Source organism: Myxocyprinus asiaticus, chromosome 31, assembly GCF_019703515.2.
Source record: "Myxocyprinus asiaticus isolate MX2 ecotype Aquarium Trade chromosome 31, UBuf_Myxa_2, whole genome shotgun sequence".
NCBI lineage: Eukaryota > Metazoa > Chordata > Actinopteri > Cypriniformes > Catostomidae > Myxocyprinus > Myxocyprinus asiaticus.
In genome coordinates this window covers 756,623-874,605 of record NC_059374.1, presented here as the reverse complement: position 1 = coordinate 874,605, position 117,983 = coordinate 756,623, and the positions used below count along the sequence as shown (strand labels likewise).

The 117,983-nt window shown below is 39.3% G+C and overlaps 2 protein-coding genes across 2 annotated transcripts; both read right to left on the bottom strand.

Moving 5' to 3' along the window:
- Window positions 1–10,341: 10,341 nt before the first annotated feature.
- On the bottom strand, window positions 10,342–35,448 carry kpna4 (karyopherin alpha 4 (importin alpha 3)). Its single transcript, XM_051665181.1, has 17 exons — window positions 35,276–35,448; window positions 33,400–33,444; window positions 33,144–33,233; window positions 31,549–31,578; window positions 31,362–31,414; window positions 31,022–31,117; window positions 30,856–30,941; window positions 26,796–26,882; window positions 26,195–26,364; window positions 25,343–25,387; window positions 25,123–25,254; window positions 24,734–24,862; window positions 23,834–23,938; window positions 23,235–23,306; window positions 22,993–23,155; window positions 22,398–22,492; window positions 10,342–12,210 (listed from the first exon to the last, which is right to left on the bottom strand). The coding sequence occupies exons 1-17, from the start codon at window positions 35,342–35,344 to the stop codon at window positions 12,112–12,114; spliced, it is 1,566 nt and encodes a 521-aa protein (XP_051521141.1). The 5' UTR covers window positions 35,345–35,448; the 3' UTR covers window positions 10,342–12,111.
- A 20,035-nt stretch (window positions 35,449–55,483) lies between these two features.
- On the bottom strand, window positions 55,484–105,342 carry ppm1lb (protein phosphatase, Mg2+/Mn2+ dependent, 1Lb). Its single transcript, XM_051665216.1, has 4 exons — window positions 104,664–105,342; window positions 66,770–66,929; window positions 61,963–62,124; window positions 55,484–57,161 (listed from the first exon to the last, which is right to left on the bottom strand). The coding sequence occupies exons 1-4, from the start codon at window positions 105,009–105,011 to the stop codon at window positions 56,812–56,814; spliced, it is 1,020 nt and encodes a 339-aa protein (XP_051521176.1). The 5' UTR covers window positions 105,012–105,342; the 3' UTR covers window positions 55,484–56,811.
- Window positions 105,343–117,983: the final 12,641 nt, after the last annotated feature.

The window sequence follows — 117,983 nt, the reverse complement described above, 5'->3', positions numbered from 1 at the left end:
CTATAAATATACATATAATAGCCAATGTTTCACGGTACCTTTTCTATTATAGTTTGTTTACTGTGTAAATTTAGCCTATAATTGTCTGTTTAAATGCCGATTGCATCCCAAGAGTGGGGTAAGTTGTCACATAAGCGTAACGTGTGTTCAATGAACTGGTTCTTATATAAAATGTGCATCTTGTATGTGTACATGTATAAGATGTATGTACTGGATATATTTGCCTAAAAGTGTGAGTACAGAGTAAAATATCTTTAGTCATATGTATTTAAGAGACGCAAATGTTAAATAAATAATATAAGGTAACACTTTTAACATGAAAAACTCTGACAGAGTTCTCCTGACATGTTTAGCATGTTCATAATCAGGAACACTATCGATTAAAAACGTTGTTATAAAAACGCAAATACAGAAATAAACTCACCGTAGAACAAAACACTGTGCGCACTCCACAGACAACACCAGACGCGCATGCGCTGCACGCATGCTTTCGACCAATCACAGCTCTCGTTTCAACACTTGCTCAGTGCAACAGACGTGACGCCTTGAGACATGAAATGTGATTGGTGGAAAGTTGTTGAAAAGCGCATTACCGTCTCAGCGGTTTCTATGTACTCACCTGAAGCAAAGTCCCTTTCCAGGCCAGTCAGTCCACTCGGCGGGCACCTTCCTAATAAAAGTACAACTCCAGTGTACTTAAATAGGGAAAGACCGAAATCTCCAAAAAGGTTGTTCAAGATTACATATTTCAAATCAGCAGTAAAACCTGCCAACAAATGGTATCAAATTGTACGAATGTTCGTTATTTTTTACGTGCGTTTCCCAAAACTGCACTTAATACATCATCGTGTGAGTACCGGGGTGGTTCTAGACCATTTTACCAGGGGGTGGGGCAGGTGTGCTTGTAGGGGGGGCAACTGTGCCCTCTACACACATATATACATCATTTGCGGTTTTAATACTTATAGACATGCAATTTCTTAAAGACAACCCAAGATTCACCAAATTTGAGTGAAAAATTGTACAATTTTAATTTGAAAACATTAACAAATAGGCTCATGACAAATGTTTCAATTAGTCAATACACCCTAACATTCTGGTTTTACCCACAAACTTTAAGCCATGTTGCCATGCTGTTCTTTAGAATGACTAATGCAGTAACATTCTTGTGTAGCCTATCATTCATTTGACACATCAAAAGGTTAGACTTTAATCAGCATGTACAGGTCTTGTAAATGGTCACTATTTCCTTTAAGATTCTATTAAGATTTTTGTGTGCCTCTCCCTTGTGATTGGTGTGTTAAGTATTTGATTGATAAATGGTGTTCATAAAGAGGACGTTGTGTTTGTTTTCTTCTGTGTAAACTATTTGGTGCTTCTTTTGCAAGAGAAACAGCAGGATAAACTCTGCAGCTTTGTTCTCTCTCTCCCGGTTATTTACGGTTTGTTTTTTATTTTTGCGCCTGAACCCAACAGTACCAATATTAATCTGTATATATTATTAGGTTGAAGTGCATTGATGTGGTGAGCTTTGTGTATAAGAGCCTTTCTCACTGAAGTCATTTATTTGGGCTTCAGTGGGGTGCTTTATAAGGGTTCCAGTATTCTATTTGAAAGTGTATTCATTATAAATTCGTCATTGCAGGTGCAGTGTGGCCCTGTATAACGCTAGCTGCTGTTTCTTCATACCTGTTTCTTTTCTGTACAGTCATCTGTTCCTGTGTGCCGTTTCATGTGTTGCACTACATTCGTCTTGTTTCTGCATTGTACAGTGCAAAACATTAAAAACAGTAGGGGAAAATACCTCATTATAAATAACAAGTGTGTTCTGTATGTTGTTCCAGAAATGAAAACCTGACAGATACACACAAAAAATATTTTATAATGAATGCTTGCCAAATAAAAGCATAAGACTGCAACATAACAAAATGTGGAACAAATGAAGGGGTCTGAATACACTGTACATTTCCCCATGAAAGGCACATTAATATGGAGCGACAGAAATGGGGGTGTGACTTTATTGCATGAGAGGTGTCACTTTACTCAAAGCTGATTGGTTTAGTGAAAAAGTCATTAAAATAGTCAACATAGCATTACAACTTTAAAGCTGCAATACAGATTTTATGGTAAAAAAATGTATTACATAAAAAAAATCTGAGTTCAAAACGGTGTTCTTGCCATACCCCGATTCAGTACGGTAAGCCTACAGTAATGACTTATATTTTGAGCTATCGGGCCAGATTTGGTGGAAAATCAAAGGCTTAAATCGTTCGTCCTTGTGTTTACATCAGAAATGAAAGCACAGAAAAGGAGAGGTTACTCTGTCGCATGTGTTGCAGCTGGGAAAGCGATGCTACAAGTTGTTTATAAACATGTACCGAATTGCATTTTTCTGGACGCTCACATTAAATTAACTGCCAAATTGTAATTATTAAATATGAAAATAGTAGTTAGAAATATGCAGTATAATACATTTTATACCATGGTCTATTAATATACTCAATTGTGACTGGTTGGAATGTGTGTATTAAAACAGTTTAATGCACAGGTAGTTCTAGTCAGTTTTAATCATGTTCTATATTAATGCGGCTACTCTGCTGTCCTCTGTAATGAGACATTGCGAGAGTTTTGTGCATTTTGAAACTAGCTCCGGAGGCGAATATAGTCTCAGAGCCGGGATCAACCTTCACATCACAAAACATCAAGTCATGCAATGCTGTCTTTAAATCAACTGTGAAGCACTACTGGAAACACGGAAAAGACACCAGTGTTCATCAGCTCTGTATTACCGAGTCTGGCCTGTAACTTTCCTCTTACACACCAAAAAGGCTTGGGAGGAAAGTATGGTTTGACATTCAGTTATGTTTTGCATGGAGGGGGAAGACAAGGAAACTGGGACTTATCAAATGTCTTTCACTGTCCACAAGATGATTTAAATAGCAGTATAAACAATGTAATATTGCTGCGCTGCTCATGTGCCGCACACACCCACTAGAGGTCGCCGCTTGATCACACATCGCCGACTGAAGGCTGTTTATAAAACGCAGCCTTTTCTGATTTAGTAATCACACAAGGGCACATCAATGTTCTCAATTCAATCAATCTTGCAGCATTTATGGATGTCTCAGAGGTCAATGTCTGCTGGTTTAGAGCATTTTAAATGGTTCCCCCTCATCATATAACACTTACAATGATCACATCTGGAATGCTGACCCTTGTTCATTCTGTGCCCTTTATAATTTCTGGATTGTGTATTTAAATTCAGTTTTTAAAAGTGTGTTTGTTTTCCAAAACAACTCATGTCCATTTTCCAATTATTCTAACAGTTTTTTAATTTTTAAAGATGCTGACTACCATTCCTGGAGTTAAGTTCTAATCCAGGATGTACGGAGTGACTCCAGCCAGGCTTCCAAAGCAACCACTTGGCCTGTTTGCTAGTGTGCGTAGTGTCACGTTCGTTACCTTCCTCATGGTCATATACTCACTCTCACACATCTCACTCTCGGTGGGGCGCGTGGTGATGCCGCGTTGAATAGAGTGAGCCTCCACACGTGCCAGATCTCTGCAGTAATGCACTGACCATCTCGGAAGCGGAGGCAACTGAGATTCATCACCACCCGGACTGTCCCGAGTAACTGTGCATAGTGAATTGGGAATGCCAAATTGTGGAGAAAAGGGGATACATTTAAAAATGAGATAGTCACACTACATCTCGGAATCTGATTTAGAACGGGCGTAACTCTAGATCTAACAACCTGTAGATAAAGTTAACCATTTGCACAGTAAAAATCAATGACAGCTTGAACTAATCAATGCTGGCAAGCATCCATGGTTTAAGCAGGATAATCCACCTAGCCGTGGATTATCCCTTATTATACCTTACATGAAAAACTTATGTTTTACATTTATTGTGCACAAATAATTTAGAAACAGGTCACCCAAGTAGTGTACTTTTTTGAGATGTTAACATATGAACAGGACACTGAAAATAATTACAAATCACATTACAGCGGAAAATTCAAAAATCACAATGTGGACTTTTACACAAAACACTGTGGTGAGATTAGAATATCCTGCACCACGTTCGTGCCAAACTCCCGTGAAAATATAAGCGCTCCTGTTTCACTTTAATTTAATGATCGTGTAATGGAAAAATGTTCCTGGTCATTGCGGGTTTATACCTCAACCTAACCAGATGCAACACGATAAGGTTCCAGTGACAAGCAATCTGTCCCCACATTAGACATGACATTGTGATATTCATACACTAAAATTACAGTAAAATCAGACAACAGAACAGTCAGACAAAACAGTCGGTTTATTGAATGCAACTCATTTTCTCATTGAAGCTGCATATGGGCATGCACTTTCTACTGACTCCAGCCAGGCTTCCAAAGCAACCATTATGCCCAGTTGCTAGGATGTGTAGAGTCACGTGGGTTACCTTCCTTGTGGTCACTATAAGGTGGTTCTCACTCTCGGTGGGGCGTGTGGCAAGTTGTGCCTGGATGCCGTGGCGAATAGCATAAGCCTCCGCACACAAAAGGGGAGAATAAAATCATATCCAAAAAATATAGAATGCCCTGATTAGGACAAAAACTCTGTTTAACATGGAAAAGATACCTTTTATCGAATGTCGCAGCATCACGTCACATCTGGTTAGGACACGGTGTTAGAGGAGATGCCCACTTATTTTATTTGAAGAAACAGATTTTTAAATACACACAGAATCTCTTCCTTCATGAACAATTAGGGCCCTTGGTTTATTCAGAGAGCCTTAAGCGCATGACAGTGAAGAATTTAGGACAGAAATTTCTTACTATTGCATAATAAATATAATATATTAGCTATTCAGGTTGGCTGAGTTCTAAAGACAGTGTAAATGTAAAATGGACCAATACTAATGTTAACCAAAAGGAGAGATATTTTAAGCATTTGCAATGGTTTAAATATTTTTCATGTCATAATTTTCCAAACACTTAAAAGGAAATTATATCTCCCATTTTAGGATTTCCAGTTAAATATGAATAAATTACTTGGTTTATGAAGCACACATACACTTTAAGGATGACAATCATGAAAGCCCTAAAACAGACAATAGTCAATCACAATATGTTGTTTGACAATTAATCATTAACCAAATTTCATAATCATGACAGCCTTAACTCAAAGTCAACTCTCTTTCAGGTGCCAAAGTTTCCAGGATTTAGGCCTACGGGGTTTACCGGCGCTCCATGGTCAAGATAATGAACTTGAAATACTGGATAATTTTACAGTCGAGGTTATTAAGTGATTATCACACTAGAGTCATGTTTAAACTAGAGATAGACCGATATTGATTTTTTACAACCGATACTATACCGATTATTTGTATGTTTACATGTCTGATAACCATTATGCAAAACAGCTTTTTAATTTTTCTGCTTTTGTCACAATTAAAACATTGTGGAACTTAAACGGTTTTAAATAAAACACTTTGTAAATAGTGTAATTTCACTCCATACTATTATTTATTGGAAAACAAATCTAATTTCTAAAACAAAAATAAATTCAGTAAATGGAGTGGTCCGACTCTGCACTTTATTTAAATTCTTTGCACTATTATATTGTCTTTTTTAAATAAAAGCTTTGACCAGTTAAACGATAAAAATAAACCATATTATTAAAACCTATACGAGCAGCTATTACTACTTTTGTGTAGCTTAACCTTGTGTGACCCCGTGTACATGTGTGGATGTTGTATTTTGGCTTCACTATACGCAATGCATAATTTAAATTAATTGAAACCGACTGATCTCAGTTCAGGAGACTCTGTGCCATCAGTAAACGGTTAAACTTTCGACGTACGGAGTCATGTGACAAAACAACAGGGCGGCGATCGCAGAGGAGTTTGTGTTTGGTTGAAAGTCTCTAGTCTCACAAAACGCCACACTGTTAAACACAATGACCACATTCGTGGACTGTATGCTCAGTTTCAGTTAAAATATCCAATATTCACTGAGTATTTTCACATTGAGAATCAATAGATGCATCCAAAAGCTGGAAAATGTTGCATTCAGAGGCTTTATATGGAGTTGGCATGAAAATAAAGTGTATTTCGGACAGTTCTGAGACCAGTGCAGACAGACAGCACACTGGAGGTTAAGTCATTCACTAAATTTTGATTAAAAAAATAAAGTTATATAGTTTTCCTAAAAATGTATGTCCACATATGTGGACACTGAGAAGTTGGGCTAATCAGCCGAGGAGAGGGATAAAGACAAGCCAGATGCGGCAGTTCAGGAGAGAGAGAGCCACACGCAGCTGCCATGTGTGTGTTTATGTTTGTGTCTTTTTACATTTTCATTAAATATTACTTTGATGGTTCATCTGGTTCCCACCGCCTCCTTTCCCATTTTAACCCCCCAGTCACATTTTTCCCTATTCTGATGTTTGATGTGAACATTAACTGAAGCTCCTGACCCATATCTGCATGATTTTATAATTACACTGCTGCCACACAACTGGCTGATTAGATAAATCACATGAACAAGTAGGTGTACAGGTGTACCTAATAAAGTGGCTGGTGAGCGTATGTTCAACGCCTGACCAGCATGTGTAGGGTGGAATTTCATCAGGTTGGCACAGCCGGAATGATGGCACGTACAGGTAGGCCAACGTCCTGCTGGGTTTGTGCTAAACACTGTTAGGAGTCATTAAAATGGGTAGCACAGAGTTTTTGGGCACTGCAGCTCATGTCAGGTAGTTCAGCAATTCTCATGCCTTCAGCAATGTTAGCAACACTATCCCTGAGAACAATACAACTGTCTTTGTTAATTTCCCATTCTTCAGGCATGCCAAGGAACATCTCGCTAATGTACTCTCCAGTATGTGATCCAGTCATTGCTTTAGTGTTCAGAATTACTTGCCATTTCATTGATGATCAGTGGATTCGCAGGTATGTTAGTCTCATTAGAGATTCAGCTGCACCTGTCCACGGTAGAAGCTAAGTTACAACCTGCCTTTAACCTTCTCGAATATTTTACTATAAATACTGGGGAACAGCTCTGTGCAGCAGAACTTTTCACTCTTCAGTGTATATATTGGTTCTGCAGCAGCCTTGAGTCTCTGGAAGCCTTTTTCAACCATGGAGAATGACTGGTTGTCTGTAGCAATCATCTTTGTAATAATCCTGTCAAGTGTTTTTGAGCAAACATCAGTTATCTGCCACTTTGTCTGCTTTTAAAACATTTTGGGAAGAGAAGCTTGAATGTGGCTCTTTTTTTTTTTCTCTCTTCAGCATCTCTTGGTTTCTGTGCCTCTTCAAAGACAGTTGAGTGGTAAATATTTAGATGGGTCCACAGGTTAGAGTTATTTTTTTGTTCCTTTTCATTTTGACCCCATGCTCACATTCATTTGGAATTCTTTGCAAACTGCCTCCCCTGGAAATGGCTGTGTGAAATCCATCCTTCACTCTGATTTTTTCCCCCTCCTTTCAGCCATCTGCAAACCAAAAAGGTGTTGACAAACTGTACTTGAAGTACAATTTGTCAAGTTAAATTTAATCTCTATTACATCAATAAAAAAGTTTGTCTATATAAAAAAAAAAGAAAAAGGGCAGCAACCACAGCAACAGTAATAATAATTGGCTAAATAAATTTGCAGACTAATGTGTTCAAAAGGAGAACATAAGGCAGTCTATGAACTTAATCGTCTATTTTAACTACGCTTTTAAAGGGGTTTGGTGCGGTTTATTAAGATATAGTTTGCTGGAATAAATATACATTCTCAGCAAAGTAAAAAACAGTAAATACACAGTAACAATTACAGAGTCCACCTTGAATGGCATGTTAACAGAAATATGTTTTTGTTGGTCTAGAATTGATTATAGCAGCTGCATAACTGAATACCTGCTGACAGAGTGCTATTTTTGGGGTTTTACCGAGAGCAGCACACTATCTATCTATCTGACAGCAAATGTCACGCACATTTGATCAATACTCACGGTCACCCTATCCAAATCAATTTTAGACGTTTTTTGTGATGCGTGTATTTTGCCTCATGAATTTCTATGCATTTACACAAGACTTGTACTGAAACGGTGTCAGGTAGATAAACTATTTCGCTATTAATCATCTACGTAATTACAGCTCTTTGGAACTTTAAGGTTATATAGTAAATGTTAGTATACTTTATGGAATTTAAAACAAGTGGATCTTGTTAAAAGCTTAGCAGCCAATCTATTCTGTTGGAACATGCAAAAAACCTCAACCTGGTGAGCGGCAACTTTACAAGCCAAAAGAGAATCAAACCAATTTATTTCCAATATGCGCTCATACATCACTCTTCCATTTAATTAATGTAATGTTGCATCTTTGGGACTCTGCAGGATTTTTCACTATGCGAGTTTCTTAGCGTCAAACACACACCAAGCATTTATGTAACATCTCATTTGAGCATGAATGACTGTTTCATTGAATAAGGTTAATTCAAGCAATACATGGAAAAAAAGCAAGTTACTTTACCTCTGAACACTGTTGTTCCCCCTCACACACAGATGCTGTAATGGCGGTCTTGCGTTCAAAATCCGTTTGTTTCCTCTCAAATTTGATGTTGTCATGTCTATCGTGAGTTGTGACTGACCCACCCACCTTTTTACTTTTTATTATTTGACCCTTTTTTCTTTTTTTTTTTGTCTTAATTGGGAACGACTGGTGCTGAACTATGGGGATTTCATAACACTTTAAAAACTAATTAACTGAAAATCAATAACTAACATAAATTCAGGGATGCAAAGCTATGAGTGGCGAAAAAGGTGAGCAACTCTGGTCCAGGAACATGTTCTGTGGGGATCTTTTTTTAAAGAATAAGCTAAAAGCACCAATTTTAATGATTCAAGTAAAGCAAAATAACTGCACAATTGTGCAGAGTTGGCTGCAAAAAGAAAGGCTATTTAGCTGTGGCTTGATTCAGCTTTATAAATTTGTTCAGTTTCATTTACTGATTAGTTCATTGACCACTCCTGGAGATCATTTGTGAGACAAAAACGTGTGTGAAAAACAATTTGGTGTAAAGCTGGAGCTGACGCGTCACTCCAATGTATTTGGCAGTGCTGACGCAAGTCATGTGAATGCCCCTTAATGCGTATAAATATCAGTCACTTTTACAAATGACTTCTGCCACTTTTTTTTTTTTTTTTTTTTTAATGAACAAAAGGTAGACTCACATGCCAATGCCAAAGTGAACGAAAAACATGCCCCTTTGGTTTGTTTTTAAATTGAAAAGTTTCATGAGTGCCGCTTCCAAGCCCTTCACACTCCATTCCTGTCAGACGCAGAATCACTGGGCACGCACTGCTGAAGCCAAGCATGCCTCAGGACTGCGGTTTTACAAGTATGCGATTGGCCGCTGCTGCAATTAATTACACGGGACCCCCAAAACAAAAACTCTTTGGATCTGCATGAATCACAAGAGTGACCAATTTCGGTTTCAAAATGGGGAATTTCGCTGAAAGGTGAGGAGTTTGCATCCCTGTAAAATTACAAAAATTTTGAATGTAATGTGTACTCTTGGACTTAAGTAATTAGATTACATCCACCACTGGAAAGTGGAATCCTAAAATTAGATTCCAAATTATTCAAGGTCAACAACATATCCTTGAAAATATTTATGCAGTACTCCTCCATAATTTGTTCACTCTTCAATAAAACTGGCTCAGGCTAAACCATAAACCTGCGTAACTGGATTTGATATTTGACCAAAAAGACACCAAACAGGATGTGAGGCTGTATTTTGGCAAAACTTTTGAAATGAAACTCTGACCTTGAGTCAATTACTCAAGAGACTGTGTAAAGTTTCAGGACAGTACATGTAATGATATATCCCATTATAAGCCTTTAAATTATTTTGGCTTAAATGACAATTAGGAGTGTGACTACAGACAACTTCCACAAACATCGCTCCAGCAGCATTACTTGTTTTGGTCTACTACAGTGGTTCTCAACCAGGGGGACAGGACCCACTAGGGGGCCACAGCACAGTTCCAAGGGGACCTCAAGATGACTTGATTTAAAATAAGAAATATTTAAATAAAATAATCCAACTTAATTAAAATGCTGAAAAATACTGTATGCCTACAAATTATAAACAGACTCTCTGAAACTTCTAGAATCAAAAATGATCCATGATGAATTATTTTAATCAGACGTATCTAGTTTCGGGCAAGGGGGCCTTCAAATATATTCTTGGACAGTGGGGGGCCTTGGAGTCAAAAAGGTTGAGAACCACTGTACTATTGTGGTATCATCGATTCCAGATATTGAACAGAGTTGTGGAAAGGTGAAAAAAAGGCACCAAAAGTGACACGTTTGAATATTTATTTGAATTGGTACAGAGCCTGTAGTCTATGTCCAACAGGTTAGGTATACCATCTATTGTTTTTTCTTCTTTGAAACTACATATTTGCAAACTGTGTGGGGGGAAGGGAGATGGTGTAAATTAAAACAGAATAATAGCCATCAAGACATTATGCAAAACTGAGGAAAGCTCTACAGTCAACTAAAATGAAGAAACAAAAAGGATCACAGACCTACAGTGGAAACCGCACGTTCTTTCTGTTATCTGTACGTGCTTTACGATGAAGGCACTGCACACAGTCTGCGGGCAGCTAGAAGACTCAAAGACGTCTCAAATCAAAGACATCTTACCGCTTTAATGTAGCTCGATACTGAACAGAACTAGGAATAAAACAGCTACTCTGGATCTGAGGGGTGTAAATGGGCAAAAACAATCTGAGACAGCACAGTAGGTTCTCAAAAAAAAAAAAAAGCAGCTTAAAACGTACAAAACTAAAACCCAATAAAATGAACTAAACTGCAGTTTAGCACATCCAAAGGATATGTATGAAATCTCTCATCCATAAAATGGCTGTCTGTCTAATACCCCCCATGATCATGTGACAGATGAATGCAAATGGATTTTGAATTCTTCCCAGAACAGAAAATGAAAAGAGGGGCAAGTATCATGCAAGTAGAGTGGTAAAGGTCATAAATGTACAACAGCCCAAGATTCTGCAAACAGTGCACAATGTGTATTATATGCTTTTACACCAGCACTGAAAAATAAAAGCCAAACACTAAACCACGGGGGAAGAAAGAAAAACACACTGGGGCAAAACGCACGTCCCAAAAAGCCACGCGATTGATCTTCAATGCAACTCTGCTCCCAAAGCTCAGTCCAGTGTCATCAATACTAAATCATACTTTAAAAATAAAGAAAAAAGGGTAAATGACATTTGTCTTTTTTAGATCATTGATGTCATGTCATTCCATCGAAGGTGAATATTTGTCTACGGTCGATTCCGTATGTCCCCGTTGAATTTCCAGATTTGTCACCTTCGATGCATTGTTTGATTTTTCAATATCGACTCGCTGCATTCCGTTACATTCAGTCCTGCATTTCACCAGCCAGTCAGTCAATCAGTCAGTCAAGCACACACACCATTACGTCCATTCACTTGTGCACATGCATCACAATAACGTGCCGCTGGACTGCGGGACCCCGCCAGCGTGCAGGGGGAGGACTGTCCATTCGCCAGCACGTCAGATCATCGGGCCCATCGGTTCAGGGGCCATTCATACACAAATCACACTCAAAAACACACGTATCCGGACACGTCGTGCCGCTGGGGCCACCACAGAAGCGTTTTTTCTGTTGTCATTCTTGGTGAGGTTCTCCTTAAATGTTCTTGCGTTAGATTACTAATGTGCGATATCTTCATTTATTCCCATTGGTTTGATTTTGTTTTTGTTGAAAAGACACACACCAGATAGTTCTAATGAAGTTCGCTCTGAGCGTGTTCGGTTTTGATGGTTGTGTTTTGAAACGTAGTCATCCACTCACTCACTCACATCCACTCGCTCGCCATCTCAAACGTCATTTGGACATCCGCTTCAGTAAGAATACCAAACGAACTCCACTCAATTTCTCTTGGATAAGATGCAGCCGTGGATCCCATCAGACAAGCACAACAGATCTAATATTTCTCATACTCTCTCGCGCTCTCTCTCTAATTATTTTAATGTTGAACAGAGTGCTGCATCACAAACAAAACTCCACGTGTCGCTTCACCTTCTAGAACTGGAACCCTTCTGCTGGCACGTTGGTAGAGGAGTTAAACCCGTAAGTTCCTCCTTGGATCGCCTCTGGAACCAGGTTTGAGTCCTCGTCAATCTGAAAGAAACATATGAATGATTATAAAACAAAATGAACCATACAAATGACTTTGCTCATGAGGGAATGGTTCTCAACCCCAGTTATCAACTACAGTGGGTATCCATTCAGAACAGGCTTTCTACCGCCATGATCACCGCATGAATGGGTCATTAGTAGCTCTAAAATCCCTAAAGGGCGCTATGACCATAGAATTTCAACAGGCCAGAGCTGAATGCCTCAAAGCTCTTTCTCCCAACGTAATGACCAATCAGATGGAGGCGGTAAGGGCAAGTTAAGCTCGTTTTGCCAAATGCCATAAAAAAAATAAATAAAATAAAATAAAAAAAAGAGAAACAACAACAAAACTTAACACAATAACATTTATTTTCTGGCTAAACATTGCAATGGAGACCCATGATAAAGACTTTACTGCAGCATTCAGCGTTCACGAGGACGTCCACACATTGGAGTTATTTGTATGCATTTTTTAATTCACATTTCATTAGAGAGAATTATCATTTGTGAGTATTTGTATACATATGCACAGATGTTATGAGCGAGTATCATTAGACCGCATATTCAAACAAATGTGACTTCCAAAAACTGTTAAGACAATTAACCTGTGCTTTCTTTTAATGTGCCGATAGGCTAGCCCATCACTTCTATAATAGCCCATATTATCATCAAATGTGAATTAATTTATATGTATACCATTGTGTCATTATGTTATATTCTCCTGGCAATAAAAACAAAAGAAAGTGAACAGAATCATTATTTATGGGAGCAGAATACTTAATGAAATATTATAAAATATTTGAAAAAGAATCGCAATTTTCCATTACATGAATTAGGGTGGAAGTTAGTACAGCGATGACATTTTTTGCAGCGGTCAACCGATATGTTGCTGAAGCCGATTCATTTTTCTGTTTGGCCGATTTTTTTTTTTCTTGAGGGCGTTGAAAATCACCTGCTTGCATGTGAAGTGACTGAGACATGTAATTGACCAGTCACGGTTCATTTTGTTACATGCTATCGTGTTATTACAATAGACCGGTGTGCAGCACAATGTAATTTAAACGTTCCGCATATCAGAGCCGCAGCAGACGCATTTGAGCTCATAATGTTAAAAGTGCTCACCTGTTGCATTCTCCCTCTCTCTCCTCAACAGTTCCCTGTAACTTTTAACTGTCTTGTCTAATGATAAAAGGCAAATATCAATAAAACTTCTATTATATACCATCTGAAATATGCGCATATCTCGCTTAAACAGATGTAATAAACCAACCTCACACAACTTGAGCAGATCCAGTATCCTGTGGAGCGCTCATTTATTTACCTCTAAAGCACATATTCTAACAGTCTCTCCTCAACAGTTCCCTGTAACTTTTCTAATGATAAAAGGCAAATATCAATAAAACTACAATTATATACCGTTTGCAAATATGCACATATCTCATTTAAACAGATGTCAAATAAACCAACCTCACACAACTTCATCAGATCCAGTATCCTGTGGAGCGCTCATTTATTTACCTCTAAAGCACATATTCTAACAGTCTCTCCTCAACAGTTCCCTGTAACTTTTCTAATGATAAAAGGCAAATATCAATAAAACTAATATCATTTACCGTTTGCAAATATGCGCATTGTGGCGAGGAGGAGGGTGGGGCCGGGATGATGCATGCCCGGCCCCTAATCAGGCTAATCAAGCCGAGGAGAGGGATTAAGGTGGCAGTTCGGGAAAGAGAGAGAGAGCTACAGGCAGCTGCCCTGTATGCATGTGTTGTATGTCTTTTGCTTTAAGTTGATCATTAAATGATTATTTATATTGTCAAGCTGGTTCTCGCCGCCTCTTCCCGTAACCCGGGAAGGAGGAGGGATGCGCTGTCGTGGAGACCTCGCCACTGCCACCCACTCAAAGGAGCAGCCGTGGGACAGAGGAGTTGCTGCTGACCACCTGGATGCGGAGAAATGGCCGCCGTCCATGAGGGGAGGAGGGGCTCGCTGCCGGCCGCCTGGAACATGGAGCCACTGCCAGGGGCGGAGGAGTTCCCTACCGGCCGCCAAAACGCAACGGGGAGGAGTGGTCGAAGACTGGACGATGGTGTGTCAGAACCTGAGTACGTTTTTTTCTCTCTCTCTCCCACTGTTGCTCCGTGTTGGCCTTTCCCTCTTTTTTTTTTTTTTTCCTCCCCTTGTCTCCCTCCCAGGTCCGAGAAGGTGGGGAAGGACTGCCGGCAGGCGGGGGGGGTTTGATGTACGGCATGCCGGGGGCTCCCCGGCTTGAAGCAAAAGGAGGGAGGAGTGTGACGAGGAGGGCGGGGCTGGGATGACACGCCCCGCCCCAATCATGCTAATCAAGCCAATGTGAGGGATAAAGGCAGCAGCTCGTGAGAGAGAGAGAGAGCTACAGGCAGCTGCCCTGTATGCGTTTGTGCTCTACGTCTTTTGCTTTAAGTTGATCATTAAATTACTTATTGTCAAGCCGGTTCTCGCTGCCTCCTTTCCCTTTTCCCTCGTTACACACATAAACAGATGTAATTCACGAACCTCACGAAAATCCAGCGTTTTCTTCCCATCGAGCGCTCATTTAATATCTTCCTCTGAAGCACGTACTCTATCAGCCCTACTCAAACTTCAGGATCAAAAGTTCTTCTGATTCACAAATCATGATGACAATCCAAGCAGGTGCTTCTTTACCCCAGATTACACTAAAAAACTAGCTTTTATAGCTAATGCGCGTTTGAGTTGATTGATAGGCGATGTCTATCTAAGAGGTGATTGGCTCTTTTACCTACAAGGTGGGACTTCCTATCTACATCTGTTGAAATTAAGTAAATATAGTGCTAAACAAGAGTTTTAATTTTTTTTTAGCAATTTTGTTTATGTTATCAACTATATTAAAATGTGTTATATATTGGCATTGTATCAGCCTATCGGCCACCCGGCTCTCTGGATATCGGCATCAGCCATTAAAAACGTATTGGAGTTTTACGCTACAAATGTAATAACCAGAAACGCTATGCAGTTCAAACCTGTAGGTTATGAACTTTGTTATTTCACTCTCTGTCGTAGTATTTTATTAGTAGTTAATATTTGCTATTAACCAATATTGCCCCAAAGCTTGATATTGATTATTTTTTGGAGTGACTATTTGATTTCAGATTTTAGTCTATTGGCAACATCGAAATACAGTGTGTTGAGTGTCGCTCCAATGGTGCATTTATAAATTATACCATTTATAATTAATAAAAGGTAGTTTTACTATAGTAATATTGTAGTAACCATGATTTTATTTGGTGGAAAACAGATTTGATGATTTTAACAATGGTGTTCCTAGAGTATATGGTGTTATAGTAACCATGTTTTTTTTTTTTGTTTTTTTTGTGGTTACAATTATTTTACTACAAAATACCATGGTGATACTATGGTTATTTTATCAGAAGAGGACATCAGGACAGATCCGTGTTCCAATCAGTTTAGTGCATTAAGACTTTAGAAACCTTTTAATACTTTATCTAGACATTTTCTAGAAACTTTTATTCAACAGACATACGCTTTAACACCCAGAGCTTCAGCGATTCACACCTTTTGTTTGAGCTGAAAAAGGTGCAGTGGGGACTCATAGCCCTTTTCCACTGACATGGTTCAGGTGCAGGTTCTTGGCCCGATGCGAATTCTCGAACTTTTCCACACATTTCCACTACAGAAAAGGCCGTTCCGGGGCCGAAAACCTGGTTCGACACCGGCCCCAAAAGCTTCCTGGTCTCTATGCGGGAACCGATTACGTCAGGGGGCAGAATAATGTTTATTCACCATGGTAAAGTCTTCCCAGACAACAACAGTAGCTACCACCTGCAGCAAGGAGTACTTCTTCACTCTATAACAACAAAAATAACCCACAAAATTCAGACATCAAAAGCATTCATGTAACACGACGAAACGAGTGCTCTACTTGCAATATTGTATTTAAGATCAGAGATAAAGTAGAGAGACTGCACAGGAAAAAAAATACTCCGAGAATGAAGATACAGCACAAAATGATGCACGCCGCCTTCAATCAGATAACTGACCAAATTATAAACAAATTGAAAAACATTTAAGGGAGTATAGGGACCATACGAAGAACATAAGATAGTGACAGTGGACGGAGCAACGATGTTTTGGACTCGGACACCGACCAGCCTGCTAACTAACCAGGGCATTGAATTCAGCCAGTAACACTCATGATAAACAGTGAATTGCCGGTGTCCTCTGCAGCCGATCAATAAGATGATATATTTGCCAACTTTGTTAGCTTGCCTTACACTGTTGTCATCTTATTTTGTGCATTGTTTTGTTCTATAAAGGGGATTTTTGACTAGCTACTCACTAAGTTTGGAAGATTGCTGCTATCCGTTAAGTAAAACAGTGGGATTCTCGATCACTAATATTATATGCCATGACAAAAATGAAAATACAACCATCTGCTACACCAATGATAATGATTCCACTGTAACAGTTTACTGAACTTAGCAAGTTAAGCCATAGTTCATACAGTATAATGTAACTACCTGTCGTCTTTAGCGTAGATGTCGTCTCCGACAATCTAATGTAATAATGATGGATTGCATTAATCCGTATATTTAAATATGTCCTCAAAAACAAGAGTTAAAGCTGTACACAAACACATTGTGCCACGCCGTGTTGGTTTATGTTTGAGGTAGTCACGTGAAACTACCACATAGAAAGTAACCCGTTGCGTGACCGTTCGGCTCTCAGGTCAGTGGAAAAGTGCGTCTGGTTTACGATAGGCTCCAGATTGCCCCGGCCGTGAACCAGCGGAGCACAGGCTCAGTATGAGAACAAAAATCGCAATTCCGGTGGAAAAGGGCTATCACTTGTTGCCAGCCAAGAACATGATCGATTATTAGCAACATGCATGAAAAAATATATTTACACCAAGAACAAAAAAAACTCAGTAGGGCTTTAATTCTAGCAGGTTGTTCATTCAATTACTGATTGATTTTATAATGCCGCATAATATTTGGGAGCAGCGTTTCGATGAGAAAAAAAGATGTTCAGATTTCATACAATGTCATAATCTAACAAGACCATCATATGGTGAACGTGATGCACAAGTTAACATTGCTTAATAATGTGCACCATTTCACACCGATTAAAGACACCTCATTTGAAAAAAAGATGCTCACAAGTGTTATTGTCACCCATTAGCTAAAACTGATAATGCTGCTGTGCTGGTCATCTTGTTTTTGAACCAGATCATGTGGGTGAGAAAGATTAATAATAAATAAAATAATTTAATAATAATAATAATAATAATAATAATAAATAATTTTTACCCTAAATCTCCACTTTCACTTCTGAAAGTCACATGTAGTGCCTGTTTAGTTTCACTTTCACATCTGAAAGTGAAAGTGGAGATTTATAGTAAAAAAGGACTTCAATATTGATCTGTTTCTCCCCCACACCTATCATACCACTTCTGAACACATGGATTAAACCACTGCTGTCGTATTGATTACTTTTATGCTGCCTTTATGTGCTTTATTGAGCTTCAGAGTTCACTTGTATTGTATGGACCTACAGAGCTGAAATATTCTTCTAAAAATCTTCATTTGTGTTCTGCAGAAGAAAGAAAGTCATACACATCTGGGATGACATGAGGGTGAGTAAATGATGAGAATTTTACTTTTTGGATCAACTATCCCTTTAAAAAAAAAACCTTTATGCCAACTGAATAAAACAATTTCACAATGAAAATGTCATGTGATTCATATACTAAGTGATTAATGTAAAATTATTATTGTATCATTAATAATGCTTTAACAAACTATTTATACAGATATTATTTTTGTTATTATTATTAACTACGTTATAGCATTTGGTTGCATTATTTTGTTTTCTCACAGACCTGATTAACTTAATAAATATACAACATCCATCACTCCAGCACTTTTGGCTTCTACCTTGTGAGGTTTTCCAAACAGACAGTTATGTGAGATGAGCCGATGTCAGGGAATTAGACTATAGCACAGGGAGCGACAGTGTTACTCACTAGGACAGTATATTTTGAATAAAATGGTCCACGCCATCCACTGTAACCATTTAAAAAGAACAAAAAGCACACACACACACACACACACACACACAAATATAAATATGAGCGGGTCTAACACTGCCAACTAGCCGGGTCAATTATGACATGGATTAACACCATTAAATGCATTGTTGTTTTTCCATTAGGGCTAACAAATGAATGTTCACAAATGTATTTTCATTTTGATTTTCAGGACGATAATTTAATAGCTAATATCCATGAAGCAACAGTTTTAATTTACTGAAAAAGGTTGACATTGGAGCATTTCTGTATATCAATTCATGAGCTAACTAAACTATAACTTTAATGCTGCCATTCATTTTGCATTGTTAGATCACCTTCTACACATGAAAACACAATTCAAATATTAATCATAATAACTCACTTTCTTCACAATACTAAACGATGGGCACAAAAGTGACCCTTTGCGGCTCCTGACGGTGATTTTGTGAATGAGTCTCTCGTGTGAGAATTTAAAGTAAGGTACTCCCCGCGGTACTAAGGCTCATTCTGGTTACTTGACCACAGCAGACCCTTGACTACAGGTTCACTCGTGTCACTTCTAGCCTTACAGGGGCCTTTTCCTTGGGTACCAATAACCATCTGGGACCCCAAGTAGCCTCTTAGACCAAGAAATGGGTCACACAATGGGACCAGTCTCAGTGTCTCAGAGGCAGTATAAGTGAGATACCTACATTTAGAACCGCTTTCATGTCGGGAGTGTGCCAATGATGCCTTAAAATGCTCCCCCCCGGAGGAAGCTCACTAGGTTTTGGAACAGACCCCACATCTGTTATTTAGACTACTGATCCAATGATTAATTGGATAATATTGGGACATTAAGTGCACTTACATACACAACTTTACACCGATTATGCTTGATAAGCTGACAACGGGCAAGGTTGTTTAAATGCCTGAGGGCACCTACACACGAAAGTTTGCTAGGGTGTGTAGAGTCACGTGGGTTACCTTCCTTGTGGTCACTATAAGGTGGTTCTCACTCTTGGTGGGGTGTGTGGTGAGTTGTGCCTGGATGCCGTGGCGAATAGCATAAGCCTCCACACATGCCAAGTCTCTGCGGTACCGCGCTCAGCAAGTCACGTGATAAAATGCGCGGGTTAACTGTCTCAGAAGTGGAGGCAATTGAGATTCGTCCCCCGCCACCCAGATTGAGGAGAGTTACTGCTCCACCACGAGGAATTAGAGCGCATTGGGAATTGGGCATGCCAAATTGGGGAGAGAAAAGGGGATGAAATAAAAAAAAGTTGAGCATTTCAACTTTTGCCACAACTCACTCTGATGTAGGATCCATTGATCACCGAGACAATTTTTTAAAACCCAATACGCTACATCCCAGGATGATTTTAAACTGACTCGGCTCTTTCCACACCCTCGAAACTGAGTGAACGGATTCCTATCAATCAAACACCCTGTGTCAGAGCCTGGCATAGTGTATAGGCACCCTTAAATGGCCTTCCATTGTCGGGGTAAAGTCATAAATCAAGAATCAACCGAATGACACAGGAAGATTTTTGCCCATTACCCTGATTTCGTGTTGCATGTAGGGTGGGACGTCACAACATGCATGTAGAGGCACTCAATGGCTAATAACTTTGCCCACTTGGTCCTTATATCAGTTTCAAAATCTACCAACATTGACAAAGCTGTCTGTAATATTCAAAAGACAAAAATGTAATGTTTATGAAAGTTTATTGAATTTGGAAAAAATAGTGTAAAATCAGCCTGGCTTGCACATGCCATCAAGTCCATGAGATGGTGGATGTCCCACTTGTCATTTAATGATTTTGAAGAGTGCTCACAAGCACTGCCCAGTGCAAAGTCCTACCCAGACTACTGCCCATCAGTCTGTGGCATTACACCAAAGTATGGACAGCTGAGAGCTATTTGGGACAAGGCCATTGCTCAGCAAAATCAGGGGCAAGTCTATAAGACCACTTTGACAGAAGAAATACAAAAACTCCGAATGAACAGATATTTCTATGGCTTTAAGACACTGGAATATCTGCCATCAAGAGTTGTTTGCTTTCAGGGGGGCCTGGGTATCTCAGCGAGTAAAGACGCTGACTACCACCCTTGGAGTCGCAAGTTCAAATCCAGGGTGTGCTGAGTGACTCCAGCCAGGTCTTCCAAGCAACCAAATTGGCCCGGTTGCTATGGAGGGTAGAGTCACATGGGGTAACCTCCTCATGGTCTCTATAATGTGGTTCGCTCTCAGTGAGGCGCATGGTGAGTTGAGCATGAAGCCTCCACACGCGCTCAACAAGCCACGTGATAAGATGTGTGGATTGACGGTCTCAGACGTGGAGGCAACTGAGATTCGTCCTCTGCCACCCGGATTGAGGCGAGTCACTAAGCCACCACAAGGACTTAAAAGCACATTGGGAATTGGGCATTCCAAATTGGGAGAAAAAGGGGAGAAAAAAATGGTTTGCTTTCACAAATAAGCAAGTCTTCAGGACCTGCTGGCTTCTGACTGAGAGAGTCTCAAGATCAACTAAGCAGAATGACAACAATTTCCAGTCCAGGAACCAAAAGAAAACAATGCCCAACCATCCTAAAATGGAAGATATCATTGTTATTAGGCTATAGTCATTATGAAGATGGAGGATGGTTTCGGCATATCAGAGACCCAAGGTTGGCATGTCACTGGGCCCAGAGCAGTTTGCCAAGAGTTGCCCATTCAACTCCTGCATCCTGCAGAATTTAATTCCAATCCTATCTGAACACACCTGAAGAAGCTAATCAAGGTTTTCAGGATTACTTGAACATTACAGGCAGGTGTGCTGGAGCAGAATCTGAACTCTTCAGGACAGTGAATAGTTCAGATCCTCTTGGAGCAGACTGATCTAGCTGATGCACAGGGCCTATTCCCTCTTGGACACAGCTGGCACCACTGTAAGGATAAATGTTCTTTGACTATACCAATACCTTCAACAGCCATTCAAGCCTGCACTGCTAGGAAAGAAACTGGAGGACATAGTTGATGCCTCCATGATATCTTGGGTCACCAACAACCTCACCGGCAAACCAGTTTTTGATAATGCAGAAATGAGTTTGAGCAGCTCCTCAAGGTTCTCTCTGTTTCTATTCACTCTCCACTTCAGACTTGCAGAATTTCTCGGACGACTCTGCAGTGGCACATTGTATTGAGGGTGGACTACTCAAAAGCTTTGTGGAGCGGTATACATTAAAGCATCCACTCCTGTCTGCACCCACAAGTGTGATATGGAGCTTGTGAACTCATCCAAGAACCTCAGGGTTCAGGCTGAAGGCAGACTGGAATGGATCAACACCACAGAGTGCATCTACAAGAAGGGTCAGAGGAATCTTCTTGAAAAGTCTCTGGTCATTTAATGTGTATAATAAGATGCTTCACATGTTCTACCAGTCCATCATTGTGGATGTGTTGAGATTAAAGCTGGAGATGCAAACAGGCTGGACAGACTCTTCAGGTAAGCAGATGCGCTCATTGGAAGCGTTTTTCAATGATGTTTAAACCAGTGGTTCTCAAACCTGTCCTGGAGGCCCCTCAGCAATACACATTTTGGATGTCTCATCAAACACACCTGATTCAACTCATCAGCTCGTTAGTGGAGACTCAAAGACTTAAATTGGGTGTGTCAGAAAAGGGCAATAGTGAGGGGCTTCCAGGACTGGTTTAAGAACCACTGGTCTAAACTACTGCCCATCATGGATATCAGCACCCACCCACTTTATTACATGCTTGATGGAATAAGCAGCACGTTCAGCAGTTCTTGATGCAACAGAAAGCACTACATAAGGTTGTTTGCACATACTGTCATAACACTGCCAATGGTGGCACAAGGTGGATGAATTGTACAGTCACCACTGACCTTATGAACTGGTCTGACTACACAACTACAGGCACTACTGCTGCTCCTACTACAATACATCTGTGACATTAAGATTCAAATGTGACACTGAACCTTCAATACACAAGTGCAAAACATGCCTCTAGTGTGCAGTATACTGATACTGTGAATATTGTACATTATGTATATTGCAAATTTTGTCCAAATCTATGCCCCACATCCAACACATGTGCAGGAACTGTCAGACTTACATCATCAGATGAGAAGAACTGATCGATTATTTCATAAGCCAGTTTATAGATGTCCTCATTCTCATGATTCTGCAGCTGCTCGATTTTCTCCAAACCTGAACACCACATAAATTCATTTCATTACAAACCGCAAAAACACAGGACACCTTCCAAAAACACACAGCACTGTCTAAGAAAAGGGTACAAAAGGGTTTAAAACTCTGTGAAATTGTTCTTTCACCAAAGGGTCAGTGGAAGGAGGTGCTTAAACTTGGTGTAAAGGAGGTGTAAACTAAACAAAATATGAGCTGTTATTTTACATTTATTTTCAGTGAGGTTAGCAATCCTGCTAACTAGCTACTTTTTCATACTATGTTAATATTTTTGATAAATATAAGATTGTCTACTGGTTTAAAAAAAGCCTATTAAATGGAAGCTGCCACAAAAGCTATTATGAGAGGTTTTCCCTGTACTGAATGCACTTCCAGATACAAACTACAGACTATACTGTAAACATAGTTTATGATTTTACGCTTCCTAATCCTATTGTTCCAGAACTACAAAGATGTTATATGGAGTATTGGCTCCAGATCACAGTGATGTTCTCTCTGCTCACCTCCGCACTCCTCAATGAGGTTAGCGATGGTCTCTGCTTCTTCATCAGCCATCTTGAGAATATTACTGAGTCCGTCCAGCACCACCTGCACTACCTGAGCATCCTTCACTGTCAGCAGATTACAGAAGGGAGGAATCACCTGCTGCTGGATCAGGTATGCCACCTACAGGACACAATGAACATTAAACCAGTACTGTCCTTCTTTTAACTACACAACGTGCATGTACGAGTGAACACCACACCTGATCCTTTCTGCCACTAATGGTCAGGTTGCTGATGGCCCATGCCGCCTCCTTCTGAGTGCCAAAGTCACCCTGTAATACATGTCATTCTGTTATATTGAGCAATTCATGAACAGTAGGAACAAATCAATTCCAAAGCTTTTGACATAATTATCCAGTAATCACGACTATCTGCAGAAAACACTTAAAATAACAGTACAGAGACTGCTGGTGAGGATTTCTGTTTGCATGTCAGGTACCAATCTCAGTGTTTTAACTTTGTATAAAACATACTCTAGAGAAGCATGTGAATGCAAGCGTTATGCAATTGATGCAAAAAGTGTCTCAGTGTATCCACAAGGGGCACTACAGTACTACAAACTATCGCCCCCTTGTGTAATAAAGTTTGTTACCACCAACGAGTCCTCATAATTAAACACAGTTCAATGGAAGACGTGGCTTTCTAAGCATAACTAGAATAATTTATCTTTGGTTTAAAAGTTTCCATAAATTCTCCAGGCCTGGAAATTACATTCCGAGTTGAGATATTTTCAGGTTTTCCATGACTTTAGCAACCCTATTTACACAGAGCAGACCAGCACACAGAGAGTGTCACTCACTTTATCCAGCAGGAGAACGATCATGGGCACGAGATTGGCATCAATAACAGCCTGGACCTGCTGCTGGTTCCCTGCTGTGATGTTGGACAGGAACCACACAGCTTCCTGCATCAGAACAAACACAGAACATTAGAAGCGAGCCCATGAGAGCACATGCGTCTTTGTGAGAGAAAGTGGTTGGATCAGACTGCAGGGCGCTGTGACGGGTATAATCACAGGCTCTGTTGAGGCTGCAGCACTGTGGGGGCTGATGGAGAGGGTGATACTGAGGCTCTAATCATCAGCTGGACCGCAGTGAAGCCTCAATGTGAGAGCGGCCCGCTTCAGATGCACTCCTTTATCAGCAGTGTACACTGACCTCTGACACCCACCACACATCAGACACACACACACACACACACACACACAACTGAGTATTACTCTACTTTAAAATGAAATATGTATGTCTAATCTATGTGTTGATCTTTACATTACTGTGTCTGTATGCATTCACACATCACTCACACAAGCGCTGCACCTCTGCTTTCATCATATCCAACAGAAAAACACCAAAATAACATTATGATTGGATGAATCTCATGAAGTCTATCAAGAACATGTGCAGGTCACATGTCAATTTTTTTTTGCATCCCAATTTTCAATAACGATGCAAAAATGTCATACAATATTTTCACACTGCAGTAATAAGATACTGAAATGTTAATATATTTATACATTATTAGTATTTGTTCTACTGCCTTTAAATTCTGCTGACTGTATTACAGTAAATCTTAAGTGAAACAAAAATTAAAAAACTAAATGTAACATGTTTATTTGCATTACAGTAATATTCTTCAGTACATTTAGTGTGTAATATGACTCACGGCATGTGTGTGTGAGCTTCAGCCACTCGTGTGTTACCTTGTTAATCTTCTCTTTGGGGTGTGTGAGGAGCGCTGGGAAGTGACCCAGAGCATCACAGTTCAGCACCACCTGAGTCTGTTCATCAGTTCCGGTCACAATATTCCCCACTGCTCGCAGCGCTGCCGTCTACACACATACAAGATCACTTCAGATTGTGCATTATACCATGTCCAGACCAGAAGCAACATGATGAATTCTCTCTCTTCTGAAGGCTGTACATTACCCTGCTTACTCCCATATGAACAGTTTGAGAGAGAGAGAGAGAGAGAGAGAGAGAGAGAGAGAGAGAGAGAGAGAGAGTGTGTGACAGGACAGACGTGAAACTAGCACAGCTATGTGATGTGCCAATAATCTCAGAGCATGTATTTGAAGTGACTGTATCACACCTGCACTTTGACCTCCTGGTGGCTGAGTAAAGGTACGAGGTACGGCACAATTCCAGAGTCAATGACCATCTGTATCTGTTCATTCCCAGCGTCGGTGAGATAGGACAGAGCCCAAACAGTATCCACCAGAATCTGCTTAGACCAGAGAAACAGAGCGCGTTTACACGTGTGTGTGTGTGTGTGTGTGTGTGGTCACATCAGCACGCGAGTGTTTACTTACATTGACATCAGTGTGGTGAATGAGCACGCACAGCGCCGGCAGAATCTGTGTGAGAAAACACAAGAGATCAAATCACACGAATCAATCATGGATTCTGACGGCTCGATTCTGCTTTGACTTGATTGGGAATTACATTTAAACAACAACTGGCCATATTAGGTTTAAAAAAAAAAAAAAAAAAAAAAGTTACACAATATGAACCTCTCGTTTATCAAACAGTTTTCCTGAGCAACCACTGGGTGGCGCCATGATGATCCCGATTGCCACTGGACTGTTTTCTGGTTCCGGTCTCCATAAGAACCAGTGTAAAAACTACCAAAACTAGCAATTCAGATGGAGAACAAGCATTAAGAGTAAAAATGGAGTTCAGACTCCACTTTTGCAGTTAAGTTACTTCACATCATCTACCCACTCAAGTGAGGCACTGTCAAAAGATGTAAATCGTGACTCTGTAAAGTATCGACACCATGGAGCCACATGCTTTTTTACTTATCCATTTAAATACGCTAAACAGCACATTATCTGCTACCAAAAATATGCCGAAGTGAGTAAAACCACTGGAGACCGGAAACAGACTTCCGTTATGTGTCGTGGAACACTTCTGCGTTCAGGAAAAAGGTGGATAAAAGCAATATTAGTCACTAATGTACACACATGCTTCTGGCTCTGTAAATATGGTTTGAGTGATCTGATCACAAGACGTTTTGGATCCCGTTTACACCTGTATCAAGCACTTTCCACCAGAGATGTTAATAATACTAGGTGCAAACAAGCCTAGAGTGTATTAAACTGACATGTCAGATCATGTGATCTGTCTATGGCTCATTCACGTGCACACCGTGACTCTTGTACCTCCTGGATGGTCTCCATGGGTGGTGGCGGGTCCTTGTGGCGGCACAGATTGACCATCACCCAGGTGACGTTGCGGAGGAAGGTGATGGGTATAGAGGGACTGATGAAGGACAGCAGGGGTTTGACCACACCCAGACTGATGACGTAATCTCTGCACTGAGGACCATCACCTGCAACAACATCACGATTCACTGATCACAGCACATCCTTTTCCAGCTCATTAGTATTCATGGTCTGACGGTGTCATTTTAAAGACTCATCTCTCCATCAGAAACTCAGTGCAAAATGTGCCCTACTGTATTTTTGCAAAGGCATGCAGGATAGATGAGATCATCTGAATACTAGAGTACAAAACTATAAGTATACACATTAATATCCATGACATCATCATGTACTTCACAGTCCCTCCCCTAATACTGCCTGCACCAATGCTCACATCTGTGTCATTGCTATTGGCTATTCAAATAATGTAAAAATGTCTCTCCTACTTCCTGTTTCAATAGGAAATCAATCGGCAGGGCAGAACACTGTGCTTGTCAAGCCATTACATTAAGTCTCTGTGTATGTAACAGCTGTGTGTAGTTTGCATGTGCTCACTCACCGATAATGTTCCCTAAAGCCCAGACGGCCTGCTCACACACGTTCTGATGAGGAGAATGCAGCAGACGCAGGAACAGAGGAACAGCATCTACACACACACACACACACACACACACACACACTTAGCACAACTGAAGACATTCCAGAAGCCTTTTTTAATGGCATCACATCTCACGCCAAAAGCATCACTGTCACGTTGCCTTAAAAACTAAAAATAGCTCAACTTTGAAAAACAAAGACAATGAGGGGTCACGGGCGTGCATTTAGTCATTTCAGCAACAGCTTCAAATGTGGTGAATCATTCAAAAATTGGTTAAATATCCATTTCATAAACCCCCATTTATGTAAGTCACTGTATACTGTAGAAAACATTCAGGGGAAAAGAACAGAAAGTGTAAAGAAGCAAGGGTAAAAAATAAACATTAACTGGTTTACTAGTCTGGACTAACCTTATGAACAGTGAAAGTTTCTTTTAACAAGACTATCATTTTACATTAAAATATTGTACAAATTATATTTCACTGTAAACTGCTGTTAAAATTATGGTAAAACACAAAAATTGGGCACTCCCAAAAACCACTGGGTGCCCAACCACATGTGTTATTTTATTGAAATACTTCTGTCATCTTATTTTTGATATCAGTTATGTACATTGGTGTTTTTAGTGAATGATCAGTGCATTATTTCAGTGTCACGTGTGTTACCCTGATGGTGTTTTGTGTTTGTGTGAGTGTGCACCACAATCAGGGTTGCTGCAGAGTTTATGAAATCAAATTTAAGACTTTTAAAGACCTTTTTCAAGACCTGAACAAATTAAATGAATACTGTATCCCCATGCCAAAACAAACTAACACAATCTCAAAATAAATCATGTATCACAGACTCTTACTTAAACAGGCAGGGGCACACATTCAACATGGCCTTAATAATGATCAGTAAAACAGGGTAGGATATATGCAAGTTAAAAATACTTCAGACATGTTTTCCACATATATCACATAAAAATAGTTTTATGTACCATTATATAAATAAATACAAATTATAGGTTGACCGATAATGTGTTCGTCTGCCAATTGTATTTTAAAACTGGTAGCCTAATTAAATGTTCTCAGCCTTTCCTTCCTGCGATGGGGAGGTCCAGACAGAGGCTACAAGAGTCCAAATTTAATGAAATTCCAGACGCAGTTTATGGGGTGGGGGGGTTGATTCATAGCCTGGAAGTTTTAATGCGATGCATTAAATATAACAGCATTAATGATGTAATGCATTAAATATAACCGCATTAAAGATGCAACGCATTAAAGATGCAACGCATTAAATATAAGTGCATTAAAGATGTAACACATTAAATATAAGTGCATTAAAGATGCAATGCATTAAAAGATGCAACGCATTAAATATAAGTGCATTAAAGATGCAACGCATTACATGTATCTGCATTAAAGATGCAACGCATTACATGTATCTGCATTAAAGATGCAACGCATTAAATGTATTTGCATTAAAGATGCAACGCATTAAATGTATTTGCATTAAAGATGCAACGCATTAAATGTATCTGCATTAAAGATGCAACGCATTAAATGTAACTGCATTAAAGATGCAACGCATTCAATGTAACTGCATTAAAGATGCAACGCATTCAATGTAACTGCATTAAAGATGCAACGCATTCAATGTAAATGCATTAAAGATGCAACGCATTCAATGTAAATGCATTAAAGATGCAACGCATTCAATATAAATGCATTAAAGATGCAACGCATTAAATGTAACTGCATTAAAGATGCAACGCATTAAATGTAACTGCATTAAAGATGCAACGCATTAAATGTAACTGCATTAAAGATGCAACGCATTAAATATAAGTGCATTAAAGATGCAACGCATTAAATATAAGTGCATTAAAGATGCAACGCATTAAATATAAGTGCATTAAAGATGCAACGCATTAAATATAAGTGCATTAAAGATGCAACGCATTAAATGTAACTGCATTAAAGATGCAACGCATTAAATATAAATGCATTAAAGATGCAACGCATTAAATATAAGTGCATTAAAGATGCAACGCATTAAATATAAGTGCATTAAAGATGCAACGCATTAAATATAAGTGCATTAAAGATGCAACGCATTAAATATAAGTGCATTAAAGATGCAACGCATTAAATGTAAGTGCATTAAAGATGCAACGCATTAAATGTAACTGCATTAAAGATGCAACGCATTAAATGTATTTGCATTAAAGATGCAACATTAAATATAAATGCATTAAAGATGCAACGCATTAAATGTAACTGCATTAAAGATGCAATGCATTAAATGTATTTGCATTAAAGATGTAACGCATTAAATATAAGTGCATTAAAGATGCAACGCATTAAATATAAATGCATTAAAGATGCAACGCATTAAATGTAACTGCATTAAAGATGCAATGCATTAAATGTATTTGCATTAAAGATGCAATGCATTAAATGTATTTGCATTAAAGATGTAACGCATTAAATGTATTTGCATTAAAGATGTAACGCATTAAATATAAGTGCATTAAAGATGCAACGCATTAAATATAAGTGCATTAAAGATGCAACGCATTAAATGTATTTGCATTAAAGATGTAACGCATTAAATATAAGTGCATTAAAGATGTAACGCATTAAATATAACCGCATTAAATATAACCGCATTAAAGATGTAACCGCATTAAAGATGTAACCGCATTAAAGATGTAACCGCATTAAATATGTAACGCATTAAATATAAGTGCATTAAAGATGTAACACCAGGGTGTTTCCTTAAAGATCTCCGGCTCCACTTATTCCACAACGAGAGTGCTTCAGTATTTACTTATTTTGTATTTATTATAATTCCCTCATACTTTGTGATCTACATCATCTGAAGCTGTTTGGAAGGTTTAGAGTGTAATTCTTCCTCTCCTCAGTCAGGTGTGAACTGCAGTGCTGCTCTCACGCATCATCATTAGAGTTTAATATAATCTCATGTTACGTTAAAAGACAAACAAACAACTGTTCGACTACGAAAATTTTAATATTTTTTTTAATTGTCGACATTGTCTAACTTCTAATCGTTTCAACCTTAATATGAAGCAATACAATTAACATGGATACTCGCACGTGTCTGTTGAAACATTACTGTCAGGTCCAATACACTTAATTCAAGTCTCTCTGCAAAGCCTGCGTCGAACTGTGTCTTGTTTGAAAACGAATCCACAGTAAATTGAAACAAACACTGTCTTACTGACGTGATGCGGGACTTCATTAAAAACAAATGTCAGCCACTCTTTCCTCATGTTAGGATCATTAGGAATCAAATGCAAAGAGTCTGTTTTTCACAACGTTTTGTAAACTTTGCAGACATCTCGAACCTCTTGTTGCTCTAATAATCCCCGTGTTTCTCCCTGCCGTGCCGACTCTCATCACCACTCTAACCGTGAACCTGTGGGCGGGCCAAAGAGGCAATGATGATGATGATGGCGGCGTTGACCGTTTTATGCAGAGGCAGACTTGCACTGATGTATTCATCTCTATTACGTAATACAGACGAGGAAGTAGAAAACGAGTCAATTAGGAACATTGGTTTCAATAAAATCTTTTTTTGGACTAACGAATATGTTTTGTGTTCTGAAACTTACAGTATGTTTTTATAGTACTATGACCTCATATGTCAAAAGATCAAGGAAAATGTTATTTCTCAATGCATGACACCTTTAACATTACAATATCTACAGTACTGAACTGTAAAATACATAAATACATGCTCACTGCATTTTTATGGTAAAATTCTGGCAACCTCAGCTAGCAGTATTTACCTTAAATTTAACAGGAATTTTACAGTATAATTACAGAACACATTACTGGACTTCAATCAGTATTCAATATTTTTTAGTAAAAAAAAAAAAAAAAAAAAGTTTGATCACTGCTATGAGTCTGGAGTACTTTTTGAACAGCTAATTTACTGAAACAGTCCATCTTAAACCCATCTGCAGAAGATAACGGCACAAAACAGGTCATTAAATGGGAGCGTGTAGAACATACTTGACTGCACCACCGCCTGCGTCTGCTCAGACGTGCCTGATGCAATGTTGGTGAGAGCCCAGGCCGCCTCGAACTGAAGTGATGGGCTGCAGAAGAGACAAATACACATGAGCAGAAGAATAAACAGAGTGCCACACACAGATGATCACACAGTGACCAGTCTTACTTGTCGTCTCGGTCCAGACAGTGCACGAGGATGGGTAGAATACCAGACTTGATCAGGTCATCTATCGGAGGGTTGCGGTCACTCGACAACAGCTTCCTGTCAATTAATGGTCACAATAAAAGAACATTAGAGAACTAAAGAAGTGTGCTCATCCAATACAAAAGTTGGGTACAGGACAGCAGTTTTTTTTTTTCTAAGGTACTACATATTCTCTCACTTCAAAAAAAGCCACAAGTGTCTCACCATGGTCCACATTTAAGCAAGTGCCTGATCGCATAATACAGCAAACACACGAACAGCTCTCAAACACGTAATGTGTGTGTGTGTGTGTGTTACTCACCGTGCAGCCTGCACAGCACTCAGCTGAATGCCCTGATTATCACTGGTCGCATTCTATAAACACATTCATAACAATCATAACAAGAAAAAAAAAACTACAAGATGCATTTCAAACGAGTCACTACATTCATCATCCGACAATCTTTTGCCAAAGAACATCTTTACACACTGATGTGATTTTCACTTACTTGCACTATTGCTTCCAGAGAAGTGTTTTGCTGTTTAAAAAAAGGAAAAAGTTAACAGAACTGCTGCAAAAACTACTTTACAAAATTATTTACCTTCCTAAATGCTTTAATAAACAAACATAAGAATTAAATAGTCTGATGTCAGAGCTCTACAATAATGATTTCTCTCAACTGGCCCAGTTGGACAGTAATTCAAAATGTTCCCTGGCCCCACCACAAAAAAAAAAAAAATCATCTAAATATGTTCTTTCACTACCATCCATCTTGTTAAACGCAGTATGTTAAAGCACACTTTTATTTATACAATTTTTGGTCCACTTGTGTTGTTTTTTTGCTACTGTGCCTTTTAAGATTTCATATTTCCACCAGCAGGTGAGCATCTTAGAGTCTCTGTCTCAACTGATTTGTTAAAAAGTGAGAACAATTTTCACTTGAAAGAGGTTTAAAAAAAACTGATTAGAATAATTCACCCAAAAATGACTTCAGACTCCAGTGGTTTAGTCCATGTCTTCAGAAGGGATCCAGTCGGTTTTGGGTGAGAACAGACCAAAATATATCTCCTTTTTCACCATAAACCTTGGCATCTGCAGTCTCCTGGTCAATCACGATTTCAAGCTCGATTACACTTCCTAAAGCGCCATCTAGCGTTTGCGCATGTCAAGCACTAGGAAGTGTAATCGAGCTTGAAATCATGATTGAGTAGAGAGACTGCAATGACAAGATGCACAGTGAAAAAGGAGATATAGTTTGGTCTGTTTTCACCCAAAACCAACTGGATCACTTCTGAAGACATGGATTAAACCCCTGGAGTCTGATGGATTACTTTTATGCTGACTTTATCTGCTTTTTGGAGCTTTTGGAGTTCTGGTCACCATTCACTTGCATTGTATGGACCTACAGAGCTGAAATATTCTTCTAAAAATCTTCATTTTTATTCTGCAAAAGAAAGAAAGTCATACACATCTGGGATTGCATGAGGGTGAGTAAATGAGAACTTTCATTTTTGGGTGAACTATCCCTTTAACAAACGAAAGACATCTAGTTTAAAACCAGAGTATGAGAGCAGTGCAGAAAGCGACTTTGGCTTCTTTTGGAAATATTTTCACTGGCGGAGAAGAAATGCACAAACTCCCAATATTGTGTCAGAAAAATAAGTCATTCAAAATGATTTACTAGCCTAAAAGCAATAATCACAGTCACAATTGTGCTGCTGTTCCATATATCAGCACGGCTTTGATTCCCTGCAGCTGAATCACAGCCGTATTGATATAAAGACCAATAGCTGTCTTGCATGTGTGACAGTGATTATCCCATTTCCTCATTACCTCACTATGACTGGACAGGCCAAGTTTCAGATCACTCAATGGGCATTACTGATGTGTAAATGTTTGTGGTCATGTGTTAAAGTTTTGGGTTTCTGGTGTCGGATAACAAAACGCAATCATGTTATGTATTCAATAAATCTTTCTGAATTGAAGAGGATGTTTTGAGTTCTGAAAGATATAGAATGATTTCATAGTCCAATGAATCCAAAATGTTAAGATCAAGGAACATTTGCATTTAAATGAATATTTCTGAGATTGAGTTGTTCTGACCATTCTGAAATCTCCATCAGCATCAGAATCATCACAGATGTCCTCATGTGGCACGTTTCTCCTCTTCAGCAGGTGCTCGTCTCGTTTATTCTACAGCAAACAGTCAACAGCCTTGTCAATAAATAACGCACATTTTCTGTTGTCTTTGAGAATTTTCAGTAAATATTATGCTATTGTTTAAGTCTCACCACTACTACGTACATTCCTCAGTTGTTGCATGAGAATGTACACATTCATAATTTTCAACAGTTTTTACCTTTCTGAGTTCAACTACCACTTCAGTTCTCTGTCTTCTCATTGTCTGTACAAGAGAAAATCATTACAGTCATTAATAAATCACAATTACACACAACCAAATTCACCCCATGACTCAATGCACCCCTCATGTATAGATATGTGATTGTATATTATTCTGACACAAGTGAAGTCTGTTGAAAGCATCCGTTTCATTGGTTGCTCACTTCTGTGTATAATTCATAATAGATCTGAATATCAACCTTGCTATTTATGTTTCTTATAAGCAGGCCAATGTGTTTCAGCAACCAATCTGGATTTACTGATGTTAAACCTGAAATAAAATAATTCAGTTTTAAGCTTGATATCAATGTGTAGCCGACAAAGAATATGACTTATAAATCAAAATTAACCACAATTACAATATCAAGGGAAATAATCTGCAGTTACGATTTTAGTATTATGCTGATATATATAAATGAATGACCCACAGAAAATACTCTATAGTGTCCATAAGACCTATGAGCATACACATCCTCCATCATCATAAGCACGCATGATGTAGAAAGTCAAGTGTTCATATGATATAATACACGTGATGTAGAAAGTCAATAGTGTCCGTATGATATAATACACGTGATGTAGAAAGTCAATATAGTGTTCATATGATCTATAAGAGCACACATGTGATGTACAAAGTCAATATAGTGTCCATATGATCTATAAGAGCACACATGATGTAGAAAGTCAATATAGTGTCCATATGATCTATGAGCACACGTGATGTAGAAAATCAATAGTGTTCATATGATCTATGAGCGCACACGTGATGTAGAAAGTCAATATAGTGTCCGTATGATATAATACACGTGATGTAGAAAGTCAATATAGTGTCCGTATGATATAATACACGTGATGTAGAAAGTCAATATAGTGTTCGTATGATATAATATACATGTGATGTAGAAAGTCAATATAGTGTCCGTATGATATAATATACATGTGATGTAGAAAGTCAATATAGTGTCCGTATGATATAATACACGTGATGTAGAAAGTCAATATAGTGTCCGTATGATATAATACACGTGATGTAGAAAGTCAATATAGTGTCCATATGATCTATGAGCACACGTGATGTAGAAAATCAATATAGTGTCCATATGATCTATAAGAGCACACATGTGATGTAGAAAATCAATATAGTGTCCATATGATCTATAAGAGCACACATGTGATGTAGAAAATCAATATAGTGTCCATATGATCTATAAGAGCACACATGTGATGTAGAAAATCAATATAGTGTCCATATGATCTATAAGAGCACACATGTGATGTAGAAAATCAATATAGTGTCCATATGATCTATAAGAGCACACATGTGATGTAGAAAATCAATATAGTGTCCATATGATCTATAAGAGCACACATGTGATGTAGAAAGTCAATATAGTGTCCGTATGATATAATACACATGTGATGTAGAAAGAGGCGTTGAGAGGATGCTGTTCTAACAGTCATGCTAACAGTCATGTTAGGTGTAATGTGAGCACTGAGGCCTGATCACAGCACAACTCGAACCCTGAACCCTTCATCACAGTTCATGAAAGTGTTTCACAGCTCTGCACATCATTATGATGAATTAAACACTCTCGTGATGAACTGTGATCAGTGTTAGCTCGAGGATAACGGGGAGGTGAGGGCCCGGTCAGATAGCCACACTGCTAACAGTTTCACTTACCTCTCAGAGTCATATAATCACTCTCTTACCATATAAACATAAATATTTCCCTCGGAAACACTGTCTGTATAAGATCAGATCTCGATTCTGTGTGAATATCAGCTTATTTCTCAGGAATTGCGTGAAAATGTGATCGACGTCACAGCGCATTTACCTCCAGATCGCGTCCTTTATTCTTGAAGTTCTTCAGTCGCTGGTTGTCCAGTTTCTCGTTGTCGCTCATGTTTATCGCGGTGTTTTATATCACGTTATAACTCGATGTGTTTGCAAATGTGTTCCCACAACTCGTGCAGATACCGGACTGTTTTATGCTAATGAAGCGCGCGCTGTATGCTGGGATTGATCAAACACTCGCGAGAATGTACGAGACTTTAATAAACGGAACAGAAATACAATCATTGATTGCACATATATACTGATGGATCAAAAGATCCAGATTCTGGGCGAACAGCTTCAGCAGTGGTCATTCCCCAGTTTAAATATAAAATAATTAAAAGGATAAATCACTGATCTGTTTACACAGCAGAAATGATTGCAGTTCTGATGGTTATTCAGTGGAGGACACATCCATTAAATATGGTGATCTCCTCAGATTCTTTTTCTGTTTTAGTAAGTTTAATGAACGGGAAATCATCATCAAGATATATTATTACAAATTTTATAAACAATATACGGGTTACATTATCAAGGAATATAAATATGTTTTGTATGGGTACCAGCTCAAGAAGGGAAGCAGATGATATAGCCAAGAAGACTTTAAATATTTCAGAAATAGAAATAACTATACCATTAAGTACATTCGAAATCATAGGACTAATAAAAGAGCAATAAAAGAAATGTAGCAGGAAATGTGAGATAAGGAGGAAAAAGGAAGGCACTAGAAGGGACGATTCGGTTATATCACGTCTCCGAATAGGGCATACAGCACTAAATCAGTCTTAACAGATCATAGGAAAACATGATACAGGCTTGTGTAGCACATGTGAGCTACCAGAGACAGTGTAAAATGTGTTATTACAGTGCACAGGATATAATAATGAAAGGGGAATACTCAAAAATTATATCAAGTCATTAGGTATGAACGGATTCTCACTTCAGAATTTGTTAAGAAAGTCAACAGAAGTTTTACTAGACTATTTAAAAGCAACCAATATAATTAAAAGAATTTAGTGCAGATATTTGTATTTTTTTATTTTATTCACTCAACATTGATGCTCTACACTGCATCTCAGTAGGTGGCGGAAATGCACAATAAGTTTGTTTGCCAATCACCAACATTCACTGATAACACTGAACACACCACTAGAATCATCAGAACACAGTTTGTGCTGCAGATACTTCAGATATTTACTGATACTCTATAAGACTGTAATAAACACATTCACTGATAACACTGAACACACCACCAGAATCATCAGAACACAGTTTGTGCTGCAGATACTTCAGATATTTACTGATACTCTATAAGACTGTAATAAACACATTCACTGATAACACTGAACACACCACTAGAATCATCAGAACACAGTTTGTGCTGCAGATACTTCAGATATTTACTGATACTGTATAAGACTGTAATAAACACATTCAATGATAACACTGAACACACCACTAGAATCATCAGAACACAGTTTGAGCTGCAGATACTTCAGATATTTACTGATCCTCTATAAGACTGTAATAAACACATTCACTGATAACACTGAACACACCACTAGAATCATCAGAACACAGTTTGTGCTGCAGATGCTTCAGATGTTTACTAGTGAATGTGTTTATTACAGTCTTATACAGTATCAGTAAATATCTGAAGTATCTCGCACAAACTGTGTTCTGATGATTCTAGTGGTGTGTTCAGTGTTATCAGTGAATGTGTTTATTACAGTCTTATACAGTATCAGTAAATATCTGAAGTATCTCCCGCACAAACTGTGTTCTGATGATTCTAGTGGTGTGTTCAGTGTTATCAGTGAATGTGTTTATTACAGTCTTATACAGTATCAGTAAATATCTGAAGTATCTCGCACAAACTGTGTTCTGATGATTCTAGTGGTGTGTTCAGTGTTATCAGTGAATGTGTTTATTACAGTCTTATAGAGGATCAGTAAATATCTGGAGTATCTGCAGCACAAACTGTGTTCTGATGATTCTAGTGGTGTGTTCAGTGTTATCAGTGAATGTGTTTATTACAGTCTTATACAGTATCAGTAAATATCTGAAGTATCTGCAGCACAAACTGTGTTCTGATGATTCTAGTGGTGTGTTCAGTGTTATCAGTGAATGTGTTTATTACAGTCTTATACAGTATCAGTAAATATCTGAAGTATCTGCAGCACAAACTGTGTTCTGATGATTCTAGTGGTGTGTTCAGTGTTATCAGTGAATGTGTTTATTACAGTCTTATACAGTATCAGTAAATATCTGAAGTATCTGCAGCACAAACTGTGTTCTGATGATTCTAGTGGTGTGTTCAGTGTTATCAGTGAATGTGTTTATTACAGTCTTATACAGTATCAGTAAATATCTAGAGTATCTGCAGCACAAACTGTGTTCTGATGATTCTAGTGGTGTGTTCAGTGTTATCAGTGAATGTGTTTATTACAGTCTTATACAGTATCAGTAAATATCTAGAGTATCTGCAGAACAAACTGTATTCTGATGATTCTAGTGGTGTGTTCAGTGTTATCAGCTAAATATCACTAGAATCATCAGAACACAGTTTGTGCGGGAGATACTTCAGATATTTACTGATACTGTATAAGACTGTAATAAACACATTCACTGATAACACTGAACACACCACTAGAATCATCAGAATACAGTTTGTGCTGCAGATACTTCAGATATTTACTGATCCTCTATAAGACTGTAATAAACACATTCACTGATAACACTGAACACACCACTAGAATCATCAGAACACAGTTTGTGCTGCAGATACTTCAGATATTTACTGATACTGTATAAGACTGTAATAAACACATTCACTGATAACACTGAACACACCACTAGAATCATCAGAATACAGTTTGTGCTGCAGATACTTCAGATATTTACTGATCCTCTATAAGACTGTAATAAACACATTCACTGATAACACTGAACACACCACTAGAATCATCAGAACACAGTTTGTGCTGCAGATACTTCAGATATTTACTGATACTGTATAAGACTGTAATAAACACATTCACTGATAACACTGAACACATCACTAGAATCATCAGAACACAGTTTGTGCGGGAGATACTTCAGATATTTACTGATACTGTATAAGACTGTAATAAACACATTCACTGATAACACTGAACACACCACTAGAATCATCAGAATACAGTTTGTGCTGCAGATACTTCAGATATTTACTGATACTGTATAAGACTGTAATAAACACATTCACTGATAACACTGAACACACCACTAGAATCATCAGAACACAGTTTGTGCGGGAGATACTTCAGATATTTACTGATACTGTATAAGACTGTAATAAACACATTCACTGATAACACTGAACACACCACTAGAATCATCAGAATACAGTTTGTGCTGCAGATACTTCAGATATTTACTGATACTGTATAAGACTGTAATAAACACATTCACTGATAACACTGAACACACCACTAGAATCATCAGAACACAGTTTGTGCGGGAGATACTTCAGATATTTACTGATACTATATAGGACTGTAATAAACACATTCACTGATAACACTGAACACACCACTAGAATCATCAGAACACAGTTTGTGCTGCAGATACTTCAGATATTTACTGATACTGTATAAGACTGTAATAAACACATTCACTGATAACACTGAACACACCACTAGAATCATCAGAACACAGTTTGTGCTGCAGATACTTCAGATATTTACTGATACTGTATAAGACTGTAATAAACACATTCACTGATAACACTGAACACACCACTAGAATCATCAGAACACAGTTTGTGCGGCAGATACTCCAGATATTTACTGATACTCTATAAGACTGTAATAAACACATTCACTGATAACACTGAACACACCACTAGAATCATCAGAACACAGTTTGTGCGGCAGATACTCCAGATATTTACTGATACTCTATAAGACTGTAATAAACACATTCACTGATAACACTGAACACACCACTAGAATCATCAGAACACAGTTTGTGCTGCAGATACTTCAGATATTTACTGATACTGTATAAGACTGTAATAAACACATTCACTGATAACACTGAACACATCACTAGAATCATCAGAACACAGTTTGTGCTGCAGATACTTCAGATATTTACTGATACTGTATAAGAGTGTAATAAACACATTCACTGATAACACTGAACACACCACTAGAATCATCAGAACACAGTTTGTGCTGCAGATACTTCAGATATTTACTGATACTGTATAAGACTGTAATAAACACATTCACTGATAACACTGAACACACCACTAGAATCATCAGAACACAGTTTGTGCTGCAGATACTTCAGATATTTACTGATACTGTATAAGACTGTAATAAACACATTCACTGATAACACTGAACACACCACTAGAATCATCAGAACACAGTTTGTGCTGCAGATACTTCAGATATTTACTGATACTGTATAAGACTGTAATAAACACATTCACTGATAACACTGAACACACCACTAGAATCATCAGAACACAGTTTGTGCTGCAGATACTTCAGATATTTACTGATACTGTATAAGACTGTAATAAACACATTCACTGATAACACTGAACACACCACTAGAATCATCAGAACACAGTTTGTGCTGCAGATACTCCAGATATTTACTGATACTGTATAAGACTGTAATAAACACATTCACTGATAACACTGAACACACCACTAGAATCATCAGAACACAGTTTGTGCTGCAGATACTTCAGATATTTACTGATACTGTATAAGACTGTAATAAACACATTCACTGATAACACTGAACACACCACTAGAATCATCAGAACACAGTTTGTGCTGCAGATACTTCAGATATTTACTGATACTGTATAAGACTGTAATAAACACATTCACTGATAACACTGAACACACCACTAGAATCATCAGAATACAGTTTGTGCTGCAGATACTTCAGATATTTACTGATACTGTATAAGACTGTAATAAACACATTCACTGATAACACTGAACACACCACTAGAATCATCAGAACACAGTTTGTGCTGCAGATACTTCAGATATTTACTGATACTGTATAAGACTGTAATAAACACATTCACTGATAACACTGAACACATCACTAGAATCATCAGAACACAGTTTGTGCTGCAGATACTTCAGATATTTACTGATACTGTATAAGACTGTAATAAACACATTCACTGATAACACTGAACACACCACTAGAATCATCAGAACACAGTTTGTGCTGCAGATACTTCAGATATTTACTGATACTGTATAAGACTGTAATAAACACATTCACTGATAACACTGAACACACCACTAGAATCATCAGAACACAGTTTGTGCTGCAGATACTTCAGATATTTACTGATACTGTATAAGACTGTAATAAACACATTCACTGATAACACTGAACACACCACTAGAATCATCAGAACACAGTTTGTGCTGCAGATACTTCAGATATTTACTGATACTGTATAAGACTGTAATAAACACATTCACTGATAACACTGAACACACCACTAGAATCATCAGAACACAGTTTGTGCGGCAGATACTTCAGATATTTACTGATACTGTATAAGACTGTAATAAACACATTCACTGATAACACTGAACACACCACTAGAATCATCAGAACACAGTTTGTGCTGCAGATACTTCAGATATTTACTGATACTGTATAAGACTGTAATAAACACATTCACTGATAACACTGAACACACCACTAGAATCATCAGAATACAGTTTGTGCGGGAGATACTTCAGATATTTACTGATACTGTATAAGACTGTAATAAACACATTCACTGATAACACTGAACACACCACTAGAATCATCAGAACACAGTTTGTGCGGGAGATACTTCAGATATTTACTGATACTGTATAAGACTGTAATAAACACATTCACTGATAACACTGAACACACCACTAGAATCATCAGAACACAGTTTGTGCTGGAGATACTTCAGATATTTACTGATACTGTATAAGACTGTAATAAACACATTCACTGATAACACTGAACACACCACTAGAATCATCAGAACACAGTTTGTGCGGGAGATACTTCAGATATTTACTGATACTGTATAAGACTGTAATAAACACATTCACTGATAACACTGAACACATCACTAGAATCATCAGAACACAGTTTGTGCGGGAGATACTTCAGATATTTACTGATACTGTATAAGACTGTAATAAACACATTCACTGATAACACTGAACACACCACTAGAATCATCAGAACACAGTTTGTGCGGGAGATACTTCAGATATTTACTGATACTATATAGGACTGTAATAAACACATTCACTGATAACACTGAACACACCACTAGAATCATCAGAACACAGTTTGTGCGGGAGATACTTCAGATATTTACTGATACTGTATAAGACTGTAATAAACACATTCACTGATAACACTGAACACACCACTAGAATCATCAGAACACAGTTTGTGCTGCAGATACTTCAGATATTTACTGATACTGTATAAGACTGTAATAAACACATTCACTGATAACACTGAACACACCACTAGAATCATCAGAACACAGTTTGTGCTGCAGATACTTCAGATATTTACTGATACTGTATAAGACTGTAATAAACACATTCACTGATAACACTGAACACACCACTAGAATCATCAGAACACAGTTTGTGCTGCAGATACTTCAGATATTTACTGATACTGTATAAGACTGTAATAAACACATTCACTGATAACACTGAACACACCACTAGAATCATCAGAACACAGTTTGTGCTGCAGATACTTCAGATATTTACTGATACTGTATAAGACTGTAATAAACACATTCACTGATAACACTGAACACACCACTAGAATCATCAGAACACAGTTTGTGCTGCAGATACTTCAGATATTTACTGATACTGTATAAGACTGTAATAAACACATTCACTGATAACACTGAACACACCACTAGAATCATCAGAACACAGTTTGTGCTGCAGATACTTCAGATATTTACTGATACTGTATAAGACTGTAATAAACACATTCACTGATAACACTGAACACACCACTAGAATCATCAGAACACAGTTTGTGCTGCAGATACTTCAGATATTTACTGATACTGTATAAGACTGTAATAAACACATTCACTGATAACACTGAACACACCACTAGAATCATCAGAATACAGTTTGTGCTGCAGATACTTCAGATATTTACTGATACTGTATAAGACTGTAATAAACACATTCAATGATAACACTGAACACACCACTAGAATCATCAGAACACAGTTTGTGCTGCAGATACTTCAGATATTTACTGATACTGTATAAGATTGTAATAAACACATTCACTGATAACACTGAACACACCACTAGAATCATCAGAACACAGTTTGTGCGGGAGATACTTCAGATATTTACTGATACTGTATAAGACTGTAATAAACACATTCACTGATAACACTGAACACACCACTAGAATCATCAGAACACAGTTTGTGCGGGAGATACTTCAGATATTTACTGATACTGTATAAGACTGTAATAAACACATTCACTGATAACACTGAACACACCACTAGAATCATCAGAACACAGTTTGTGCTGCAGATACTTCAGATATTTACTGATACTGTATAAGACTGTAATAAACACATTCACTGATAACACTGAACACACCACTAGAATCATCAGAACACAGTTTGTGCTGGAGATACTTCAGATATTTACTGATACTATATAGGACTGTAATAAACACATTCACTGATAACACTGAACACACCACTAGAATCATCAGAACACAGTTTGTGCGGGAGATACTTCAGATATTTACTGATACTGTATAAGACTGTAATAAACACATTCACTGATAACACTGAACACACCACTAGAATCATCAGAACACAGTTTGTGCGGGAGATACTTCAGATATTTACTGATACTATATAGGACTGTAATAAACACATTCACTGATAACACTGAACACACCACTAGAATCATCAGAACACAGTTTGTGCGGGAGATACTTCAGATATTTACTGATACTGTATAAGACTGTAATAAACACATTCACTGATAACACTGAACACACCACTAGAATCATCAGAACACAGTTTGTGCTGCAGATACTTCAGATATTTACTGATACTGTATAAGACTGTAATAAACACATTCACTGATAACACTGAACACACCACTAGAATCATCAGAACACAGTTTGTGCTGCAGATACTTCAGATATTTACTGATACTGTATAAGACTGTAATAAACACATTCACTGATAACACTGAACACACCACTAGAATCATCAGAACACAGTTTGTGCTGCAGATACTTCAGATATTTACTGATACTGTATAAGACTGTAATAAACACATTCACTGATAACACTGAACACACCACTAGAATCATCAGAACACAGTTTGTGCTGCAGATACTTCAGATATTTACTGATACTCTATAAGATTGTAATAAACACATTCACTGATAACACTGAACACACCACTAGAATCATCAGAACACAGTTTGTGCTGCAGATACTTCAGATATTTACTGATACTGTATAAGACTGTAATAAACACATTCACTGATAACACTGAACACACCACTAGAATCATCAGAACACAGTTTGTGCTGCAGATACTTCAGATATTTACTGATCCTCTATAAGACTGTAATAAACACATTCACTGATAACACTGAACACACCACTAGAATCATCAGAACACAGTTTGTGCTGCAGATACTTCAGATATTTACTGATACTGTATAAGATTGTAATAAACACATTCACTGATAACACTGAACACACCACTAGAATCATCAGAACACAGTTTGTGCGGGAGATACTTCAGATATTTACTAATACTGTATAAGACTGTAATAAACACATTCACTGATAACACTGAACACACCACTAGAATCATCAGAACACAGTTTGTGCTGCAGATACTTCAGATATTTACTGATACTGTATAAGACTGTAATAAACACATTCACTGATAACACTGAACACACCACTAGAATCATCAGAACACAGTTTGTGCTGCAGATACTTCAGATATTTACTGATACTGTATAAGACTGTAATAAACACATTCACTGATAACACTGAACACATCACTAGAATCATCAGAACACAGTTTGTGCGGGAGATACTTCAGATATTTACTGATCCTCTATAAGACTGTAATAAACACATTCACTGATAACACTGAACACATCACTAGAATCATCAGAACACAGTTTGTGCGGGAGATACTTCAGATATTTACTGATCCTCTATAAGACTGTAATAAACACATTCACTGATAACACTGAACACATCACTAGAATCATCAGAACACAGTTTGTGCGGGAGATACTTCAGATATTTACTGATACTATATAGGACTGTAATAAACACATTCACTGATAACACTGAACACACCACTAGAATCATCAGAACACAGTTTGTGCTGCAGATACTTCAGATATTTACTGATACTGTATAAGACTGTAATAAACACATTCACTGATAACACTGAACACACCACTAGAATCATCAGAACACAGTTTGTGCGGCAGATACTTCAGATATTTACTGATACTCTATAAGACTGTAATAAACACATTCACTGATAACACTGAACACACCACTAGAATCATCAGAACACAGTTTGTGCTGCAGATACTTCAGATATTTACTGATACTCTATAAGACTGTAATAAACACATTCACTGATAACACTGAACACACCACTAGAATCATCAGAATACAGTTTGTGCTGCAGATACTTCAGATATTTACTGATACTGTATAAGACTGTAATAAACACATTCACTGATAACACTGAACACACCACTAGAATCATCAGAACACAGTTTGTGCTGCAGATACTTCAGATATTTACTGATACTGTATAAGACTGTAATAAACACATTCACTTGATAACACTGAACACACCACTAGAATCATCAGAACACAGTTTGTGCTGCAGATACTTCAGATATTTACTGATACTGTATAAGACTGTAATAAACACATTCACTGATAACACTGAACACACCACTAGAATCATCAGAACACAGTTTGTGCTGCAGATACTTCAGATATTTACTGATACTGTATAAGACTGTAATAAACACATTCACTGATAACACTGAACACACCACTAGAATCATCAGAATACAGTTTGTGCTGCAGATACTTCAGATATTTACTGATACTGTATAAGACTGTAATAAACACATTCAATGATAACACTGAACACACCACTAGAATCATCAGAACACAGTTTGTGCTGCAGATACTTCAGATATTTACTGATACTGTATAAGATTGTAATAAACACATTCACTGATAACACTGAACACACCACTAGAATCATCAGAACACAGTTTGTGCGGGAGATACTTCAGATATTTACTGATACTGTATAAGACTGTAATAAACACATTCACTGATAACACTGAACACACCACTAGAATCATCAGAACACAGTTTGTGCGGGAGATACTTCAGATATTTACTGATACTGTATAAGACTGTAATAAACACATTCACTGATAACACTGAACACACCACTAGAATCATCAGAACACAGTTTGTGCTGCAGATACTTCAGATATTTACTGATACTGTATAAGACTGTAATAAACACATTCACTGATAACACTGAACACACCACTAGAATCATCAGAATACAGTTTGTGCTGCAGATACTTCAGATATTTACTGAAACTGTATAAGACTGTAATAAACACATTCACTGATAACACTGAACACACCACTAGAATCATCAGAACACAGTTTGTGCTGCAGATACTTCAGATATTTACTGATACTGTATAAGACTGTAATAAACACATTCACTGATAACACTGAACACACCACTAGAATCATCAGAACACAGTTTGTGCTGCAGATACTTCAGATATTTACTGATACTGTATAAGACTGTAATAAACACATTCACTGATAACACTGAACACACCACTAGAATCATCAGAATACAGTTTGTGCTGCAGATACTTCAGATATTTACTGATATTGTATAAGACTGTAATAAACACATTCAATGATAACACTGAACACACCACTAGAATCATCAGAACACAGTTTGTGCTGCAGATACTTCAGATATTTACTGATACTGTATAAGATTGTAATAAACACATTCACTGATAACACTGAACACACCACTAGAATCATCAGAACACAGTTTGTGCGGGAGATACTTCAGATATTTACTGATACTGTATAAGACTGTAATAAACACATTCACTGATAACACTGAACACACCACTAGAATCATCAGAACACAGTTTGTGCTGGAGATACTTCAGATATTTACTGATACTGTATAAGACTGTAATAAACACATTCACTGATAACACTGAACACACCACTAGAATCATCAGAACACAGTTTGTGCTGCAGATACTTCAGATATTTACTGATACTGTATAAGACTGTAATAAACACATTCACTGATAACACTGAACACACCACTAGAATCATCAGAACACAGTTTGTGCTGCAGATACTTCAGATATTTACTGATACTGTATAAGACTGTAATAAACACATTCACTGATAACACTGAACACACCACTAGAATCATCAGAACACAGTTTGTGCTGCAGATACTTCAGATATTTACTGATACTCTATAAGATTGTATTAAACACATTCACTGATAACACTGAACACACCACTAGAATCATCAGAACACAGTTTGTGCTGCAGATACTTCAGATATTTACTGATACTGTATAAGACTGTAATAAACACATTCACTGATAACACTGAACACACCACTAGAATCATCAGAACACAGTTTGTGCTGCAGATACTTCAGATATTTACTGATCCTCTATAAGACTGTAATAAACACATTCACTGATAACACTGAACACACCACTAGAATCATCAGAACACAGTTTGTGCTGCAGATACTTCAGATATTTACTGATACTGTATAAGATTGTAATAAACACATTCACTGATAACACTGAACACACCACTAGAATCATCAGAACACAGTTTGTGCGGGAGATACTTCAGATATTTACTAATACTGTATAAGACTGTAATAAACACATTCACTGATAACACTGAACACACCACTAGAATCATCAGAACACAGTTTGTGCTGCAGATACTTCAGATATTTACTGATACTCTATAAGACTGTAATAAACACATTCACTGATAACACTGAACACACCACTAGAATCATCAGAACACAGTTTGTGCTGCAGATACTTCAGATATTTACTGATACTGTATAAGACTGTAATAAACACATTCACTGATAACACTGAACACATCACTAGAATCATCAGAACACAGTTTGTGCGGGAGATACTTCAGATATTTACTGATCCTCTATAAGACTGTAATAAACACATTCACTGATAACACTGAACACATCACTAGAATCATCAGAACACAGTTTGTGCTGCAGATACTTCAGATATTTACTGATACTGTATAAGACTGTAATAAACACATTCACTGATAACACTGAACACACCACTAGAATCATCAGAACACAGTTTGTGCTGCAGATACTTCAGATATTTACTGATACTGTATAAGACTGTAATAAACACATTCACTGATAACACTGAACACACCACTAGAATCATCAGAACACAGTTTGTGCGGCAGATACTTCAGATATTTACTGATACTCTATAAGACTGTAATAAACACATTCACTGATAACACTGAACACACCACTAGAATCATCAGAACACAGTTTGTGCTGCAGATACTTCAGAAATTTACTGATACTCTATAAGACTGTAATAAACACATTCACTGATAACACTGAACACACCACTAGAATCATCAGAATACAGTTTGTGCTGCAGATACTTCAGATATTTACTGATACTCTATAAGACTGTAATAAACACATTCACTGATAACACTGAACACACCACTAGAATCATCAGAATACAGTTTGTGCTGCAGATACTTCAGATATTTACTGATACTGTATAAGACTGTAATAAACACATTCACTGATAACACTGAACACACCACTAGAATCATCAGAATACAGTTTGTGCTGCAGATACTTCAGATATTTACTGATACTGTATAAGACTGTAATAAACACATTCACTGATAACACTGAACACACCACTAGAATCATCAGAACACAGTTTGTGCTGCAGATACTTCAGATATTTACTGATACTGTATAAGACTGTAATAAACACATTCACTGATAACACTGAACACACCACTAGAATCATCAGAACACAGTTTGTGCTGCAGATACTTCAGATATTTACTGATACTGTATAAGACTGTAATAAACACATTCACTGATAACACTGAACACACCACTAGAATCATCAGAACACAGTTTGTGCTGCAGATACTTCAGATATTTACTGATACTGTATAAGATTGTAATAAACACATTCACTGATAACACTGAACACACCACTAGAATCATCAGAACACAGTTTGTGCGGGAGATACTTCAGATATTTACTAATACTGTATAAGACTGTAATAAACACATTCACTGATAACACTGAACACACCACTAGAATCATCAGAACACAGTTTGTGCTGCAGATACTTCAGATATTTACTGATACTCTATAAGACTGTAATAAACACATTCACTGATAACACTGAACACACCACTAGAATCATCAGAACACAGTTTGTGCTGCAGATACTTCAGATATTTACTGATACTGTATAAGACTGTAATAAACACATTCACTGATAACACTGAACACACCACTAGAATCATCAGAACACAGTTTGTGCTGCAGATACTTCAGATATTTACTGATACTGTATAAGACTGTAATAAACACATTCACTGATAACACTGAACACACCACTAGAATCATCAGAACACAGTTTGTGCGGGAGATACTTCAGATATTTACTGATACTATATAGGACTGTAATAAACACATTCACTGATAACACTGAACACACCACTAGAATCATCAGAACACAGTTTGTGCTGCAGATACTTCAGATATTTACTGATACTGTATAAGACTGTAATAAACACATTCACTGATAACACTGAACACACCACTAGAATCATCAGAACACAGTTTGTGCGGGAGATACTTCAGATATTTACTGATACTGTATAAGACTGTAATAAACACATTCACTGATAACACTGAACACACCACTAGAATCATCAGAACACAGTTTGTGCTGCAGATACTCTAGATATTTACTGATACTGTATAAGACTGTAATAAACACATTCACTGATAACACTGAACACACCACTAGAATCATCAGAACACAGTTTGTGCTGCAGATACTTCAGATATTTACTGATACTGTATAAGACTGTAATAAACACATTCACTGATAACACTGAACACACCACTAGAATCATCAGAACACAGTTTGTGCTGCAGATACTTCAGATATTTACTGATACTGTATAAGACTGTAATAAACACATTCACTGATAACACTGAACACACCACTAGAATCATCAGAACACAGTTTGTGCTGCAGATACTCTAGATATTTACTGATACTGTATAAGACTGTAATAAACACATTCACTGATAACACTGAACACACCACTAGAATCATCAGAACACAGTTTGTGCTGCAGATACTTCAGATATTTACTGATACTCTATAAGACTGTAATAAACACATTCACTGATAACACTGAACACACCACTAGAATCATCAGAACACAGTTTGTGCTGCAGATACTTCAGATATTTACTGATACTGTATAAGACTGTAATAAACACATTCACTGATAACACTGAACACACCACTAGAATCATCAGAACACAGTTTGTGCGGGAGATACTTCAGATATTTACTGATACTATATAGGACTGTAATAAACACATTCACTGATAACACTGAACACACCACTAGAATCATCAGAACACAGTTTGTGCTGCAGATACTTCAGATATTTACTGATACTGTATAAGACTGTAATAAACACATTCACTGATAACACTGAACACACCACTAGAATCATCAGAACACAGTTTGTGCGGGAGATACTTCAGATATTTACTGATACTGTATAAGACTGTAATAAACACATTCACTGATAACACTGAACACACCACTAGAATCATCAGAACACAGTTTGTGCTGCAGATACTCTAGATATTTACTGATACTGTATAAGACTGTAATAAACACATTCACTGATAACACTGAACACACCACTAGATTCATCAGAACACAGTTTGTGCTGCAGATACTTCAGATATTTACTGATACTGTATAAGACTGTAATAAACACATTCACTGATAACACTGAACACACCACTAGAATCATCAGAACACAGTTTGTGCTGCAGATACTTCAGATATTTACTGATACTGTATAAGACTGTAATAAACACATTCACTGATAACACTGAACACACCACTAGAATCATCAGAACACAGTTTGTGCTGCAGATACTTCAGATATTTACTGATACTGTATAAGACTGTAATAAACACATTCACTGATAACACTGAACACACCACTAGAATCATCAGAACACAGTTTGTGCTGCAGATACTTCAGATATTTACTGATACTGTATAAGACTGTAATAAACACATTCACTGATAACACTGAACACACCACTAGAATCATCAGAACACAGTTTGTGCTGCAGATACTTCAGATATTTACTGATACTCTATAAGACTGTAATAAACACATTCACTGATAACACTGAACACACCACTAGAATCATCAGAACACAGTTTGTGCTGCAGATACTTCAGATATTTACTGATACTGTATAAGACTGTAATAAACACATTCACTGATAACACTGAACACACCACTAGAATCATCAGAACACAGTTTGTGCTGCAGATACTTCAGATATTTACTGATACTGTATAGGACTGTAATAAACACATTCACTGATAACACTGAACACACCACTAGAATCATCAGAACACAGTTTGTGCTGCAGATACTCTAGATATTTACTGATCCTCTATAAGACTGTAATAAACACATTCACTGATAACACTGAACACACCACTAGAATCATCAGAACACAGTTTGTGCTGCAGATACTCTAGATATTTTCTGATCCTCTATAAGACTGTAATAAACACATTCACTGATAACACTGAACACACCACTAGAATCATCAGAACACAGTTTGTGCTGCAGATACTTCAGATATTTACTGATACTCTATAAGACTGTAATAAACACATTCACTGATAACACTGAACACACCACTAGAATCATCAGAACACAGTTTGTGCTGGAGATACTTCAGATATTTACTGATACTGTATAAGACTGTAATAAACACATTCACTGATAACACTGAACACACCACTAGAATCATCAGAATACAGTTTGTGCTGCAGATACTTCAGATATTTACTGATACTGTATAAGACTGTAATAAACACATTCACTGATAACACTGAACACACCACTAGAATCATCAGAACACAGTTTGTGCTGCAGATACTTCAGATATTTACTGATACTGTATAAGACTGTAATAAACACATTCACTGATAACACTGAACACACCACTAGAATCATCAGAACACAGTTTGTGCTGCAGATACTTCAGATATTTACTGATACTGTATAAGACTGTAATAAACACATTCACTGATAACACTGAACACACCACTAGAATCATCAGAACACAGTTTGTGCTGCAGATACTTCAGATATTTACTGATACTGTATAAGACTGTAATAAACACATTCACTGATAACACTGAACACACCACTAGAATCATCAGAACACAGTTTGTGCTGCAGATACTTCAGATATTTACTGATACTGTATAAGACTGTAATAAACACATTCACTGATAACACTGAACACACCACTAGAATCATCAGAACACAGTTTGTGCTGCAGATACTTCAGATATTTACTGATACTCTATAAGACTGTAATAAACACATTCACTGATAACACTGAACACACCACTAGAATCATCAGAACACAGTTTGTGCTGCAGATACTTCAGATATTTACTGATACTGTATAAGACTGTAATAAACACATTCACTGATAACACTGAACACACCACTAGAATCATCAGAACACAGTTTGTGCTGCAGATACTTCAGATATTTACTGATACTGTATAGGACTGTAATAAACACATTCACTGATAACACTGAACACACCACTAGAATCATCAGAACACAGTTTGTGCTGCAGATACTTCAGATATTTACTGATACTGTATAAGACTGTAATAAACACATTCACTGATAACACTGAACACACCACTAGAATCATCAGAACACAGTTTGTGCTGCAGATACTCTAGATATTTACTGATCCTCTATAAGACTGTAATAAACACATTCACTGATAACACTGAACACACCACTAGAATCATCAGAACACAGTTTGTGCTGCAGATACTTCAGATATTTACTGATACTCTATAAGACTGTAATAAACACATTCACTGATAACACTGAACACACCACTAGAATCATCAGAACACAGTTTGTGCGGGAGATACTTCAGATATTTACTGATACTGTATAAGACTGTAATAAACACATTCACTGATAACACTGAACACACCACTAGAATCATCAGAATACAGTTTGTGCTGCAGATACTTCAGATATTTACTGATACTGTATAAGACTGTAATAAACACATTCACTGATAACACTGAACACACCTCTAGAATCATCAGAATACAGTTTGTGCTGCAGATACTTCAGATATTTACTGATACTGTATAAGACTGTAATAAACACATTCACTGATAACACTGAACACACCACTAGAATCATCAGAACACAGTTTGACATTTTCTGATACTGTCAGTGTCTTCACAGACCCCACCACATATAATATTTAATTTAAATATTTTATTAAAATAAAATTAGTATTTTTTAAATTTGCAATAACTGCTGGAAATTACACATCTATTATGTATCTGGTAATAAAAATGAGAAGTCTAGTTTAAAACATGTCAAGCCTGTAGTCATGTTATCTTTGTGTCCACATTGATTTCAACATTGTTTCAAAAATGGTTATAATATTTTCATAAAAAATGATTTAATGACTTCAAAAATTGTAGTGTATCCATTAAGTAAAATATACTAAAATACTTCACTTGCACATGGAATACATGAGAGTATAAACAACTTGATTCAATTAAAAAATAAATAATTCAAACATATTTTTCAAGGTAGCAAATCATTTTTTACAGATATCACAAATGTTTGAATCAAGAAATTTAGTTTTCTCAGGGTTTCACCACATTACCTGAACAAAATGTGCCTTTTCATAAAATCATCTGATATTTATGTGATCAAATAACTCTTTTTTCTATATAAAGTACTCCTCTCTGTTTTATGTTTGTTTGTTTTTTTCACAAAACAACAACATGGCAACAAACATGTTAATTACAACCACATGACCAAAATATTTTAATATATTAAAGGAAGTAATAATTCACCCCAAAAGTAAAATTCTCTCATCATTTACTCACCCTCATGTCATCCCAGATGTGTGTAACTTTCTTTCTTCTGCAGAACACAAATGAAGATTTTTAGAAGAATATTTCAGCTCTGTAGGTCCATACAATGCAAGTCGACTTTGAAGCTCAATAAAGCACATAAATGCAGCATAAAAGTAATCAATACAACTACAGTGGTTAAATCCATGTCTTCAGAAGTGATATGATAGGTGTGGGGGAGAACCAGATCAATATTTAAGCCCATTTTTGCAAGAAATTCTCCTCCCTGTGCAGTAGGGGGCGTATGCATGAAGAAAGGGAATCACCAAAAACAAAAGAATGTGAATGTGAAAGTGGAGATTTACAGTAAAAGAAAAAGGACATTATTTGTGATTCGGTGTGAGAAAAGATCCATGTGAGTGAGCCAGTTTCAGGTTTACATGGCTAATCTGTTTATATACATATATTAAGTATATCCTGTACAGGGCAATCAAGATTCAGTATTTATGCATAAGTACTTTTAGTGTATGTGATCTGATTATATATCTACTTTAAGTTCAGGTATGTTTATGAATGTCTCAATCAGATGCTGCAGTCTAGTTGGGCTTAATATCTCAGCTGCCACATCATCAAGCACCGTCGAAGGCCGTCTCAATTGTGAGAACACTTGGAAGGCAGCCTCGTTTCACAGTCTTCATTCAACATATTTTGGAGGATGCATCAACTTGTGTTAATATGTTACCTCCAAAAGTACTAGCTGTCATTTGTGTACATATGTGATCAGTAAATCCATTAATTATTAATTCACAGAGGTGGGAGACTCAAGTTACATTACTCAAGACACAAATTTCAGGGATTGTGACTTGCTTGATTAAATGCAAAAAATGACTTGACTTTGTGACTAGTAATAAAATACTATTAAAAAATATATATATATTCCAACAGTAAATTTATACAAAAAATATAACCCACTGATCAGTGTCTGCACAGTTCCATACGCACACACAGATGAGTGATTTTAATGGTTTCACAGGGTAACATCTGGTTGCCCATGTAAACGTGAGACACTGGTTTGAATGGGAACTGGTGATTACACTTGTCAGAGCAGTAAATCGCAAGTGGAATTATTTTATTTGCAACATTAAAGCATCATCATGTGCTTGTCATCTGTGTCAGTGCAGCAGTTAATTGACAGGTGAGTGGGCGGAGCTTCACTGCTGCATTGGAATGCATGTTTATACTAGGAGACAAATCTCAGAACGCCTTGGACCTCATTTACACCTGTCTTAAGCGTCATCCTGTTTTAATCGGATCGTCCGAAACACTTAATACCAGGGGCCATTGTCTCTAAACCAGATGGACTCCAGGAAGCTGAATGAGCACTAACTCAAGACCAGACCAACTATTATATTAAGTTATGCAAGTGTTATTATTTGGCACTCCAATTAGCTCCAAACAGCAAAAGAAAAAATCCACTATTTCATTTCCACAGATGTCCTATAGAGGAGAGAAAGTGTTCAAATATACTGATATCACTTTTAATTCAAATTTCACTGGAGACATTTCTGTAAAAAACGAATGTGCATTGTGGAGTGTGCTTTACATATGCTGCATCCTATATGTCCATATTATATACATTCATATGCTGCTCTAACCATCACACTTCTGACTAATGCATTCATTCACCATCTCCAATGAAACATTTATAACATCCAATAATACAAGCAAACAAATATATAATGTATGTAAAACCCATTTTATTCATGTTCATTTAAGAAAGCAGAGTAACCTTGTTGACAAGAAGCCAGTTTCTGATGTTTTTATTGTTACACTTTTGTGTTTTGAGTTTCATTAATTACATAAAACGTCTGTAAAGAAACAAAAGAAAACTGTACATGAACATTCTTCAACACAGAACTAAAAAAGTGTTTGTTTTCTTGTCTAGTGTATTAAAGAGTTAGATGCACGATTGTTTAACTGGTGTTGATATTTAATATAAACATTCACACTGTTATTCTTTTGTCTCTGAAAGATGTCCGTTTACATGTGATGTGTATATGACACAAATGATAAGACACGTAAAAATAAGGCAACAAACATCCAGTCAATGTGTTGAAAGATGTTGAGAAATCAGATAAACCTGCAATATATAAAAAAGTTTCATTACAGATGTTCTTGATTGTATAGCAATGATGACCTTAAATGCCTTTGATTGTTTTCTACATGTTTTTAAAATGTACAGAACTGATAATTAATGCCATAAACAGCCTGAGCTTATATCAATTATACAACTTAAAGAATGAGTTTTTAATGAATAATTGTATGTTGTGTATTGCTGATCTCAGACGCCCGCTCCACAGTCATATATATTATCCGTACGTAATCTCACTACCAGCGACAACTCAATAATAAAGTATTAAATGATAGATTTGCTTACGTTTGCAACATAAATGTCATAACAAATAGTTGCAGTTTCAAAAAATGGTCTTTTTTTCTTTATTTTCAACAAATAATAATAAAACAATTACAATTCTGTCATTATTTACTCACCTTCATATCATTACAAACCCGTATGCTGTTCAGTGGATTATAAAAAGGAAGCTCCAGTAAGCACCATAAAAGTATTTCATACACCTTGTGCACTTCCCATTGTTCTGAAGATATGCAACAGTTTTATTTGATGAACAGACTCAATATCAGGCCACTTTTCACTGATAATCTTTTTCAATTCTCAAATCGAATTAGTCTAAAATGGCACATTATAGCGCACGAGTCCTGTGGACTGCTTTCATTTTCTGGCACTGTTCTGGTGTTTTTGTGTCCTTTGTGGAGCATGACAGTCATGGTCACTATGAAGTGTTGTTGTAGAAAAGAGCTGCTTGAAGATTCTTCTAAAATTCACCTGTTGTGTTCTACAGAAGAAAGAAAGTCATAAAGGTCTGAAATGAGGGTGAAAACTGATAACAGAATGATTCCCTTCAAACATGTGCATAATGTAAGTTATTCATTCAGTCATTCTCTCATAGTAATATCTGTTTGTATGGCGTTATTACACATTATTATTTTCACTGTCCAGCAGCTTTCGAGGCTCTTTTCTTGAACTTCACCACCATCACCGTGATGTTGTCCGGGCAGCCGCGGTTAAAAGACTGCAGGACGATGCTCTTCGCGCCGAAATGTGGTTCGTTGAGTCGCTGTTTGATGAAATGCACAGCCTCCTTGTTGCTAAACACGTCCCAAAGCCCATCGGATGCCAGAATCATGAACTGCGGCTGCAGTTTGTCCAGGTCAAAGGTCATGACGTCAGGATCAGAGATCAGCACATTCTGCTTCTTGAGCGGGTAGTCACCAAGGGAACGTGACATGGCGAGAACGCCCTGTACACGCCACGAGCCGTTGAAACTGATGAAGCCACCTGATGAACACACAGAACAGCAGAATAACGTTTAAGGGTGGATTGCACCAATCAGAATGAAGATAAATCTTAGATTAAGGATCGGAGACAGTGGGTGTGCCATGAGCTCTCCAGAGAGTATGTTTATTCGGGTACGAGGATAAAGGCACACCTTAAGGAAAACGTGCTGGTCACAGAATGTATCAAGATTTGAATAATTTATTTTTATTGAATGTGGATGGAGCAACACAATTTGTGTGAAAATAAATAATAACAGAAGGTTGTTTTGATTAAATTTCAGTTTTAAGGCCCACACACTTGGGGTAAAAGGCCCCTAAGGGTTTAAAGTGATATTGAGTAGATCAAGGGGCAATAGTTATATCTGTCCATCCATCCTTCTCATCCGGGTCACAGTGGCAGCAGATTCAGCAGGACAGCCCATACGTCCTTTTCCCAGGCCACATCCTGCAGCTCTTCCTGGGGGATCTCAAGGCGTTTCCAGGCCAGCCGAGAGATATAATCCCTCCAGCGTGTTCTGGGTCTGCCTCAGGCTCGCTTTCCAGTTGGGCATGCCCGGCAAACCTCCCTAGGAGTCTAGGAGGCATCCTAACCAGAGTACTGTGGTTGTTTTTGTTGCTATGAAGTGTTTTAAGAGAAAATCAAATCAAAGGAGTCTTTCTCCTATATTATTTCTGTTAACTATGGTCTGGTAATCTAGCAGTCGCTCCAAGAGACAGGCCACTGTTTCATATTATCTGTACTTTTTATTAAAGGGGCACTCATTAATTCCTTATTTAAAAAGTTTTACTTCTAAAGAAATAATTAGTCATTTTTAAACACATGTATGAAATCATGAGCAGTCGTGAGATGAAGAGTTCAGTCATATCAGTAACCTTATAAAAGCGGTTTTATTCTACATGGAGGGGGTCCGCACATGTTAGAATACTACTGTAATCTCAGTATCCGTCCTGTTATTGGACACTTTCACTAATGGATTACATTTATTCTGGTTTACTGTACACAGTGAAATTTTACAATGGCATCTGAAACTGAAAACTGTTGTGTTTGAATCATGCAGCATCACACCACTAGGTGTCAGTGTAAGCCATACTTCCACATACGAGGCACCTTTAACATGCTTGATCATCCTGAGTACTAATCTAAGTAGTGGTTTATAACAACAGTAAAACAAAAAACATTTTTCATTCCTTTCTCTGCATGAGCTACTTATGGCAGTATCTGGCTGTCATTTATACAGGATGTGAAAGTGTTGTAAGGTGAGCAGATTTCTGAAATGAAAAACGGGGACATTTCTAGTTCAGTGGTAAATACAGGTGCATCTCAATAAATTAGAATGTCGTGGAAAAGTTCATTTATTTCAGTAATTCAACTCAAATTGTGAAACTTGTGTATTAAATAAATTCAATGCACACAGACTGAAGTAGTTTAAGTCTTTGGTTCTTTTAATTGTGATGATTTTGGCTCACATTTAACAAAAACCCACCAATTCACTCTCTCAAAAAATTAGAATATGGTGACATGCCAATCAGCTAATCAACTCAAAACACCTGCAAAGGTTTCCTGAGCCTTCAAAATGGTCTCTCAGTTTGGTTCACTAGGCTACACAATCATGGGGAAGACTGCTGATCTGACAGTTGTCCAGAAGACAATCATGGACACCCTTCACAAGGAGGGTAAGCCACAAACATTCATTGCCAAAGAAGCTGGCTGTTCACAGAGTGCTGTATCCAAGCATGTTAACAGAAAGTTGAGTGGAAGGCAAAAGTGTGGAAGAAAAAGATGCACAACTAACCGAGAGAACCGCAGCCTTATGATTGTCAAGCAAAATCGATTCAAGAATTTGGGTGAACTTCACAAGGAATGGACTGAGGCTGGGGTCAAGGCATTAAGAGCCACCACACACAGACATGTCAAGGAATTTGGCTACAGTTGTCGTATTCCTCTTGTTAAGCCACTCCTGAACCACAGACAACGTCAGAGGCGTCTTACCTGGGCTAAGGAGAAGAAGAACTGGACTGTTGCCCAGTGGTCCAAAGTCCTCTTTTCAGATGAGAGCAAGTTTTGTATTTCATTTGGAAACCAAGGTCCTAGAGTCTGGAGGAAGGGTGGAGAAGCTCATAGCCCAAGTTGCTTGAAGTCCAGTGTTAAGTTTCCACAGTCTGTGATGATTTGGGGTGCAATGTCATCTGCTGGTGTTGGTCCATTGTGTTTTTTGAAAATCAAAGTCACTGCACCCGTTTACCAAGAAATTCTGGAGCACTTCATGCTTCCTTCTGCTGACCAGCTTTTTAAAGATGCTGATTTCATTTTCCAGCAGGATTTGGCACCTGCCCACACTGCCAAAAGCACCAAAAGTTGGTTAAATGACCATGGTGTTGGTGTGCTTGACTGGCCAGCAAACTCACCAGACCTGAACCCCATAGAGAATCTATGGGGTATTGTCAAGAGGAAAATGAGAAACAAGAGACCAAAAAATGCAGATGAGCTGAAGGCCACTGTCAAAGAAACCTGGGCTTCCATACCACCTCAGCAGTGCCACAAACTGATCACCTCCATGCCACGCTGAATTGAGGCAGTAATTAAAGCAAAAGGAGCCCCTACCAAGTATTGAGTACATATACAGTAAATGAACATACTTTCCAGAAGGCCAACAATTCACTAAAAATGTTTTTTTATTGATCTTATGATGTATTCTAATTTGTTGAGATAGTGAATTGGTGGGTTTTTGTTAAATGTGAGCCAAAATCATCACAATTAAAAGAACCAAAGACGTAAACTACTTCAGTCTGTGTGCATTGAATTTATTTAATACACGAGTTTCACAATTTGAGTTGAATTACTGAAATAAATGAACTTTTCCACGACATTCTAATTTATTGAGATGCACCTGTATATCGTTGACATTTCACGTTACTTATCTATGATTTAAAAAAGGGGGACAATTCGTATGTTATGCATTCTGACCATGGTGAATATAGTAATGTCATGAACTATGGCATATCATACTCTGTTGAATATGTCTCAATGAAATTCTGATATGGAGGTAAAGTTGATAATGTTTTATTGTCTTCTGTTACATATGAATTTATTCTTTTCTACACTATACAGTAGATGACATTGTGGCATAAAAGTGAACTAAACAAACATATATAAACAATGGTTGAATATAGGAACTATTGCAGCTGACTCCACAGCACAGGGACACTTGCCCTTGGCATTTAAATTTACTGTATTAATTAATGTATAGAGGGCCGTCAACATTCATGTTAACCTCCGGCCAAACAGAGAGTAATCTTAAAAAGGAAACACTGCCAAAGCGGCTAAAATAAAGAGAAAAGGCTGAAGAGGTGTGAATAAATTTGATGTGTAACTGTAACATTATTTTTTGATTTGCAACAGTATTTTATTTTAATGTCACAGATGTTGCATTATTTTTAATTGTATTATGTCCTGACTTATGCAAAATATATATATATATATATATTATTTCAATGTACTTACCTACACAAACTTCACAAATGTGTGAGGGCATAAAAGCTCTCTTTAAAAGCCTGCGTTCTTACAAGACCAGAAAACAACTAAAATCCTGAAAGATCTTTTATGTACGATGTACACGTTTCTAATGGCACAAACGCAGACGTCGCTCTTATTTAGTTCTTAGCATCTAGTAGATTGACAAGAAGCCAGTTTCTGATGTTTTTATTGTTACTTTTGTGTTTTGAGTTTCATTAATTACATAAAACGTCTGCAAAGACACAAAACAAAACTGAAAGTACATTACTTTCTCACAAATAAAGTGGTAACTCTAAATGAGCAAAATGAGCTTTAACTATTATTATCTACAATATTATTATTTTATTTTAAATGATTAATAAAATTATAATTATACTAAATTATTATTGCCTCTGCTTCAAAAGGGTACTCTGGTATGAATAATGCAGTGACTGCCAGTATAACTTCTGCTTATAAAGATGCGATCTAATCCTGTTTACGTTAAATAAGACTCCCGAGAAGGTTTGAGCTTACAGACATGTTGCCATGACAGCAATTCTGAGATGCTCTTTGAAGAACACAACAATCCAGGATCAGATAACTCTAATCAACGTATGAAGAATGGGGCCCAGGACAGTTTTTTAATGGGACGTTCTTTTGTTTATGGTTGTGGTGTAGTTCAGTGATGTCAGAGATGCCACTGGAATCACAGGAATTACTTTCAGTTCAAAGGTTATGAGCAGAAACATAAGTGCAACTTTGAGCTGTTGGTAGACATGTGATAGCAGTACTGCAAATAAAGGCTGGATTAAACTACACGACAGGTTTGAAAATACTAGGAATCATACACTTATCAACTATCAATTCTATTTGATCCAGTCACAAACTTTGTTCCAGGATCTGCATAAAAGATGTAAACAAACACGGATACGGGAGCTGCTGTTGTTCTGTGACACGACTAAATACACGACTCTAGTGAGGGGCATTAAAAGTTAAACTCCACTCGAGTGCTTGTTCTCTATCTTCAGGTCTGATATCCTTCAACTAGACGGAATCACAGTCAGAGAGTCAGAAATCAGAGTCATTACCCATCATACATTGCACGATTTATGTGAAATCTCTCAACACTGGCCCAAAATCTGCAGACTGGAACCGACTACAAAATGGGGGCTAAAATCAGTGTAAAAGTTGTGTAGTGCAATCAAGCCTTAATAAAACACTGAAGTTTCAGCAATAGAAGGTTATCTGTCAATGACAATCTGAGCTCCAGAGATGTTTATCCACACAGACTCATAATCACACCGCTCACCTGCTTTCTTGATCCTCTTCCTCTCTTTGAGCTGGTACGGTTTGTGGTCATGTGACAGCTGTACAGCATCCCCGTCTTTATCACACAGTACAGCCCGCGAGTCGCCAACATTAGCTACAGTCAACTGCTTATCAGAAAGCAGAGCCACCAGACACGTCGTACCTGACACACACAGAGAAAGCGAGAGACATACAGAGACAGCGAGAGAGAGAGAGACAGAGTTCAGAAAGCCATCTGAAGCAGATATAAACACACAACATTCACGTGAATCAGTCTGTCTGCTTTTAAACATTAAACTAACAAGATTAATAATAATTACTTTAGATATTTTTATGACAATCTGACATTATTTAGCAGACTGGAGTTCAGGGGTCATGTCATGAGCAATCACATACAGGAGGTCATTGTACTATAATAACATGCAGTAAGTTTCAGAGCTCTAAACTTCCTCTCCAGTCCATAAAGAACATTTATTGTTTCTACTCTGCAAAAACATCTCACTTTGAATTCGACCTCTTCGTGACGTCAGCATGGGGTGTTAATTTGAATAGCCCCGCCTCCAAAGTTCCTGAATGCATATGTTTTGCTTGGCACATTTCTCTAAGGATTCTTTTGAAGATTCAGACTTTGCTAAGAAACTTACATTGAAAGATGGAGCAGTGCCAAATATATTAGACATGTTGAGTAACCAATATAATACTACTGTTTCCGTCTGTTTGATATGTAAGGAATTGTACAGTCAGACGTTTTTATCTCAAAACAAAGCATGATCAGGACTCCAACGTGCAGCAGATCATGCTTATTACACAGTTACTTACCAAAGGCATACATGATTGCACACAGAATATTTAATTGAGATTAATACTCATCGTGCGGAATGCAATGAAAGACAGTGTGTACTATACGCTAGTAAGATGGCCAGCTGTTCAACAGTCTCATATTAGACAGGACATCGTGTATTTTGGCCGAAATGAATGCGATGGAACCACCCATTATATCGTGTTTAAGCAGTGACTCTGCACCAGGCGAACATCCCATATTTATCTACACAGGATGTATATTGAAGCGACGACACAACAGAGGCCAACATCCGTGCCGACCGTCCCTTATAATTGTTTATTTCAATTTTTTTTATTCAATTTGTATTTCCAGTTTAGTTTTAGGTTAGTTTCACAGTGTTTTTCTAGTTTCAGTTTAGTTGGTCATATATTTAAATATGTGTAACGTCATTACATTTCTCAGAGCAGTCTTGTGTTTCTTCTATCTAGCGGCATTTTCAGGTTTAATTAAGGTAGATTGTATAATACATACGTTAAAAAACTCAAATGAATTTGAGGTCATTTTTATTTTAAGTTAGTTTTGGAGTGGTGAAAAAGTATTTTAGATTAGTGTCAATTTATCCCAATCATGTTAATTTTTATTTTTATTTCAGTTAATGAACATTTTTTTTATTTAGGTTTCATTAACAAAAATGTATACAAAAAAATGTAATAAATTATAACACAACAGCTTACAGCTGGATACAGATTTATTAACTCTTCACGTTTGCAGCTTGGACTATTTTCACTGTTCTCAGCTTTAAAGTGCATTATTTTTTCACCAAAAGTTGTATGCCTTTCAAAATATACTCTTTTGACCAAGAGTAAATACAAACGTGTTTGATGCATGCACACTATGACTGCATAGTGATACTCTTTTTGTATCAACTCTTTTTGGACTCAAGATGGCGCCGAGTATGGCTGCTGCGTTGCGAGCTCCGACACAACATAGTAGTGTTTTGTTTGTTTTGTTCACCATTCTTATGTTTTCTGTCTTACTATCTACGACAGACCAACACTTTTGGACATTGGTTCAGCGATCTCACACCGAAAACCGGACTTCACATTCCTCAATGCCGACCCGCTGTTTACAAACACGCAAGCGGAGCCCTTTGTCTGGGCAGCACGGCCGCGGAAACGCAGGAGGAAAAGGGAAAACAGAGCCGGCGTTCTCATCAGAGTAAGACGCCGCGCAAATCGACCCCCGCTACCCACTATTCTACTGGCAAATGTTCAGTCTCTGGATAACAAGCTCTGCGAGCTGAAAGCGTGGATCTCTTTCCAACGAGAGACGAGGGACTGCTGCGTTATCTGCCTTACAGAAACTTGGATGTGTGCGGAGATTCCAGACTCAGGCATTGAACCCGCGGGATTCTCCGTGCACCGAGTGGACAGAGCGAAAGACCTCTCAGGTAAAACTAGAGGTGGTGGTGTATGTTTTATGATCAACAAATCCTGGTGTGATCAGAGGAACGTACATTCCATCAAGTCTTTCTGCTCTCCTGATCTGGAATTTCTCATGCTTCTGTGTCGACCATCCTGGCTACCGCCGAGCTCTCTCCACGAGGGCGGTGTTATTTCCCTCGAAACGAGCATAAAAGGTATTTAGCTCATCCGGTAGAGAGGCAGCGGTGTTCATGGCGGAGTTTTTATTCCCTTTAAAGTCCGTGATGATGTTAATTCCCTGCCACATGCTTCTAGAGTTGGTGGTGTTAAACTGTCCTTCAATCTTGCTCCTGTACTGGCGTTTTGCTGTTTTGATAGTTTTTAGGAGGGCATAACTGGCTTGTTTATGCTCCTCCGCGTTCCCGGAATTAAAAGCGGAGGTCCGCACATTAAGTGCCGCGCGAACATCGCTATTGATCCACGGCTTCTGATTCGGATAGATTCGTACAGTTCTGGTCGGAATCACTTCCTCTACGCACGTTCTGATGAAACACATTACGCTATCAGCGTAAAGCTCGATGTCGTCATCAGAGGCGGACCGGAACATCTCCCAGTCCGTGTGATCAAAACAGTCTTGTAGCGTAGAGTCTGATTGGTCCGACCAGCACTGGATCGTTCTGAGGGTGGGTGCTTCCTGTTTCAGTTTCTGCCTGTAAGCGGGCAGAAGCAGAATGGAAGAGTGGTCCGATTTGCCAAATGGTGGGTGGGGGAGGGATTTGTAGCCATCCCGGAACGGAGAGTAGCAATGGTCCAAAACCCGGTCCCCTCGTGTGTTGAAACTAATGTGCTGGTGATATTTTGGTGCGACTGATTTGAAACTGGCTTTATTAAAGTCCCCGGTCACAATGAACGTGGCCTCAGGGTGCACGGTTTCCTGTTTGCTTATAATCCTGTACAGTTCCTTGAATGCCCGGTCTGTGTCGGCTTGTGGCGGGATGTACACAGCAGTGATAATGACCGCTGTGAATTCCCTCGGTAGCCAGAATGGTCGACACAGAAGCATAAGAAATTCCAGATCAGGAGAACAGAAAGACTTGATGGAATGTACGTTCCTCTGATCACACCAGGATTTGTTGATCATAAAACATACACCACCTCCTCTGCTTTTACCTGAGAGGTCTTTCGCTCTGTCCGCTTGGTGCACGGAGAACCCCGTGGGTTCAATGGCTGAGTCTGGAATCTCCGCACACATCCAAGTTTCCGTAAGGCAGATAATGCAGCAGTCCCTCGTCTCTCGTTGGAAAGAGATCCACGCTTTCAGCTTGCAGAGCTTGTTATCCAGAGACTGAACATTTGCCAGTAGAATAGTGGGTAGCGGGGGTCGATTTGCGCGCCGTCTTACTCTGATGAGAACGCCGGCTCTGTTTCCCCTTTTCCTCCTGCGTTTCCGCGGCCGTGCTGCCCAGACAAAGGGCTCCGCTTGCGTGTTTGTAAACAGTGGGTCGGCATTGAGGAATTTGAAGTCCGGTTTACAGTGTGTGATTGCTGAACCAATGTCCAAAAGTGTTTGTCTGTTGTAGACAATAAGGCAGACAACATCCAAGACAAAAAACATAAGAATTGTAAACAAAACAAACAAACCATTGCTATGTTGTGTCGGAGCTCGCAACGCAGCAGCCATACTCGGCGCCATCTTGAGTCCAAAAACTGCACTGCACATCAGCACTGCACTTTATTACTCTTACTCTTATATCTCACACCGGACTGTCATAAATTATATTATTATTATATTATATTCACTCTTAACAACTATCAACCGACAGCCTGAATGTCAATACAGTACAATACATCCTACTGTACATTCTATATATACTATTTTATTGTATATTGTGTATTTTATATTGTGTGTATTGTATACTGTACAGAGTATGTTATTATCTGTATATTGTGTTGTGTGTAATTATGTGTATATTAGATTTTAAATTGTGTTGTGTTAATTTGATGTTATTGTAAATTGGTATATGTCTCATCACTGTCACGACTGCTATGTTGCTCGGAACTGCACCCAAGAATTTCACACACTATTGCACTTGTGTATATGGCTGTGTGACAATAAAAGTGATTTGGTTTGATCACTATTAATGATTGCCTCGACTGAGTGCTTTCAGGGAATTTTGTAAATTGCTTGCACATTTTCATTGTTTTATTCTTGGAAAAAAACAGTTCCATGAGCATTGGCTGGGAATGTTTGCTCTTCAAAGCTGTTAGCCAATCATAACACAGTGGGAGTGAATAGTGAAGTCTCAAAGGGGACAGAACACAAAACCGAGTGTTTCAGACAGAGGGCCAGAGACCGGGAGAAAAAGGTCATTTAGCACAAGATTATGACTGTGTTCTGTGTAAAAACCTTTAATAACATTACAAGTGAACCTCAAGGGAAATAATAAAGTAATGACATGGCTGACATAAAAAGCATGACATGACTCCTTTAAAGCTCAAAGACAGAGTAGTCGTAGAGTAACCTACTAACAAACATCTAACCTGATTATAGCCTAAAATCTGTGAGATTTTGCATGACCTTTGACCCAAGTGTGAACTCTCACCTGCCTCGTCATATGAGGCGGACAGTTTGTCCAGCATCTCTCTGTCCATGTTGAAGATCTGTTGTGTGAGGATGGACTGATGCGACTGAACGCTGCTCTCTTTCTGCAGCTGCTGCCGCAACATGAGCGGAAGACGAGACTTCACATACTCTGATGCCGACTACAGAGACAGAAGTAGTGTATTAGTGTTCAATACTGAGAACTAGATATCATGTTCACGTTAGTCACAGATCATCTTCCCCTCTGCCGCTGCTCTACAAATCTCATTTGCAATCATGTACATTCATATATGACGTGTGAAGACGTGCCACGGCAGGTTTGACGTCAGTGATGCTGAACAGATGGGAAGATTTTCAGTCAATAATGAGTTCAGTTTTGGGTCTGTTTCTCACACCAAGTTATCATATGAACTACATTTATGAAATGATTATGGTGTTTTTGTTGTTTTTGGAGTTTGACAGCTCCTGGTCACTGTGGGCTTTCCTTGTTTGTAAAAGAACAGCATGAACATTCTGCCTAACATCTCCATTTGTGTTCCATTATAGAAAGCAAGTCATATGGGTTTGGAGTGACATGAGGATGATAAATGATGACAGAATTGCCATTTCTGGGTGAACTATCCATTTAAAAATGTATAATGTTATATACAGTATATATTTATTGCTCTATTGTATATTTCTCTTTTTTTATTTGGTATATCTTGTTTTTTTATGTCTCTATATGTATATATGTTTAAATGTATATTTATGTATGTACATACGTTGCATTCTCTTGCACTGGAAGCTTCTGTCACCATGACAAATTCCTTGTGTGTGTAAGCATACTCGGCAATAAAGCTCATTCTGATTCGGATATATATTATATAATGTTTAAGATCATTAGTTCATTGAAATAGTTAGAAATATCATGAGACTGTGATTCATATACTTCCATATCTATTCACATGTAAATGTACATGATATCACATACTGTCATCACATTTCATTAATAATGATTACCAATAAATGCAAGTATTGCATAACTTGTTTTTCGACTTTCTCAATGCAAGAGTCAATAAATGAACAGTATAAAGACATTGTTTTCTTCTTTGAAACACCATTTCTAAGACTCATTCACTCATAAATTCACCCGTTTATTCTATTTGAATATGAAATGACTTGTAAGGTTTGAGGTGAAGTATTGTAGTCCTGATATCAGATCCTCCCTGTGCACACTTCAGTGAGCTGTGGAAAGCAAATGAGAATCCTGCAGGAGACACGTGAGTGATTTCATGTCTGTGAGCGCCAGTGACTTTCATGAGTAAGCTCAGTGCTATCACACAATACAGATATACAGGGACTGAGGGGTGTTTTTATCAGCACCGGTGATTCATCATGATGTCAAACGCTGCTGGTTTTCCACATCTGAACTGCCAGCACAAGCGCAACTGTGTGAGGATGTTTTTAAAGCCACTGAAGGTGAAAAACATTCTTTACTGTATCACAGAGTCATTTTTATCTTTGAGGACTTCACCAAAGGGAGGTTTGGTCAGATTTAGCTGTAGTTGAAGTATAGCGGAGTAACCCCGGTGAGTAGATCACAAGACTGCAGTGTGTTTTGTCTTCTTCACATTGCAAAAGCAGAAAAACAGAAAGAGCCAAGAACCCACAAGACTAAAAGAGCTCTTGCCACAGAAGTTTGTGTCATATCAATGTGAGTTTAAAAACATCTAGTTACAATATTTAACTGAGTGATTAAAATAGAGCATGATGGGAAATGTACGAGTCAACCTGTCAGAGTGACATAATGATTATTTGAAGTCACCAGCTTTGAGTCTTTTAATTGAAAAGTAATTTAACTAATCAAACTACTTTTTTAGTAAAAAAAAAACAAAAAAACAAAACAAAATAGCGTAGCACATCTTAATTCAAATTCTTGTAATCATATTACGGTTACTGACTTTCAATGCGATTTTTTACTTTTATTATTTTACTTGGGCTACACACTTAAGCTTCCCATACTGTTCAGTCATTCAGTCAGAAGACTGAAATCACTATTTACAATAGTAATAAAAACAGCTTCCTTTATCTGAGTGGTACAAGAATTGATGACTTTACTCGCCATCCGAACACACACACAAAAATTGGACTTGATTGGATAAGCAGTCATAAAAAAAAAAAAGAAGCAAAATTGTGTTTGTGATCAAAATTGACCGACCCCGAAGGACCGAAGGATTTTTTAATTTGTCAAATAGGCAAGGCAAGTTTATTTATATTGCACATTTCATACACAATGGCAATTCAAAGTGCTTTACATAAACATTTTAAAGAAAATACAAGATACATACAAAAATAAAAAACAATTAAGACATGAAATAAGAATAAAAAGTAGTAAAATAAATTTGATTTTTTTTTTAAAATGATTATGAATAAGAAGAAAAAGAATATTAAATTAACACAATCCATAACTGTTGTTAACCTTCCCTGATTAATCAGAGGATAACCAAAAATTGTTAACACACACTTCAATTGTTGTTAACCATATATATATATATATAAACATAAATACAATATACAAATTAGCCACAATGCAGACACACACACTCACACATACATTTATGCATTTGGCAGATGCTTTTTATCCAAAGTGACTTACAGTGTACTTATTACAGGGACAATCCCCCCTGGAGCAACCTGGAGTTAAGAGCCTTGCTCAAGGACACAATGGTGGTGGCTGTGGGGATCAAACCAGCAACATAACAGTTATGTGCTTTAGCCCACTACGCCACCACCACTCAACACACACAGATACAGACACACACACACTCACACAGACACAGACACACACAGAGAGACACACACACAGACTCTCACACACACACTCACACAGACACACACAGACACACACACACACACACACACACACACACACACACACACACAGAGACACACACAGAGACACACACAGAGACACACACACACACACACACACAAAACAAAGTCTGAGTCTTCTGTTTTATACACTCATTTCATTTTCACAGTCCATTGCTGTTCATTTCTGTTTATTACTGGTCATTGAGGACACCGCGGACACCACACCTCACCCAGAGAGAGGGGGGCTATTTAAGTGGAAATATGTCACATGGTCTTGCCGAGCTATGTCGGAGGTATGCCATGTGGAGAAGTCCCACGGTAGGTCCTACCCTACGGGGGAGGAGTTACTACAAGCATGGAGACTGGGGCAGAGGGGCCTACAGGGAGACAGGAAGGACAGCTGATCGTCCTCGCAGTGGCAGTATGTGCCAGATAACCTCCGTCTGCTGCTTCACCACTGAGAACTGCTGGGCAAAGTCCTCTGTGTCGCCAGACTGGCCAACTTGGGAAATGGGAGCAGCAAGGAACCATGCCTTGTCGGCCTCTCCCATCTCGACCAGGCTGAGCCAAAGGTGGCGCTCCTGAATCACCAAGGTGGACATTGCCCGCCCGAGAGACCACGCCGTGACCTTCGTCGCCCGGAGAGCGAGATCGGTCGCCGAGCGCAGCTCCTGCATCAATCCCGGGGCGGAACTACCCTCGTGCAGTTCAGTCGGTGATGCATGAGCAAGCGGCGCCCTCTTGTGGGTGTATGCAGCACATGATGAGCAGCGCAGCAATATTAGATGATGTTTATCATATTTCAATTTAAATTACAAAGTTTGCCAAAATGATACCTTCCCAAATGTTGGCTACAAATGCAGTAAGCTTGAAACACGTCACAGATCAAAGCAATAATAAGCGATCTATCAGAATCATATGAATGTTTGATTCTACTATTGATATCTATATGATTTGATATGAAGCACCCATAACTGTCACGTCCATAACGCATTAGTATGGGTTTTTAAAGAAAAGAGCGGAGACCATTTTTTCATTATCCTCAATGTTGATATAAGTTAATATTCCATTGGAATACACTTGGAATCAAAGGCATTGCTAGACCCTATTTAGGGGGGCTTCAGTGTCTAAGAGACTCTGTGTTATTTTTGTTTTGGATCTGAACTGCAGGCAGATGTTGTTCTGTGGGTTCCGGCATCTAAACACATTTACATTTACACTTGCTTGATTTCTGTTCACTATAAAGTACACAGCAGTGTATATGACAGAAGCTTTGCCTGCATTTCCATCTGCTTTACCTGCATGTGCATCTTAATACACAACTAATCAGTGTCAATTTGAATGACAAATAGATTTTTACATGTCCTGAAGAAAACTCAAACCAACATGACACGGTGTTGCTATGCAGTTGTTCAGAGTACTTTTTAGTGCACTGCTACATGGTCGCCAGGCTAAAGCTATGTGTTTATATTTTGAGATCTTTGTAGGTCGCTCACCAAGATATTTTCTATTTAATCCAATAGAGTACAATACAATACACAGGTGTCCCCTCCCAACAAAAATGTAGCATTCGCCATATCAGCCATCAATTTATACCACGTCAAAATTTTTAATCAAGCTATCATCACGCTTATACAGCTATAAGGCTGGTTAACGTACAAGTGGTGCTTGGAAATTAGCGATATAATTTTGCTTGCTTCAGGATGAATAAAGAGAGTGTTCAACCAAAGGAATGGTAGAAAAATTTTATTTACTATTACTATTTCTATGAGGAATTGGAGAGTGTGATTTTCTTCACCAATGTAAGTGAAAAAAGTGTGTGCCTCATCTGCGGCGCTAGCATTGCTGTTGGTAAAAGATGTAATGTTGAGCGTCACTTCACACAAGTTAACAGCAACTTTGCTCTGGACTTTCCTGCAGGATGTGGGCTACGAACCAGCTGAACATAACACTACAAAGACAGCAATCTATTGACCAAACTGATCAAGAAATGAAACATGTTAACATGATGTAATGTACATGATGCAGCTGATGTGCTAGAGAAACTGAGTAAGCTCAATCTTTAGTAACAAGGGAAAGATGAAACCATTTGTGACATAATCAGAGCATTTAAGTCATTTTACCTTCATCAATTTAAAAGCAAAAGAATGCAACCAGGTTATGAAATGAACTTTTTTGCCCACCAGCCACAGAGGCGGGTGATTGCCCAATTTTACCAGCCACTCTGATTTTTCATATATATATATATATATATATATATATATATATATATATATATATATATATACACACACATCTCATGAGTGGACAAAATTGCTTCATTCAGATGTATTTATTGTTTTTCAGTCATTTACACACAACCTACCCTACCAACAGAGTTGGTACAAAAGAAAATGAACACAGCACAATTCAAAATATATATTATATATATTATATCTATATATCTATATATACAGTATATATATATATATATATATATATATATATATATATATATACACACACACACACACACACACACACACACACACACACACACACACACACACACACACACACACACACACAGAGTTTACTATGTTTGGTATGGTATGTGTTTGAGTAAAATGAAAATTTTTGTTTTATTCTATAAAGTACTCACAACATTTCTCCCAAATTCCAAATAAAAATCTTGTCATTTAGAGCATTTATTTGCAGAAAATGACAACTGGTCAAAATAACACAAAAGATGCCGTGTTTTCAGACCTCAAATAATGCAAAGAAAACAAGTTCATATTCATTTTTAAACAACACAATACTAATGTTTTAACTTAGGAAGAGTTCAGAAATACAGAAATCAATATTTGCTGGATTAACCCTGATTTTCAATCACAGCTTTCATGCGTCTTGGCATGCTCTCTACCAGTCTTTCACATTGCTGTTGGGTGACTTTATTCCACTCCTGGTACAAAAATTCAAGCAGCTCGGCTTTGTCTGATGGCTTGTGGCTATCTATCTTCCTCTTGATCACATTCCAGAGGTTTTCAATGGGGTTCAGGTCTGGAGATTGGGCTGACCATGACAGGGTCTTGATCCGGTGGTCCTCCATCCACACCTTGATTGACCTGGCTGTGTGGCATGGAGCATTGACCTGCTGGAAAAAACAATCCTCAGAGTTGGGGAATATTGTCAGAGCAGAAGGAAGCAAGTTGTCTTCCAAGATAACCTTGTACTGTACGTGTCTTGATTCATGTGTCCATCACAAAGACAAATCTGCCCAATTCCAGCCTTGCTGAAGCACCCCCAGATCATCACCGATGCTCCACCAAATTTCACAGTGGGTGCGAGACATTGTGGCTTGTAGACCTCTCCAGGTCTCTGTCTAACCATTAGATGACCAGGTGTTGGGCAAAGCTGAAAACTGGACTCTTGGTCTTTTGCAAACATCAGCCTGGCCCTTCTTTACTTCTCATCAATGAAGGGCTTTATTCTAGCTTTGCACGACTTCAGCCCTGCCCCTGGGAGCCTGTTTCGAACCATTTCGAACCTTCCTCACTGTGCACTTCACAGTTAACTGTCATTAACTTTGACAGTTCTAATATATATATATATATATATATATATATATATATATATATATATATATATATATATATATATATATATATATATATATATATATATATAAACTCAGCAAAAATTAAACGTCCCTTTTTCAGGACACTGTATTTTAAAGATAATTTTGTAAAAATCCAAATAACTTTACAGATCTTTATTCTAAAGGGTATAAAATGTTTTCCATGCTTATTCAATGAACCATAAACAATTAATGAACATGCACCTGTGGAACAGTCGTTAAGACACTAACAACTTACAGATGGTAGGCAATTAAGGTCACAGTTATAAAAACTTAGGACACTAAAGAGACCCTTCTACTGACTCTGAAAAACACCAAAAGAAAGATGCCCAGGGTCCCTGCTCATCTGCATGAATGTGCCTTAGGCATGCTGCATGGAGGCATGAGGACTGCAGATATGACCAGGGCAATAAATTGCAATGTCCATACTGTGAGACGCCTAAGACAGCACTACAGGGAGACAGGAAGGACACCTGATCATCCTCGCAGTGGCAGACCACGAGTAAAAACACCTGCACAGGATCAGTATATCCGAATATCACACCTGCGGGACAGATACAGGATGGCAACAACAACTGCCCGAGTTACACCAGGAACGCACAGTCCCTCCATCAGTGCTCAGACTGTCCGCAATAGGCTGAGAGAGGCTGGACTGAGAGCTTGTAGGCCTGTTGTAAGGCAGGTCATTACCAGACATCACCGGCAACAAGGTCGCATATGGGCACAAGCACAACTTCACTGGACCAGACAGGACTGGAAAAAGTGCTCTTCACTGACGAGTCGCGGTTTTGTCTCACCAGGGGTGATGATCGGACTCGTGTTTATCGTCGAAGGAATGAGTGTTACACTGAGGCCTGTACTCTGGAGCGGGATCGATTTGGAGGTGGAGGGTCCGTCATGGTCTGGGGCGGTGTGTCACAGCATCATCAGACTGAGCTTGTTGTCACTGCAGGCTCTCTCAACACTGTGCATTACAGGGAAGACATCCTCCTCCCTCATGTGGTACCCTTCCTGCAGGCTCATCCTGACATGACCCTCCAGCATGACAATGCCACCAGCAATACTGCTCATTCTGTGCGTGATTTCCTGCTAGATAGGAATGTCAGTGTTCTGCCATGGCCAGTGAAGAGCCCAGATCTCAATCCCATTGAGCAAGTCTGGGACTTGTTGGATCGGAGGGTGAGGGCTAGGGCCATTCCCCCAGAAATGTCCGGGAACTTGCAAGTGCCTTGGTGGAAGAGTGGGGTAACATCTCACAGCAAGAACTGGCAAATCTGGTGCAGTCCATGAGGAGGAGATGCACTGCAGTACTTAATGCAGCTGGTGGCCACACCAGATACTGACTGTTACTTTTGATTTTGACCCCCCTTTTGTTCAGAGACACATTATTCCATTTCTGTTAGTCACATGTCTGTGAAACTTGTTCAGTTTATGTCTTAGTTCTTGAATCTTTTTACGTTCATACAAATATTTACACATGTTAAGATTGCTGAAAATAAAAGCAGTTGAAAGTGAGAGGACGTTTCTTTTTTTGCTGAGTTTATATATGTATAAAACTACTTATTTAAAGTTGTTTAATATTAATATAGAAACAACATATTTTATGTTTAATGCAAAATATTCTGATATGTACAAATATATAAGTAGTTTAAGGGTGAATGGACACTGACTTGGTTGCGTCATTCACAGTGAATCATGGGAGTGTGCGGTCGCTATGAGGCACATTTCGCGGGCTATGTTCACCGCGGATCTCTGATTGAAGCTTTCTCTTCTATACCATGGGTAATGCAGTTGTTTACCAGGAAATAATCTTCCAAACATGATTTTTAAACAATGAAGTATAAATAATGCAGACTGATGTCTTCAACAGAGGCATATCACTGATGAACGACCTCAGAGCTCAAGGTAGGTCTGTTTTTAAAGGTTTATAAGTTATCGTCAATGGAAAAAATTTATGCGATTTTTAATTCCGGAACCAGACTGTTGCTCTCTATTAATCTTGAAAATCATGTCCAGCTCAAATCTCAGCAACATTCACAACATTTTTCGAGTCTGGTTGTCAAGCCCTCATCGCTCTCCCTGACACCATCCGCTCCAATTCCCTGAACCTTTGAACCACGTTTTCCCGCCACACCTGTTCCCCATTCACTTATCAGCAAAAACACACTACATATACACACACATTCCTAGCACTCTCTGTCTAGTCTCATCAGAGATATCCAAAAAAACTGCTGATGATTTATTGTTAATTAGAGTTATGATACATTTTGTGAAAGACGTAAGTAACGTATGACACCAGTAGCTCTAATTGGAGTGTTGTGTGTTCAGTCCCTAGTGAGATTCCATACTCAGAAGGCAGCTCACTAGGTTTTGGAACAGATGTCACATTTTACAGACTGATAAACTTGACTGATTGCAGTTCACAAAAATCTTTTAAACAACACAAACACACACATTGAGAATAACTCCCAGATCTCATCTGAAGGGAAAAACACTTTGCAATGCAAAGATGACATCTGAACTCAGTAGCATGTAAAAAAACTAACCAAACCAAAACTAACAAATAAAACGCAAGCTTCATTATCTGTAATAATCTCCTGTGATTGGTACATTAGACTTTAAACTGATGTACACGCTGTTTTCTACAAGAACTAGATTGCTCCTCTGAGACAAAATACATTATGGACATCCTGACTATTGAATCAATGTTTGGTTTTTGAAGGTGAAAGCTGAAGTTTAAATGATGTGCTGTAAATGTAAGAAGTGCTCAGAATAGACAAGCTGCGTGTCCATCCTAGTGTTTTAAAATTTTTGAAGCACATTTCGAAAATGTGAATCATTGTATGTTTCCATCCAAGATATCATGCGCATTATCTTAAGGAAGCCGCTGTGTCATAATGGAGCATATGAATGATCTCCTTGCATTGGGGAGAGCATAAGGTAGATATTGGAGCAATTGTCCATCATTTTATAAAATGCTGCCAGAAGACGCAGCAGAATAAGTGTAATATCTGGTATAATGAGGGCTCAATTGGCTGTTATGCCTCTATATACCTGGGAGTGCCTGCTCTCAAAACTGGGGGATCAGGAGGACCAGCTGTTGGTTAAACACTTCCAAATATCAAAGGCTATGTTCAGAATATTGTGTGCTAAGGTCAGACCTTTTGTTGGGTCAATCACATCAAGCTCTCACTCATAACACGTGCACGAATGGTCAAAACATGTCATCGTTTTGCAAATAAACTGCTTCAATCACCATAATGCACATTTTTACTTATGTAAAAATCCACCTCTGGTTAGCGCATAAACCTTTATGACTGACTCTTCTCTGCTGACGTATGCAAGAGTGCTCGGCAGTTAAGCCAACAGTCAAAAGTTTACGCTCAGCTTTAACTCCGCCCCCTCATCAACCTGTCATGCACACCTGGCACAGACATGGGAACAGGTGTATTTTTGGCTGTTTCTTTCCCAAATCCCTGTTCAATTCCCCAAAGTACTTTGGTTACAGGTAGCGGTTGATCGATATGAGTTTTTTTAATGGCAGATGGTGATATCCAGAGTGCAGGGTGGCCGATATAATGCAGATATGTCACACAATTTAATACAGTAAATAACATGTACATAAAATTGCTTAATTTTTTTCAGTATATTTACTCAAAATATATTTAAAAAAAAGATTGTTTTTTTTTAAATGGTAGATAGCAGTTTCTTCTGATTTCTGTTTAGTCACCCAATTTTAGTAATTTATTTGCACATGAAGAAATTGTTCATATATTAGGAACAAGGAAATATCAACAGTGCACACAGTAGTCCAGCAACCACGGTCAGTATGTGCGCATTAGTAATCGCATTTTCTCACAAAATACCGAATCAAACCAACTGTTCATACAGTGATAGTGAATAAGACATTTACTTCCAGAGCTCATGAAGCACTTTTATTTTGAAGTTGCTCTCACATGCTAGTGTGGATCCAGTATGCAGGAATTTACTGACCGCTTCTAGTTTACACAGATCTGAAGTGTCATGACACCGGCTGACAGTCGCACAACATTCGTGAGTCAGAGGAACACAGTTTTGATCCAGGCTGATAGAATGAGCGTTCCACTGGAAGAAAAAGCTGAATTTGTACAAGTTTTGTGAATTAAATCTTTTAAAGAAAGATATATCCACAATTTGTAGATGATATATGATGGAAGTTTTATTGATATTTGCCTTTTTATCATTAGACAAGACAGCTAAAAGTTAAAGGTAACTGTTTAGGACAGAGAGAGAGAATAAAACACCCGAGCACTTTAAACATCATAAGCTCCTACACGTCTGTCTGATACACAGGCAGTGTCATTATCATTAATGAAAACTAAGACAAAAACTAAATGAAAACATTTTCAACAAATAAATACTGACATGATATGGAAAAACTGAAACTAAAATACTTTTTCATAACTCCAAAACTAACTAAACTAAACTAAAAATGAACTCAAATTAATTTCAGTTTTTGATACACAGTGTATTATAGAATTTGATTTATAAAACGGAGAGTTCTGACCCTGAATTCTGATTGGATGAGCCACGTTCCAAGCTGTTGTAAAATGACAATAAATGCACACCTTTAAATGCACAACATTTGAATTTCATATCAATGCACCAAAAAGGAGGATTACGCTTTTGATGCTACTTTACCACAGACATGGAACATGTCACTGTCAGTTTTGGCTTATATGGTGGATTAACTGTGGATGAATGGTGCGAGGAGATTGACTCCCTCCGAAACCAGGACCGTTAAGCAGACTATGTGGGTAGTTTGCTGTTTTCAAACCTGGTGTACTGAGAAAAACGTAGTTCTGGATTTTTTTAAAAATCCCAAAAACAGAGCTCAACCAAACTCTGAGGCAGTTTTATGCAACAGTAATTTCAGTGTTTACTGAAAGTTCCTGAATTCACTACTAGCAACAATGTTGTCCTTGGAGAGGTGAAAAATGTTCGCAGAGAGGGACAAGTCAAAACACCACCAGGCTTTAATAAACAACCGTTTAACCATGATCAAACACTCTGATGCACTGAATCCATACACACAGCAAGGGCTTGTCAATAAAGTTTGGTTTGATGTGCAACTGCATCTTGGACAGAGGGCAAAAAAGGGAAATCGCCAACTGCTTGCTGAATCATTTGTTGTTTGCAAGGATGAGAATGGCATCAAGTATACAACCTTGACTTTCAATGAAGTCACAAAAACCATAAAGATCCCAATGAGAGAGCCGAAATGGATTCATGTACGAGCAGCCAAGAGATGCGCTGTCATGTTGCTTCATAAAAGAAATACAGTACCTGTGCTTGCTCCCTCCGAATCCACCGGCTTTTTATCTGCACCCAAAGATGAGCAATTACAGCAACAATGTGTGGTAAGTAATTTTATAAAACAGTAAAATAATAATGATAAAAATCTGGCCCTTAAATTAAATCGAATATACATTTATTTTTTCTAAAGGTATCCCAAAGAACCAATGGGGGTAAACTTCCTTGGCTCACTGTTACCTAGAATTTTTTAGGCTGCTGGAATAAAAAAAAAAAAAGTGTACACAAACCACTGTTTGTGAAGTACGACGGTGCCGACACTTTCTGATGCTGGCTTGGAGGCTAGAGAAATTATGTCTGTGACCGGACACCGAAGTGAATCATCTCTTCAGTCCTACTGGCACCTGAACTACAGTGAACAGAGAAGCTGGAGCAATATCCTAGCTGGCACCGCCTCATCAAAACACACTTACACTGACTCAAGCACCTCTGGTCCATCAGCGAAGAAAAATCCAAAAACGGTTGAACGCTATTTTAAAGCGTGTACCATCAACAGAAATGTCCAAATTAATATCAACAATAATTCTGATCATTAGAAAGTCATAGAATGATCTTATGTTTAAAGTGATCATACATTCATAATGATCTTAGGAACTATATTACTTGAGGAAGAATTGTTTATTGTGCTGATTATATTCGTTATTAATACATTGAATTATTTAATGAACAATGGTGTATTTGATTGCTGTTAAATCCATTTTATAAAATCAATAAGACACTCTAGGTTGTGCCTTACAGTGATTTTACCACAGGTAAGGGGGTTTTATGTACTCCATTTTGTGTCGTGCCTAAGAACACCCCTAACCCGTGGTAAAATCACTATAAGGCACGCCCTCTCGTGGCTTATTGCTTTAGTACAATCCACCTTAATTAAACAAGAAAATGCTTCTAGATAGAAGAAACACAAGACTGCCTTGAGAAATGTAATGATGTTAGACATATTTAAATGACACCAGTAAATGTTTGGCAGTCATTCAATACTAAAACTAAAATAAAAACTAAACTGAAACTAGAAACACTGTTAACGCAGGACAATTTAAGTGAGATGTCGTTGTACACCGGTGTATTATTGTAGTAACATGATGACACGTAACAACAAAACAAACTGTGATTGGTCGTTTACATGTCTCAGATGGCTCCTTCACATGCAAGCAGGTGATTCTTCTCAAACAGGAAACTTTATGGGCAGATGTCGTTAATTTTAAAACTCTGAATATCGGCCGATTCATCATCCTCGGCCACTGGTTACAGGCCCACTGGCTTGAATTTTTCCATTTCGTAGAAAGAGGAATAACGGTGAATTGGTGGTTGTGTTCAAGGCAGTTGTGTGTTTGGCCTCTTTCTTGTCTTCATGTTACAGCTGCAGTGTTTTCATGACCTTCACCAGAGTGTTGATTATACAGGGAGTGTTGATGTTTTTGTAGACTGTGTCTGTGTGAGCCAGCGACTGAAGATGACGATCACTGCCACAGCACATCTAGATAACCGTGTCAAATTCAACGTGTACTGCCATGACCCTCAAGTGTCTGTGATATTAAACTAATCAGTTGAGCATTACATCTCCACATCTGGACCTAGAGTTCGTGTTCATTTGTCATGACACACATCTCGCAATCCCTCACGACGGGCCCTTCTGGGTTTTGGAGGCTGTGGGGACAACATGTGGACATTGGCTGCTGACCTGAACACAACCCAGACTGATAAACAACATTACATGTTGAATAGAACATGTTATCAAGTCACATTACTGTTTGGGGTCTCGGATATAAAACACGAATAAGATCTGTTGTACACTCCTGTCAGTTTAATTAGAAAATGCTCAATAATATCTGCTTACTGGGTTTTGATGATGCATTTTGATAATCTAGGGGAGTAAAGGTGCCAGAGGCATTGATTCCAGGGGGGAAGCAAGTACACCCCCATGGAAATATGTAAATGCTTCACACTGCAACCCCCCCAATGTTCAAGCCAAATCTACAACCTTGGGTGTAACACAAAATGTTAATATTAAAAATGATTTGTGTGCTTGAATAAATGACTGTGAGTTGCATGTGGAATCTCATCTCTAAACATGCACATCTGCAGCAGAAATAAATTACCAGATTGTTTCCCCCTGTACCAGTATAAAGTAAGTCTTGAATGAATTTATCAGACTGATAAATGATTAAGAATATATGGAAAATTATGCACTATAAGCAAACATGAACTAACAATGAACAATTTTATTTTATTGAATAACATTAATAAAGATGAATAAATACTGTAAAAAGTATATTATTCATTGTTAGTTCATGATGCCTAGTGCATTAACTAATGTTAACAAATGGAACCTTATTATAAAGTGCTACCGTAATTTATTTACATTCACATGGCATTGGTCCTGTTAAACTCTCAAGCCTTTCTTTACGGTAAGCTGAAGACATCTGTATTTCTTGCATAGTTTTTTATAAATATGCTCCTCATTTAAAAAAGCACCACGCACTAATAGCAAACCAAACTCAGAACACTCCCGAGATGAATTGAGTTTGTGTGGGCTGCTGAGACGGTTGAGAACACTGGGTTTGGACCATGTTAATCCAGACATTGCGTACATTAATTTAATAAACTGCAGCCTTTTGTTTTAATTTTTATTTTTTTAATGCTTGGACGTATGAATTCCTTGTTGTTGATCTCTTTTATGTCTCATCTTCCAGCCAGCTGTCACTGTAATGGCACCACAGCATGTTGAGGGAAGGTGTCAAACTACCACAGTAAAAGACGTACAGTACTTCTGTGTGCGTAACATCAAAGCAAGATGTGGAGAGGCGCACATGCGCTCACGCAACAACACAAACATAACGACTGTATAATATCAATTTCAAATTTGTATTTTTTATAACAGGCAACCTAAGGGAAAATCAAGTATTCAAGGATGATTTAAAAATTCAAGCATATTCACACCTTGAAAACGAATTGTTCCCGATTAACACTTTTTATTGATTCCAACACATGAAACAGAAAAGCAAAACATAAATACACAGAATCAACTTTTAACCCCCATTATTCCACCCCCCCCTCTCTCTCTCTCTCTCTCTCTCTCTCTCTCTCTCTCTCTCTCTCTCTCTCTCTCTCTCTCTCTCTCTCTATATATATATATATATATATATATATATATATATATATATAAAATAATAATAATCACACATTCAAACTATAAATCTCTCTCCACTGTCCCTCCCTGAGAGCCCTCCAAAAAAGTCAGATAGCTGCCCCACTTCATATCAAACACCCTCAGGTTGCCCAGCCTTCTGTCTGACATCTCCTCAAATGCTGCCACCCTGCCCATCTCCATGCACCACTCCTGAAATGAGGGATATAAAACTGATCTGGCTGACTGTTGAGTACACAAGTATTCAAGTGGCATTAACTCCATCAAAATCCTGTGCCAGCCCATTATGGTTGGAGCACCCTTACATCTCTAGATGTAGACTTGATGTTTTTTAGAATCCAAGCCCACACTCCCTCCTCCATTACCAAGTTTAAATATTTCTCACATAATCTCTTGATTGAAGTTGAAGCTCCAACCCCAGACTCTGAATTAACAGGGAGTAATACACTGATGCCTCATGACCTTTTCCAAAAGCAGTAATCACCACTCCCAGAGTATCTGCCACTTTATGGGGGTGTATGCTACTCCCAAAAATAGTACAGAGCAGGTGGCGCAGCTGTAAATACCTATAAAACTGAGATCTCAACACTCCACTCTCGTATAGCTCATATACTGAGTGTATTAACCTCCCTCACAATCCACTCTGTCCAGCAGAAAGGGGACTTATCAATACATAATTGTGGGTTCAGCCATATGCTCAAGGCAACATTTAAATAAATGTCAGAATTAAATACTCTGGACACTTTTGTCCATACCGAGTGCAAATGCGAGATAATGGGGTGTACCTTAACTTCTCTGATTAGTTTGACAGAAAGGCTTTGCGATGGTGAAATATGGGCAAGAACTTTCTGTTCAATACAAAACCAGGGAGGGGCTCTCTCAGGTGGAAGCGACCATTGAGCCAAATGTCTGAGACCGAATGCATAATAATAAAACAAAATCTTGGGTAGGCCTAGCCCACCTTTGTCAATCGGCCTATGTAACTTATTGAAATGTAATCTAGGATACTTACCATTCCAAATGAAGGACTTCGCTATGCTATCAAATTGCTTGAAATAAGAGAGGGGGACATCTACAGAGAGAGATTGTAGCAGGTAGTTGAATTTTGGAATACAATTCATTTTAATAACATTAACCTTTCCAATCATAGATAAATGTAATGAAGCCCACTTGCCCACATCACTCAAAAATCTTTTTATTAAGGGGTCAAAATGAACTCTAACGAAAACAAATTTGCTGGGAATAAAATCCCCAAATACTTAATTCCCTGTTTGGGCCACTGGAAGGCGTCCGGCTGGAAAGCCGTTACTGGGCAGTACACTGTCAGAGCCAAAGCTTCGGATTTAGACCAATTGACTCTGTATCCTGAGAACTTGGAAAAGGAATTAATAATTCTGTGGAGGCAAGGCATAGATCTATTATGTTCAGAGACGAATAATAAAATATCATCTGCGTAAAGCAAAAGCTTATGCGCCACACCTCCCGTTACCACCCCTGAAAAATCATCCTGCTTTTCTTATCGCGGCTGCTAATGGTTCCAGGGCAAGACAGAACAATAATGGGGAAAGCGGACAACCCTGCCGAGTGCCCCTATCCAGAGTAAAATAATCTGAAATTAATCCATTTGTTTGTACCGCCGCTGCCGGGTGTCTATAAAGTAACTTAATCCATCCAATAAAAGTATGCCCGAACCTGTATATTTCATGGGCTCCTGTATTAAAGTCTGCCATTCTTTATAAAACTCCTGCATAAGCCATCCGGACCGGGTACCTTTCCACTCTGCATTTTGGAGATTGCTTTAGACAGCTCTTCTACAGAGATTTGTGCGTTTAGCTGTATTTTCTGTTCCTCTGAGATAGTTGGAAGCTTGATTTTAAAAAAAAGAATTCTCTAATAAAGTAGCGGCATCCATGGGTAGCTCAGAGAGAGTTTCTATATTACTCGTATACGTATAATTGTCCCTAAATATATTATATATCGATTTGCAATCACAGTCCATTTATATCCACAATTAATCCGATTGCCCGTGAGTCACTTTTCTTTTTAATCAGGTATGCTAAATATTTACCTGGCTTATCTCCATGTTTATAAAACTTTTGTTTCACAAATCTCAAATTATGTTCTGCATCCTGAGTGAGTAATTAGTCTAAAGCGCATCTCAATGTTAATATTTTTGTAAGGAGGGTCTTGTCTGCAGATTCAATATATTCTTTCTCTTTATCCTTTAAATCCTTCTCCAATAGTCTTTTGGTTTCAGATTTGACACGTTTTTAGAGGCAGAAAAGGACATAATTAGCCCCCTTATTTAGGCTTTACTTGTCTCCCAGAGAAGCGAGGGGTCTTGAGTGGATTTTGTATTAATGCGATTAAATGAGTTGAATTCTTCAAGAAAAAAGGATTTAAATGACTGATCCTTAAGGATCATAGTGTTTAATCTCCACTGTCAATGGATATCTCTGTTTATGACCTTCACATCTAGGGATACCATTGCATGATCCAAGATTATGTTGTTATTAATACGACAAGCCAGTACTAAATGTAATAAGAGTCTTGGGCATGAAAAAATAATCAATCCTAGTATAGCACAGGTACGGAAGGGAGAAAAAGCGATATTCTTCGCCAGTCGGGTGCAGTGCTCTCCAAACATCAGTGAACCCCAAATTTTCACAGATACCATTCATTTGTTTGGCTTCCTTTAGGAGGGCCATAATTTTATGCAGAAAACGGTCAATGAGAGGGTTAAGTATGCCATTAAAATCTCCTGCCCTGGAGGATAGTATACATTAATCTTACCATATAAAATACCACTTACAATGCGGCCCTTCTCATCTTCTATCAATTTGACAATGCTCAGTGGGATGTCTTTTCTGATCAACACTGCCACCCCTCGACTATTAGATGACAATGACAAAAAGTATACATGACTATATACTCCCTGTTGCAATTTTAAATGCTCCTGTTTGTTTAAATGTGTTTGTGGCAGTGGAGGCGTGGTCGAGCGTCCGTCGAGAGAGAGCGGTAAGGGTGCTTGCACCTGAGCCAAATTATGACTAACACCTGTCTCTAATTGTAGTGAGATTGGGGAGAGCGGCATAAAGGACCACGCCAGTACCAGAACAGGGAGAGAGTTTGGGTCCACCAAAACGTCTAGTGAAGCTCTAAGTGCTGAGACGCCTAACCTACAGCATCAAGTCCATGTATAGTGAAATTGTTTATTAAAAGTTCCTACCTGTGTTTGAAGAATCCAGTTTCCTGTGTCCTTCTTCGTTGTTCCTTGTCACACTGGTGCCGAAACCCGGGATATTGGTCTACAGAGTGCACGCCCCATGGAGTCCTTCCCGCTGACCGACATCATCAAGTCCCTCGCCGACCTACATCAGACCCACCAACAAGCTCTGCTTGAGCTCCGCCAAGATCAGGAACGCCACTTCCATGAGGTCCTTAAGAGTTCAGGCAGAGGACCGGCAGGTCATTCAGAGCCTCCTCAACCAGGAGAAAGGCCCGGCAGCAACCCGGACAACAGCAGCCCCTGCCCTGGCAGGCGACTTCAGTGCCTTCCCGCTCACCCCCTAAGGCAGATGTACCCGCCCCCACAAGTGCGGGCGTAGCGCCTGGGCTGGACTGCTGGCGTTGCAGGGATCCGGAACACTTCTGGGATCAGTGTCCTGTGATGGAGCTGGGTACTGTAGTCCGGATACCTGACACTCCACAGGCTGCACCCTGAGCGGACCGGAGCGGACAGAATTCCGGTAAGAGTCAAGTGGAGTACTCACCAAGCCTTGATGGACACCGGTTGTAATCAAACCACTATCCACCAATGCTTGGTTCAGCACGAGGCTTTAGGTGAAACTAAAAGGGTGAGGGTGAAGTGCGTGCATGGGGATATTCACAACTACCCTGTGGTGACCCAGCTCATTAAATTTCGAGGAACAAAACATAAGAGTGGAGGTTGCGGTTAGTCCACGCCTCACCCATCCGCTAATCTTGGGTACCAATTGGCCTGAATTCAGGAATGTACTGAGGGACATATGTGCGGATGGGTCCTGCATGAAGAAGGACACAGGGAACTGGATTCTTCAAACACAGTTAGGAACTTTTAATAAACAATTTCACTGTACATAGACTTGATGCTGTAGGTTAGGCGTCTCAGCTCTTAGAGTTTCACTAAACGTTTTGGTGGACCCAAACCCTGTTCTGGTACTAGTGTGGTCCTTTATGCCGCTCTCCCCAGTTTCACTACAATTAGAGACGGGTGTTAGTCATAATTTGGCTCAGGTGCAAGCACCCATACCGCTCTCTCTCTCTCTCGACGGACGCTCGACCATGCCCCCACTGCCACAGTGTTTCTTGCAAGCGAGCTATGCCAATATTTTCTTTTTTATATAAGGCATAATTTTCTTTCTTTTTTATATGATTATGGATTTCCCTGACATTCCATGTACATAAACAAATCGTATTATCCAGTGTCATGGACCTTGATAAGAAAAACAATTGTTTCTGGACATCTTTAGGAAGTTTAAATATTGACCTGAAAAGAAAATTTGCCGAGCTAAATCGAAACAACAAACATTTACCAGAACTAAGTTACAAGCAAAACATAAACAGCAGAAAAAAAGGGGAATAAAAGGAAAAGGGGACTCTCCCTTTCAAGCCTCACAAAAGGGTTCCAAACCAGTCTTAATCGTAAAAAGAAGTTCATACTTACTTCAAAAACCATCACTCATCTCCAACAAAGTCAGCTCACCATACCTCAGACACCTGCAAGACTAGCGCGGCCGGTCCTACATGACCAATAGTTAGTCACAGATTAATCTGGAGGCTGCATAGAGTCGAGGAAGGCTGTCATCTCCTCAGGAGTGCTGAACTTATTACGTGTCCGGTCGACTTTGATGTTGAGCGTAGCAGGATATAGTAAGGCGTATTCCATTTTGAACTCCTGAAAATGCTCTTCTCTTCTGGATAACATCTGCTGAGTAGTCATTGAAAAAATTAACTTTCGGGCATATTGCTTCTGAGGGTGATGTTTGCTGGTTAATGCTGGGGGTGAAACGCTTGCTGGCCGCTAACATTACTCTCTGCTTATCTTGAAAATTATAGAATTGCACAATTACTGGTCGAGGGTGTTGGCCTGCCACAGGCTTCGGAGCAGGAGAACGCTGAGCTCTATCCAGTTTCAGTTTACCAGACTTTGTGTCCAAATTGAGAAATTCAGGAATCCATTTTTCGAAAAACTTGTGCGCGTTACAGCCCTCTGTATCCTCCGGCAAACCGTCAATTCGCACATTGCATCTTCTGCCCCAATTTTCTAAATCATCCAGCTGTTCAGTCAAGGCCTGAATTTGATTTTCCAGATCTTGCACTTTGGTTTTGTTGGCAATGCAGATATTGTAAAGCCCTCCTTGTGTAAAGACCTACTTGAGTAAAGACCAGCAAGTCCACCTGTGTGACTCCACCGAGCAAGGACACCGACAAGGCGCTACTCACCATAGCACTTAAGTATCTTTTACTTTTATCTCGTCTTATTTTCCTTCTATATACTAACATGTCTACTTCACGAATAACACATGCCTTCAAGCACATCCCTGTTATCTGTTACAGACCATTTACACGATATCGATGCAAGACCAAACGCAACCCACACAACCTTCGGCCACATTGCACTTCAGCACCTGCTCCGTTCTCTTTCTCAGTGGGATTCTGGAACTGCCAGTCAGCTGTGAAAAAAGCTGACTTCATTCCAGCCTTTGCCACTCAGTCCACCCTCAGCATCCTGGCACTGACAGAAACATGGATACGTCCAGAGGATACAGCAACACCTGCTGCTCTCTCCAACAACTTCTCCTTCTCTCACACCCCTCGACACACCAGTAGGGGTGGGGGAACAGGTTTGCTCATTCATAACAACTGGACTTTTTCACCACACTCTTCACTATGTAACAATACTAGTTTTGAATTCCTTGCTATTACTACAATGTAACCCACAAAAATACATGTTGTTGTCATCTATCGCCCTCCAGGTCAGCTGACAAACTTTCTTGAGGAGTTGGATGTCCTGCTGTCCTCCTTGCCGGAGGATGGTAGGCCACTTGTGGTTCTTGGTGATTTCAACATACACCAAGACAAGCCCCAGGCCACTGAACTGAATACTCTTCTGGCTTCATTTGACTTGGAAAGACTACACACCACAGCAACTCAAAGATCGCGCAACCAGCTGGACCTCATTTTTACACGTAACTGTACCGACTCAAATATTCTTGTTACTCCTCTACATGTCTCTGATCACTACTTTGTTCAATTCAACATTACTCTCCCATCTATATTAAAAAAGACTCCACCTTTGGTTTCCTTTCGGCGTAACCTCCGTTCTCTTTCACCCTCACACCTTTCCACTGCTGTCTCTACCTCTCTTCCCATGATAAATGTATTTTCCACGCTTGATGTAAACACTGCCACAGACACACTAAGCTCTACTTTAATAACATCTGTTCTCTCTCCTCTAGGCCAGCACGTACTACACTACCCAGCCCCTGGCTGTCTGACGTCCTTCGTGAACATCGGACTGACCTCAGGGCAGCTGAGAGGAGATGGCGGAAATCTAAAGATCCAGCAGATCTAGGTAAATATCAGTCTCTGCTTGCAACTTTTTCAGATAATGTTAAATCTGGAAAAACCTCCTATTACCAGAACAAGATCAACAGCACCACAGACACTCGCAGCTTGTTTAGAACATTCAACACACTTCTCTGCCCTCCCCCTCCACCACCTGACACAACACTGACAGCAGATGTCTTCGCCACATTTTTTACTAATAAGGTTACAACCATCAGCAAAACATTCTCAGCACCACACCCTGTCAAACACCTGTCCCCTGTATGCAACTGTTCTGTCTCTATGTTCTCTCCTCTGACTGACACTAAGGTCTCTAAACTCCTCCTCTCCAACAACCCCACCACCTGTTCCCTTGACCCCATTCATTCTCACCTTCTCCAGGCCATCTCTCCAGCCATCCTACCTGCATTCACACATATAATTAACACATCTCTACTTACAGGCACTTTTCCCACTACATTTAAGCAGGCTCGAGTAACCCCGCTGCTGAAGAAATCTGCACTTAACCCCACACAAATAGAACACTACAGACCAGTCTCTCTCATCCCATTCATGGCAAAAACACTTGAAAGGGCAGTTTTCAATCAAATCTCTGCCTATCTCTCACAGAACAAGCTGCTGGATGAAAATCAGTCAGGCTTCAAAAGTGGACACTCCACCGAGACTGCCCTGCTGTCTGTCACTGAGACGCTGAGACAGGCGAAAGCTGAATTGAGATCATCCGTCCTGATTCTCCTGGACCTTTCTGCAGCCTTTGACACAGTCAACCATTAGATCTTACTCTCTACCATCTCCTCGCTGGGCATCACAGGAACTGTGCTTGACTGGTTTAATTCCTATCTATCAGGTAGGTCCTTCAAGGTAGCCTGGAAAGGTGAGGTATCCAAGCCACATCAGCTACTTACTGGGGTACCTCAGGGATCAGTGCTTGGGCCACTTCTCTTCTCTATATACACATCACTGGGACCCATCATTCAGGCACATGGTTTCTCTTACCACTGCTACGCCGATGACATGCAAATCTACTTGTCTTTCCAGCCCAACGACACCACAGTGACTGATCGAATTTCAGCCTGCCTGGCAGACATCTCGGCCTGGATGAAGGAACACCACCTGCAACTCAACCCAGCCAAGACTGAACTCCTTGTCTTTCCAGCCAACCCTGCTGTTGAACACAACATCACTGTGCAGCTGGGTGCAACTACAGTAATGCCTTCCAAAACGGTCAGAAATCTAGGGGTAACCATCGACAACAGACTAAATTTCACAGACCACATCTCAAAGACTGCAAGATCATGTAGATTTACACTCTACAATATCAGGAAGATAAGACCCTTCCTCTCTGAACATGCCACACAACTGCTTGTTCAGTCACTTGTCATATCTAGACTGGACTACTGTAATGCTCTCATTGCAGGCCTCCCTGCATGTGCAATTAGACCCCTGCAAATGATCCAGAATGCAGCAGCATGTCTGGTCTTTAATGAACCAAAGAGAGTGCATGTTACACCACTCCTTGTCTCTCTCCACTGGCTGCCAGTTGCTGCACGTATCAAATTCAAGGCTCTGATGCTGGCATACAGAACAGTCACTGGGTCTGCTCCAGCATACCTAAAATCATTTATGCAGAGCTACGCGCCCACTAGAAGCCTGCGGTCGGCTAAGGAACGTCGCCTTGTTGTACCAACACAAAGAGGCACCAAAACACTTTCCCGGACTTTCAGCTTCATCATACCACGATGGTGGAATGACCTTCCTAACTCCATCCGTGAAGCTGATTCACTTTCTGTCTTCAAAAAATGACAAAAACACATCTTTTCCATGAGCAATTAACCTGTCATTAATTTAAAAAAAAAATAATAATAATAATTCTTGTTGCAATTTAATCTGTTTTGAATACTATTCTGATGCTAGTGAAACTTTGTAATATGGCAGTTTTCATACCACTGTCTCCTTAAGATGATTCGCTTTTGTTTTCCTCTTTTGTAAGACGCTTTGGAAAAAAACATCTGCCAAATGTTAAATGTAAATGTAAATGTAAATATTGTCTGTCGTTTAAATTCTATCCTCTGCTTCTTGGATTTGATGTATAATGCTTAGTATCTTAGTGATGATTATCGATTGCTCAAGACAGTTGGAATTTTAGCATCAATTACTGACACTATATTGTCCGCCATGTTCTTCATTGCTTGGATCAGATTTGGATCAGTGATAGGGCCAATTGCAGCATCATTTGAGGCCGCTTTCACGGCATCTTCCTCAGGGTTTAGGGTAGAATTAGCAGGAGAGCTATCTGAGGCCATGTCAGCCGATCTGGGTGAGTTCTTTGACGCATTTCTTTTAGTGCTTCTCAACTGAGTTCCCAACGGTTTTGCAACATAACTGTTTAGACTCATCTTTGTTAACATACGGTCTAACTTTGAAGTGATTCTCAGAGTAAACAAAAGTGAAAATTATTAAATTAAACGAGACTAGCCACGCAGCTCGCAAGAGTACGTGTTCACTCTACGACGCCATCTTGCATCACTCCTCCTAAGACCATTTCATATTGCATTTTTATTCTTTCTCATTCTTATGTTAATGTGGAAAAATGCCATGAACGGACGTGACCTTGCATTAACATGCGTTTTCAGTGATCGATTCAGAGGTGGTCAGGAATGGATTCAGACCACATTTAATGAAGGTGTAAATGCATGTGTTTTCATTATCTGGATACAACTATGTAAAGTAATTAATTATGTAATGAGGTTACACTACAGTCATCTGTTGTTAAAGTGTTGTGTTGTGCGTTCTTGCCTTTTTCTGTTAATTCAGCCATCGCAATGCGAAGAACACAACAGAAACCGCAGTCTTGCAATCTTGTTACATGAACAATATCCCATGAATTATTCCATAGGAATACACTTGGAATATCTCGTCTCTCTCCTCAAAACCCACTCGCTTGCATCTCTCATGTGTGTCACATGTGAAACCAGGCTTCATTTGCACATTTCAGATGAGAAGCATACTTAACACTTAAAGCACTGAACGCGAGATAAATATCGAAGATTTGTTTCAGCAACCTGAAATGTAGCTTTGGTGGCTGCCAAAACATTTTCAATGAATAAAAAACCCTGACCGTTAAAGTGATGGAAAGCATTTGAATTATCCATCAGTGTTTTTAAAATTCACTAAAAGATGAAGAATTTTCAGTTACCACAGCCTCTAATGTAATATATAAGTAGTGTTTTACATTTTGCGTGGGTAACTTTGATCAGATCTCTATCCGATCACAGTTGAGATGCATTTGACTGCAAAGTTTAAATGCAGTCCAGCTTCAGAATATCCAGATTCTATCTGGATACAAAATGCATGTTAATGCAAGGTATAAATGGGGCCTTTGACTTCTGAGATATTGGTGTGATATCCATCCTATGTTGCACGATTGATTGAAGTAACACTGAAATCGCAATATGGCCTTTTGCGATTACTAAACTTTAAAAGGTTGCATTTTAAACTACAAAAACTGAAGTGTAAAATAACCTTTTTCATATCAATCACCATGTTATCATATTTAGTCATTTTTTGTATCTTTTTATCTTGTATTTATCTTTCATTGAGGCTTTTTTTTAAAGTTGGCCTGTCATGTGTTCAACAGATCAAATCCATGTTCATTGGAAATTATTTATTGTTATAATAGTAAAAAAGCTTTAGTACCTCTTTATACATTTTTAAACCACTCCTAAGTAAACCAGTGATCTGATGACAATGTTTTTTTTTAGTTAAAATCAGTATCGGTCCAAAATTACAGTACAGAAAACCTATCTGTGTGTAGTGCACAAAGTTCATTATGTGACCTCTTACCTGTCCGCTTCTCACCAGAGTAATATTGAAAATGATGACAAACATAAACAAATGAACACAAACAGGGGAAAAGGGAACAAGACAGTAAACAAACAATAACAAGCACAAACTAATAGATGGGTAATTTCAAGCAAGTGAATGAATAAACAGGGTGGTCAATTGGGATTGGTTGAGGAGATGGTGACATCATCGGGGATTGCAGGGCCAGACTGGGACATAATTTCAGGCCGGGAGTCTCACACTCACCCAGGTCACCCAATAAACCCACAACAAATTTTAAAACCACAGCTTATGTTGGGGATAATGATTTAACAATACACTTTATGCTAAGGTTGCATACGTTAACACATGAACATGTAGCATTCCAAATTAGGTTTAAATTCAGAAATCACTTGGGTGGCAATAATATATATATATATATATATATATATATATATATATATATATATATAAAAATAAGTAAATAAATGAGTAAAAATGCCACTCCTGATGGCCAGTCCGGGCCTGGGGGTATGTCTGCAGTAAAACCAATGGGAAGTGTCTGTGACAGTGAAAAACATCACAGACATTGGAACGTAACACATCTCACGAGATTCACCGCAAGTAAGGGGTGTTCATAGGAACCACATGAAGCAGAGTTTTATAAAACGCCAGCAAAAGCACTATGATAAAAGTAAGTAACCAATTCCATTCACGAATGTTTCATATGTCATGACTGTTTGATTGTTTATGGTGCTGCTTGAGTGAACAGTTTAATAAATTCAGATGAAATGTGTTGGGTGCACGTTGTGTGTCATAAAACAAGGAGAGAAAATATCTCCACCCCATGTCTTCCCAAATTTTTCAGCTTCCTGCGAGGAAAGATGTGTTTCTTGAAGAAATACTATATCATATTTCTTACATTTAAGAAGAGAAATAACCTTCCTTCTTTTTATGGGGTGCCCCAACCCATTTACATTCCACGTGGAGGGAGACAATCCACTCATACCAACATTCGACATTTTGACATATTAGAAAAAATAGATTGTGTGTCAAAAATAAAATTATAACGACCACATTCCAACATTGCAACAATCAAACCCTGAACGTCCCCCAGAATCAAACAAACAGAAAAAAGAAAAACGTGCTCATTAACCTCACGCACGACAGCGCCAACCGTTGTCCATCCCTCTAAACTCATACAGTCCATGTACACCTTCGAGAGCCCCCGTGACAACTTTGCCGTCGGACTGATCAGGTCCGGTGTTTCTATACAAATTTTGTGAGACAGAATTACATAACAGAAGAAAATCTATTAAACAAACTCCAGCCAATAGGCAGAATAAACACAAAGAACGAGTAGATTCATCCACATAACTGTCCCGAAGGTGTGTTCCTCCACAAAACAAACTTTAGCCGCTAGCAGAACCAGCACAAAAAAAACAAAAAAAGCTGTTCAGTTTCCTCGGGCAGTCAAACGAATGTTCAGTGAGCCGGCCCATTCAACTGTTACACGAGTGCAACAAATGACCCAATCGCTACAGTGTCCTGCAAGAAATACTCCACAAACAAACTCCAACCAATAGGAGGCATAAGCAGAAAGAATGTGCAGATTCATCCACAACACTGTCCCAGAGGAGTGTTACTATACAAAACAAACTCCAGTCGCTAGGCGGAACCAGCACAAAAAGAAACAAAGAAGGCGCCCAGCTTCCTTGGATGGTCAAGTGAATGTTCAGTGAGTCAGGCTCACACAGCTGCAACGTGAGAATCACACAGTGACTTACTCATTCCATCGACTTAATGAAGGACATCGCTTGCTGTGGGTATGTAAATACTTTGCGGCTATCTTTAGCATCTATTCTCAGTTTGGCCAGAAACATCAGTGCAAAAGTGATCTTCCGTTGATGTAAGAGTTTCTTGCATTCCTTGAATCGATCACGATTCTCTCGTCGAATTCGCAAAGTGTGGGAACAAGAAAATGTTGTGGTTCTTCCAAGAAAGCCTTCCTTTGCTCCTCACCTCACATAACACGGGATCTTTATTGGATGATCTCAGAAATTTGGCCAGAATTGATCGGGGCCTGTCTCCCTCAGCCAATCTCTGAGCCGGAATTCTGTGAGCTCACTCGATTTCCAGCTTATAGCCTGTTATGTCGGGCAGACTCGGAAAGAGTCTGTACAGGAATTACACCATATTCTGACCCTCTGCTCGCTCAGGAATTCCAACATTTCGGACATTGTTCCGCCGACTACGATTTTCCATATCCTCCAACTTTTCCCAGACATGCTCCAAGTCTGCTTTGGATCAAATCTTACCGGTTTATATCATTAAAAGTATCAAAACTAGCAAAGTGCGCAGAGCTCGCTGTTCACACGTCCGAACCTCGCATGGTCACGTGACTCCCCTAGTAACAGATCTTTATAGAAAACCTACTGATAAAAATACATTTACATGGTCATAGTTTTTACCCTACAAATTTCACAACAAAATGTCATTTTTTTAGTCATCCTCATTCGGGTAAACAACTAAAAATTAAAGGAGTAATTTCATGTAGTACCAAAAATGTAATTTATATGATACAGTGTCCATGTGGTTTGGCTTACATTGGAAAAATACAGCGGAGTTTAAAAACACACATTGATGAACATAGAAGCAATATACGACTTAATGATAAAAAAACAAACAAAAAAAAATAATAAAAAAAACACATTGCTGTTCTCTTTAATCAATTTAAGCATAATTTGTCTACTCTTCAATACGCAGGGATTGAACAGGTTAAGATATCTAGAAGAGGAGGTGATGTCAAAAACTCCTCTTACAGAGAGAAACATTTTACCCTCTGTCCAAAAGGGCTTAATTTAGATTTTGATTTAAAAAAAATATATATATATATTATTTTTTCTCCTTGGATGCTTTACTTGTTTGAATATTATGAATTATGAACTTCTTTGCAACGTAATTTGCTCAAGTGTCATGTAAATTTGGTTTCCTATGCTTGTTTGTTTATGTTGCTGGTTTTAATATAATTGTAAAGTTGAATTTGCCTTTGTAATGAATTGTTGCTGTGATACTAGCTTTTTAGGATTGGTATAATTGGTGGTATTATATGACCTTTATTGTAGGTCACTGATGATTGCTTTTTAGATAGGATAATTGACTTGTTGAATGTCCTCATTGGGTAACTGTTTGCTTGTTTGCTGCCCACACCCATTGCCAGGTGTGAGTATTTATATAGGCCTTCAGTACCTGATGTTTTACTGCCTGGTGAAGACCCAAGGGGTCGAAACGTTGTTTTTCAAATTATTCCCTTTTTTGTTTTGTTACACTTTATGTTATGTGTTAACCATGAAATGTAGTTTTAATGTTGTGTGGAGTTTGTTCATTTTCTTCACACTGAATTTCAAATATGGCTGTATTGGAGGGGCTGCACGATGTTAGCCAGTCAGAACAGTGGGTGTTTACATTGAATTCTTAAAGGGCCAGAGAGCTAAAAACAGAGCGTTTCAGACATAGGACCAGAGATAGGGTGGAAAATTATTATTTATAACTAAATCATGATTGTCTGGTGCATAAAAACATTACTAACATTATAAGTGGACCTCAGGGAACATAATAAAATAATAAAAAAAGAGCATTTCGTGACCCCTTTAATATAGACTCTGAACTCACAGATGCTTGTTTACAGTCATTTTACGACGGCTTCACACACGGCTCATGCAATCAGAATTGAGTCTGAACTATCCACTTCTTTAATGTTTTGGGCACAGAGTTGATGTAAAAAGCTGTGCCAAATTCAGCGCTTTTGAGGAAGTAAATAAAGCCGCCTTGAGCCTTTCATTGAGAACGACAGACGTGATCAAGATACTGACAGAAGGGTGAATGTTTGTCTCTGCTGTTCATCTCTTTCCAAACATGCCTGAAGAATCACAATCGTCATCTCACCTGCTCCTCACATTGATAACATTACACTGCTGCTTCAGAATCAGATATGATTGTGTTCATGAACACACAAGCATCCATCTGAAATGTGCTGGAATCAGTCCTGTGGTGTCTTCTGGCTCTGCTTTCAGAATCTGACAACCTGATTTAAAACTGTTGGGAAGTCTTTTGCTAATCTTACACAAGTGTAATCAGAACCAGTCAAACACACACATCACTGCCCTGCTAGAGAATGCAGGTTTTTGTTAGCCAGCAAATGGCAGTTTTTGACCATTAAAACATCCCAATGTCTGACAAATTCACTGTCGGACACAATGTCCAGTAAAAACTAGGCCTGTCAATTTAACACGTTAATTACTAAAAACGTGTGAAATTATATGAAAAATAAAAATTAGTCATGCTATTATTCATGCCCTCGACCTGTATGTAAATTCCATGAACTAGGTCTATATATTATATTTAGAATTATTTTAATTATTCTAAATTACCTTTATTAGGGGGCCTTTCTCAGTAAATATTGGTATGTGATTAATTCGATTAATCGGTACATAATGTATTTGATAAAAAATTATAATCGATTGACAGCCCTAGTAAAAGTCCTAATCCTAAAGATGACAGAGTTTCACCTTTACCGATGTGTATCGTGAGCGGGCAGTGCGTCATTAACACTGTTGAATTGAGTCACAACAGTCTTGTGTTGCTGCATTCTCACATGTCATGTTTAGAGAAACGCTGGACACATTTGACTTCACACTGGCAGTAGAATGCTCCTGTGCCATGATCAATTATGATCATGATCAATATCATAAAAATAAATCAGCCTATGTGAGAAATTAAATGACATAAGACAACGAGTTCTTTATAAAACTAAAAACACGTGCACATTGCAGCTTACCTTTTCAGTAAACTTGATTTTGATTTTGTTGTATTAAAAACTATTCACATGACTGATGTTTATTTATTTATAATGGTGTGGATAAGCAACAATGAATAAATGTAAACTGTTCATTTGACTTGAAGGACTATATGATACAATAATAATGCACTCATGTTACAGCACAAAATAATGAGATTTAATGAGATAATCAGATTTCTTCTGTATAATTTCTGGACTCACTGAGTGGCATCTAAGATCAGGTTGCAGGGCATGTATTGATTAGGAGTGTGTTGAGTATTGGACTGAACACAACATCTTATTGTGCTGCACAAATCAACCTCTGATCTGAGGTCATCACAGGGTCAGGACAACTTGCATACCTTACACACGCATTTCATTTTCTGGGATTTTATAGCAGCGTCAGACGGATCTGCAGCATCTGCATAACACTGAAGAATTCCATCAGACGACAGCGTCCAAACATGTGCTCGGCAGACACGGAGTGAGATCTTTAGAGGAACCGCTTAAGACACATGTGCTTATGATGAGAAATAACACTCAACATAAGAAGTCTCTGATTAAGTGCACAATTCTAGTGAGATCTGATTACAAAAACACAATCACTCACATTCATTTTTAAAGGTCTCCTTTACATTGGGAGTGTCAGATAACACAATTGGATAGGAAAATATTTAATGAACATCCCGGTTCGTCTTCTCAACACTCTATTATAGCCCAGCTGAACGGTCAAAATGGTTTAACCTGGTAGCACTGTTTCATTTTGGTTTTGAAAATTGGCAGCACTTAATCAATAAGATAGGGTAAATTAATTTTCGCATCCAATGTGACCTAACAAAATTATGTCGCATCAGAAGATGGTAGCAAAACATGAACATTTAGTCGCAGTCTGGAGCCCTGCAATGAATAAGCGCTGAATGCAGTAATGACCACGTTTAAATGCACTAAAGAAAATGGTTTATTCCAAGGTTTCTGCACGTCATGTAAACGAGAATGGCAATTTCCTTACGCCATTTAGGTGATTAAGAGAAAGCAGTTTAACACACCTAGGTTTCTCCTAGAGGACATGTGCGTGAACAGACCGAATAACAATGGTCATAGGGTGGAGCCCAACAACAAATCAACACAGCGGAAAGAATTCAACATTTCTGGGAGTACAGTGGGAAAAGCACATACATTATAAACTATACCCATTTATACCCACTGATGTAAAATATAGACAGTCCCTCATTTTCGTGTATATGCGCTCATACATTGAGGGAATCCCAGAGTTTTGTGTAAGAGGGAAGCCCCACTAATGCAGCGCAATTCCGTTGCAGGTCGCAATAGAAAGGTTATGAAACAAACACAGCAACAACTCTGGAATATCAGGAAATAAAGCAAAGCAACAGAGAATAAAATAGCAAAGTCTTTCTCGGATACCATGTTTGTTGTTTACACAAGTGTCACGGGGAAATTAGGTTGCTAAAGCTGCTTACTGACCGAGCTGCATGTATACGAGTGTAAAGAGAACAGCACTTATACAGTACATGTAAACCCGAACGCTGCTTTCTCACAATAAGACACTTTCTGGTGTCCATGCAAACGTAGTCATTAACTATCTGAACTCCAGGATATGGTGAACGCTTTCCATTCCAAAGCCATTCCAATAAATGTGATGTTTGTTATCTGTAGAGGTCTAAATGAAGGAGAAAAATTTTCAATCAACGAAAGAAGAACGCATGATGGACTGAGAATCATGCCCTCCTGCTGTCACTTTGCCCACGCAAATCTGCTGATACACATGCTCATCCGAACACTCACACATTGACACAAAAGCTCACCACAGAACGGTTTACTAGTAATGCCACACTGTTCACGGTTGCTACTGGTGCTGCAGGTTCATTATAATACTGTCAAATGTTGAGAGTGCATGCATGCAATGCAAGAGCACATCCATGAAATGCACAAGCACTAACTTCTCTTGCACAAAATTGGATGTGCGCTCTTAAATATATACGGATCTCTTGTAAAATCTCCCTGCTCGCGCTCAGAGAGTGACTGTGCGCGTTCAAAACGTGTCCAGTGCACTCACAAATCTCTCCGAGCGGGGCCTGGGTAGCTCAGTGGTAAAATACGCTGGCTACCACCCCTGGAGTTCGCTAGTTCGCTAGTCGAATCCCAGGGCGTGCTGAGTGACTCCAGCCAGGTCTCCTAAGCAACCAAATTGGCCCAGTTGCTAGGGAGGGTAGAGTCACATGGGGTAACCTCCTCGTGGTCACTATAATGTGGTTTGTTCTCGGTGGGGCGCATGGTGAATTGAGCGTGGTTGCCGCGGTGGATGGTGTGAAGCCTCCACACGCGCTATGTCTCCGTGGCAACACGCTCAACAAGCCACGTGATAAGATGCACAGGTTGACGGTCTCAGACGCGGAGGCAACTGGGATTCGTCCTCCGCCACCTGGACTGAGGCGAATCACTATGCGACCACGAGGACTTAGAGCGCATTGGGAATTGGGCATTCCAAATTGGGAGAAAAAGGGGGAAAATCCCCCCCAAAAACAACAAATCTCTCTGAGCACTTGCTCTCGGATTGCCTTCTCTTGACTCTTGGATTTAAATTTGTCAAAAGTTATCAACCAGTCAGAATGGGCTTCAGGACTGACCAATGAAAATGCTACCTCAGATATGCATTCTTATTGGCTGAAGGAGAACCGAACCGGAACCTGGATTTCTCACCTGAAGTCACTAGATGATGGACCAATTGAATCAACAATCTCATATGAATTATGCACGTACACAGGGGTGTGCACAGTCACTCTTTGAGCGTGAGCAGGGAGATTTCACAAGAGAGCAGAGTATATTTGAGAGCACGTGTCTAGTTTTGTGCGAGAGAAAAAGGAAATACACGTGTGAGCGGAGAGATTCGCACTCGTGCATTACATGCATGCACTCTCGACATCTGACAGAAATATAACTTCATACAGGTTCTTCACCACCCGAGAGCCGCAAGAATCTTACGAGTAGTTTTGCCACCAGTAAAGTGCTTTTGAAAGGGCTGTGATGGAGACACTCAAGGACAGTAGGGTTGTACGATATATTGAATACTCACAATATTATCACAATGATTTCAATGCGCTTTTTATTTTGCAACTGAAGAGCGAGTCATTAGACTAAGTTCACGATGCTCCAGGGCTGCACAAATAAACATAATAACACCATAATCATGATTTTATAACTCAATATCATATTGTAATAACAATCCTGACTAGACAATAATAAATAATACTGAAAAGGTTTTCAAAATAAGTTTTGGCACACCGTTCAATCACAAAAAAATATTTTGTAAATATATATGTAGGGAACATATTTTTATTACTCTACTGTTGCAATGGAATAGGCATATCATAAAATATTGATATATATATTATTAATCGGCACACTATTTTCTCAATATGTTTTTGAGGAATCAATATATTAACATAAGCTGGTATTTAATTTAAAAGCCTAATTTGCGTGCTTTCCTACTCACTGTCTGTTGGTCTTCTGTTTAATGTAGTCTGGTGTAGAGGTAGACCGATATATAACGGTTTTACCGATTAATCGTGCTGATAGTTGCTTTTTTTAAACTTCTGGTTATCAGCAATTTTCCACAGATTTTTCAAAAAAGCAACTATATATTTTTTTTTTGGTAATTTCAAAATAAGAGTCCCCAGTGTGTTTCAGGCTTGTTTATACTTAAAAGTCCCACATTATGTACCAAAGCCTAATTTCTTTTTAGTTATTATTGAGATTTTGGTTGAATAAAAACACTGCATCTGGGATTTTATTCATTTAGGACTCTTTGCCTGCCATAATAAAGAAAACATTCTATAAATCAATTAGAAAAACTATCGGTTGAATAATCGGTAATCGGCCTTTCCCACCACCTTAGTTATCGTTATCGGCAAAATCGGGCGACTTCTAGTGTGGTATAACAGTGTTGGGACACCACAAGGGGCTGATATGACATTTACTGAAGCCGATCACGGGTCGGACAAGACACAAGTATCACAAACAGGACGTGTCGATGCGGAAGGTAGCAGTTGTGAATCTAGTCACCATACACACAAAAGTTACGAAGGTTTTTGTATTTCTTCAAGAATGAAAAAGTGAGGTTGATGAACTTGCAGGTTAGTGTATGCGCAAACTGAACGATTAGAAATTATTAGTGTGTAGCCTTGAAAATACATTGTGGAGGCTCTATGAAAGATACATATGCACACTATATCATCCAGCGATGACTACAGTAAATACCCTTTGTCCTTTGATAATGATTTGGGTCAAATTTAATGGAAAACTATGCCAGACACTGAGCGGCGGTTTGTGTGTACCTTCATAGAAAATCCGCCAGACGCGTCCGGTCTGCGACTGATTTTAATTTACCCTGCCGCTCACACTTTACCAAAGTCGTATTGAGAAAAATGTTTGAAGAGACAAAGACTATTGTGCAATCAGCAGCCCCATTTATATCTGAAAAAATCCTGATATATATCGACAATCATAGAGAAAATGTTCTGATTATCAATCCCAAGCCTATAAAGGAGCATATTACATTAAATGCCATTCTTATGTTTATTTAGTAAAAAAACACATGCCTTAATTATTTTAACACTAATTTTATTTCATTAAATGTTTTGGATCTGCTTGCTTACAGTGGCTGTTTGGATGAAATGATGGTTCCTCTGATTTAAATTCACTTTTATGTCATTTCTGAGCAAATGCACAATTATCGAGATATAATTTTTGGAGCCATATCGTCCAGCCCTCGATGTGAGAAAGACACACGTTTAGTGTCTCTCTCATCAGTTCAAGCTTTACTTCATAAGCAGACCGAAAAAGAGCAACAAACATCAATCAATATCACACCACTGCTTTTACTATGCAGCTCTGACTTCCACCACACTGAGGGTTGAGTAAGAGACAAATAAACACATTTGACAATGTTAGTAGTTCACTAGTTTGTTCATCTAATCCTTTAATATTTGTGAAGGTAAACAGATTTGGCTTTCTGTCTTTCATGGAGACTCCAAAGTGTCTTAAACTGTAATCTCCATCCACCCACAACCAAAATATGTTCTTTCACTGATGTGTTGAGAAGACTGTAATTGATTTAAGAGCCTGTGATGAAGTCATGTGTCGTGTATCAGCCTCTCTCACTACAGGACCTGCTGTCATGCATCCTCATACACACAAATGAGAACACGGCAAAACAGGCTACATCATAATACTTCAGTCTGATGCAGAAAGAGAGCCGTTCACTTTTAGAAACATTTCAAATCAGACTCAAACTGGCACACACAGATCAAAGTTGTGCGCCCTGAAAGTAGAAAATGAAGTACAGATGGTTTCAGTGTAGTTTGACCAGTGGAAATGGCATCATACACTAGAAATCTTGTAAATCAAAAGCAGACATGTGTGTGTGTGTGTCATTGTGAAACTCAAACACAGGTGCACTTTTCTTTCTTAAAGGGAGAATCACCCAAAATGAATATTCTGTCATCATTTACTCACCCTCATGTTGTTTCACTGGGACCCAAAAATATCACATCAGCAGTTAGTGTGACTCATGCATCATATTCCAAGTCTTTGACAGCATACCCAAAATTTAAGTCATTTTTCATGATCATTCATGAGTGCATGAGAAAAGACAGTTCACAGGGGCTCACATTACTTTAAGTGCTAGAATTGTAATTTTTGGCTGATCTATTCGTTTAAATATGAAAAGCACAAACGGAGTCAAATATACGATGCTTTTTTGCATTATTGCTTCTAAACAACAATAAAGCTGACGATGTTAAATACTCCGTGTAGTACAGTGTACAATATTTCATTGCTGTTGATCACAATTGTCCTGATTATCACATTATACTGTATAACAGTGGTTCTCCTTTCTTTTTTTCTTGGGATTTTCTCCCTTTTCTCCCCAATTTGGAATGCCCAATTCCCAATGCGCTCTAAGTCCTCGTGGTGGTGTGGTGACTCGCCTCAATCTGAGTGGCGGAGGATGAATCTCAGTTGTCTCCGCGTCTGAGACCGTCAATCCGCGCATCTTATCACGTGGCTTGTTGAGCGTGTTACCGCGGAGATGTAGCGCGTCTGGAGGCTTCATGCTCAACTCACCACGCACCCCACCGAGAACGAGAACCACATTATAGCGACCACGAGGAGGTTACCCCATGTGACTCTACCCTCCCTAGCAACCGGGCCAATTTGGTTGCTCAGGAGACCTGACTGGAGTCACTCAGCACACCCTGGATTTGAACTAGCGACTCCAGGGGTGATAGTCAGCATCTTTACTCGCTGAGATACCCAGGTCCCGTGGTTCTCCTTTCTTAACCTTTTGACCCCAAGGACCCCCATTGTTCCAGTACAAACAATTATTGAATTAAAATAATATGTCAGTTTACACATTGTACATCTTGATTTTTAGCTCTTTTTTGGCATTTTTTAATTTAGTACAGCAAGTTAAATTATTATATTACAGGTTATTAAACTTATTTTAAACTATTATTTTGAATCATCTTGAGGTCCGCTGGTTGAGAAGCAATGACTTATATCACATTAGAGGTAGAACGATACATCGGTTTAACAAGTTCATTGGTGCCGATAGTTGCTTTTTGGACTATCGATATTTGACAAAAATCTCTGCCGATAGTTGCCCAGGTCTTAAAAAAAAATGTATTCCTCACTAATAAACCTCATCTGGTGAAATATATATATATATACACTATTCATCTTGTGAATATATAAGCTATAAAAAGCTTAATTTTGTAAATACTTACATATAGAGCATCGTAACGGGGCCTAGTTCACGATGTGTTTTCGGCTTGTATATAGTTAAAAGTCCCACGTTATGCCCCAAATGTACATTTTTCTGGTTATTATTGGGATTTAGATTGCACAATAAACTGCCTCAATGTCTGTGCCTGTCATAGTAAAGAAAGACTAATAAATGTTTTATTATTCTAGAAATCGTGAAAAAAAACAATTGTCTTTTCCACCTCCTTGGTTATTGGTATCGGCAAAATCCACTATCTGTCCACCTCTATATGATACATTTAGGTCATTCTCGTGTCCTATTTCACTGCAAGAATGAATATTTAATCTCCATTAAGAATTCAATTGCCAAAGGTTTAAATAAACACATATTAAGCACTTTAGTGCATTCTTAAAATACGTCCTGTGGTGGAGGTACTTTTATATATACAGTAGGTACTCAACCAAAATTATCCTCTTCAGCACGTGCAGTACTGCTGCAGTTAAACTTTAAATTCTCACAAAATCACCGTCAGGAGCCGCAAAGGGTCACTTTTGTGCCCATCGTTTAGTATTGTGAAGAAAGTGAGTTATTATGATTAATATTTGAATTGTGTTTTCATGTGTAGAAGGTGATCTAACAATGCAAAATGAATGGCAGCATTAAAGTTATAGTTTAGTTAGCTCATGAATTGATATACAGAAATGCTCCAATGTCAGCCTTTTTCAGTAAATTAAAACTGTTGCTTCATGGATATTAGCTATTAAATTATCGTCCTGAAAATCAAAAAGAAAATACACTGTATGATGATATGTATGCTAAGATTACAATAATGTATTAGCACTTTCTGTTAGTGTGTCCTATGTGCAGGTGTGTGTACCTGTCCCCCGTGCCCATCAAACACCCCATAGATGTCCGGATGGCTCTTGTTCAGTGTGTCGGTGAGGATGTGGAATCGGTCCTCCATGTGTTCCCTCCTGCCCTGAATCGAGTACACTGCAGCACTGTGACTCCTGTACTGCCATGTGTTACTGAACTCTTCATCATTCTGGATCATCTCCACCACCTTCCCCTTCATCATGTTCACGGCGTCTCTGCTGGACTTGACGATAGTCTTCACTTCATCCGTGTGGAAGAGATAACTCCAGAGAGCCAGACTGACACACAGCAGGAACAGAGTCTCCGGACGGAGGAACACAGAGCGCATGATGCGAGACAGAAGAGTCATGTCCTCCAGTAACTGTGGGGTGTCCCTTTACAACAAGAAATACATTCTTTATCTTCAAAAACTAGACTGAGATACGACTGACAATGATGTTCCCTCTATGAACGCCGAGTCGTGCAGGTGTCGTGTGCGCGCATCGCTCGTGCTCGCGGCTCCTGCAGAAATGAGCTGATATCACATCAGAAGGTGTGTGTGTGTGTGTGTAGGATGGAGAAAAGACAAAGACTCAACGTCAGTGAACGGTATGACAGATACTGTCAGTCAGTGCGTGAATGACGTCACAGCTGCAGTCACACACACGCGCGCGCGCCTCCTACTACAGCAAACAACCTGTCAAAATAAAAGTCCCGACACCGCAACTTCTCGGTGTGCTGCCCTTTTATTTAATAGGGGTTCAAGCGCTTAGCGCTGAAACCCTATTGTAATTGTTAAGATTATTATTATTATTATTATTCCGCCATAAAACTGATCGGGCAGAGCAAACCGTAAGGCCTAGAGACTTGAAACTTGGTCAGATGGTTGTAGTATTGCTCGCTACTCAGAAACACTCGGCCAAATCAGTCAATGCGGGCACTACAGCGATCAAAAACACGAAACTGCTCATAACTCCTCGACCGTTTGTCGTAGACTCAAGTGCTTTATACCACTGGAGTCCTTGGCTCAAACCAAAAAAAACGTATATCTCCGATTTCATTTCCGCCTATAAAAATGTTCTGCCATCTTGGATTTTTCATAAAACATACTTTTGTGAACTAGTCCTAGGATTTTCGTCCGATCGGGACCAAACCAGTGCCAAACGATTCTATGGAGTCTCAATATCAAAAGTTATCAAAAAAGTTTGAACTTTCGACTTGAGCTAGCTACGGTATGCAAAAACATCGGAAGTAGGACTGGCCAATTTGACGTAAATGGCTATAACTCTTGAAGGAAATAAGATATCTTCACCAAACTTGGCATGCTGATGTAAAAGATTAATCTTTGGTCACCCAGAAGGTTTGCCACATGGTGGCACTGTAATACCAAAAAACATGAAATTGGCTGTAACTATGAAACGGTTAATCCTATTGACCTGTTGTCTTTGTCTCAGCTGCCATCAGTGTCTATATGGACATTCAAATATGTTGAAAAACATGGCCACCATAGGCCAATGAAGTTTGAGTACCTATTAGACAAGGTTAATGGAGGCCAATCGGCACAAAACTTGGTGGACCTGTTCGACTCCTGGCTCTAGAGGTCTGTGAGAAATTTGAAAGAAATCGAAGACCCTTTACCCTTTGGTAGCAATAACAGTTTAATTTAGAAAATGGGTGTGGTTAAGTGTACAAATAAGCCCATAATTCCTAAACAGAAACTCGAAATTGGCACATGCGACATATGATTCTAAACAAGCATGCCGACTTTTATGGAGATCGGACAATAGGTGTAAATTGCCTGTATTGGCTGTAAATGGTCTATTCCATCTATGATCTAGGTGGTTACATGCTTGCTAAATAAAACATAATACCTTTTTATGCATGTGCTTAAAGGCCTTAAACCACTTGAACCCCGTTAATTGCTGCTCGCAGCTATATTTTATTATTTATTTGTATTACTATTATTATAGAATGACCATTTTATAAAAAGATTTAATATCAATTACACTAAAACATAAGACTTTACAAAATATTCAAAAATAAATCAATTATCAAAGGAAAAAGATCAGAGGATTTACAAATATTAATGGTTTTGATAGCTTTCCTATTCTGCGACCTAGAAGTAGTTTTAAAGTTCTGTTGTAGTTCATCAAGCAGAACATACAAAATGGTTTTCTGGTTAGAAAATGTACATTTGTGTACATAAAACGTTGTTAACAAAATAAAACGATGAATTAAATACATTTTGTCTTTCAGTTTGACTTTTCCATTTGGGGCCTAGGTGAAAAACCCCCAAAAATATTTTTCCAGAATATATACAAATCTTTTACAATGTTCTCGTTTATCAATTGGGAAAGGTCTTTCCACAGTAACTTGATGTATTGGCAATGGCAAAACAAATGGTCAATATCTCTGGGTGCTGCTTACAGAAAGAGCAATCTATGTAAATATTTCTTCTAAATTTCTTTAAATGATCATTGTAATAGTGAAACAAAACAAGAACACTCAATGCGAGATAAAACCACAGCTTTACTAGAAAACGGCAAACGTTTTTTAAATGATCATTAACAGGGTAAACTCGATGGATTATGCGAAAGCATACTTCTTATTTGGTTGGTAAATTAATATATTTATTTGGCACCAACCAAAGACAAATGCATTCCAATAAACTATAAAATTTGGGACTGACACAATATCATTATAAAATTATCATTATTATAGATCTTTTAGAAGTTGAGGAAAAGCAGGTTTTCCTCACCATACAGACATCTGGATCCAGAGGAGGTAAAACAGAGGCATGGGGGGTATTCCTAAGCAGTCTTATAACACCAGTGTGTGGGAACCTGTCTTCTGTTAATCAATCACAACCTAAGTTTTGGCAGGCGAGACTCCACCCACAGGGGACATTAAGGAAGTGTTTGGTGGGGGTTAACTTAAGGTGGCTAATTCTATTTTATGTTCTGCACAAATACAGTACATGCACTGTGTTTAATAAATGTGCAGTTAATGACAACATGTTGGGGCATCCTCTCGTGACATGGTGTCAGAAGATTGTGTCGCACCCACGAAAGAGCCCACATAACATTAGCTATAAGAATGTCCAAATTCAGCGCACCCGAAGTCATTCGTACAGCCCACGTCCTGGCCTGCATGGACTCAGCAGAGGTCAGTGCAGATGTATGCAGTTTTGGCTTTGGTACCGCTTTGCTTCAGCTTCATGATGACATGACATGCGCTGTCGCTTTTTGCTTGAGAACACTTACAGAATGCCCAAATCGAAAAGGAGTGCTTGGCAAGAGTGTGGGCATGTGAACGGTGTGCCCACTTCCCACAAGGCTTAGATTACTTTTGCCTGCAGATGGACCACAAACCACTGGTGCATCCTCTCGTGACATGGTATCAGAAGACTGAGTCACACCCACGAGTGAGCCTGTGTATTTTTCATGCTAGATGCATCCTCAGGGTTTTGGCAAATCCCTTTGGACCAAAGCTGTGTAAATTGACCACATTCATAACTCCAGTGGGGCGATTCTGTTTTAACAGGCTACCGTTTGGAATCAGTTGACCTCCTGAAATTTTCCAAAGGGCACAGGAGCATGGTACTCATCATGGATGACATCCTTGTTTATGACACGAATCAAAATGAGCTTGATGAGAACCTCAAGGTCGTTCTAAAAACAATCAAAGAGTCCGGTTTGAAACTGAACCATGATAAATCTAATTTCAACAAATCCGAGCTGCATTACTTTGGCCAAACAATCTGTCTGGAAGGCATCAAGCCTCATGCAACAAATGTAAAAGCAATGACTGACATGCTTAGTCCCGCCAACATAATGGAATTCTGGGGATGATCAGTTATTTAGGCAAATTCGTTCCTGGGCTTTCTACAGAACTCCAACCAGTCACAGCTCTGCTAAAAAGGATGCAGTCTGGCTGTGGACAGAGGTCCATGAGCAAGCTCTAAACAAAGTAAAGCACCAGCCATCTGTAGCTCCAGCTTGTGCATATTACGATCCCAGGTAACCGACAGTGGTCAGTGCAGACATAAGTTCATGAGGACATGATACGCACTGTTGCTTTTTGCTCGAGAACACTTACAGAAGCAAAATGCAGGTATGGCCAAATAGAAAAGGAGTGCCTGGCAAGAGTGTGGGCATGTGAGTGGTGTGCCCACTATCTACAAGGCTTGGATTACTTTTGCCTGCAGATGGACCACAAACCACTGGTCCCATTAATTAACTGTTATGACACTGACCGAGCCGCTTCAAGGTGTCAGTATTTGCTGATGCATTTGATGCGCTTCAATTTGAGAGCAAAGCATGTCATGGGGAAATGTTTATTAGTGGCGGACACATTTTCTAGGAATCCTCTGAAAGAGCACAACCACTCAGAGATGGAGGATGAGGTCAAGGCATATGTGGAGGCATTTGTCAGCACTAAAGAGGTGTCACAGTCCAAGCTAGATGCTATTTTGGAGGCTACACAGAGAGATACAATATGGGTTGGCCAGGGGCAGACTGGCCATAGGGAGAACTGGACCAGTGACACCTTCCTGTTCCCTTGTACAAAGTTGCAGCAGATTTATGCGAGTTCAATGGCAAAACTTACCTGATAGTTGTGGACTACTACTCGTGTGTTATTGAAATCGCTCATCTGCAGACACCATCCAGCTACCAAGTCATCAGCAGAATAAAGAGCATGTTCTACAGATGGGGTATTCCCATGGAGTTTGTGTCTGAAAATGGCACACAGTTTACCTCTGCTGAATTTCAGCAATTCAGTCAAGATTATGACTTCCGCCACACAACCTCAAGTCCGCACATTCCCCAAGCCAATGGAGCTGCTGTGAGAACGGTCCAAACTGCAAAGCGGATTCTTTGCCAACCTGTCCCACACATGGCACTGTTGTGCTATCGTGCAACACCCATTGCTGCGACTGGACTGAGACCAGCCAAGCTATCGACAGGTCGACAAATGAGAACAACCTTTCCAATTCTTGAGCCAAAACTCCAGCCTCAAGTGGAAAGATGAGTCTGCAAATAAAGCCTACAAGTTCTTCTTTGGTGAGATACATTGTGCCCGGTCCTACCCGAATTACCTCCTGGTGAGGAACTTCTCCTCAAAGCCAGTGAGAAAGCCAGGAAAACGCCAGCTGTGGTGCTGACCAAGGCACCCGAACTGAGATCATACACAAAACGGAAATATCTTTAAGCTGTGCCCATGCAACCTGCTACAACTGGGTGCAGTGAACCTGTGAAAAAAAAAATTATCCACCCTCTGAGACTGAAACTGACCTCTCAAATATCCCTGCTGTTGGTCCGACTGCGCCCATCTCACCTACTGCACCACCTATTACAACTTCCAGTGTTAAAATGCCAAAATGTTACCTGGACTGAGATGAACAGTGCTACTAAGACAGGGATTTATAAGATTTGAGGATTTATTAGTAAAAAAAGGGGTTATTGTGTCGTTTTTTGAGATGTTATCCTGAAAGTGTATGTTGAAAAAAGAACCATGCATTGTTCTTTATGTTCTAATGTATCAAAAGAAAATGGAATGTTCTTTTCTTTAAGGATGGAGATGTGTGGGAACCTGTCTTCTGTTAACCAATCACAACCTAAGTATTGGCAGGCGAGACTCCACCCACAGGGACATTAGTGGAGTATTCGATGGGGGTTAACTTACGGTGGCTAATGCTAGTTCATGTATGTGTGCAGTACATGCACTATGTTTAATAAATGTGCAGTTATTGATGTGTTGTTGTATCCTCTTGTGAGTTGGTATGGCGTCAAGTATGATAGCAAATTATTTGGGTGTTATAGGAATATTAAAACAATTAAGAAATTCTGTTTTGGTTAATAACTGGCCTTGTACCTTAAATAACTGACTCACAAGCAACATGCCAGCATCAAACCAGTGTTGGAGGAAGAGAGATTTGTTCTTATATAAAATATTTATGTTGTTCCAAATAAAATATTTATGAGGATAAAAGTTATGTTTATACTGTATATCAATGATCAGGCGAAAAGCTCATGAATATTATAGAATTTAGCTGGTATTTTTTCAACATAATAATTACAAAGCAACAAAAAAAATTAGCCCACCAAACTGAGAGAAAATATGGTGTGGAATAAAGTTCCAAACAGAGGATGGGGTTTTGAAGAAGTGTTTAGCCCACTTAATTTTAAAAGTGTTATTAAAATCTAACATATTGAGACCAACATTCTGTCAGGTGTATTCTGTTGATTCATGTCTTTTATTTTGAAATGTTAGTTCCTGTTTCATGTCATGTGTTCCTGTTTCCCTAGTCATGTGATTTCTGTTTTCCCTCCATGTTCATGTGTCATGTTTTCATTGGTTTATTGTTTAATTAGCTTGTATGAGTTCTGTTTGTTCATTGGTTTATGTTCTCCCATGTCTTGTATTTAAGCCCTCATGTTTGCATTGTCTATTTGTGGAGTATTGTAAGTGATGGTATGTGTTTGTCGAGTCGAGTCGAGTCGAGTCGAGTCGAGTCGAGTCGGGTCGGGTCGGGTCGGGTCGGGTCCGGTCCGGTCCGGTCCGGTCCAGTCCGGTTCATGTTCATGTTCATGTTTTGTAGTCAGGGTTCTTGGAGTTCACGTTCTGTAAATAAACTGCACTTGGGTTCATCTTCACGTCCTCGTCATCGTCATCATTGTCTGCAGTTCCAGCATACGTTACAGAATACTCGACCTATCATGTACCCAGCAGTTTTACTTCTGCGCTTATGTCAGGGGAATCGTCCTCTGGAGGACTATGTTGAGGACTTCTGCGGTCTAGCCAGCCAGGTAGACTTTAATGAGGTTGCCCTCAAGGACTGTTTTAGATTTGGACTGAATGGGTCCATTTCTTTTTTGATGCCTGGCAGTCGCAGTTCCCTCAGCCTGGCTCAATATATCGACCTTGCCCTACGATTCATCGGTTCCCCGTTCACTGTGGGGGAGGCGGATCCCGAGCCAGAGTTCCACGTCATGGCCGCCGCCGAGCCAGAGTTCCACGACATGGCCGCCGCCGAGCCAGAATGCCACGACATGGCCGCCGCCGAGCCAGAGTGCCACGACATGGCCGCCGCCGAGCCAGAGTTCCACGACATGGCCGCCGCCGAGCCAGAGTTCCACGACATGGCCGCCGCCGAGCCAGAGTTCCACGACATGGCCGCCGCCGAGCCAGAGTTCCACGACATGGCCGCCGCCGAGCCAGAGTTCCACGACATGGCCGCCGCCGAGCCAGAATGCCACGTCACAGCGACGCCTCAGCCTGCTCCATGCCACGTCACAGCGACGCCTCAGCCTGCTCCATGCCACGTCACAGCGACGCCTCAGCCTGCTCCATGCCACGTCACAGCGACGCCTCAGCCTGCTCCATGCCACGTCACAGCGACGCCTCAGCCTGCTCCATGCCATGTCACAGCCACACCTGAGCAGTGGGACCTGGAGATGTTTCCCACCCTTATACCCACCTTTAGTTCTCCTGAGCAGGCAAGGGGAACTTTTGGTCCTCCGATCCCGCCTGGACCCTCTGAGCCCTGGACTTCGCCTTGGCCTGTCGGTCCCTCGACATTGCCTCAGCTCGGCGTTCCCTCGGCTCCACTACGGTCCTTCAGCCTGTTGGCTGTGCTGGGGTCCCTCGTCCCTCCGGCTCCTCCTTGGTCTGTCGGTCACCTGGCTCCGCTTTGGCTCTCCGATCCTCTGGCTGCGCCTCGTCCCTCTGATCTGTCGGCTTCACCGGGGACCTCCTTCCCTACGGCTCCACCTTGGTTCTCAGTCCCACCAACTCCACCTCAGTCTTCTGATCCCTCAGCTCCGCCTTGCTCCTTCGAGCCTCCAGAACCGCCTTGGTCCTCCCTGCCATCGGCTCCACCCTGGCCCTTCGAGTCTTCGGCTACTCTCCGGGCACAACGTTCCAAGGCTCCGCCCCTCGAGCCTCTCATGGCTCCACCTTCCATGGCTCCGCCCCTCGAGCCTCTCATGGCTTCACCTCCCACTGACTTTGCCCTGGTCCCATGCCCCTCGCCCTTTCTCGCCACGCCACGCCCCACGCCTCAAGACACCCCCCCCCCCCAGCTCCCTACAGAACTTTGAATTATGTCATGTATTACGTGTTTTGTTTATGTGTTGGGCTGTCAGGAGCCACCCCTTAGTGGGGGGGGTATGTCAGGTGTATTCTGTTGATTCATGTCTTTTATTTTGAAATGTTAGTTCCTGTTTCATGTCATGTGTTCCTGTTTCCCTAGTCATGTGATTTTCTGTTTTCCCTCCATGTTCATGTGTCATGTTTTCATTGGTTTATGTTCTCCCATGTCTTGTATTTAAGCCCTCATGTTTGCATTGTCTATTTGTGGAGTATTGTATGTGTTTGTCAAGTCAAGTTGAATCGAGTCAAGTCAAGACAAGTCAAGTCCATGTTCATGTTTTGTTTTGTAGTCAGGGTTATTGGAGTTCACGCTCTGTAAATAAACTGCACTTGGGTTCTTCATCTTCACGTCCTCATCATTGTCAGCAGTTCCAGCATACGTTACACATTCTCATATGTATTTATGACAACAGACTTGTTGATGTATACCATTTTTCCAAATGAAATTAAATAACATTTTGTCTATACTTTTGAGAATTTTGCTGTCAACATGGAGAGATTGAGCAGTGTGTGATAGTGAAGAGATATTCTCCCCTTTGGAAAGTAAATTCTCCCTCTCAAAGATAAATCTCTTTGCAACCAAGCTGTACTGGTGGCCGCATATGAGTTGGTTACGTACCTCGTTTCAAGTCAAGTCATTTTTATTTGTATGCCGCTTTACACAACACACGTTGTTTCAAAGCAGCTTTACACAAAATAATGCAGAGAATGAAGCTGTTATCTCGTAAAGTCATTATTGTGCAGTTTCACGAAAAACATGATTTTCATGATGTAAGGGGGGTTCAGTGGAAAGGAGGAGGCGAGAACCGGCTTAATAATATAAATAATAATTTAATAAACAACTTAAACAAAACACACAACCAAAAACCACACAGTACAGCTGCCTGCAATTCTCTCTCTCTCGAACTGTCGTCCCCGGCCGCCTTTATCCCTCGCGCGCCCCATCAGGCTGATTGGGGACCGGGTGTGTCTCGTTCCAGCCCGGCCACGCCCTCCTCGGCTCTACACTCCTCCCGGCGTTGCCTCAGGCCGGGGAGCCCCCGGCATGACGTACATCCCCCACCCTTCCTCTCCGGGGGGGGGCGTGCCTTATGCCCCGACTGCCGGCGGGTCATCCCCGCCTTCCTCGACCTGGGAGGAGACAGGAGGGAAAAACAAAACAAAATGGCGAGGGAAAGGCCAACACGGAGCGACAGAGAGAGAGAGGAGAGAGAGAAAAAAGAAACTCACCGGTTCTCTGATGCGCCGTCGCGTGGTCCTCGATCACTACTCCACCCTCTCAGGCGGACTGCAGCCGCTCCTCCCTGGGCGGACCTGAGTCAGACCTCCGACCCCCAGCGGACAGAACGCCCCTCCGCGTTCCCAGCGTCCCGTGGGGACACTCCTCCACCCCTGGCAGCGGCCCTACCACTCCAGGTGGTCGGGGAGTCGCTTCCCTCCTCCCCCCGTGGACGGCGGTCTTCTCTCGACCCCTCCACGTTCCCGGGGGACGGCAGGGCACTCCTCCGCCCCCGGCAGCGGCTCCCTCGCTCCAGGCAGTCGGGGAGTCCCGTCCCCACTCGCCTCACGGACGGCGGCCGTTCCCCGCATCCGGGTGGTCGGGCTACTCCGTCCCCCGTCGGATGGCAGCGGCGCTCCCCTGGGTGGACGGCAGTGTCGAGGACTCTGCGACGGGAATCCCTCCTCCTTCCCGGGTTTCAGCACCAGTGTAAGGGGGGTTCAAAGGAGGAGGCGAGAACCGGCTTAATAATATAAATAATAATTTAATAAACAACTTAAACAAAACACACAACCAAAAACCACACAGTACAGCTGCCTGCAATTCTATCTCTCTCGAACTGTCGTCCCCGGCCGCCTTTATCCCTCGCGCGCCCCATCAGGCTGATTGCGGACCGGGTGTGTCTCATTCCAGCCCGGCCCCGCCCTCCTCGGCTCTACACATGATAATTATTTGTCCCCAGTGAGCAAGCTGAAGGCGACTGTGTGAAGGAACACCAAACTCCATAAGATGTTGGTTAATGGAGAAAAATAACCTTGGGAGAAACCAGACTCACTGTGGGGGCCAGTTCCCCTCTGGCTAACATCATGAATATAATGCCAATATTACTTATCTATAGTGCAAGTCATGGTTTAAAATGATTAAACTAAGTAAGTGTTAAGGGTCAGTGTTCAAACAAAGATTTAGTATGAACTGTAAGATTAATGACTAATGTCTTTGAAGTTCATCCTGGATTAACTGCAGAAGTTCACATAGATGCAATTGTCCTAGTTAGTTGGCTGATGAAGGGATTTGTTGGCAATTAAATGATAGTCTATGTATTCCATTTCAAGAGTGTAGTCCATCATTAGACAAAGATGATGCAGGCAGAGATCAGTGGGGTGAACTAAAGCAGCCTAATTGTGAGTTGATGGATAAATTAGGTGTATGCCTGGCTAAATAGATGAGTCTTTAGTCTAGATTTAAACTGAGTGAGTGTGTCTGCATCCCGAACAGTGTTAGGGAGACTATTCCATAGTTTAGGAGACAAATTTGAAAAGGATCTACCTCCTTTTGTGGATTTTGATATTCTAGGAACTATTAACAGGCCAGAATTTTGTGATCATGATGAACGATAATAGCTTGTCATAAGGTCACTTTACTCTGGAGACAGACCATTCAAAGCTTTGTATGTAGTTAACAGAATTTTAAAATTAATATGAAATTTAACAGGTAGCCAATGTAATGATGTGTAGAGCCGAGGAGGGCGGGCCGGGCTGGAATGAGACACACCCGGTCCCCAATCAGCCTGATGGGGCGTGCGAGGGATAAAGGCGGCCGGGGACGACAGTTCAAGAGAGAGAGAATAGCAGGCAGCTGTACTGTGTGGTTTTTGGTTGTGTGTTTTTTTGTTTAATAAATTATTATTTAAGTTGTCAAGCCAGTTCTCGCCTCCTCCTTTCCACTGAACCCCCTTACACGATGATAAAATGGGGCTAATATGATCATATTTCTTGGTTCTAGTCAGCACTCTGGCAGCGGCATTTTGAACCAATTTACGTTTATTTATTGATCTTGCTGGACATCCTCCCAGTAATGCATTACAATAATCTAGTGTTGAGGTCATGCACACATGAATTAGTTTTTCGGCATCAGTTTCCTCTGGCCAACTGTGTCTGGCTTCAGACGAATCCGTAAAACTCCATCCTGCTCCACTTCAGCCTGTGCCCTTTCCTGCTGAGCCGTGGAAATAACTGGCAATGTAGTGCCCCATTTGAATCAGCTACTTAGGACTGTTGTTATGCTCTGACTTTAGTGGACTATCATAGCAAGTGGCCCGAAGCTGTGTTTGTGTCTTTAGTGAGTGCACAACAGGCAATTAATTACCTCACCTTTGTCTTTAGTCGTCATAGGAATCCGGAGTGCATAGTGACTGATAACGGGCCTCAATTCTCAGTCACTCAGAAACAGGGCATTGAACACTTTCATAGAGTGCTCAAAGGCTGAATACAGTCTGCAGTACTTCAATTGAAAGCATGGAAAATGACTGACACAGAATTCCTCCAGTAGAGGTGTCACTGTCCTTTTCTGCATATCGCGGTGCCGTTTTGCAGCCCTCTTCAATCTGTCGCAGCCCGTTCTGCATAACACAGCAGCCCATTTCAGCTTATCGGCACACCAGGAAAAGTCCGGTTCTGCCTATGGCAAGTCCACCTCTGTAAGAGGTCATTGTACTATCAAAACACACTGTCAGTTTCAGAACTCAAAATTTCCTCCCCAGTCTAAAAAGAGCATCTATAGTTGACACCCAGCTGAAACGTTTCGTTTTGAAATCTGTGACATCACAAGACATTGCTCATTTGTATTTACACATCCCACGAGCAGGTCTTCAGTGGCTAACGATTCCAAACATAACACCTAAGAGCCATCTGGACTATTTTGAATTATTTTGTATATAAACTTGAACTACACAGACTCTTTGAACGCTGTCATGTATCTCGCTGCTTTTAAAAGATGTGGTGTCAAGTTACAACTCTGAAAGGGAGAAGCAGTTCTCTTTCATTCAGCTGCTGCCTGTGTTGCTTTGAGCACAAACACATCATGGATGCGTTCTTTTGCCCATAGGTGCTATTTTTAATTGTTGATGTATGTAAACATAGGACGTCTTTGTTGATGACGTCTTTGACGATGGACAATGGACATCTTTGACCGTTGTGTTTCCGGCGATGTGCGCCTTAGTGCACCTTCAGTATGTGTGTGCGTGATTATACCGTTCTTTGGACAATGATGTGTTAGTTTTTTTCGGCTCATGTCAGCACTGATTACTTGTGAACAGTTATAATACGATTCAATGTTTGCAAAGGAACTGCTATTGAAGGGGGGCAGTTAAAAACACTTCAAAAACAGAAGTAAATATTTTCATTCATGAATATTTCAAATGTCATGTCTGTTTGATAGTTTATGGTGCTGAGTGTTAACAGCTGTGCTTGAGATGAACAGTTTAATATATTCAGATGCAATGTGTTGGATGTGCGTTATGTGTAAACCCTGCAATTTTGTTTTATAATGTCGAGCTTCATTCTCTTCTGATTGATTTTGCTGAATTTGAGGGGCTGTATGATCATATATTACTAAATTGTGAGTGTTTTGGTGCAAAAAAACTTTTATAATATTATCATTGGACCTCAGGGAAGATAAAATTATATATAAAAAATAGCACTTAAGGACCCCTTTAAGGGACAATGTTCAATGAAAATTTAAAGATTAAACAATGTGTGCTTTGAATTTGCAACTGTTGTTGTATTTTGTATTCTTCTTCTGAGTTAATTTACTTATAGTTCATACACAGTACAGTAAATTGAGATATGTAAATAAAGTAGAATGAAAGCCAAAAACAAATTGTGGTGACGGTAAGGGGAGGACAAAACACTGAGTGGAAGAGCCTTTATACAAGCTGCTCAATCAGTTAAACAAGTGGTTAGATACTTAAGAATTGTATAAATAAATTGGCTTAAGGAAGTCACAGATAATTTTTTTACAGAAAAAACAAAAAACTGGAACTGTTTTTAACTGTTGGCTTCAAAGAAACTTAAATTCAGGCTCGCATAGCCTATTTATTTCAAAGGCTGATGGGATCTCAACACTTGTGTACCCTGCTTTGTCCCTTTATGTAGACTATAAATTATGTGCAGCAATTTGTTGTGTGGAGAA

What these genes read in the sequence shown, in the direction of transcription:
- ppm1lb (XM_051665216.1), bottom strand. Translation starts at nt 105,011, where the DNA reads ATGACTCTTCTGTCTCGCATCATGCGCTCTGTGTTCCTCCGTCCGGAG. An exon ending in TTGATGGGCACGGGGGACAG is followed by an intron (nt 66,930 to 104,663) that starts GTACACACACCT and finishes CTGTCTCTGTAG; the next exon opens with TCGGCATCAGAGTATGTGAA. An exon ending in GAAGAGGATCAAGAAAGCAG is followed by an intron (nt 57,162 to 61,962) that starts GTGAGCGGTGTG and finishes TGTGTTCATCAG; the next exon opens with GTGGCTTCATCAGTTTCAAC.
- kpna4 (XM_051665181.1), bottom strand. Translation starts at nt 35,344, where the DNA reads ATGAGCGACAACGAGAAACTGGACAACCAGCGACTGAAGAACTTCAAG. An exon ending in ATAAAGGACGCGATCTGGAG is followed by an intron (nt 33,445 to 35,275) that starts GTAAATGCGCTG and finishes TCTCTTGTACAG; the next exon opens with ACAATGAGAAGACAGAGAAC. An exon ending in CCATGGAGACCATCCAGGAG is followed by an intron (nt 25,388 to 26,194) that starts GTACAAGAGTCA and finishes TTTCTCACACAG; the next exon opens with ATTCTGCCGGCGCTGTGCGT.